The 144,179-nt window shown below is 37.2% G+C and overlaps 6 protein-coding genes and 1 pseudogene across 12 annotated transcripts; 5 read left to right on the top strand and 2 right to left on the bottom strand.

Annotated features, from left to right (window-relative positions):
* The first annotated feature begins 15,422 nt into the window (after positions 1 to 15,422).
* On the top strand, positions 15,423 to 31,361 carry LOC117424661 (cadherin-5-like). Of its 2 annotated transcripts, none has more exons than XM_058992707.1 (12): positions 15,423 to 15,805; positions 20,630 to 20,857; positions 21,093 to 21,378; positions 22,412 to 22,531; positions 23,049 to 23,213; positions 24,095 to 24,282; positions 24,440 to 24,693; positions 25,542 to 25,675; positions 26,698 to 26,810; positions 27,045 to 27,153; positions 27,664 to 27,915; positions 28,497 to 31,361. In XM_058992707.1, exons 2-12 carry the CDS (start codon positions 20,660 to 20,662, stop codon positions 28,991 to 28,993), a joined length of 2,316 nt encoding a protein of 771 aa, XP_058848690.1. In that variant the 5' UTR covers positions 15,423 to 15,805; positions 20,630 to 20,659; the 3' UTR covers positions 28,994 to 31,361. The 2 variants fall into 2 exon arrangements, with proteins under 2 accessions (XP_058848690.1, XP_058848689.1); XM_058992706.1 differs by having other exon boundaries at positions 20,627 to 20,857.
* A 12,270-nt stretch (positions 31,362 to 43,631) lies between these two features.
* LOC117424667 (protein BEAN1-like) lies at positions 43,632 to 91,630 on the top strand. Of its 6 annotated transcripts, none has more exons than XR_009307799.1 (8): positions 43,632 to 44,318; positions 45,362 to 45,436; positions 46,530 to 46,664; positions 70,015 to 70,224; positions 71,555 to 71,696; positions 82,323 to 82,496; positions 90,611 to 90,703; positions 91,037 to 91,630. XR_009307799.1 is itself a non-coding variant. In XM_058992710.1 (7 exons), exons 1-7 carry the CDS (start codon positions 44,291 to 44,293, stop codon positions 91,056 to 91,058), a joined length of 786 nt encoding a protein of 261 aa, XP_058848693.1. In that variant the 5' UTR covers positions 43,632 to 44,290; the 3' UTR covers positions 91,059 to 91,630. The 6 variants fall into 6 exon arrangements, 4 of the variants coding, with proteins under 4 accessions (XP_058848693.1, XP_058848692.1, XP_033897161.3 ...); XR_009307798.1 differs by having other exon boundaries at positions 90,611 to 90,746; XM_058992710.1 differs by lacking the exon at positions 90,611 to 90,703.
* A 179-nt stretch (positions 91,631 to 91,809) lies between these two features.
* On the top strand, positions 91,810 to 96,142 carry LOC117424662 (uncharacterized). The gene is made up of 2 exons (XM_034041261.3): positions 91,810 to 92,988; positions 94,085 to 96,142. The coding sequence occupies exons 1-2, from the start codon at positions 92,656 to 92,658 to the stop codon at positions 95,444 to 95,446; spliced, it is 1,695 nt and encodes a 564-aa protein (XP_033897152.2). The 5' UTR covers positions 91,810 to 92,655; the 3' UTR covers positions 95,447 to 96,142.
* A 255-nt stretch (positions 96,143 to 96,397) lies between these two features.
* On the bottom strand, positions 96,398 to 103,623 carry LOC117424669 (thymidine kinase 2, mitochondrial-like). The gene is made up of 10 exons (XM_034041273.3): positions 103,358 to 103,623; positions 102,750 to 102,787; positions 102,327 to 102,401; positions 101,552 to 101,605; positions 100,893 to 100,982; positions 100,442 to 100,515; positions 100,010 to 100,098; positions 99,558 to 99,637; positions 99,372 to 99,452; positions 96,398 to 98,971 (listed from the first exon to the last, which is right to left on the bottom strand). Exons 1-10 carry the CDS (start codon positions 103,527 to 103,529, stop codon positions 98,861 to 98,863), a joined length of 864 nt encoding a protein of 287 aa, XP_033897164.3. The 5' UTR covers positions 103,530 to 103,623; the 3' UTR covers positions 96,398 to 98,860.
* A 625-nt stretch (positions 103,624 to 104,248) lies between these two features.
* LOC117424673 (CKLF-like MARVEL transmembrane domain-containing protein 3) lies at positions 104,249 to 121,057 on the top strand. Its single transcript, XM_034041276.3, has 7 exons — positions 104,249 to 104,366; positions 106,759 to 106,909; positions 109,564 to 109,719; positions 115,316 to 115,471; positions 115,651 to 115,746; positions 116,029 to 116,137; positions 116,349 to 121,057. Exons 2-7 carry the CDS (start codon positions 106,883 to 106,885, stop codon positions 116,375 to 116,377), a joined length of 573 nt encoding a protein of 190 aa, XP_033897167.2. The 5' UTR covers positions 104,249 to 104,366; positions 106,759 to 106,882; the 3' UTR covers positions 116,378 to 121,057.
* On the top strand, positions 104,307 to 106,869 carry LOC117974076 (chemokine-like factor; annotated as a pseudogene).
* On the bottom strand, positions 118,909 to 143,112 carry LOC117424671 (CKLF-like MARVEL transmembrane domain-containing protein 4). The gene is made up of 4 exons (XM_034041275.3): positions 142,105 to 143,112; positions 128,381 to 128,557; positions 123,163 to 123,261; positions 118,909 to 122,103 (listed from the first exon to the last, which is right to left on the bottom strand). Exons 1-4 carry the CDS (start codon positions 142,288 to 142,290, stop codon positions 121,927 to 121,929), a joined length of 639 nt encoding a protein of 212 aa, XP_033897166.2. The 5' UTR covers positions 142,291 to 143,112; the 3' UTR covers positions 118,909 to 121,926.
* Between the last annotated feature and the right edge of the window lie 1,067 nt (positions 143,113 to 144,179).

Below are 144,179 nucleotides of genomic sequence, written 5' to 3'. Positions count from 1 at the left end.
AATGCTTTGAAGCAGATGTATTGGCTCACAGCATCAGCTGAGCTTTGGTTTAGCACGTCAATCCTCAGGAAAATGTCTCAATGTTGATAACACAAATAATAAGGGCCCTGGTTGATTCATTATCAATGGCATCTATCATCACTCTGTTTAAAAAAAAAAAACATCTAACGACTCATGCTCTTTGATATTTTGATATTAAGGTAATTGTTTATTACGTTTCGAGATATGATGTAGCTGTGATGGAGGAGTGCAAGAACACACAAACACTTTGTAGAAGTTTAAATGTATTGTTTTAACTCCATAGTAAACAGAGCATACCTAGCTGGTCTCCGCTTCACACCCACTATCTGATTGGCTCCTTGTTCATGGGTAAGCTGCATCTGAAACGTGAACTGGAATTAACTGCAACACTACACTAGATAGTGCTGTTTACGTTCTCTAGATTGCTAAAAAATACATTTTCATTATGGTGTTGCTTAGGTTACCACACAAACTGCTGGTTTCACAGGTTTTCACGAGTTAAAAAAAGGGCTGAATAACACATTTAAAAAAAAATCTGGTAAATGTAGCAATTTTGTTTATAACATATTAGCAAGTAAACAACAAGTGCTGAGAGAAATATTTTTATATTTTATGCTGCTACACAAGTTTGGTTTTTTTTCTGGATCTTGTTTTGGAATCTACATCATTCATAATGTTTAAAACAATAGTCTTTGTTCATCTAGATATGAACTACATCTCATTTTTAATTTTAGAATAGAATTAGCTCTTATCTATTCTCTACAAATCTAAACACCATTGCACTGTAAAACCAAATTTAAATATCAGAATCCATCAAAAACAGCCTTTGTGAATATGCATCTGACCTAGCACCTGTCTCTTCCAAAGGATTTTCTTCAAAGTCAAGAGAAATCATTTTAATAAATAAATAAATATCTTAACAAAAGAGACCCATGAAAAGTGGCAGCAGCCCAAGAAAAAGCACTGCCTGCCATCAGTAGAGAATGCATCAACATCATGAATTTTAGAAATCTCCCACAGGGCTGTATATCGAAATCAAAGCAGAACCTTCTTTGTTGGAAAGTTTGTGCAGATTTTCACTAACTGTTCAGACGCGAGTGTCGTCATGAGGGACTGAAGACTGTAGTCACATTTGTTTGTACTGTATATATAATATATGTATTTATTTGAAATGGGTTTGTAAAGAGGAGCCCAAATAAATGAATAAATACGTATATGCTGTGTCTCAGCTTGCTGAGGCTTGGTTACATTACTTTCTTCCTAACAGGATACATATACATATATATACATATATATATATATATATATATATATATATATATATATATATATATAGGTAAACAAAAACACTTGGCTGTGCCTCGTGCCTCACAACGCACCTGAGGCATGTTGTATCAACTCACGCCTTCAAGTGTGTTATTGCGCTTATAAAACGACTTAATTATTTTACAAAAATAAAACGAAAAAACATTAGATATTAAACTTCAAATTATGTTCTCGTATTGTAAATGATGCTGTAATTGCACATGTGGTTACTTATTTTATAAATACACCACTAAATAAGCTTTATTACAAAAGACATTAGCAACTTCCTAAAAGTGAAATGATGTGCTGCATAGTTGCACAGTTGCTACACAGCCATATGTGTAATTACTGTGTTATTACAATTATATGTCTTAGCCTTTGAAAACCCTCTGCCAAATTCTGCAGGTCAACTACATTTTGTCACATGCTTACCTACAGTCACAATGGCTGTGTGCCATCATTTTATTCACTCAATCAAAAAGAGTCAGGGAACATTACAGGGTAATACTAGAAAGCAATGTCTACATGGACGTAATCATAATGCCTGGTCAACTTAGTGCTGAGAGGAAACCCAGTGCCATTAAGCTTCCATTTTCCTCAATATGATACCATTTCATTTTATGTGTTCAGTTTTTAAGTGCCTAGGATATATTATCTCAAAGTGCTTTACCAATAACGATAATGAAAACTAGGAACTTTAAAAGCACCCTTCCCGTAAGCATTAGCTGAAGTTAGTAACAGTAACTTGAAAAATATATACACGTATCTCATTCATAAATTACATTCAAAAATAATGCTTTAGGTTTCACGGGAGTAAGGGCACTTTACAACCATACAGAAACATAAGATAAACAAAAATGAGTAAAGTGTGGATGTATGTATTGTTTAAACCTTAAATTGAATAAAGTTGTGATAGAGCATGCTCTAAAATGGATATTGAGAACTCTTGAGATTTGTTCTGGAAGAAAGAAACCTTTTATAGAGGCACAAGGTGGAGGGATCATGTTTTTTAACCAGCATGTCCTTTCATTTTCTAGGTTGATGCTAGAGAAGGGAATGCCTGCATATTTACATTTTGTACAGATTTGTACATTTCAATCTCATAAAAGTGTACAAATGTACTCAAAATCCACGTATCGAAGTTTTGAAAATCACATCTACAATTGCTGACTACCTCAAAGTGTCTCTTCTTTAGCTTTTCAACAGTCTTTGTCTTCTAACCACTGTGGTAAAATAATGGTATGTGCCACATGGTACATCTGTATTGTGTGAGGCCTATGTTCCTATCTGTATTGTATTATCCATTGATGGATTATTATAGACCACACAAGCACATCTGACACAGCTTAATGTCAACAGCTGAGTCTGCGCTATGTTCCTACCTTTTGTTCAACTTGACACTTCAATGGCAAAACATGTAATAAAAAACTGGACCACCTAAAATTTCTTTAGTCGTCATTTTTCATTTTGACACATACACAGTCCACAAACACAGACCCTCTTGAGAATTCTATGTTTTTACCTTTGAAACGAGACACTGATCTTGAGCTTTTCAAAAGGAATTGACGTCTTCTAGCTGAGCACTTATTGGTTTTGTGTTTTATAGTTGTATTACTCTGTGACTGGACTAAGCAGCTTCATTGCAGCTTTTCCTTACTTCAATTTTCCAGCAGTAAAGGATTTGATATCAGTTGCCACTTGCTAAGCTTACTTATTGTTTTTTTTGTTTTTGTTTTTTTTATAGACACTATTAGTAGTGCGCCTGGACTATTTAGGGCTAGGGTTAGGGATAGGGTTATATTGTGCAAAAAGATTTACATATTAAGTACATTGTAACTATGCATAATAACATTTTAATTATGTGTAAGTACACATGTATTTACTAAGTAACTACTATGTAAATACAGATAAATTAGAGACACAATTTATAGTGTTACCTAGACCCCGTGGTGTACTCTTCTATACAACTATAAGACTTTTGTTTTGGTCTTCCTCATGGTGATTTTGGAGGATATCATTAAGGCCTGGTCACACAGGCAACATTGTGTCTCCCACTTTAGGACGCTGGTATTTTCAATACCAGCCAATCATATCTGATAGTAATGTCACATGATAATAAAATGGCGATATGGACACATGATTTGGAAGTGAAGGTACTTTGTGTTATCTTTGTTTCTTTTTACAATAAATGAAAACAAAAGACAAAAAAACATTTTTTTTTGTTCACGAAATAAAAATTGAAAAGGTTTTAATGGTTTTTGTAACAGCACATTTTAGAATAAAACTGTCATAAGGTTTGTTTTTTGTGTGAGTTTAAAAACAAGTGATACAATAATATTTTTCACGTCTCATAACTCAAAACTTTCTTTTTTCCACTCTCCTCCTCTTCCTCATCTAACATTGCTGCTAAAGCAGCAGCAGCAGCCTTCTTTCTCAGCATGCTTACATCTTGTGACAAAAACGAGCATTATGATTGTTTGCATTATGTTTTGCCTGTGAGCTGCCAGCTTTATCGACCGAATGCTTGCCTCTCGTGTGACCACCGCAAAACGCAAGACAACACGCAGGCAAAAAATGTGTTCCTCTTGTTGCTGTCAACAAACGTCGCCCAGGTGGCCAAGCCTTTAGGGAGCATTGGTTGTTCATTAATGAAGTTAATGGTTTGCTGGAAGCTAAAAGGAAGTGGAAGAATAGGTCGGGGACATGGTTTAAGAATGTGGTTTAGCTGTGGCATAGTCAGGTTAGGAAGGAGTAGGTAGGACTGGTATTCACAACAAGTACATACAATATGAAATGTTTCCTTAGTAACTATTACCTTAGTAACCAGACATGTTATTTAATTTAATTTAAAGGGATTCTTGTTTGGGAAGATTGGCATCAGTTGTAATTAAGATATGGTTAATGAAGTACTGGTTTAAATCATAGACCTTTTCCCAGACACCTTTTTTCTAGCTTTTATTAGGCTTATTAGACAGCAGCAGAAACTAAATGTATTTCTCTGAATTAAGCATACCCAAAGGGAAGAGAGGCCAAAACCTGTTAACATGCAATTATATTATTCTATATTTAATTGTGTCTCCACTTATGTGGAGGTATGTGTGGGTGGAGATGAGGGGTCCCACGAGAATGTTCAGGTAGTTAATTGGGGATAGTTTGCTTTGATGCCATTAAAACCTTCACTCACCCAGTTTCTAAGTCAATATTGTTGTGGTAATGTTATTACAAATACGATGGATAACCACCCACCATTACTGTATGCATAGAATCTTTTCATTTGCAACCAGGTAGATTTTTTCTTAAATTGTGTTGCATTCCAGCTTTATTGAGATAAACTTAGAAGGAGTTTTGTAATAAATCAAACAGGTTTTAGGGTGACTATGTTCAAATATATTGCTGCTTAGATTAATAGATGCCACAGAGTTTCCTGTCCCCCTCAATTAATTTCGTTCTGCTACATTAGAGATGTTTTAAAAAAGTAAATCCTCAACAGAATTGTTTACTAAAATGGATATATGTAATTGACAGCCACTTGCACTAAATTGCTTTCAAGTAGAATAAACACTCATGTTGATAGCACTTTTTAATGAAAACTCCTGGCTTGTCTATCATTGCCTCAAATTGTAGGGAACATCTTCAGGCTAAAAGCCTCAAGTTATGTATTTAGGAAGATAAAATTGCAAAGCAATATAAAGAATTCGGTGGAGTTTGATACATCGTAATTGTGTGTCTCCTAAACTGGCGCATTCAATTCAATACACTCAACAATTGAACACTTGAGTGGTCTGTTATAGGGAAATTGTGAACTTTTTAAAAGGTTCAAGTCTTGTGGAAGACTGTAAAATTGTATTTGTCAGTAAATTAAAACGTCTAAGGATATATTCGGTGTGCTTTGTCTGACATTGAAATGGTAGATTTAAAGGTTAAATGTAGGCACAAACTGAACAGGATACAATTGTTGAGCAAACCATTTGGTTACACCTGAATGACTAAAATGGGCTTCAGAAATAAAAGAGATGTAATCATGTAAATATTTTTGTTGTGCAAAAGTACCCATGAAGTATTACTGAACTATATAGACACGGGGGAAAGAAAAACAGAGAAAAAAAGCAACTACAATTTTTAACAAGATATATAACTCAAAACAACACAGGAAATCCAGTCAGCTGTCAAACACTATTCACTTCCAAGGCCATTTTTGGTAGGTTGTTTTTCGGAGGTTGATTTTGTAAAATATAATTAAAAGATGCAGTGCTTTATTATCACAATAACCTGAATAACAATAAACATTCCCTAAAGATAAAGAGACACAGGAAAAAAAAAACTGGGCCCATCTATTCATTGAGCACTGAAGATAATGTTTTGTACCGTCACCCTTGGCAACGGGACTGTAAAGAAGGAGGTGACGAGCAACACTTTGGAAATGTATTCAGCACTTTTTTTTTTTTGTGATTCTTTGTTTAGGAAAGGCCCTAGACTGAAAAGCACGAAGGGTGTCCTGTAATGGCCGCCATACACAACGATTCCTTTAGAACGGATAAATCTGCTTTGTTTTTCTAAGTGGGATTTTATGAGTTGGGTATAAAATGCTACAATCAATTTAAAGCCATTCTTAATTTGATTTATCAGTGTAATAATGCATGCACATCCCATTTCTTAGTCTTAAGTATTTTTATAGTAAAAAAAACATTTTATTGAAAGTATGTGTGTAAACAATTAAGCAAAAATGAAATATTTTAACCTTGCATTAAAGATCAATAAGTACCTTTTGAGTACTAAAAACACTTTGTCTGACAGCTGCATATTGTAATGACTAAAAAAAAACACAAGATGGCATTGATGTCCTCTTAAATTAGTGTATTTCTACTATGCAAAATCTCATTATTACTGTACCACTAGGTGGCTGTAAAAACCTTCTGTTGCAGGACATGAATATGATGAGCAAATACAGTACACATTGCTGAAACTGCTTAGAATTGCTTACAACTAGGGAAGCTACACCGAAAGCATTCAGAAACTAAACGTAAAACATGCAAACCTACAGTACCTTTAGTTACTTAAAAACACAATAGATACCCAATAAAATGTAACACACGTTAATATGAATGCAAATGAGCTTGCTTCTATCAAAGTCAAAAGTCCTTCTATTTTTTAAAGCGACCATTCCAGAAAATAGGCTAACCTCCTCAGTTCCTGCTTGTGAAATGCATGTTGAGATTGTCATTGCAAATCATACAGTGCATACTGTTGGTGATGGATTGGCAGGTATATGGTTAAAACTCCTTTTACCCAAACAAAAGTTGCATCCTTGGTTCCCCCTGTTGGCAAGTCAATGTAGTTAACTGAGGTCCACCTACACTGGCAGGTGTATAGAAAGGCTGCAGAAAGCTCCTGGGCAGGCTGATAAAAGTGTAGTGTGTTAAAATACCAGACTAACTCTGTTCATTTTAATTTGCTTCTTCTTTTGCCCTGATTGACCATCAGCTTTTCTGTCACACCCATACAAAACTTGACCATAGTATCAACACAATTGTTTGGGGCATGAATTTGTAAAAACCCATAATCTTGGTAGGATGCGTTGGTTAGATGTCCTCGAAACAGAGGGGTTTTATGGTTGTAATTCCATAGAGTGAATCTGATGAAACAGAAAAGCACTTAAACGTCACTCGCATGATTTATACAGTCGTTTAATCTGATCACTTCAATTGGATTAGAAGCAACACTCAATCTAAAAAAATACAGGCAGATACAGTAAATTTGGTTGAAAGTGTTAAGCAGGGGTCAATCCTAAAACAATCAGTTGATGGAGAAAGATAAAGAGATACCAAAATGTAATCTCCCAATTCACATTCACTTATTTTTAATATTATTTCCATAAAAGAAAATGAAGGAGAAATAAACCTTCTTAAGAGGGTATTAAAATGAAGTCAAGCCAGTCAGACCTGCTTCCCATCTCCATATAAAAAATATTATATATTAGGGTTCTTGGAGTGCTGTAGACAACAGCATTTATAAACTGATTTAATATCAGGGCACATTTCATGGATTATTGAAGTATTTATACTTTACATATTTTACAGTTATAATCCTGGCAATGATATTGATAAATTAACATAAAAATACATTATATATACTGTATATATATATATATATATATATATATATATATATATATATATATATATTTATTTTTTTTTGCTGAAAGAGCCAGCTGCCCAACGTTTCAATATGTTGTACATATCTTTCAAGGGAGCCTGTGTTTGAATCAAAACATTGGAGGTATTTATAGGTTTTTGACGGCATGACAACTACTTGTTATTGTTTACATTCAAATTCATGATTTATTCTTACATGATGTAATGGTGTTCTATATATTGTAACATCATTTTTACTTCTATCTTTGAATCTGTATTAATTCTAATTACATTACTTTATATAAACTTATATTTTTATTATATCATGCAATGCTGGCTCTGAGGATCAGTCTTGATTTGGCCTCCCCAGCGCATCAGCATGCACAACTTTTGAATGAATTTTGTTTATTTATTTAAATGTTAAATATTTATTGAAGTTAATTATTTCATTCTTTTCTGTTGAGTCCCGCTGGCATAATCGTGTTCAGTCTATTTATCCATTTACTTTCTTTTATTCTTCTATATGTCGCATTGTCTAATTTTAGCTGTTCTAATACTACAAACTTTACATCATTTATGTCATGTCCTTGACTGGTGAAGTGCTGTACTATTGGTTCATTCATTTTTTTATTTCTAATTAATGAAAGGTGGTTCTGAATTATTTTATATAAAGTAGTTCCAGTCTCTCCAACATATTTGATTTCATCATATATATATATATATATATATATATATATATATATATATATATATATATATATATATATATATATATAACATATCGAAACGTTGGGCAGCTGGCTCTGAGCTAATATATATATATATCATGCGCTTATCATGGGTCAATGAACTGCAGTGTACTCTGAAAGGCTCTGGTCTGCATTTCTCGTTTCCTTCTTCTGAATAATACTCAGTTACCCTCTAGTTTTGCTCTGTTTTGGTATTGCGATTTATGTTTGGATTTTTGGCTGTTGTTTTTTTTTTTTTTTTTTGGAGTTCAAGGGAGATCTCAAAAACATGTCAAGTTACAAGATGTGTTCTTCAAAGCACAGATTTGTGTACCAAATGCCAAAATTAATATAATATCCCTCCTGTCGTGAAATGTTTGAATTTTAAGGGAGGTACACAAAGCTTGTATTTACAGCTGATATGATTCAAAATAATGTGTCTATACAAAGAAAACTATTTTTGCTTCTACACATAGTGTGAAGAATATCTATGAGCTTTAAACAGAAGCATCAGTATGTCAATATCTATTTCTTTGGAAGCTGAGAGAAACACAAGGGAAACACCCAAAGGAACCACTAAAAAAAATGTATGCTGCAGAATCAAACCATGCTAAGTGCATATTGTGAGGAGAAGCTTCTATTTTATGCAAAGAAAACACCCGCAATTTTCAGTGAAAACCATTTTGACAAGATTCAATTTGGAGATTTTGCTGGAAAGCTTTTATTTTTTGTTATTTCAATTTCCAGCATTCAAATAATCTGAATATATTAATTATACTGAGACCAGGTTTCAGAACAGTTACTCCACATCTTTAAAGACCAAAAAAAAAAAAATTGTGACCATTGAGAGTAAGTTTATTTATTTTATTTTGGAAGACTCCGTCTGACCTTCCTTTCTTCTGAGCTGTTGTGGGTTGTTGCTGTGGTGAGGGAACATCGTTTCACATTCTAAAGTGGGGAGAAATACAATTGAAAACATGACTTCAAAATGTTTTTCATGAACATTTGCCCTCCAGCAAATAATAACTTGATAACTTATATAATACAGGGCAAAGGACCTGTATTATACAAGTTAATACGTTCTGTGTAGGGCGCCTCTTACTGTAAAAGTGATCTTAAGCATTTTATGGCCAGCTATTGTCTTCTTACTTTTAATAGAATGTGTCAATAGAACTCTCAAGAAGAATGTCTCTCTTTATGAGCTCTAGTAGCTTTTTTGTTAATATTTTAGTTTCATACCACAATCATCTACTTTAGCCATGGCTTATGCAAAGAAATCTAATGATATCAGTTCAGCACAGTGCACTCACATACACGTTTACAACTGATAAGACAATAAAGCCCTCCCTATATTATACTTTACAGTGCAATAATTTTCCAGATATTCGTCTTCGGGTTTCTCTGATAATGACAGGCTTAGAAAGAAAGTATTTTTCTAATGGAAAATGCATTTGGCCCCAACTATTCTACCTCCCTTTTAAAAACAGCAGCTGCTGTCAAGCACAAGTGTTTCCTTTCTATTGAAATGAATTGTCAAATTTGTCAAATGAATTGGGTGACCGGATGACCGTTCCAAAAGAATTTTAAAATCACTATCTGCCTGCAGTATTAGTGAGCACAGTCCTTCTGAAAGTGGAAGAAGTTTATCCCTGAGTGTTTTGCACCTGTAAGTTATGTTGTTAATTTGAAAGTAATTAAGCATTTAACACAATTTTTGGTTTTAGTTCCAGAACGTTAACTGAAATTCACACGACATAAGTTACTTTAACTGAAATTCACAAATTTACTGAGCTTTTAAAAAGACCATTTTATAGGGACCATTTCATAAATATCCCATAAAACCTATCATCTAATATATAATAAACGTAAGTCAAAATGTGTGTCTAAAAGTATTATATTACATTGTAGGAAAGTTTAAAGTTATGGGTGCTATAACCAAAATGTAACGCATCACTGTAATTTATACAGTGAATTGAGTTGGCTGAGCCTGGATAATCATAGGATTTTGCATTTTATGCATAAGAGTGAATACCTGACAGCAAAACCAGTCCTCAATAAATGATGCACTGAGGTCTAACGATTCTGTTTTTAAGACTATTAAATAATGACTATTAATCAAATTCAGAATTCAGCTGAAGTAAACTTCTATTAATGACACATTCTGCACTTATTTAAATTTAATTAGTCAGTATGGTGGGCAATGAGTCATTTTAAAACTTTACACTTGCATCAGCATTTGAAGTGGTGTTTTACACCTTCCTCAGATTGAAGTAACAGACTCCTTCACTGGGATCCTTAGCTGCAATGTGTTTCCTGCCAAGGAAATCCCCTAGATTCAGGCACAGCTGGCTTCATGTGACTGAGGGGCTAAAGAAAGGAAGCTGATTAAACTGGTGGCAGGGAGGTTGTAGTGTGTTATATGGGATCTAAAGATCCAATGCCACCTAAAATGACACAAAACATGTGGGGTCTGTTTTGATGAAAACAACTTGGAACCCTACCTGCAGGCCATATTCAACCAAATGTGTATTTAGTGATGTTAAAGAGGGAGAAAAGAGGAAGACCAGTGGGATTATTAGAGTTAAAGGAAGCTATGCCCGGTTTCTATAGTAGTAGGTTTTAGCAATTGTGAAAGACAATCCTTAAAATCATGTCTTTAACATCTTGTTCTTCTCCACCACCCCTCTCATCTTTTCCTGTTTCAGCCTTCATCATATCTTTCCAGAGATCTTTTCACATTTGCAAATACTTGTGTGTATTGGTCACAAGCTCTTGACAGTCCCTTAAGAAACCACTCTCTATTACCTTATTGCTAAAAAATCTAAACCTCCCAAAATCAGCCAGTTTTGGCTCAGCTTTGGATTGGAAAGGGCATGTATCACGCTCTGCTTCTGCAGATTCTTCAGGGTGTGTCTGTTGGAGTGGAAAGCCAATTTCAAGGGAGGTAGGCTTGTGTGCTTTGTGCCTTCTGATGAAGTTGAGTAGAGAGGTTTCATTTTGTATAGTATGATTGCTATATTCATTTTTTCAGCCCATTCCCCCCATCTATCCCAGACACAGGATGTGAACATCAGATTAGTTGTGGCTACAATACAATCTCAGTTTGTGTTGAGGAAGGAAGAGACTGCGTAAAGGAAATGACTAACAGGGCTGGAAGTGTTTGATAAAGGATCCTTACTGGTCACACCGGCTTGTTCTGTACATATTAGATTATAGTGACTATACTAATTCAGGATCTGGGCAGCAATGACTCCTAAGAATACTGTTTATTGTCATGTCGTGACATTACACAGCAAGACCCCTTGTTAACATTAAATATAACAAAGGTGGCTTACCATTGTATATATTTGTTATAGAAATAGTAGCCCTTTCCAATCTAATTTGAAATTCCCAATTTCAATGTTTTCCACCACTGCAATCTGCTTACTATGAGGCAAACTAAAGATCACAGGATAACTGTTCCCGTTGTCAGGCTTCTCTTTTCACTTGTCAAACCCAAGTAATGGATGCTACCAAGCAACTGAATCCGTGGTCTCTCGAGTGCAAGGAGTCAAACTATCCCTTGACTCTTGTTCCTCCTTAACCCTACGGCAACGCAAAGCCCAATGTTCCCTGTGGGTACCCAGCCAAGACTGCTGACTTGCAGTGAGTGGGATTTGAACCAAGCTCATATGGCTTACCCTGCACTCCTGCCGCCTAATGCCACGCGTATCTTAATAATAATAATAATAATGAACCCTGGACAATGTATAAAATATACATAATAAATGGAATAAACTGTACTTTGAGTCAATTTAATTAATCCAAACCTAAATTGTATTCATCTTAACGTAAATGTTTATTTAATTGCTCTAAAAACAATTGGCCAAACTCTTAAACCCGCTCACATACTGGACACCTTTTACTGTATTTGTATTGTCTGTATTGATGTCAATAAAGAGGTATTATGATCTGTCAGCTGACTATTATGGTTTACATCATTTTAGAGTAGCACCTAAAGTTGTGATTTTCTTTTAATTATTGTTCTTAAAATAAATGCATTGTTGCATTCAGCCTCTCTGTGGATTGTATCCCAACAGGATACCATCAGGAGAGCAGAAAAAAAAACCTCCAATCTACTTCCTCTCGGTTTTTTTCTGTTCCAGGGAGAACAATCTTTACAAAAAATTGATGTGTTTATTGATTTAGGTTACCATAGGCCTGTAAGATTACACTACTCTTCAGCAGGAGTTTGTAGCTTGTGTCCTGGAGATAATTTATTTTATTAGTTGGATTAGTCATATGAAAAAAATAAGATACCGTATTTGTTTGTTTATTTATTTAAACATTTGTTCATCACAAAGTAGCTCATTCAATCTTACTTCCAACAGGGCAAACAACCATCAAATATATTCATAATAATGAATGGTATGTTAAAAAAAAAACAACCTTACCCTTTTTATCTTACCCGGTGACAGTAGGACGGTACTTTTATACAATTTGAAAAATGTTCTTTTTCTGTAGAAGCCTGACCTTGGTATAGCTTTATCACGTTTGGTTCCAGTTATGCATGGTGTGACATGACAGGTATTTTGACATTCTTACATTTTATTTATTTCGTTTTAGTGACCGAGTCATGAACAGCAACCACACAGATTACAGGGAAACTTTAATGGTTACCACAAGGGAAAGAACACCATTGTTTTAAAAAACGTTTTCAAATATTGGATCTCACTTTAATTTAAGGGACGCATCTTTAATTACTGTTTACATCTAGATTATGAACATGTCAACCAATGTTGTTTGTTTTTGTTATTTTTTAGTTATTTATACACTAATAAAACAGGTCATCTAAAAATATTTGGCAAACATCAGATCCTCAGTTTTAAGTAGAGTGTCAGTTTTAAATTAAGATTGTATCATTGAAATGGGAGAACTTTACGTTTTATTTTATTACACATTTTCATTTAGTTGGCAAAAAGGTTAATATATATATATATATATATATATATATATATATATATATATATATATATATATATATATGGGAAAACTATATTATTTTATTCTAATACAATTGCTCTGCGAAAAAGTTTTTTATTGACAAGTAATACAATTTTTTTCTCAAAAAGATAGGTGTCAGAATTATTGGCACCCCTAAAGATTCTTATAAATAAAATCAAACAACATAAATCTGCAATAAAAAAGCCTTTATTGAGAGCAACCAACAAACGTAAGCGCTTGGAGTTTGCTAAATGGCATTGGCACTTCAATTGGAACCGGGTGCTATGGTCAGATGAGACGAAAATAGAGCTCTTTGGCCACGTAGACCAGCGGTGGGTTTGGCGTCGAAAGAAGTATGCGTGTGCAGAAAAGAACCTCATACCTACTGTAAAATATGGTGGTGGATCTGATGTTATGGGGCTGTTTTGCTTCCACTGATCCTGGGGCTCTTGTTAAGGTCAACGGCATCATGAACTCTACCCAGTACCAGGACATTTTTGCCAAAAACCTGGTTGCCTCTGCCAGGAGGCTGAAACTTGGCCGCAAGTGGATCTTCCAGCAAGACAATGACCCCAAGCACACATCAAAATCTACAAAGAAATGGTTAATTGACCACAAAATCAGCATTTTGCAATGGCCATCTCAGTCTCCGGACTTGAACCCCATTGAAAACCTGTGGTTTCAATTGAAGAGGGCAGTCCATAAGCGCAGACCGAAGGATATCAAGGATCTCGAAAGATTCTGTGTGGAGGAATGGTCAAAGATCCCTCCCAATGTGTTCTCCAATCTCATTAAACATTATAGAAAAAGGCTCAGTGCCATTATCCTTGAAAGGGGAGGGTGCACAAAGTACTGAAAACAAGGGTGCCAATAATTGTGACACTTCATTTTTTTTTTAAATAAATGTATAATTTGAGAAATGTGTAATTGTGGTTGATTCCATTGAATCATTAATAAAGTCAAATATATTCCACATGTTGGAAAATTACAATACAGCTCAGTACTGGTATTATTTATTTTATACATCAGCTGTTTTTCTCATCAGCTGTTTTTTTAGGTGAATTCTATTCTTTATTTATAAATATTTTCTTGGTTAGATCTGTTTCATGGATGTTAAACTACAATCATCAATAAATTATGAGTTTACAGAACGCTTCAGGCTCCATCATAATGGGGACTTGTAGGCGTTTCAATTTGGGATTGTCAGTTCCATTCCAACCAAAGCCAAAACACTGCCATCCATCTTGTAATTGGAGGTTCGTGTGTTTAAATTACAGCGGTTCTTGACCAGTTGCTGGTAGACAGCTAATATAAAGTGTTCAAATTGTGCTTGCATTGCTGAGAATAACTATGATGGGGTTTGCAATATTCATACACTGTGGAGAGCTTCTGATTCTGAAAAAAAGAAATGAACAATTCAAACAGCAACACGAAAAGACACTCATCACTTGGTTTCAGATCTGACCTATTTTATAAAGTTAAACGTTTGGCAGACTAATGAGCTTTGCTTTACTACAGCTGTAGCCAGCACTCTTGTCTCTCGCCTTTCTGAAGTATTTGTTACATTGTAATATAGAAACCTCAGCGACTACTTTCTGGTCAGTGGTGAAAAACCATAGCTGTGAATTGTAACACACATATACTGTTTTCTTGTCAGCTGCCCAGTTAGTGTATTTTACTATAAATGTTTTGTTTTTTTGAGTCAGTAAAACCAATTCTTGAACTAGCATACAATGCCTGATCCTTTAGGGGGAGTTTAGACCCAGTGATATTAAATGCAACAAGCTACAGATTCCCAGTTCTCTTAGAAAATAAGCTTGTTTTCTCACTGGACTAATCTGTATAACTGCCTTCAGATAAATATGATGAGTTTGTGGAGGAGCTTGAATAGTACTCTATACTCTTAGAGGCAGAGAAGATTAATTCTCCAAATTACAGTTTGTACTAGGGAATCAAGAGCTAGATTGAGAAAATGCATTCATCTCACTTACCAGCATATACAAGATCAACTATTCGTCACATTCCTGAAAACTGTAATACCCCTATGGAGAAATGCCAAGGGATTAACTTCTGTAAGATGTATATCATAATCTCTATCTCATAGGTATTAATAATGAATCTCTGCTTTTCTTTCTTTTTTCAACACGAAAGCTGAAATGTAATGATGCCGTCTGCACTCAGCATGCGAATGAACCGGGAATGCCTCTTAATATTTAGTTGCAGATTCAACAGCCCACCTCAAGGTTGTTTAGCTCCCGTGGATTTTTTACATCGTAATTATACAGGTTCCTCGATTTATTCCCAGTTTACTAACAGTAAGGCTGAATCTCTGGTTTCCTCCACTCTCGTCAGCAGCTACTGACTCTACAAAAGAGTAGAACAATAACAGGAAGGCTGCCAGTGGGAAACAGGCTGATCTTTAACAAGGACAAGCCTTAAATTGCTAGGGAAGTCCAAAACTCCAGTTTTATCAGCTAAGCCAGATAGTCTGACATCTGTGTGGTGGCGCTGCTGCATTGTCTTTCTGTTACTGGATACAGTATTGAATATTTTTTTATTTTATTTTGTTTATATTATTTTTGTGTGTGTGTGTCTGTGACCGGACTGGAATAAAAACAGCCTGCATTTCAGCATCAGGTAAGAAAATGATTTGTGTTTAATATTATTACATATAATAATAATTATTGGTTAAGGAAACCTAAACTTATTTCTACCTGTCAACCTGTCTGTCTGCTCATCTGTTTATTGCTGTGATGTATTATTCTCTATAACTCTCTCATTTTCATGGCTTTCTACTTTCTAGAGTAATGTGCTGTGTGTAAGAGATTGGTGTCCAAGGGAACAAGTTCTGTGTAAGCCTTGTGATAATCTTTTATTCTTAGTCTGTCCACCTGACATACTTCAGTGTGGACAACAGAACACAATTGTACAGGACAAAAATAAACACGTTTTCTAATAATAAACTAAAAAGAAAGAGAGAAAGAATGAACAAGTTTAGTTTTTTTAACAGCTCGTCATAAATTATAACATGTTGTGGCAGGTGGTCTACCACAAGTCTTAACCACAGCCACAATGGACTATGCACAGCTAGACAGTCATTTAAAATTGAAATCAAGTAAGTGCTAGATAAAAGTCCCTAAATAAATACAATATTTCTAAAATAAATATTTAATAAATAGTTTACATACCAAGAAGATAGAACTGAAAAATATATTTCTTTCAATTTACTCAACTAAAACCAAGGTGTGGACTTGAAAGAATCTAAGTCGCTATTTAGAAGAAGGACTGGGGTACCCGTTTGTCCTTACTAAATTCCATTACAAGTTCATAAACTGAGCTATGTTGCTAACTGAAGGGTTTTGGAGGTGTATGTTACTGTATATCATTTTTATCATGTATTGTATGAAAGTTGTATTATGATTGTGTGTGATTTCTGTTGCGCAGGATGCCCCTGTAAATAAGAAAGCATTTCAAGGATTTTAACTTTGAGATTGTATGTTTGATCATATGAATAAAGGAATGCATCCTAAATAAGGGAGCAAAATATAACACACACAGTGTGCACCCCACACTACTTTCCCTGAAGAGATGACTTTAAGTGGATTTTATCTTTTGTAGCAGCAAAGAATAGCAATGTTACATCAGAGCCGCTTTGAAAGACTGGATGAGGATTTCTGTGAGGAAAGTAAAATGATTCAATCTTTCTTTTAATCTTTAGACCACACAGAAATTAATTTGCAGGGCATGATTTGATTAATGGAATAAAAGTTTGTTTCACTCTTTAAATGTATATTGCTAGAACTGGTCTGGTTTAAACACGTGTCAGGAGATTGGAAGGGAATTTAAGCCAATGGCTAAATAAAAGTGAAATGGCTAGTTGCATTTAATTCATCTGGATACACGAGGCTAACCAGTTCTGAAAAGCCCAGCCGATAAAAATAAGTCATTTGCCATCAACTCCCTGACAAAGTAAAACAATCTGAGGGGATCCATTTCAGGTCACAAGTTTTACAAAAGCCAGTGAGCTGTTGTTTCGTCCCTCCTCTATTTACTATTCCATTGAGTTTTCATGTGTATTTTATTTTACTTTTTAAATAAACACATTCTCTAAACATTCTTTGGAAATTATATATAAAATGAACAGTGCAAATAAATAGACATATTCATAGCTCTTACCCAAACATGTATTAAAAGTACTGCTCATAACCATTATTTGTTATTGTCCATTAATTTAAAGCATGGCCCAAATAGTGTACTAGGGAACTCTGTTGGGTTCCATAGATTACTTAGAGAGGACTTTTGAATATAGTAAATATGTTACAAATTAACAATATTATCAGGCTTATTACACATTATTAGAAAGTAGTACTAAATTATTACTGCATGAGGATTTTTTTTTCTTCCCAAACAGCCACATGTTTCATACTGGAAAATAATTAATAAGTAATTTCTTTACTGCTACCAACATCTCATTATCTTTAACTATTTTAAAACTGTTATTTCTGACCGAGACATATGACTGGTCTACTTGGGAACTGATGCTGACACTTAAGTGGGCAGAGGTTCATAGATCAAAGAGAAACATGTTTTATGATTACAAAAATAATAGCTCCAACACAAGGTCATTGTATCTGCCCATATACAGAAATATGAATGTTATTTCAGATAATCACATCTGCTGCTCAGAACACATCTTGTAGCTCTTTCCAGTATGTCACGGGCTGACAGTTACAAGATGTGATGCGGGCAGTTACTCAATAACTCAAAAGAAACTAATGAAATTTAGTATCAGAACTGTGACATATACTGTAAATCTACAAACACACTTTTTTTTTTTTTAAATAAACAAACTACAAGAAAAAAAAGATCAGAAAGGAAGTGCTAGGGAATAACAGGATATGAAAGCAATTTGTTGCTGATTTGAAGTAACGGTAACTATAAAATGCTTAAAAAGGTTTCCATTCTATTTTGTGGATTGCAAGAGAAAATAAACTCAAGTGTCCTTTAAGTTTACTTCAGTTTGCCTTATTGAGCTCCCTTCAGTTTCAATTGTGGGTTCATGTATGAACGTAGTGTGAATGTTACAGAGCCGTTAAATATAACGTTTTAAAGTATTATCATCTTATTTGCATTGGCTGGCACATACTGTAGCTACCAACCTACTAGTCATGTGTTATAAGCCATTTGAATGAGCTGATTGAGATGTTCTCAGCCCTTTGTTTTATTCAGTACATTTTAAATTACAAATACACCACTTCTTATTGATAAGCTCCACTTAGAGTTCAGAATCCTAAAGTAAAATAGATGCAGGAGGTTTAAGGGGGTGGATAACAGACATTTGAGGATTTTAAGGTTTTACTGAAAATATGCACATTGATTTACCAGTAGTACTGATCTTCCTACTGCTAGTTGGTTGGCAGGTACACACTGTACAAATAGGATTATAATAAAGAAATAATGTCACTGTTTGAAGGCACCGTCGCAAACATCAGCTCCCCACATCGGGACCATCAAACCCAAGATGAACATATTATTGAAATGGGGTTGCATGTGTTACAGTAGCAATTTCTAGTAAATTACAGTAGATCAGGTTTTATTTTATTAAATCATTTTTATTAGTATAGAATCAGGTTACTATAGTAACACAGGGTTAACATTTGCTACCAGTAATAAACAAACAAAAGAATGTCCCTTAAAATAAAGTGTGAAGAGAAAATTGAACAACCCCATATTAATGACAATGGCTGTCAAATAACATGGGGTAGACAAGATGCATTTTTCATGTTAGAAATAGATCTGACAAAATGGAAAACAACTGTGTTGATGGTCAAGGTCACAGGCTGCAGCAATTTCAAAGTGCAGTTTGTCAGTTAATCCTACGCTGGGCTGTACCTCCAAATGAGATCTCCAGATAAAACACGGTAGGGAATTGAATAGCAGGAAGGGTGTGTTTAAATACCAGAATTATAGCAATGATGACTTTTAAACACACTGATTATGAAAATAAACGCCCCATCTCACTAATTTGTATTTGTATTTCCTCTGCGTCTGATTCAGTATACAGAAGGAGATCAGCAGATCTGTATAGTTTTTACATACAGATACAGGCAGATATGTACAATCCTTTAAATGTGCAATCTCTCCTTAGCACATAATCTTTCTCACATGTCCCTTAGTTGCAGTAGTTCATTAATCTCCAACGTCAGACTTTATATCTACCTATGTAAAACCTTTTTATCTACTACGTAGGACTTTATATTGCCTATGTAAAACTTTTTTATGTACTACGTAGGACTTTGTATACTTTTTTTAAAAGGTCCTAAGTAGGAGATAGTGTTTTTTTTGTTTGTTTTTAATTGGCACTAGGACACTTCCGTACAATAGACTTTTGCAATAACATTTTGTAGTTTCTTTGATTAAATAAAAGCTCTAAATTATGTTCATATAGTTTATTATTATGTCTCAATCCTAAAATTCTAGTGACACAAAACTTTTGGCCATAGCTGTAAAGTAAATATTATGTCTTGTTGTTGTTTGAAATTTATATCTTATTTTCATCTGGACATTAGAAAACAAATACTTGAGCACAATAGGGTAAGGGGAGGTGAAATGGCTGATGCTCAGGAAAGGCCCCATTCAATTGTGCACAGGTCCAGATTTTCTTCCTGTTGTTTCATTATAGTGGATTGGCAAGTTGCTGATGGGAAAAAAAAACGACTATGACCTTGGAGATTGGGCTTGAAAACAATAAATCTGAGTAAAGCACTTCTTGAATGTCTGAAGCTCAGATTAAGCTATTAGGGAACACTTAATAGCTATAATCTACAGTGCCTTAATAACTAATGGGCATGGTGAATCTAAAACATTCACCATCGATTTGGGATAGTACAATCCTGACAAAGCTTGTTATCAGAAAAGATATTTTGTATTAAAATGTATGTCTTGTTCATCTATTCCTTAATATAGCACTGAAGCACTGGTGAAAGTGTATGTGTAGGACTGTTCTCATATGTTTCATCATTTACATATTGGTCTTTGTAATTAAAACACACAGGTATGTGCAAGATTTACTTTTTCTTTTACAAGATGTATACATGATGGAGCATCTGATCAAGGTCGTTGTTGATCACTGATCATTGTTGAAACACCGGCATGGGAATCTATATTAAACACCTTATTTAAAAGTACCACCAAAGCAGCACCACTAACAGGAGCGTGGAGCTCATCACGGTTGGAGTTTGAGTTCTGACCCCACTAGGCCATCTATACCCCCTTCACACAGCAACACCCCTGTTCCTTGGGGTTCTAATCCAAATGCTGACCTGGTCCAAACCTACCCAGCTTCTGATATCCATTAGGCTCCAAATTAATTGCTGTATGGCTGCAGAATTGTACACCAAAGAAAGGCTTCCCCTAATGACCAATAGTATGTGTTAAATACTTTTTTTTTTTTTTAAGCAGGGTACAAGGCCCTCTTCATTACAGTCAAGGATGGATGTTCTACTGTGGATGTTTTGTTTTATCATTAGCCAAATTCTTTCCATCCATGGTATAGAGAATTCAAGGACTGTTTTGAGGACATATGACAACAGCAGATCTATTCTGCACAGACACAAAAGAGATTGGAGATGGAATACATTGTATACTGATGAAGAAAAAAAAACAACTCTACCACATTTAATTGGAAAGGTAATGGATATTCTTCACACACTGCATTGAATGCAAAGTCTAAGCTTTGGAGGATAGCTACCAAATGTTATTTTTGTTACATAAAGCACGTTTCTCATTAAATAAATTAATCATTAGATTAATTTGCAATTATAGGTACTTGTTTCCCAGATAATATAAAGTGTTACTGATTATTTCTTTAAACTTTCAAAATATGTGGAAAAATGTAAACTGAAAAGAATGTGTCTCTTTTTAGCTGTCGTCCACAAAGGTCAACGGAAGTGCAAGGTTTGTTATAGAGGGAGAAGGAGCTAATACCATTTTTAAAGTGGATGATCTTGGTGATATTTATGCCTGGAAGACACTGGATCGTGAAGAAAAGTCCATCTATCACCTCCAAGCTCAAATCTTTGACAAAAAAACCAACAAGCAGTTGGAACCAACATCAGAGTTTGAGATCAAGCTCAATGACATCAACGACAATGCTCCTAGATTTACACACAATATATATAATGGCTCTGTTATAGAGATGTCTAAACCAGGTAGGTACAACTGAAACAGGCTGCTACTAGCACAAGGACGACTCTCTGCAACATATTTCACTGTCTAGTAGTAATTTGTCTTCTGAGCGTGGCTTATGAACTTTCGTTCCATTTTATTTCAGTAACATCCACTCCTACGAGTTGTTTTATAATAAAATATCGCTCCCCACACAGACATTTCGTCTGATTTGTGCAACCTACTGACGTCCTTCCTCTTCATACCTTTGTAATTGCAAATTAAAACATGAAACCTTTAAAAACTGGAACTATACTAACTTAATCTGCAGAGAAGGGAAGTTTCATTCTGTTAACTCTGTTAATTATAAGTAATTTATCATGTCCATTGTCTCTTTATTATTTCAAGTCAGAAATGAAAATGTTACTTGGTAACACATTAAATAATAGCTGCACATGTTTTAATGAAAATAGAAATCACCCATTAATATTGCAAAACTATAACCAAAACCTAAGAGGCCTAGGAACAAGTTGTTTATTTCAAGTTTTGTAACATCAATAGGTGTTTTATTCTTTCAGAAAAGAATTGCATCAACATTGGAGTAAATGGCTCAAAAAATGATCTATACACACACACATGTCAACTGTTTAAACAAAGATTGCCTTAGAAGTGCAAGGCCATTTTCAGTTGAGGTTGTCTAGGATGCAGCATACAAATGTTACTACTCAGTGACATTGAAAATCACATTGTGAGATATTGCAGATACTGTACAATGCTCAACACTCTGTGGGTTACACAATGACTTCACTGGGTCTCAGCTCACTGCTGGTTGCATGGGTTGGCTGCCCTCTGGCCAGCTAGCAACAGCAGACTGGCTGGTTTTTGGTTAAATGCAAGCTGGCGCTCCTTTTACAGGCCTACCTTGGCTGTATGCAAATTAGGGAAACTAGAATGTGCTTGACGCTGTGGCTAAATATCAATTGTAATGACCACTCTTAAATCAGCTCCAGCAGCATTGCTAATGGAATCCCAATGGAGAGTGTAATCCAAAACAATATGTACTTGACTTTTCTACAGGAACCAGGGTGTTGCAAGTAATAGCTGTAGATCCAGATGACTCCTCAGTGTCAGGCCATGCCAAGGTCACATACAGTATCATTAAAGGAGGAGAGAACTTCCGTATTGATTTAGACACAGGTATGCAAGATCAACTGATTAACAATTATAAATGAATTAGTTCCTGTCTTCCAATCTGCATTCTGAAATGCACTCATGTATTTCATTATCACAAAATGGAGACAGCTGCATTGTCATTTTATGTACTGAACTGAACCTGTATTGTGTGTGCATCATTTAATTATATGGGTGTCAAGACCCACAATGTTGAATTTTTATACAAATTTCTCAGTGTTTTATATGCTTTGCCTTTGCTATATTTCTACCATGGTATACCGTAGTAAACAAGGTGATGTATAGTAAGGACATATTTAATTCCAGAATCAAAAACTCTACAAAACGGATTGGCTTGGTAAAAGCACTAGGGTCAAAGCTAACTACACTTCTATTAATTAAAAACCTGTAATTGTGGGGCACAGGACAATTGTATGTACTGTAAATGTTTTGTTTTGTTTTTGCTGTACACCTAAAGGGCAAAGGTTGTGGAAAAACAACTGGAAGAATAATAATTAATTGTGGATTTTCTTCACTGTTTTAGGAATAATTACATCATCCAATGTCTTGGACAGAGAACAACAGAAAAGCTATGAATTGGTTGTGAGGGCTAAGGATATGCCAGGTTATGAAGGAGGCTTTTCAAGCACTGCATCTGTAATAATTACACTGGAAGACATAAATGACAATGTGGCAACATTCACAAAGAGTAAGAGATGTAGCTTCAGTTACAGCATTCCCAGCTGCATTCCAGGACGCCCACTTTGACCAGAAACCCTTGTGTGTACACCCAGTGGCTGCAAAAAAAACAAAACAATGAATACAGAATTTATCTCAACTTATATTAATAGAGAATCACTTAATGAAAAAAGCACAGTTTCTAGAATACCACAACAAAGTGCCATAGCTTGGGATTTAATTACTGTGTTATTGCCAGCTCCTAACAAACCCAGAATACCACCAGGTGTTTGAGAACTGGGAATACCATTTAAAGGATGTAATTCTGCTTCAGTTCATGTAAACAAGTCATGCAAGATCTGATTACTTTCATCAGTAGTACTGAATAATGAGAATAATGCACACTAGGCTTTAACACAGTATCAGGAGCACACTGGAGCTAGATGCAGTTCATCTTTACACAAGATTAAAATCAGGGAGCCTCTTGGTTTTAGGTATTTGTACACATGTGCAAAGTAAATTAAATTTTGCACTGTCCAATACCAATACCACAATGATAAAGCACTCAGGGTTTTTTTGTAGTACTGTAATACCAAAAAAAACCCAAATACAATTCAATGCCAAACATTTTGACTTTAAGTCTTTCTCAATGTTATTCTCAATGTTAAGAAAGACTTATAGTTGGAATGTCTGTCATTACATTTTGTAAGTTTCTATTAGTATTACTCCAATGTCTTTTTATTTGTTTCACTGCTTTGTGGTTTTGGACTAGATTCCCATTGTGAAGGCAACAGGAAATAGCAGATGACGAACAGTATTGTGGAAATGATTACATTTTAAGCAAATCTAAGAAATGAATCATATTCAACCATCTGCCTAAATGGTTAATTAAATGTGTTCATGTGTTTGCAGAACAGTACACAATTTCTGTGTTAGAAGATAGACCTATTGGATCTGAGGCTGGGATGCTCCAAATTGAAGATAAAGATGAGCCACAGAACACAAATCCAATGTTCAGTTTTGTGAAACAAGATTATAGTGGTCTCTTTAATATTGTTTCAGACAATATCACAAAAAATGCAGTCATTGTTTTAAAACAGGTAAACTCTGTTTGTTTTTCTACACTTGGATTAACACGTTCTCAAATCTAGGACCAAATTGTGTGTAAGATAAATAAAACGTGTGTAAGGTAATGAAAGCCATCATCTTTAGCAATGTTTGTCTGTGAAAGCTAATATACACATTTTTTTTTTTTAGCTCCTTGACTATGAAAAAGTAAAGACATACACTATGGAAGTTGAAGTGACTGAAATCACTACAGTCCCCCCTGGTAAAAGGGATCCACAGGTTAACACCAGGGCGATGGTGTTTCTCAATGTTTTAGATGTCGACGAGCCTCCTGTTTTCCAGCGTCCTTCTTACTTCTTCAGTATTTTTGAGAACGCCTCCCTTGGCACTCATGTTGGCTCTGTTTTTGCGGAGGATCCAGATGAAGCCCAGAAAATTGTAAGGTACAGACAGCATAAATATTAACACAGTGGTGATGTTAGTCTTTACTGTCTGTGTTTTTCTTTTCCATTAGGGTTGTGTTGCCTTGAGGCTCCACGTTGCATTAGAATACCCATTAGGGGATCCCAGCAATCTATTCACATAAAGTAATCAAGCAGATTAACTGGTAATTTAGCAACTACCTTAGATTGACATATTATAAAATGATGGTTCTGTACACCACAATTTTTTCATTTAGATTTTGGCAAATGAATAAAGTCAGTATGTACATTTACAATGTCTGGGAGAAAGTATGTTGTATAGTTTGTTAATTTGCTCTAAATTATTCTTTCCTCAATTAAGTTTTGAGAATCCTGTTTCTAAGGAATGCTAACCAATGCATTGAGCTGAATTTTCTTGCCTCTTTCTAGCCTTATTTGCCCCCCCACCTTCTCCCCTTTTATAGTACTGAGAATTTTTGAGTACTTTGCTATTTTTTTTTTTTTTTTTTACATTAAATTAGAATTTTCAAATATGTCAGATACAAGCCTATAGATACACTGCTGCACCTGGTACATTTGCTGTGGGACACACAGAAGTAACTTTGAACTACATCACATTAAGTGATGAGGAAACTGGAAGCAGCAACAGCTTTACATCTGGAACACTGGCTTTAAAATATCAGTAAACTGACGTATAAAACACAAGCAAAGAACCCAAAGAAGGACCAGTAATAATGTTGCTAGTGGTTAGCACTACTTCTGTGTCTCTTGTACGATCTGAACTGACTGTAATGTTTAAGCACCTACAAAACTGCATACTACAGTTCTTAGTAGAGCCCCACATTATTCTAAAACTTATTTGTTTTCAGATACTCCATCAACGGAGGAAATGTATTAACGGTTAACAGAGACTCTGGATCTATTAAAACAAGTAATAACCTGGACCGGGAGATGAATGCCTGGCACAACGTCACTATCACTGCAGTAGAAGATGGTCCTGGAGGTAAGAATGACCTTCTTAAGTAAAGCCATTCTTGTTCTGCAAGCATATAGATGCGTTCCCTAATGTAACTCATGTGCCCATGAGTTTCTAAAAGTAAAACAAATATTTGATGAGTGTTTTGAATATTTGATAACCCTGCATAATCTTCAGAGCACAATGAATTAAATACAGTAGAGTAATACATTCCCACAAGAACATTCTCAAATGGCAATTCTTTAACAACACCTAGGTTTTGATACAACAGCTAACAATTAAAAAGGATACAGTGTTCTATTCCTTGTACAGAAAGGGACCTGCTCTTTCCATATTGTTGACTAATGAGACAGGCAGCACAAAGCATATGTGGCTCAAAGCTTTGCTCCTGTGGTTTATAGGCTGCACAGCTTGATTAAATAAGGGATTTGTGAAAGCGAAACAGTGCAGCTTTATTACTGGACCATAGATAAGCTGCCAGGTTTTTTATTTTTCTTTGGATGATCTGTCATCTATAGTAGATTAGAAAGTTTAAAAGACAATAACACAAAATAATAACAAAGGTCTGCTGGCTGCGCCACCTAGAAACAGGGTAGCTAACTATAAAAAGAATATGAATATTACATTATCCTCCACATTGGCATTAAATAGTAATTAAATGTCATGCCACAAATTCCACATGTACGTAACTGTAAAACATCCAAGTGTCGCTGGTGAATATATTTATTCATTGTTATGTGTGTAACTAGAGTTGGTTAGGGTGAATCAATCCTAGCAGCTTTTGACCACATTAATACATTACAAAGTGCAAACGCCATCAACTGGAAATTCACAAGTATATACATCAGTGCCATCTTCTGGGCATTCCATATATTACAGCTTTCTGTCGCTGCCACCGACGGATCTGATCTGAAATAGATAATGTGGGACATCAAATTGTCTGCAATCTTGTCTGTATAACCCTTCAGACATTACTAATTTCCAGTCACTGTTTCCTGTGGTACAGTACTTATGCACACTTTTAAATGTACTCTGTATCTCTTCGACAGGTAAAGAATCCACAGTTTCTGTGTTCTTGAAGGTTCTTGATATAAATGACAATTCTCCAGAATTGGATTATGAATATGACCTATTTGTATGTGCAAATGCCAGACCTGGAAAGGTAATTATTCTATTCATTTTAGATGGTCACATTACAGAGGATTTGCTGTAACTAAAATACACTGTCTGAAAATTCCAGCAGTATTTTTGCTGTAGTAGAGCAATGGGAGATACAAACATAAACACTGTGTAAAGGGATGCATTTTGTAGAATGTTTATTAAATGTAACCACATACAGTTCTGTGTACCTACAGGTTGATCGTGGGCAATAATATCTTTATAAAAATCTTTACAGGTAATACAAACAATTGCCGCCAGTGACAAAGATGAAATGACTAATGGACAAAAGTTAAGCTTCTATTTAGATCATGCCCACAGTAACTTCTCACTTGTGGACAATCATGGTAAATGCCTTTTTTGAGTTTTTTTTTCTTTAATAAAACAAATATAATTATATTTAAAAATGAAGAAAAGGTAGCTATACCAGAGCCTACAGTAGGCCAGGCATTTCTTTACTACAAGAAAGGTCCAAGGCTGACAAAGTTCACAACATGTAGATACTGTGTTAGACCAAAAAGGGCACTCTGCAACAGTCTGTCATTTATGTTTGCTTTGAAAAACACATAAGCTGACTGTGCTGATATTATTTCATTATGTGCACGTGACTGAGGCCATGCTTCAAATCCCCAGAGGTTGGACACAGTGCTTAACAATGCTGTTACATCTGTAGCAAGTCTTTGAAACCAGCCTAGTGCTGTTGTTCACAACAACAAAATATTGAAATATTTATTAAGTACAAGATTGTAAAAGCCAAAAGAATTTGATTAAATATACTGAAAGGAAGGCTCTTTGTTCATCACACACTAGTACTGGAGTTGTTATATTATTTATTATTTATTTTTTTGCATTTTCAGACAACACAGCAAACATTACTTTAAAACAAGGGGGCTTCAACCCAGATGAAAAGAAAACATATTTCCTTCCTGTCGTTATCTCTGACAATGGTAGACCCCAGCTCGTAAGCACCTACACCCTGGAGATCGTGGTCTGTGGATGTGATGCGAATGCAGAAGCAGAGCCCTATTCCTGTAGGGGAGCCTACGCACAGACCGGAGTTAGCGTCCATGCCCTTACAGCCATTCTACTCTGCATCCTCGCCATTTTAGGTGAGCTGATGCATGCTGTTGACTCATATATCTAGATTTGATTTAGGTCACAACTTTACCAGATTAGTCCCGCTGTGATATCACATCCCTTCTTTTCCTATCACTGCTTGTCTTTATTTATTTGTTTGTTTATACAAGGTATATCCTCCTCTTGAAGCTTAGGATAGAAGTGTAGATTCCATGCTCATTTAATCCATGAGCTCTCTGTGTGATTCTCAAATCTCCCATCTTGTGACTCCGGTCCACTGAGGAGGCACAAGTTGATACCACTAAACTCATCTTATGAAGCTTACCTAATCTCTTGGTTGTTAATTCATTGCTATTTATAGTAGAAAAAGGCAAGTTTATATCCAGTGAAACATCTCAAAGCATTTCTTATTATACCTAATACTAAGCACAAAATATCAGCTGCAATTGGCAAAAACATTAGGGAAATATGCTGTTGTAGTAGGTATTGTTTATCAGCAATAGCCTGAAATGTGCACTTACTTGCTTTCTCCATTGTTAGGGATTTGAATGTGTTTCTATTACAATTTTAATGTATTTATACTTTATTATTTTATTTTATTGTTACCTTGCAGTCATTACATTGTTAATTGTCATGAGAAGAAAATTCAAGAAAGACTCACTGGTCACTTTGGGAAAGAGCGCCGGAGAAATTCACGAGCAGCTTGTGTCGTATGATGAAGAAGGGGGCGGGGAAATGGACACTAACGGTTACGACGTCTCTGTGCTCAACTCAGTACGGCGCAGCAGCATGAGGCCTAGACCGGAGGCACAGCCTGGACCTTGCCTATACGCAACGGTCCAGAAGCCTGCAGCAAAGGGGGACATGGCCGTCATGATTGAAGTGAAGAAGGATGAAGCTGACCACGACCGAGATGGGATCCCCTACGACACGCTGCACATCTACGGATACGAAGGGTCAGAGTCTCTGGCCGGGAGTCTGAGCTCCCTAGAATCTGCTTCTTCCGACTCGGACCAAGACTACGACTTCTTAAATGACTGGGGACCTCGCTTCAAAACTTTAGCCGAACTCTATGGTGTAGACGGAGCTGAGAATGGCTATGAATATTAATTCTTCAACAATTATTATTATTATTATTTTATTTTATTTTTTTTTGGGGGGGGGGGGGGGTTGTTTTGCTAAAGTACCGGTAGGTAAATAACAAGGGTGCTTAAACAGATCACATTAAGTAACTGAGCAATGCTTTTTTATATTCAATGGAATGGCAAGAAGAAAAATATTGTTGGTTGCAAACTGACAGTAAACATTGGTGATATTCAGCTGTTGGCATGTCAGGAAAAAGCGACAATATAGTGCAGATTTTGTACAGGAAGCATTTCAAACAGCTTTTGCATGGCTTTGATGGCAATTACGATGTATTTGACAGCTTGGTGACATAGATACTGTGGGAGGCTATAACAGATATACTGCCTACAAGGACAAGCATAAAAAAAAAAATACATTGCAAGCAATTCCGGAAACGTTGGACAGCTTCATGTGTTCTATACAAGGCCATAGTTGACAGAAATACAGTCTTTACAAGTTTAACCTTTAAACCTACATGGCAAAATGCTATAGACAAGTTCTGCATAGACCATTATTATTATTTATTTCTTAGGAGATGCCCTTATCCAGGGCGACTTACAATTGTTACAAGATATCACATTATTTTTTACATACAATTACCCATTTATACAGTTGGGTTTTTACTGGAGCAATCTAGGTAAAGTACCTTGCTCAAGGGTACAGCAGCAGTGTCCCCTACCAGGGATTGAACCCACGACCCTCTGGTTAAGAGTCCAGAGCCCTAACCACTACTCCACACTGCTGACCATCATAATATAAACTTGTAATAATCATGTTTTGGTTTTCAAATTATAACAAAAAGAAGAAGATTACTTTGTATATGTTGATCATGTCTGTCCATATTCACCTACATCCATTAAACATTAACTTTCTGCCTTACACACAGAGTTTTACGTAAAGTTCCTAAATTTCTGTCCAGAATTACATGTTTGCAAATGTGTAGCGATACTGGATTCATTTAATGGAAGTTTACTGTTTGTTTTCCTGTTTAGCACCTTTGAATCCAGTGCCTAAACTATGCAAAAGAAAAATAAAACACTGGAATGAACTTCCTGCACTTCTGTTTCTGCGGAAACACGATTCCTGTACTGTCATTGTAAAGTTTTTATAGCACATTGTTAGCTTCTTCCTGTTTCCAAGGAAAGAAATTTGTTTGGGAATAATAAATAATGTGGTTTTGATCATACTGCCTGTACCTAAAGGCCAGGATCCATTCCAACAGCAGCCTTGTGCCTAACTGAATAATAGGTAGTTCTTAAAATGACTGCGTCCTACATTCATTTTCAGTTCAAACTATCCTCTGTGCAAAGTCTGTCTCAGCTTAATTTCCAGCTGTGTTCTGTGGTCCTGGTTTCCATAGTGTGCTTCGAGTGTTTGGTAGTGTAAAGTTTTAAAAACTTAAATGAAGTCCCCCTGATTATGCTGTATGGTAAATAAATAAGGCTAAATGTATTCCTTCACCCTATCTTCTTAGCCCCTGGATTAGTCTGTCTAAGTTGGCCTCTCTAAGGCTAACAAACATTAACAAAATGTAAATTATAAAAATGTAATTGTGCATTGTGCTAGCACGTTGTTAAAATTGAAAGATCTGTCTCACAATAGTCACTAAGGTCATTAAAATGATGCAGGTGTAAATTCTACCTTGATATTCACAGCTGCTTAAAGTTTTTAAATACTGGGCCCTTTTCACAAAAGTTTCAGGTACTGTGCTATTTTCATAGATGAAACAGTTATTTTTAAAACTAAGAATAGTTGAAAATAGTTTTGTGCGCTGCAAACTTGATTTAATTACTAAAATGGGCTTCAATGAAACATTCCTTTAAAAAGTCCTTCAAGTCTTATGGTTTTATTTGGGCTTTTAATGAGAACATATAACTGTGTTACTGTAAACAGCAAGTGTGAAACTATAAAGTACCACTGAATTTAATGTGTTTTATATTATATATGGGTTAATGGTTGATTATTTTATAATACTTTTTTTAAGTTTGGTTTTATAATGTTTTGTTTAATAAGCCATTTTATATGTAAACGATTTATATTATTTTCTACTAACATTAAAATGTGTAAGCACCTATTAATTGAACTAATGCTGTGACATGTCTACTGCCAATGTCAGGTCATGTACCTGTAACTGTATTTTTTTATTATTAAATCTGAGTCCCATCACTGTACATAGAGTATGTCTATTTGGCTCAATAGCCCTAATACTGGTACTTGACATTTGTTCCACCAGATGTCGCTATTTGACAGAAATGGTCAGCTACATTCCAAGGGTGTGTGCCTTATATGACGGAAACTCCATTTTATGGTGATTTTTTAAAATTAAAAGTGAGTGTAAAATTATTAACCTGGATTACCAATGTACTGTTTTTTGTTTTTAATATATATGTATCTATTTTATCAATAAACAGTCAATCTCAATTTAAATACAATAGATAAGACAATAATTGTCACAAGTTATTTAACCTTTTTTTGTTTTGTTTTCAAACTTCACACCATATCATCATATCATATTTTCCTTCATAAAACTTTTAAATGAATATAGTCACAAGTAACATAAAAATCAGCATCGATATTCCTTCGTAAAATGAAGATACAGAAATACAACCTATGCTTTACTGTGAATGTACAGTACCACAGGGCTCATGTGCCAGTAAAGGGCTCGGTGGAGAGCAGCTGCCAGGTCCTTCAACATTGCCATTGCTCTGATACCATCTGGTCAGGTGACAGCTCCCTGGCTGACAAGCAAGGCATAGTTTCATTTGTGCAGGTCACCGAATAATCAAGAAGGGGTGCTGCTTCCAGCAACACGCAGAGTAAGTTAAGTGTTTCTGTTATTAAAATCCGATATTACACTAAACATTACAATACAACTCTTTAATACTTTAAAATAAGAGTGGTGGCTTAAAAACAGATGCTGGTGTTTTGTGTTTTCTATCATATGCAAGACCATCATCACCAGAAGCTGGAACTAATATCCTTACAGACCACAACTTATTTTTAAGGAACTTAAAAAAAAGCACACAAAATTACGAAAAGCTGAAATAAAATGCAAATTCCATATCATGATCGACATAATCAGAATAAAACTTTCCACATTGTTTTAATGCCTTTAAAAGGCACGTCTGCTTAAACATTGTCCTTATATACTGTAAGATGTTGCTAGCATTCCCACAACAGATCAACCAAAATATGGCCTTTGTAAATCATTTTTTAAAAGTATTTTACAAAGTATAACTATGGCAATTCCACAAACTTTTATTTATTTCATGCCTAGACCCGTAGCTAATGAGATTTCTAAACAAAATACCTTGACACCTTGAGTGTACTTCAAATAATGTAAGCAGGGGTAAGCTATCTCTAATTGGGCAACTAAACTTAAAAGATAATAAGGGTATGACTAATCTGCTGATTATATAACCTATATGTCATAGGGGTGGACAGCCTTCACAGTATCCAAAACTTAAAAGAGTCTCATTTTATTTAAGTGATCTGAGACTATTTCCATCTGCTGATTAGATGCTGTTGATTAGGGAACCCAAATTACTGTGTGGTGATAACGACATTACTTCAGCTCTCTGGAGTTAAAAAAGAGGGAATCGCTAAGACCTAAAATGGTAAATACCCTACAGCGATTTTCTGTTCTAATCACTCTGCATTGCAACCTTAAAATAAGCGACTAGCAGCAACTAAATATCTAAAAATGTTACTCATTTTTGCCTTTGCCCTTTATAATAGGGCGCAACGGCATGTGCTGTTTTCTTTTTGTTATTAATAGTGTGCCATTATTACAGGATTCTCTCTTTATCCTCTTCTTATTGATTGTCTCGAAGGTGACAAATCAGTTCTTGGTTAGAGAGATTTCTTTTTGGAGGAAGGTCTTCCATACCGTATTTATTGTTGGTTGATGGCTTGTGACAGAAATGAGTCATGAAGTATTTCTGTCCTGAACTTTTTTTTTTCGTCAGCACACATCAAAGATATCAATTATTATATGACAATTATTATTCTCCTTTGGTGAACAACAACCCAAACTCTATTTAATGGTGAACAATAAGTTACAGCTGATGTTGACATTTACAGTAGTTCTCTGGAAGCTAAAAGCTAGATTATTGCTTTACATAGAGTTCTAGTGATGCTATAACCTTCCATAACCACCCCCGCCTCACAGACATTTTAGTGTTTTATTTTTATATGAATAGTTCTCATAAATTACATCATACAAAGTGCCTGAGCCAATGAAAAAACAGATTTGCATCATCAACGTAATCACTGATAGTAGGAGGACAGCTTTAGACAGAGAGGAAATGTCTTCCACTGTACAAACTGTCTGATGGGTTTCATTATTACATGCAAAAAACAAACAAACAAACAAAAAAAACATTCTGTAACTTCAATTGCCAATACACAATGCTTGGCATGTTATGTTTTGTTGATAACATTTTATGTGATGTATATTAAGTGACCAACTGGTACTCATATTTTGTTAATGGTTAAAACAAGACGTTTTATTAAAGGCAATGGACATATTTACCTGTCTTGTGTGCATTTTATTTACAAATAACACGACTAATAGATCCAGTAAACATGCTTAGTGTTGGCCCTTTGTGGTGTTGGCCTCCTCCAGTTTTAACTAATACTATTTCACTTCAAATGTACATAGTTGTGACACAAAGTAAAATAGAACTTATACTAGAACCCTGTTATAAACAATCAAAAACAGGGTTTAATCAAGTAACATGGAAAAGAGCCTACTTGGAAATGATATCAGCACAACTGTTCAAAGGGCAAACTGTAATATAAAGATTGCCATGTTGGTTAAAAGGATATTGCCTAGCTGAGGTGCAATGAGCCAGCATAAACACTGGGAGGCACTCATTTCTAATTTAAAATCAGCACCTGCTACCATAAGGCCTTTACATCTTCTATAAAGTAAACATATTATACCATATCCCTGCATGTACACCACTGGCTTGATTGCATTTAAAAAAAAGATAAAGTAACAAATTGGAGTAATATTGCCTTCCAGTTTTTGAAAACCCATTATTTGCCAATCATTTCTGACTTCAGAGACATTGTTTTGTTTTAGGTGTCCCAGTCATTTAAATGTTATTACATTTATATCGCATTTAACATAATTTCCCCCACATGTTAGATTAAAAAAACAAAATCCCAAAACAAAACACATTATATCATAGCAAATAAACCACATAGAACAAAAGTTGGTCAACTTTTATTGCAAGTGTCCCCTTTTTTAGTTTATTAACTGTTATATATATGTTGGGAGTATCAAAAACACAAAACAAAAGTATTTTAGTGTGGTACAGATTATGATCTGAACAAATCACTAATCTGGTTCTGATTAGGACTGTATTGTAATTGGTGTATTCACAAGTGTACCTGGATATAAACAGAATAAACAATGTGAATAAGCTTGGTATGACCTAGGCATTTTAATTAGTGGGACATACAGTTTAGTCAAGGAAGGAATGTGTATTCTGATTAAACACAATAAAAATATTAATATGATTTTTACAGGGCATAGTAGTGATTATTAATCATCATGATCCTGGCAAAAATACAATAAAGGATGAAAGGAATCCTAGTATTAAAATGTTTTCCTGATGGGATTCTAATGGAAATCGGTACAGATTCTGTATCAAAACGTCACTGAGGCTGTTTAAAGTTGCACTTCCTTTTATTAGCTTGATTCGATTGATCTGCTCTCCTTGTTGTTCAACATCCCATTCTGATATATTTCTGACACTGTTCTTCTTTTCGAAAAGCCTCTGAATTACCGTCTCCTCCATGTTACAGATTTCAATATTTCCTTTGACACTGAAACACTAAACCTTAGTACAATTTTAAGTATAGTTGTAGTACTATGAATACAGCCTACAACTATGTAGATATTTTTTTAGGAAAGTTCCAGCAAACTGTACACGCATGGATTTATCAGAGCTGTATTTGGTAGGTAAACCCTGCTCATAAGACATTGCACTATAAAATCAGCTCTATAGACTTTTGAACTATGGGAGGCCATTTATTTTCACAGATGTTATTCTGCTGCCACCCACACTTCTCCACCCCCATTAATGACCTTTCAGGATGCAAGGCATTAGAGAGCCCAGCGCATCAATATCACACCATAGATTGATCTTTCCCAGAAAGACACTTTCTTGCAATCCACAGAGGTTAACATATATCACTGCAGTGAACTTTCAGAGCCCTCTAATTGATCCCAACAGTAACGAAACCCACACGATGCTCTCTCGAGTTCTCTTTCACAGAGTCCACGTCTTATTGGCTGGAAATGCCAACACTTGCCCTAGGACTTCATTACAAATTAGACTTTTATTGTGAGTAATATCCCAGTTTAACCTTGTGGAACAAATAAATGCTTAACTGTACATGAAACCATCTTCCTCCAGTATAGAGTCTGACAGCCTGTGCAACAGCACACTGCAGAAACAGGCTTTATTATTATTATTATTATTATTATTATTATTATTATTATTATTATTATTATTATTATTATTTGCGATGACTCCAATTACAGAGTTTGGACTTTGAAACACATTTGACACATTTCAACTCCATAGCAATCAGGAGAGGAGTGAAAATAGTCCAAGCTAATTAAAGGTAGGAAACGGATATTTAAAAGTATATGAGAGTGAAAACAACCTTTTATTGTAGGTATTTGTATTGGGCTTTGTTTTGTCTAATTGCTTCATGACTCAATAGATTTTCTATTCCTTTTTTAAACAAAGGTGGTGTGGGCTTATTTCATAACTATGTGGAATAGTTCTGCTGACACACCTTGCTGTGGAATAATTTACCCAGATCATTTGGATTTTTTTACCGTTTTAATGTAGGTAATCATGCCAATATATTTAAATAGTTGATAGTGTATATTAGATCTGCAGAGTCTAAACATTCTAGTTTCAGTCTTCCAACATGTTAATAAGTGGGCTGCATCCTAATATACTGGCACTGCACAGGTATTAAGCTTGAGATTCAACACATTTAAAAAAAAAAAAAATTATGAGAGTTAATCATTCAGAGCCAGAGCTTCTTTGCAATAGTAAAAGCACAATGGAAATCCTATTCTAATATTGCCATGGAACAGGGAAGAAATGCTGTATTTGTATACCAGTGTTCTTAAAAGAGCAGCTAGAAGGGCTACATGTACAGCTATGGCCAAAACTTTTGCATCACCTAGAATTTTAGGATTGAGACATCATTTAAAAAAAAAAAAAAACTATATGAGCATAAATTAGATATTTCATTTAATATCAAAGAAACTACAAAATGATATTGCACAAGTTTTCCGAAAGTGAAATGTCACATTTTTCAATTTGTGTCATTTTTTTGTTAAGTATATGAAAAACTACAGAGCGGTATGTAACTCAATATGTTAACGTAACATTATACAGCAGGTTTCATCCGACTTTATGAAGGTGATGCAAAACCTTTGGCCATAGCTGTAAGTAGCTAGCCCACATTCACACTTATCACTCAATCAAGGCTGTCACAATGTCCTTGCACACTCATGAAGTGCTATCACAACCAGGAGATGGCTGAGAGGATGATAAATATGTCTTCCTATGAAACATAGGGCCCTCCTGGCTTTCTCCAGCCTGGGACTCAATGGGTCTGCATAGAAATTGAAGAAATCTACATTACTCATCATCACTGGATACATCCAGTTTCTACCGCAAGTTTCCGGATGTGAGCCTCATTAAAAATGTAGTCGTCCTCTAAGGATTTCAGATCTGTAAGTAGTCTGAATCATGGGTCTGTGAATTAAATATGATTTCTTAAACTTCCTAGGCAAAGGTTCCTCATCTCAAAGATTGGAGGTATAGATCTGTTTTGGAGATTTTTTTTAAGGATGACTTTTTCTCATCTTCATCAGCCATGTTAGCGCTTCCCAGTAGTGTTACTTGTGCTTAAATCTGTACTTATTCAGCACTGTTGTCATTTAGTAGCAATGAAAACGAATCATTTTCATTGTCAAAGCATTACACACCTGCTTTAAAGTACTAACCTGGGCATAACATTGTACTTACATAGTAGCTACTTAGTAATTACAATTGAATTGAAACACTGTGTGGTATCTGCCTCTCACAATACCTCTCAATTGCCATGTTATCGGGTCTGTGCCTGTGGGACTTCTTCCAAAGACAGAGCTCCAGCAGGGAGTTCCGTTTCAAGGTCTTTTTTGTCTTCCCTGAAGCCTTGTGTGGATTGAACACTGTCTTGTGTATTACAGACAGCCAGAAGAGAAACTACACAATACACTGTAATGCTGGCAAATCTGGTGATGTGTTGTTGCTAAAGGGACATGTCTGGGAGAGGAAAGGAATGCATACAGGGTACAGAGATAAGATTGTTTCTGTTCCATTATTCTAGAATATCAATCTCAAAGCGCCTGTAGGATGAGACTGCTTTGTAGGCTTGTCTATCTGTTCTCAAGCAACCCCTGTGTTTATTATGACTATAATTATTCTTATTATTCTTATTCTTATTTATATAATTATTACTAGGCAAGGTACAGAAGTTGGCACTGTTGAGAGTATTTTCAAAGATTGGTAACTTATGCTCAGTAAATAAACTCTGGAACTAAAAATGACAAACGAAGGTCATGCCAGGAACTGAGCAGTTCTCCATTAATAAATACAGCTCCCAACTGGGGGAACCAGGACAGTCTTTAAAATAAAAGAGATAGCTCATCTCTATGGGGTGTTTGTGGTAAATATATAATTTATATACGAGAGGAATATCTGTATTATATGTGCATAAACCAAATCTAAAATAAACTACACTGAATTGAATATGTGTGGTTACATAGTTATTTCATTGTAATTACACAAACACATTTGTAGTGTACAGTAATTACAATTACAAATGGTGTTAGCACATTTATTTTTGTAATTAAATATAGTATTGCATTGTTAACACACAACCTTTTCAAGGAATGGACAACACCACCAGTGTCCCATCATTAAATGATTTAGACCAGGATGAATGTTATATGGGTTCAGTTAACTATTACGAACATTACAAGCTATTGATGTATAATCCTGAACTCTCGCTAAACTTGATGTTCTGAGTAAAACTACAATACCCTTTTGAGTCTATCTGCTTTGTAGGAGGAGGAAACGGTATGATTTATTTCCTTGTCTGATTGTTTTGAGAGCAAGTAACACATTTTTATCTGGTAGGTCACTTCCTCCTTCCACAAACCAGACACATATAGCATTTCACAACACACTCCAGACTTCTCTCACTGATCTTTAGCACTTTAAAATTGGTACCGTAGTGCTGTAAGAAACATTTATTTCTACGCAGATGCCAGAGGGTGATACCAATCCTCTGTGCCACCCATTTTCATCCACCACCTGCAAGAATAAAATTAAATTAAACAGAGTAGCTACAATTTAAGATTTAAAAAAAGAAAAAAAGTGCCTATCAATTTCCAGTCTGCTTGCTTGCTTTCCCAATGCCTCTAAGTGACTTTGCGTTCCACTTCAGGGCCTGATTTGGAAAGTGGAAATCCAAAGGCCATCAGAGGCAAGTGCTTTGTTGCTTCACTGCTCCTGCCTTTCATACTTCCTGGGCTAGAAACCTTTGCCATGTCTGAGTGTCCTGTAACCAGTGACGGTTGGAGTGACACAACTGTCAGTGTGATATTAGGGTCTCACTCATGTGCTGGCTCAGGACACTGCCAGTGTGACACATTCACTGATTAGAACATAGTGAACCGCTTCGGGACCAGTGGAGAGACCTTATATATTTCCTATAGCTAAACTAAAATATATCCGTGTACAGGAAAATTGTTTTACTTAAAGAGCAACAATGACATTATTACAGAACGCTGTTACTAGGATCTCTAGCGAAGCACTCTAAAATTACTAGCTGTCGGAATATGTACAAGTGTTTTTTTCAGAATGCATTCTCATAGCACATGAAAAATGCTGAGTATTTAACTAATCACAAATATCCGATCATATACTGAACAAGACAAACACCTCCAAGCATGCTTAAAGCTGGATATTCTGAAGCAGAAGAACTATAAAACACTCTTGAAAAAAGGAATAAAGGATCATGTAAAAAAAATATATGATTTAACTGCCACAAAGCAGAGAGTAATTTTTTGCCAGACAGCAGATCTAACAGCACTGCAATTTGATCCCAATCAATAAATAAGTATGTTGTAAGAGGGAGATATCGTCCTTCTCACTACCAGAATAGGACAGCATTTCAATGGGCAAAACTAACCTTTATTGGAATATTACCATTGTCATTTATGGTCAACCTACACTATATTGCAAACAATAGAAATAATTGTATTAAACTTAAGCGTCTTCCAGTCTAACAGCCATGCTCTCGTATATATAGTTCATTTTTGAAAGCTGAAGGACAGAGTGACAGCCAAATCCCCGTGGTACAAAGAAGTGGTTGCTAAGTGATGATGAGCAATAGTTACTCAGGGCTACCCAGCAACCAGGTCAATCTCTCCACATTACCTGTGCAGCAGATGTGATGTCAGTCACAAATCACCACAGTAGCAGCTACAGTATCAATCTCAGTTAAAAGAAAAATTATAGTTCAATTAGGGAACCACTTTAGTGCCCCACTATGGTATCAAAGGGATCTTCTTAAATGTTAATATAGATTTCTTGCCCAGTATAGTTCAGCGGTTACAGAAGAATAATGTGTTATAGTTATACATTTTATGAGATCAATATATAAAATGTTTATTAGTCAGTTTCAATACTGGCAAATATAACTATATGTACCTTTTGTTTTAGTTTCTTGACAACTTTTTCTGACTACACCAAATACAATAAAATAAAATAAATATTTATTAACAAAGTCTTGTAATATGGTTGATAACCTAATGATTTAGGATTACCCAATGCTGTAAAATGCTTTAAAAAATCCAGCTATGGTTTATGCCAACAGGGTATGAACCCCTCAATGTATAAATCAGGTGGTCTTGCTGAACTTACAATAGGAGCTAATTATAAAACATTATCCACCTTAAAACCGAAGGCTGTCAGTTCAATTGATCTGAACAACAGATAACCCAATTACTACCATTTAGGTTATTAAAGTGGTCCAGTTTTGAAAAACAGCATCTCTACTAGCTCATGCACGTCTCTTTTGTGTATTTCCATCTTTATTATTCAACCAACATCACTTTAGAGCAATTGTGCCACTGTCTAGATCAACTTGATAAACCCCAGGAGCCTCTGTCTGAGCCCAGGTTTGCCAATGTCTTCCTTTATTTACTAGTGTTGTTTATTTTCTGAAAAAAAAAACTTTTTAAACGAAAAAGGACAAGCGCCGGCACGCGTCAATAATTGCCGGTACAATATTGATTGATGTGTCACTCAGTGCCCTGCAGATCAACATGTACTGTCTTTCCTGGATGTCAAAACAGAATGCACAGCTGGGATCTGTTTACCAATTGTGAGAGTTTAACACTGGGCTGGCAGCCTTGCAATTGAAAAAGGACAATTAGACATATTTCACAGAAGTAGAACTGGGAAAGGAAAGTTCAATAAAAAGCTGGTCTCTGTGCTTTTCTATGTGCCTGGAGATCACCTCTGTTAATTGAACCACACTAGACTATTGATGGGCAGTTGGTAATGCTATGCTGTAGTCATACATACAGACCTATCATTACAGCTGTTTCTAGCTCTGTTCCAGTGATACTGGCTGGGTTTCAATATGAAAGCTTTTATGACACTTCTGTTCTTGTTGCTGCATTATAGTATCAAATGAGAAACAAAACTCTAACACAGATTATTATGTTATATAGTTAGCCACTGTAACCCACGCTCAGTCCATTAATACAAAGTCCTCATTCACAGTTCGGGCTTGTAAATCACGGTTGTGATCAGAAATGGGAATTACAGCAATGGAAAGCCCTGACAAAATGCCCTTGTCACATGCTGCATTTGAACAGCTATTTAACCATGATACAAGCCAATTGGTATTCACAAAATACTTGTAAACATATATTGCAATTATGTAAACCTCTCAATTTTGTTTCAAAAATCCATAAATTATAAACTACCACTGAGCAGCTGACAGGTCTGTATCATTTATGTCTGGTTTGTTCTTGTATTGCATTACAATCGCATACTGACTCAATCAATGTCATTCCGGTCATTAAACAACCTAAGTTTGTTTTGCACAAAAAGCCCCTTACATGTTTGTTTGTTTTTTTTTCTTGACATATTTGCCAAGCCTGCCAAGCCAAATTGATATCCAGTTTTTTTTTCTTCAGCAGGCCCAGTTGCCAAAGGTAGTTTTGTAAATGTAGTGGCCTTAGCTAGGGTATTAAGAGATCCATTAATTAAAATCCCAGCCACAATGTACAGTATGTTTGCTCTTTGCCAGTAATACGTTACAGTCAGTGCAGTTTCATGACGCTGAGTAGCTGTGGAGGCATTTATAAATTAAACATGAAGTGTGCATGCTGTTTCCATGTATTTTTGATAAGTGCTAATGCGTACCTGGAGAGAAGCACACTAATTCATATGAAATCCTATCCCCAGCCTTTTAAGTTTTTTTTTACAGGAGTTGGGGTGGGGGTGGGGGGGTGGGGGGGGTAGGGGGGGGGGGGGAGTTGTTATTACCGTATACATTTAAGTTTGTTACCCATGACTGGACTTTAGACTCATTTAACTTCTCAAGTCGTCCAAATTACAGACAACATGCAATACAGGTATTCTGATCTTATAAGTACCGGTACTGTAAATCACAAGGACAAGGTTGCTGTAGTAAAGATTGGAATGTGTTTTTAAAATCACTAACACTATTTGCATCTTTCACATCACTGGACAATCTGTTACCATATAGATACCATTGCACAAATCCATTCTGTGGCCTTTGGAGTAATGTACTGATAATATAATGGTATTCCAATGGTATTTCCAAACATTCTGTAAGTGTAGAGCCCTTTGTGCTGCTTTAGCCTGCATTGTAAATTCTGAATGAAAGCAGTGACTTGGTTCAGACTGTGAAAACAGTTTCTAGTTGTGTTTTTGGGGGAAGAGGAAACACCTCTGCAGATTTCAACACTTGTTCTTGCACATAAGCTCAGCACTCAGCGGCTTCATCAATCACTCTTGAAAAGCTCCCTTGACAAGTGGGGTTCAGCAGATATGCTCAAGGTCACACTGTCTTGACCTCTGAGGCAACACAAAGCAGTGTGAATAGACTGCTAAAGGGGCAGCCAGTCCGGAACATTGACCACAGTTGAGCTCCCTGTCTTCTGTGCTGTAGGACCACTCAATTAAGCACTTTGAACAAAATGATCGACCGTCATAAAACAGATTAACACTGGCCTTGAAAAGCTGTTGAACATTATTGATTTTGCATGTTTCTAATTCTGCCCATGTCAAATGCAATGGATTAAATTAAAGATACAAGTACGTTTTTATTAATTTAGGAAAGACGTGGTTATATAAATAGAAAAAAAAACATATACAGTAAATGACACACCTTATATGCAGTTTCTACATACAGGATTTAATCCATAATACAATCCACAAAATACTTGTCCTACTTCTCATCCTTTCCTAATAATTAGGTTGTTCAATAATTAATGCTGGAATCATGCTGGCTAGTGCTTTCTATTAATAAGCGCAAGCACAACAGTAAAGCAAAGGAAACCAGAAATATTTTCTAGAAATGTGTAGCTTTTCATTCAGTATTTTTGTACAAGAGGATTTAGAAGTCATGCCAATACAGATCTTCATAACCGTGGTACAAAATTGTGCATTAACTCGGTGGCGGTATTTTGATCCACCGCTGTTTAGATCAATTGAATAGACTCCGATAACTCTTATCATTGTTTGTTTAGTTTACGAAAAATGGGGCTAAAACTCACCACTGCAACAGAAGTCCAGTACGTTTGAAATTCAGTCTTTTGTTGTTTTGAAGCGTTCATGTGACAGTTGAATGATGATCTCACAGTTCGGTTTGCTGAGACTAATGGATCCCCACTAGAATTATACAGAATTGTCACTGTGCAGGTACAACCCAGGGGCTGATGAAACCAGAACTAGTAACTAAATGCTATTGCCACCCAGTTGTTGAATATGTTCTTATCCCATGTGTGTTTTGCTTGTTTATTTGTTTTGTTTATTTATGGGATGGCATGCCTTTCAGCTCTGGACGTCTGGAAAATCTATTCATAAAACCTCCGGCCACAAAAAAAAAAAACACTCTGGAATACAGTACTTAAATAATACATAACCAGGTACATATCGCAAACAGCTGAAAATAAAGAACAACGCAACGTAGCTATTATATTGCTTGTTTATTTTGTTTGCTAGGGAATTACATAATAATATAAATGTATGTACCTAATCCGGTACATTTATCAAACAGTGCATGAATCGAGAAAAAAGAACACAAAATGGCTATTGTTTTCATCTTTTTTTAATTTAGTTTCACGGGCAATTGTTAATGTAATCTATGCAAAATGGAACAATAGCTCGCATATGAAAGTTTAGAAATACTCACCAAGATCGCTGAAAACACGCAGAACCGATTTATTGACCTGTTTATATTTGTTTAAGCTAAGTAAAACTTAAAGAGACCCGATAAAATTATGTCAGAAGGAGGCGTTTACATGCACGTTTTACACTATTCCACCTGCGACGTGTATACTCGCTTTTTTTCTTCAAACAGATTTTAATCGTTTCCTTATCATTGCATCTGCAAAACAAATGGTAGCGATCACATACGACCAGATTTTATCTGAATTACAGGTCCAACTTTTATTATTTAAAGAAGTGAACACGATGCTTTGAGTCATTCACCCAAACTGACTGCAGATAAGGACGAGCAGCAGGAAACACTGCTCTGTCTGTGGCGCTTCTAAGATCAATGTTCTTTCTTAGCTCATGGAGGCAAGATAAAAGAATGTGCATGTGTAAGGAAGAAGAGACGTGTGTGACAAGGACTCATTTCCAGGATACTCTTTGCCGAAGTGGAAACAAAAAATACAGTTTACGATTAAACGGGTTTATTCGCAATCTGCAGATGGAATTTCAGCATGAATCTGAGCAGGGTCACGACGAGCATTTAGTCCAACAGAAGCAGGACATGGCGTTAATGGTGGTTTGCGTACATAATCATTACCAAAACGGGAATTCTTCAGAGAAAATTAAATGGGCAAAAAACAGTCGGTTCTTTTTTTTTGTCAGTTGCCTCTTGTGAAACCTGGTAGACCGAAGTTATTATCAGAAGTTTATGGAGATAATATTTTACCTGTGCTCAGGTATGTGAAAAGTAACCGATCTTATAACCTGAATCTTATATTTAAGAAAATCTGATATGTACTGCGGTGCTTTTTTTTATAGCTACAAATATATTATCACAATAATGTACATTCTATGCTATGGTCATTTTATCTAATAGCTATTTCAGAATAGTTCTGTAATTTACATATATTTTCCTGTCTTTGCATTTCTTGTTTCAGTATGCTATACCAGTATGTTATGTAAATATATTGTACATTAGGTACAAGTGCAAATATTACAATATATCTAAATTGTTGCAAAACATAATGGGATACTATGATTCTTATGTTGCTGTAGTACGGTATATATTGTTTGTGTCCTTCTATAAAATTGAGATAACAGTTCTATAGATTCGCTACCGGTACTGGTAATACATTAGCCACAGATGTACTGTCGTCATATACTGTACAGAAAATACACAAAAAAAACCCTACATGTTGGTAAGGGTGTGATTGTGTGTGCCTACAGTGGGTACATTCACCTGCACACTTCATGTGCACAAGCCTCTGTGTTGATTCCAACATTCAACATTATTGTTGTGCTGTGTTGTTAGTCTGGTACAAGTAACTGTATTTTTCACTGTACATTGCTTTCCAGGAAGATAAATGACGCTCGATTTTTAAAAGCTTTTCCCATCAATGACTTAAGGATTTAAATTAAAACATTCAGAACTGTGCCTGTCCTCAATACATTATGCATTATCACCGTTCCTGTAAGGAAATACACTCTTTAAACTGTTTACTGAATGTAGAATATAAAATATGGCTATTTTACACCTATGTTGTTATGCTAATTACCACCACTGTACACGCCTTCATAGAAAAGACTGGTGAATAACCTACAGAAATCCCTGTTAATGCCATGTAAATAAAAGGCACCACAAGTTGTACACAGTATATGTATTGTCTGGAATTATATGACGTCACATGAGCTCCAGAAGAGGGAGAGCTCTAGTCACAAAAGAACAAAGTTGACAGCAGCATAAAATGTGATTAATGGTCTTTTGCTCTCTTTTTTCCAGCTCTCTTTCTCCATATCCCCCCAGTCGCTGGCAGCTCATTCCGAATCGGAGTTGGCAGCAACTACTCCAGCGCCTGTAAGTAATCCTTGTCATTTCCATAATGCTGAAACGTGAGTTAATGGGCCATTGCTTTGGAAATTTGTGGAGCACTAATGCATGGAAGGATGCTTGTCGCCTCTTGTCTGTCTTTTCCAGGAACAACGAAAGGAAACAGCTGACTGGGAGCAGAGCCAGCAAAGGAATATTTACACTTGCTGTGCACATGCAAAATTGGCTAAAAAACAAGAGATCACAGAAATCCCAGAACTATGAGATTATCATTAGCTCCTCATCTTGATTGGGGCTTAGTTTCAAATGGGATATGAAAATCTATTAAGCAGTGGTGCTTTGAGTTTAGAAATCAGTGGGTTGCTGCCAGATACTGGCAATAGAAAGCCGTGTTTGCTTGTACATATCCTTTGTTATGCCCTGATTATGCCGGTATAGTGGAGGCGGTATGTCACAGTTTTGCCTTTATCTTGAAAACTGCTTGTGTGGAAGCTTGCTAAGGACGTTTGTTTATTTTTATATGTTCTTACAGTGGCTGTAGGATGGTGATCAACTTTTTATGTTACTGATAGCTCTAATTTAGTATTTAGTCATGCACTTTTCTAGTTCTAGTATGTTAAAAATATGTTAGATCCCATCAGTTGGTAATGCTTTAAGTTACAAGGCACGTACACTATGTCACTGACAAGCAGTGCTTGTTTTCAATGTAATATACTGTGTATTGTACGTCCAATATCCACTTAAGTGTGGAATAGTGGAATAGCTCACTGGTAGGTTTTTGAAATGTGGTTCTTTACACAATGTACAGTATATCCATCAATTATTATGTTGTTTTTACTTGTCCCTTATTCAAACACTAGTTTTTTCAATGTTTTTTTGTTGTTAAAGTATGTTGTTGTTGCATTGATTGCATTTGTGTATTGGTATAAATATACAGTAGCTTTGGGGAGATCAGTGCTTGTGATCATTACTCACATCATCTTCAGTCCTGGAAACCCTTGCCCCCAGGTATTGGAGAGTTCAGTTGACACATTAGTCTCAGCTGATGTGCTATTAGCCTTCCCTGGCTTGTGTAACCAGAGTGGCTGTCTCTATCATGTTTTTGTTGTTGTGCCCCCAGATGAGAAGAACATCCTCCCGTGCCGAAAGGAGGAGCTTCAGTGTGGTAAGGGGCTCTGCCTCGTTAACTGGCTGATATGTCACTATAAGAAGGACTGTGGCAGGGAGTTGATGTCGATCAAATTGATCTGCTCAGGTAAGCGCTGCTTTACTTTCTGTGCACTAGCCTGTGCTATAAATAAACTGATTTTAGTCACCTTGTATAGATATTTGAAATTGTTTATTTTCAGACTCCTGGGGGGAAAATTGCATGTTATAGTGTCTCATAAATACATTGTAATAAAAAAGTAATTATTTTGTGGTGTAGTTACAAATGCATTTGTAACAACACAACAATCTTCCAAAATGAACATTTTAAGCAGTTTCTAATGTATTTTGGAATTAGGCTGTCTTTACACATTGTTATCTGTTTACAATGTAATAACTCTCTGTGCATTTAGAGTGTAACCAAATGAAAAATATTTTAATATTATCATTTTAATGTATTCTACTTTAACATTGTCTTAATTCATTATCTCGTTATAATCATCTTTTTAAATAAATGTCAGCTGTACGTTTGTGAGGATAAATAACAAAAGTGTTGCTGCTCGCTTTAGCACTTCCTATTTTTTAGATGTTAATTGGGATTGACAAATGTTTTTACCTGACAACAATCACGTGTTGTAACCAATCCAGCACTGTAAAAAATGCTGACCTTTTCACCCTTGCTGTAAGCAAAGGCAAGAAAATGACAGTGGTAGCAGAGGCACAATTCATTTATTTCTGTCAAATATTTAGCCAGTTGTGTCTGGGGCTGTGAGCTTCACAGGGTATGAAATTATCCATTTTAGAGCTTTTTTGGAGCAATTTTTACCACTGTTACTATGACTACTACCATATATACCCCAGTGAATTGAATTGGAAACAGGATGTTAACCAAAGTAACTTTACTGTTTTGTGAATTAAAAGGCGCATCGTTTGAAACACTGCTCGTTAGTCTAGTCAAGCATTTTTTTTTAGTTGGTTTTAAGATTTTCTTTTCAAATTCGTCTTTGATTTATGTAAAGTAAAAATTACTCATTTTTGGTGCAGGCCTAATAAAACAAAGATGTAGGCTACAACCTTTTTAAAATAACTTAAGCTACCCAGGGTAATGCATTGCTGCCATCTGCAGCTGGGATTGAGTTGAAAGCTATCTCAATCGAAAACAGATCGATATCAAAGTTATTTGAGCTTGCATTCTCATAGTACGAGTTTGGAATAAGGACTAAGAGAGGAAACCTAATAAGCATCCAGTGCAAAGGACGGTGCAGACAGATTTTTAACCGTGGAATTCAGAAGAAAAAAAAAATTAGTCATATGACTATGAATTAATTATATATCATGCAGATGGAACTGATGGATCTGGTATTATAGTTGAAAGATAGAAACACACGTGGCAAGTTATTTGCTATCAGAAGCTATAAAACCAATTCTACACCTACTCTGTATCAATTTGATCTGTTCAGCATTGTCAACAGTAAGAGGTACATAAAGTCAGTACATTGGAATACTGGATACTAGTCTGAAGCTCAGGTGAAAGCAACGTGAAGCTTTACCCATAGCGGCACAAACTAACCCTTATGTAACATTTCCACCATCAGAATCAGGTCAATTTGTTCAGTGATTGATGCCTTTCAAACACCTACCCTAGATTACCTTTTCCTCCAGCTACAGTGTTGGTTTGCCCAGTGCTAATGCAACTTGACCTTTCAGTAAATTGATTACAGAAGGAGGCTAGCCGGCACAGTTGTGACAGCGTTGCAGACCACAAATGTCAGGTTGTACATCTCTCTATGCTGAACTAGCCTCAGTGCTAAACTAGCCTAGATAGTATGAGAAGTAGGAACACATTACATTTTACAGACAGCTTCTATACTGACAGAACTAAAGCAAGAATTGATAATATAATATCGTCAAATCTTACGGTATGTCACAAAACTATACTTATCGGCGAAATTCAATAAAAGCATATTTCTATGACACTTTGGTGATATTCAATTACATTTTACAGAGTGACTGTTTACAGTATGTGTGTTTATAATGAAGAGTTTGTGAAATGTTAACACCAGTTTTGCCTTTCTGCTGCCACAGGGATGTGTTCAGGGGATTTCCTCTTATGACAGGATGTTTGATTGAATTGCACTTTAGAATCAGGAAAATAATATGCCTAATAAATCATGACTGTTTTTTATTGCTATCTATTGATTTCTCAGTTAGTGGCTTGTTTAACTGTACACGTTTTATTAGCCTATATTCACACACATTCTAGTAACCTATAACAACTGATAAGATGCAGGTTAAGAGCTAAATGAAGAACGGTTCAACAATTAGGTCAAATCATAGACAAACTTTTGAGATTCGTAAGCCACCGGTTCCAAGTCTGATTACCCTTGACCTTGTAACAAGGTATGTATAGGTTTGTTTTTATTTCTTTTAGTTCAGATACATTCTTGTTTTTGTTTTTTGCTATGCCTATCATTATCTTCATTCCCTCTGCCAGAAAAAAGGTCAAGGCAATTCATTACTGGTTCTTCATTATTTTCTGATTTTGTAATACTGATTGGTGAAGATGCAACTGATTTCAAATGACACTACCTCATAATGGTTATCAAGTTCTGCCAATGATCAAGGGAAACGGACAAATCCTCCGATAGGATAAAGGTTCACGTTTAGATATTAAACGTTTTGATGGAACAGGAAGCAAATAAGTGGTATGGTTATAAAGGACTCTTGCCATCTTCCTCCTGTCATCATGTTTTAATGGAACTGGGCTTTGTCTCAGCTATCCGCATGAAGATTCTAAAATGGGGGTGAGCTCGGATAGGATTTAATCTACCTTTAATGACAAACACAGTTTAATAACAATAAAACAAACGTTCACTTCCAAAAACAAAACTTAAAAAAAAAACATTAGATTCTTGAAATTGGTGTCCACTGGCACTGAATCAGTGCTTGTCGGAGATATTTCACAAATGTGTTTATCTGAATCCCTGCCTCCACTGTAATCTATAATGAAAAACTCATATAACTCATTCTCTGGCAGCTCCAGACAGTGGGTGGTTTGGCTGGGCATTTGATCCCAGCTTCAGTTGTTTAAAAGAGACTAGGAACTTTGTCAGTCCCATGTATATATTTTGTATATACAGTAAAAGTACGCCCACCGCTGTTGCTGAATCAGAGAAAATAGAAGTGTGGATGAGAGAGACTGCTACTAACACAGAACAGGGCAGCAATGTGTACACATATGTGGGTTTGTGTATTTACCTACAATTCTACAGGCGATCAATCAACAAATGCATTAAAAAAATTGAGATTATGTTTAAATTTGTCACAGTATGCGGTACCCAAAAGGCAGCCACAGTATTGTACTATTGTGAATATATTACTAATATACCAGTATAGTCTTTTATTAGAAGGCACATTTATGTGGATTTACAGTAGGCAGAAGTAAAAGTGAAATAGTAATTAAATATATTTGTACTAGAAATACCATAAATATTAATTTACTGTAATCACCCATAAATATCAATCTAATCTGCAGGATATGAAAAATATATTTGAAGCTAGATATCTCAACACTTTTTGTATAGTAAAATGTATGTAGGGTTCTTTGTTTTTGGTGTTTATTTTTGAGGATCAAGGACAAAGCTCATAATGCTGAAATAAGTAAAGGAACGTTTATTGTTCTTTTACCAAATCCTCCTTCCTGTACGCCACGCTAACCTTGTTGATGGTGACCTTTTCTCAGCCGTTTCAAGGTGCGTTGTGTCTAACCTGACAGAGGCATCAGCTAGCGAGACCTTTCCATTAGTCATAGTCTTCTGGTTCTCTCTACAGCCTCCAGAGTTAAACCCGCTGAGCAGCTGCCAGTGTGAGGCTCATTTGTGACAGACGCACTCCAGTGGTCCCGAGATTGAATCTCATCACAGCCTTTCTGCTAAATGCAACTGTTTGATCAAACTTTATCACCGTGCTAGATGATGTTTACGTGCCTGTACAAAGGTAACACTTTACATTAAGTGTCTGTAATTGTTGTGTACAGAGTAGTTACTTAGTAAATACATGTGTACTTACACATAGTTACAACATTACTATGCATAGTTTCAGTGTACTTGATGTATAAATCTTTTTGCACAATATAACCTTAACCCTTTTCTGATCCAATTGTGTACTTACATATATTGTGTAAAAATATTTACACATTAAATACATTGTAACTATGCATAATACCATTGTAATTATGTAAGTATACATGTATTTACTAACTACTATGTAAATACACAGTAAACAGAGACACAATGTAAAATGTTACCAAAACAAAATGTATGACCAACAACCCAGGGTATAGTTAACTTTGCTGTAGGGGTCACATCCATCTGTCAAATAACACGGGGAGTTAGATACACAGTCCAATAGCCCACAATTTTTGCTCATTGAAGCAAATTAATTTTACTGACCCTTCAGCACTGCAGAAGCAGCCTGATAACACAATCACTGTAAACATCTGTTTCAGAAATTCTGACAAGAACCGTGCTGATGTGCAAACACTATGATCTTCCTTATTTCCTCCCCACCCTCCAAGACACGGCTTTTCCTCCTGTTCATATTGATATGATCAGAAAAAAAAAAAAAAACATGCAGGTAAGCGAGCATTATAGTTGACATTAACCACAGACTCAATTAGATAAGCAACAGGAGGCTTTCATTTAGTCAGGTTGTGTTTTAGAAGGCTGATCTGAATGTTTATATCATCTTCTTTTTTAATATATCTGTCATGAAATGAACACAATATTCTTCCTTTAATGACCTCGCTGTATAGATTTGGCAGCAACAGAGGTTCCAGAAATAACTGTCAATCGTTTTTTTCATGCCAAAGACCCAGCACCAGCAGCGTAGCTAGAATTCAGGAACAAAACAAGGATTTTACCACTGAGCTTAAAGTGCACCTTGTATCTGTTTTACGTTTTAGAATCATGTTGCACATATTCGATTTCAGTCCTCACATCCTGGCTTTCAAACAAGTCTTCTATCTAAATACTCATGTAGCCTCAAAAGGGTTTTAAGCAGAGTTGTAACGAGTCACCAAAATTGGCACTCGAGTCGAGTCGAGTCATTGGTGAGTAAAGACTCAAGCTGAATCGAGTCTTTGACATGCCAAGCTCGAGTCGAGTCGAGACGAGTCACTAAACTGCTTGAGTCGAGTCACCAATCTGGCTCGAGTCACTTCGAGTCATTAGTTCTGACAGTTCAAGATATCTTCATTTAAACAGGTTTGTTTTACAGGAGATTAGCAATCTATACATAAAAAAACTGTTTAAAATACAAAATTAGGATGCACAGTAATGTGGTCATACTTGCCCCACTTATGTTTAGCATTAAAAGTTGATTCCTTGATCTATTTATAAGCACATTTTGCCACTGTATAAAGACCCCTTTCTCTGTGCTCAATTGGGTTGGATGTTTAGTAATGAATGATACCACAAAACAAAGAACATATCTAAATATGTTCTCACTTCAACACTGACACTCCCTTATAGTTTTGTTTCAGATACATTAACCAGATGAAAGGACATTTGGTGGCATTTAATTTCATGTTGAGATATTACTTCAAGGTTTTAACACATAGGAGACAAACAGAAAAATAAAGAAACTGAGGCAAAATTTGATATAGTTCAGTTTTATATAATTCACAGGTATTGTAGAATCTGTATTACATATGTCTCCTCTTAGTGTAAGCTGAGCTATGGAGTGTCTTTTTTCAATTAAATGTCATCTAGACATTTTTAAGTAACAGATACTGTTTCACAAAAGTACAAAACTTAATTTAAAAAGTGTCAGTTGGAGTCCTAATGGCATAACAAAACATAAACCTTCTCTGCTGTCACGTCTTATACTTTAATATACATATACATAAAACTTTAAGTTTTATGTATATGTATGTTAAAGTATAAGACGTGACCATAAAGAAAGAAAAAAATAACATTTTAAGCCTTAAAGTCTTTAAATAAGTCTTTAAACATAAACCTCTAGTTTCACAGACCCTGATTAGCACTGACCTTGGACCACCTAATATTAGATTATGTAAGCTTCCAAATGTTTGTAGTTTTTATTAGTTTGCATTAGCTTAACAAATGTGAGAATTGGATTTAAAGGGAAATTTTAAAATAGCTGCAAAGCACCAACTCCCTTAAGAGATATGGTGTCCATAAGTAAATAGATCAAATACATGCAACCATACATACATACATTAAATAAAGAGAATAGTGAGCACCAAATACTTCCCAAATTATTTACTTTTCAAGCTTTCACTTGGCAACATTTTACTTAGGAGAAACATTTTCCATACATTCAATACCTTTATTTGTGTGCTAACAAAACCTGAAAAATAACTCCTAAAGTCAGTGCTTTTTCTGCCGTGTTGTTTAATTTGCCCTGGCATTATTATTTTATTTTTTTTAAATATCAAATGTTGAGTACCTACTCATTTTGGAAAAATACCACTGTTGCATTGTTTTTTAAATTAATTCAGATTCTCATTTTAGGCATTGAAAAAAACTAAAAACCTACCGGTATAAATTAGTGGCAGTTACCGGTGCTGTGTTGTGAATGCAGTTTATTCATATTGTCGCTTTACAGACCTGGCACAATGCAGCCTGCTTGTTTCTCTCCCGGTCGACTGTATACTTATTAAAAGCGAACTCCACCACCGCAGGTACTTTTAGTGTACTCTCCATGTTGTTGTCTTGGTTTTTTGTGGATTTTCTGTGATCAGTCTTTGCTTCCCGCATACACATTTTGATTCCCGGGCTCCCTGCTGCTTGTGACGTTATGATCGCAGAACGGCGCTATAGGCTAGAAAGGTGTTTTCTATTTCCTTAGCAATGGTCTTAACAACCATCTTGTGCAAACTGACAAGGTGACTGCGAGTGTTAGAGAGGGGCTGACTGTATTGACTGTATTGACTGTATCGAGTCAGTTGGAGCCTTTTTTGCGTGACTTGAGTCGAGTCACGTCTTTTGAGCAGGGAGTCGAGTCGAGTCTTTGCTTGCAGGGACTCGAGGCAAGTCGAGTCAAAAAAATTGCGACTTGATTCCGAGTCGAGTCATTAACTCGAGTCATTACAACTCTGGTTTTAAGCATGTCTTCTATCTAAATACAATTGGTACATCAGAGTGTAACCGGTCACCTGTTCCCCTGCAACACTCTGCCCCTAGTGGAGGTTATTAATAAATCAATAAGAAATATGGCATAGAACAAATGCTGTATTTCTTACATCCTCAAGGGGCAGAATGGTGCACATGTACCATATGCAAATAAAAAAGGGAAGTTAAGTAATGCCCATAATTTACAGGTTTCCCGCTAGTTTTTATCCCTTTCAACACTCCTCCATCAAGGAAAATGTATACAGGAGGTTCTTGTTAAAATGAAGGACATAAAAACAGTTTAACTCAAGTTCCTTGTCACTGAAAACAATTAAAGACTTTGCAGGTGGTATGATTGAATTGGCAGATGTCAAGCGAATTCTCCCAATGCCTCTTAGAAGAAAAGCTATTTTCTTTGTAATTAGTGCAGGGCTTTCCTAATAGGATCTATTAATTGCTACGGCAAGCAGCTGGGGGAATAGAGGGAGGGAGCTAGCAGGGAGGGGGAACTTTGTCCTTCACTGATATTATTGAAATACTGTATTAGGTGAAACTTGTTCTGCAGGGGTGGTTAATTGTACACAGACTGGCCAGAGGTGTGTCTTGTTCAGTGTTGAAGGTTCCTGTAATTCGGGCTACAGCATCATGTATTTTGTCACAATACTCATAACCCACTCACAAAGGGGAGTTTTTCAAACGCTGCTGTTCCAGGAATGCCTAGGAGGCTGTTTGGTTGGACATGCTGAACAATGCAACCACTTCATTGAGGGGCAGCCCCCTTGCACAGGAATCCATCTTTTTTTTTTTTTATTTAGTAATCGTCAATTTGTCATATCCAATTATTTTTAGACTCAGCTCACCGCTACCACCCCCGCGCTGTCCTCCGAAGCCTGTGCCATCAGCCGACCACGTTTTTTCACACGGAAGACTCACCGTGCAGCCACCTCAGAGCTACAGCGTCGGAGGACAACGCAGATCTGGGCAGTTTACAGGCAAGCCCGCAGGGGCCCGGCCAGACTACAGGGGTCGCTGGTGCGAGGTGAGCCGAGGACACCCTGGCCGACCTAAGCCCTCCCCCCCAGGTGGCGCTCAGCCAATTGTGCGCCGCCCCCTGGGACCTCCCGTCTACGTTCGTCAATAGAATAGCCTGGATTCGAACCGGCGACCTCCAGGCTATAGGGCGCATCCTGCTCTCCACTCGGAGTGCCTTTACCAGATGCGCCACTTGGGAGCCCCAGGAATCCATCTTTGTCTTATTATTGTTGTGTGAAGTTTCTCTCTTGCATTCCTTGAGTTGGACCAAAGCCTGTCAGATCTGCTCCTTATTCCAGAAAATGCATCATTAGATTGTATAGAACTATCCAATGCTGTAATGTAAGTATTCGCTTATTGTTAGGCATGAAGGTTCTACATTTCCTTCACACATTACTTTTGTTAAGAAAATTTACAAATAAACACACATTACCAGGATAAAAGGGTGCATTTTTCCATAAGGATGTCATCTGACAACCATTCTGTGCAGCAAATGTCCATGCTGGAGGAATTGTAAATAAATCCCAACAGACAGGATAGTTATGACGCAAGTTTTATCAGGATAGGCTTAAAGAGATTACCCTTCGACTGCAAGCCCTCAATATTATACCTCTTAGTTCACTGTGCAAGAGGTGACACTTATGGTAGGATCAGAGCCAGCTAATCCAGTGGAAACAGCCTCTTCTATTGCTTCTGTGAAACGTTCTACTACCACAAGGTATCGTTTATGTGGGCCCCAGCTTAATCCCATAATCATAAGTTTTTGGAATCCTTCCTGATGCAGATGCATGGATTTATGTGTCATTTAATACCTTATTAATCAACAAAAACAAACACATAACTTGAACCATAGCTTCAGAAGTTTTAAAAATGAATTTCTAATCTTTTTTTTTTTTTTTTTGTCTACAGTTTCCAAATGCATATTGGTTAGGATCAGGGTCACTTTTCGAAGAGATAAATCCTTAGTTGATGATTTGAAGGCCATTTTAGTAATAGGGACTTCAATTGTTAAATACTTTGACATTGAAACGTTGTGTCCAAGTAGCTAGAACAGTGATCATTATAAATACTTTATGGGCATAGGGGTGGGCATGTTGTTTTTTCTTTGTTTGTAAAACAAATGTTTTAAATGTTCTAAATGTTTTCCTGTACTTCATCTGAAACTTTTTGCTGGGACTCATCCCTACAGGTCTGTATAGAAGACCCTGTCCACTTGTTTCTTTGTGTATTGAATGCGTCCTAAAGTGAATAGTAAGAGCTCCACCCATTTTTCAGCCCTAATTACGGTCTGTCCTTGAAGCCTCTACTGAAGGTTACACCAGAGCAATTACTTGGTGCAATTTTCAATAAAGAAGAAGAATTTCACACTGCAGTTTGCTAATTTGTCTCACAATAAAAAATAGAGACCATTGACATCAGAATGTCAGACAGTTTGAGTGAAAAGCAAAATGTGACCACAGGCTGAGACTTTAATCAGGGTTCTCCCCAGGCCTTTTCAAACGGGCGGGCCGCCCGGCAAACCCGATCTGCCCGTCTTGCAGAGGATTGATTTTGCGCTGTCCTTACAAAGGTACCACCAAATGTTCCTTTCAGGACACTGCACTCTGATTGGTGATCATATTATTGTTAATAAAACAATCCTCTCCCAACACTGAAACCCTAAACCTACGGTCAGTATCATTTACTGCAACCATTACACATCTAAAGTAGTTCATGTTTGGCAGTGAATAAGCGTTTTTGTTACTTAAAAAGAAAGTGAGGTGCTGACTTCCTCAGTTGTCCTGACAGGAACATTTTGTGGTACCTTTGCAGGCACTGCTGATTTTGCTTCTAGCAGACTAGATCAGTTGCGCGTTGCTGGGTGAAAAAAAAAATCTTGGAACCACATGACAGCTGTGTTACGCCTTGACACAGCATTAAACCAATCAGAGAGTTGAAGGGGCGGCTTTTCTGTGTCAAGCACTTCAAGAGGCTAAAACGTTAAAAATGACTGCTAAAAAAATTATTTTCTAAGCAAAAATAGTGACAATGTCAAAATAAGCCAGCAATCGGCGCAATCCACCGCATAATACTATATTTGCGCCGGCTACTTTATTAAAAACAAATTACGATTATTTTCGGGTACATTCAGTCCAGTTTTTGTCGTATTGTTGTATTGTAAGGTGATTATAGTACATAATAGCTATACATATGCACCAAAAAAAAAAGCATATTCCTTTTGTTATGATATTGTAACAATATGTACCCAGGTGCTTGTGAGAGATATTGGGGGTTCATATATGGAGGCTGTACTCTTTAAGAAGAAAGGAGTGATGGGATATCAACTGAACACTTGTCAGCTGACATACAAATGCTTAAGTGCAGAGGTGCTGGATTATTACACTCTGGTTTCATGCAACAGTTATGATGGTGACCAAATGTGTGTGAGCACTGTTGTGTTAAAAAAATGGTTAAAATGAACAGTTGCATTCAAAAAATGTAGAACAGCGAAAAACTGAAATAGACGTGCATTAACAAAATGCCCTGAAAACTTAACATAAAGAAAACAATTTAAATGAAGCAATTAGCTCAATAATTAAGCTAAAAAGGAAGTGAAAAGGTTACGGGTTTTTTTTTGTGAACTACAATAAACCTACGTTATCTTTCCCCAGTCAAATCGTAGAGTGCCTAAATAAGCACGGTAATTTACCATAATAAAAAACAGAAATGAAAAAGAAAATGTAGAACATAAAAAAGCGCAACCAGATATAGTCAACGAAAGACAACACATTATTCAAATTCTTTGTCGTATTATATAATGTAAGGTAAGGCAGGTTTATTTTTCCGTTAAATGTGCTCCCGGCTATAATGTTCTGCCACCCGGCTATACAGAATTCGTGGGGAGAACCCTGTTAATGTAGATGTAGGCATGTCTCACTGAAGCGGGTTCAGTGGCAAAGAGCAGAATCTGCTCTAAACTCTACAAAGAAAGCATGTTGACTGATCTCTGACCCAGTGAATAGCTGCCCTTTAGAGCTTAAATGTGAGTTTAAATGCAGCCATAAATAATTTGTCACCTGCTAAAGTTAAAGGAAACCTGTTTTCACTTGCTTGCAGTTCTTAATAGTTAGTGGAAATATTGTGTATCTATTTTTACAGTACCTTACCATTGAGGTGCCTTGGCATGAAAAAGCACTCTAAAAATGTATTTTGTAATACTCTGCAAGAGCTGGTGAAAATCCCATTCATAGTTATGTGCATCTATTGCATGCAAAATCACAGCGCTTTAAATGTTAGTACAAAAAAGGGTTGTTAAGGCAGATTCCAATAAACTGTGACTGGTTTATTTGTAAACATTTTAATCCTTCGTGTCCCAAATGTTCTGGATCACCAGCAGCAGAAGCTGTGAATTATATCAAATTTAACAACTCACAAGGCACTTTGCTGCTAACCTGCATATACACAGAGTGACAAAAAAATACCCGTCTGCAATTATACTCAATCATGTGTACAGCAGTCCTGTGGCAAAGTGGTTTATTGTGTACGGGTGCAGGAGTGATGTGGTGCGTAATCAACAGACAGAGAGGTTGTAATCCAGTTGTAATCCAAACAATAGACACACGTATCCTTCCCACAATGTACTAACACGATCACCAGTCCTGGGTGCGTGCAGTAGTGCTCATGGTGGGTGATACAAGTTTATACGTGACAATAGTGCAGTGTTGTTCCGGGTTTTGTGCTGGCCCTTGGCAACAGCTCCGGAATGTGTTAGCCATCTACTAATAACAATAACAATAATTAGTGACAAAAACAAACAAACGGTCACGATACATTATCACAGTTTCTCTCACAGGTCCTTCTGGGTTCTATTCTTAAACCAAAGCGAAGGAACAGATTGCGTCTCTCCGTCCCTTTTTATGCCGTAAACGAGTGCAGCCGCCCCTCCAATCCGTGACTGCCACATCGTTTCCCTTCCGGGTCGATGAGTTAATGCACCGGAGTTCCGCCCCCTTTCTAGCTGGCTGACTTCCCTTGAACCCTGGGAAATAACTGTCGGGCCAACCCATCCAAGGTACTCTGTTCTCGCTACTTAGCGCCCTCACAGGCCGGGAGGGAGATTTACCCCCAAGAATCATTGTATTTCTGTATTTCAGTCCCCATTGTTGTCAGATGTGCAGTCCATGTGAACAGTTTAAGGCCGATGGATGGATATGTGACCTTTATCTATTCATGGAAGAATTATATAAATGTGTGACCTGCATAGAAAAGCTACAGGGGATACTGTATACCTGATTCTCAGAGGCGTTTATTAAATTGCATAACAGTTCCTTAAGAGCTTGTGTTTCATGACTTGGCTGCAATTTTAATTTTGTGATGTGTAAACAAATATGCCACTCGAGAGTGTTATTGATTTGAGTGTTCATCTGAGGTGGTTTTATAACATAGTACCGGTGGTACTAAAAAGGAACTTATCCTAGGATTGCATTTTAATTATGGTGCCGCTATCCCTTCTGTAGAAACAATAACTGCGATAATGATAACAGTGTGTTTGACATTTCATAAATCGTTATCCTTATTTGCACAATTATCATAGTTTTTATTATGTAGTATTTTTTAATTTTTTTTTATTAGCGGAGCACTAATTAAAAGGTACTCCTGGGACTAGTGACAATTTGCTGTACTATATGCAGATTGAGTTTAAATGGATCATCTTGAAATGTGTATTTTGTTGAAATGTTTTTTTTATTTATTTATTTCATTTTTAAACATAACAGAAACTTACGGAAATATGGGACATAGTTTTTCAAAGTCTTGTTTTCCTATTGGTTTTATTTCTGTTGTTTCCCCACAATAACTCCCAATAAGAATTTATGGATAAGGTTATGGTTGAAGGTACAGTAGAGTTAGGGTAATACATTGAAAGGAGAGGCGGTTAAGATGCTTGTCTGCAGTGTGCATGGTCACCGGTTATTGGTTAATATCAATTTCTGAACAGGAACGTCTTGATTACCGAGTTGTTTACAAAGAAAACTTTAGAAAGAAAACATATTGCATGGGTTAAGAAAAAAACTAAAGTGTAGTTAGCATACTGTTATTTATTTATGCTGTTTGTGTATATTTTCTGTTTTTAGTCAGTGAGAGAGTGAAAAAAGGTCACGATGTTGTGTTCAGATGAGCAGTCTGCTATCTGCCCTGGCAGATCTCGTACAGGCCTGATAACAGAGATCAGATGGTGCTTGGGGGTGACCTTGAGCTGCTTTCAGTCCAAATCAAATACAGCAGGTCTGTTTTATACAGACTAACACACTTCCCTAATAATGTAATGTTACAGTATAGCATTTTCCGTCTGTCACGTTTCCTTTATTCTGTAATTTGTAACTGTCTTCAAAATGACTGTATCTGTGCATTTACATTATTTCACAGGAAAAGCATAAATGACAACAGTGAATTAGCAGCAACACATTCACATGTTTGCTCACACAAAAATGTACACTGCAGCACATAATATAGAGACCCATTATTCAATATTGCCTTTGCATAGACTGTAACCTTGTTGTAACCTAGTATAATGATAACCTCTGCAGTATAACTGGGCTAATCTGAATGTCTTAAAAACTGAGAAGAAAACACAATTGTCTGTTTTGTTTCCCAAACTGGTTATCAGAGATTGATGTCATTTCCAACTCCAACTGTTGCCAAGTAGTCGCAGTAGGTTATTATATTTTTTTTTATTTAAAATATTGTAGTGGTGTTAAAAATCCAAGCCTACAACTTTTATCTTCAAAAACAGCCAGCTCTTTTATTAGCCGATGGAATAAACAGCACGCCCCCAAGCTGGCACGCAAGCCACTTATATGGCCCCAGACACTTCAAAGTTATAACATTCATGCAGATAAGACAGTAGTCCCGTTCGGGTCTAGTCCCCGGTGTGCTTTTTCCACACGGCAAAGACAGCTCAGGAGCAGAGTGGAGAAGCACAGCAACAACAAATCCTGCTGCCAGTCTCCGTTACAATATTTAACCTGGAAAGTAGTTCCCAAGTAGTTACCAAGCCATGTTAAAATGATAAAAAGATCAGAGTTGAGGTAAACTGCAATAAAAGTAGTCGCAAAGGGCTATCCTAGCTGCAAGTAAAAATCAGGCAATGCATCCGCTGGTGTTTGACAGCTGTGTCAATGTTGTGTCAAGTTTGTACATCATTATAAATATTTCATATGAAGCTCTTCTCACCTGCAACGAGTTTATGAACCAGAATTTATGTTTATTTACAACTGCTTGCCACTTAGTATTGGATGCGTCTGACCTATTAATGGATGAGATCATAAATTACTCAAGTTAGCTGAAGGAAAACCTTTTTTCCTTTTTTTTTGGTTTTGTTCATAAGCTACTGAATATAATCAAAGCCCTTTGTTACCTTTGAGAAGTGCACACTGTAATAATACACTGGTTTTTGAGAGAAAAGTATTTTTTTTTGTGCATACCTGTTAATTGTGGGACATCTAATGCATGAGGCTTAGTTGGGATTCAAGACAGACATATATACAGTATAGCCTCTTGTTGTCAAATTCTAGACTGACTAAACTCTCCATGCCTTGGCTTTTTATCAAAATAGTATCAGAATCTGTTTTTATAGTCTCTCTGTCTGTCTCTCAGTCTGACTGTGATTGAGGACTTTCTTCAGCACAAAGTAATGAGAGCATCCAGATCTAGAAGTACAGTATGCTAAGAGCTCTGCCTCTCTATTTCTTTGTCATACTTACATGGTATATGTTGGATGTAGGTCAAGGCGATTTATTTTTTCATGATACTGATAGCTCTAATTTTGTATCATTCATAATTAAAAATAATACAGAATAATGGGTCATGATTAAATAATTGGATTATGTTTTTTTATTTCATTAGCAAGTAAAGATTGGCTATAAAAGAGTAATCAATTGAAGTTTGTGCACAGGAGTAAAAACAAGTGTTAAATATCCTTTAATATCCTTAGCTGATTACAATTCCCAACAAGAATGAGCAGCTATTATAATTGCAGATCATGCATTTGCTGCTGTCCAATGATTATTATGCAGCATTGTTAGAACAGAAACCAGAAGCAGACAAGTAGCCTGGCATATGAAAGGGGTTCATAAAAAGAGAAATCCTCTTGGCACAATAGGAGGACATTGTTATTTTATTGCTACTTTTCTGTCATACTTGGACCTTAAAGAGCTCCCAAAACAAGCAGACATGACATCCCATAATCTGAGACACTGCTGACATGCCGAATGTTCCACAATGTCCTAGCAACCACAGCACATTTGCTTAATCATTTGTCTTCTTAAATTTCTTAGCATGTAGGCAAAAGCAATATTATTAAATTCTATATATACAGAAGTATTTTAATAGACAATTACTGGTAAACTGTGATATCCATTTCAGATGACTAAGTTTCCTTATACTCTCACCGGGAGTCTCCCGTATTTGGACCCTTCTCCAGGACATCTCCTGGGACAGATTTTCTCCTGTATTCTACTGTTAAATCCCCTTATGTCAGCAAACCTTTAATGTCTACAAAATTAATGGGTGGTGTATGATTACTGCAATCCCTGTCTGTACTAGGCAGGGTTTAGGACCCAGGGGAGTCCTGTGGCAGGCATGCATTCAGTGCACGAGGCAAGTTCACATACTTAGCCACCCACCTGCAACACCCCCCCCCCCCCCCGCCCCCCCCAACCTCGCTCTCGATTTTGTATTTTCAAAAGTTGACAGGTATGAGATTTCTGTTTACAAAAGTTCCCATATTTTGAAAACTCAATGTTGACAGGTATGCCTTATACCCCAGTACGGCCAGTTGTTTATGTGCTTCAGAGCGAAGAGGCGGCTTAGAGGACAGGCTGGTCTTACTAGGTAGCAGAGAAGATAAAGAAGGCGATGGTGACAATCCTTGATGACACCTTGGGAACACACTCTGCTCTGTAATAGAGTGTTTATCCTGAGGCATGTTCTATTTGCATGCTGGAAGATTTTCTCAAAGGGTTGCTGGAAACAATTGGGTTTCAAATGTGGCAGTTCAACCTCTCCCCCCCCCCCCCCCCCCCCCCCCTCCCCCCCACACAAATGAACACTGTATTCGAATGTGTATTAATGCTAAAATGATCCAATAATATTAAGATGATTGTTTTTGGTACTGTATCTGGGCAACGCTTAGTTTAGGGATCTGTATCATATGCAATCTATAAATGTATACATTATTATTAAAAATATGAACAATGAGTTATAATGCACTTTTGCAAATGTGTTGCTGTAACATGTTATAAAAAAGTTTGATTTTATATATAAAACCACATATATAGCAATAGATCCCTAAACTAAAGTGTTATTGATACAATATTATGGAACACAGTAAAAACCTGGCCTGTCACATGATTAGGTTAGATGAGGTGGTCTTATAGAAGCTTATGCCACAAATAATAAGCAGAAAATGGATCGTGTGGATGTTAATTGGCATGTACTGTGGCACTATCACATTACTTTATAGATGTAAATCAGAAGTGAACGGTGATTCATACTGTAAAGGATTAGGTGTTGTTTTCTTTTGTTACCAATGTTTTGTTTATACTGGTGATACATAAGCAGATGTTCAATGCTTCCTGAGCTGGGTGCACTGGCCTGTGTCAGGAGAAGCCAGCTGTCGATTCAGCACATGCACAATTAGCAAGGCTAATTACATTTTTTAAAATGAAAAAACTCTAAAGAGGGTAACCACAGTGTTTAGAATGGATTCAGCGCTGCAGACATTTGTACTTTACTCAAAATTATGTGGCAAGGATAAAGAATAGTGTTTTTAATATCGAATATGTAGCAAGGATAATTTTGCTTTTAAATTCCAAAGCCGTGGACATAATAAGATTGTGTTGCAGTAGGAAATGTGATGCCCACACTCAGGATAATGATGGTTTATAGAGCATCAATTCCCATTGAGATATCAAGAAGACTGTTTACTGACGAATCAACAGCAGGGCTAATAGTGTTTCATGCCACTTCTTGTACAGTAAATAATAATAGCCTGTCGGAGGAAACTGGCAGAAAGTCTGATGCTGAGTGGTTCTTAGACATTTTAGCAAAGACATGAGTGACATATGCTGGAGGAACAGCAAGGCTGGGTGTGTTTAATGCTAAGAGTGGAAAGAAAAAAAAAATCAGTGGACTGATGTAAGGGGGAATTGTGTTTTTAACCACAATCTTTGTATACAATTGCTTCAATGTATATTGTTTATGCCAAAACCATAGACTGTAAAAGTGAAAGTCATTCTTTATGCAGTTTAGATACTGTACATTTTTTTACATTGAAAATGTGTGACGTGTAATATATGTGAGCTGTCACTTGGGTTTATAATAAAGCGCTGCTCACATGTGCAATTTTCAACCTGAAATTAGCTTTCTCTATTGCAGCCAGTTGAGTTTCCTCTTGTGTATTTGGGCTTGTCCTTAATTAAAATCAAATGTCTATTTAATAAGTAAAGCCCCTAATTTAAAAAAAATATATATTATTTTGGAAATACCAAATCTAGTTCTTTAAAATATGTTCATTTTATTTGCACTATTATTCACTTTAAGACATTATTACTTGATTTTTTGATTGGATAAATTATACAATTTATTACAATGTACTGTAATATATACTGGCACATGGATTCCCTTATTAACGGACTTGTGTAATTTCCTTAAAAGGTGATGTTACAAATTTGTAATGTTAATCCCAAATCATGTAAAACTTTCATAAACGCATACATCTTCATAGCTTCTGGACAAGAAAGTGACACTTTTGCAAAAGCCTGTTAATAATATGAATAATCTTATTATATTCTGTATGCATTAGACTTGTACAATGCAATTTATATAACATTTTTAAACCACATTCTTGAACAGGACTAGTTGTCATGTCATATGAGATGTGCCACAAATAGCCAATTAGTTTCCTTTATCTCTAACTTCATAGCAACGATGCCATGGAAAGGCACAGTGTAGGCATTACAAGATAAGTAGACAAAAGCCACACAGCACACAGGTCTACCCCTCTGAGTACACACAGCTGACTTGGCCTGAGCAGAGTGTCTCAAGGTCACTGGTTGTCTTGAATAGTGTGCTCCAGAGTTCACTAAAAGACATCCGTATTGACTGTTTCTGATGTGGCAGAAGAGGAAGCTCAATATTTAACTGCTCAGTGTGTTAGCTGACATTTCCTCTTACTAGGAATTCCTCCCTAAGATGACTTCACAGCATACAATATGCTCAAATATATCTGACATCTAAATTAGTATACCTTAACATCTAGCTTGCACGGCAGCACTGCTCACAACAAATAAGGGTTAGTATCTAAAGTGAAAAATGAGGGTTGTTAAGGTTAACATACCCCAATATTTGGGGCAAAGATGAATGGCTCCTGAATGTGTGTGATGTAGTTACAAATGGTCAACAATGCCATCTTTGAAGGCAAAAGCATCTTGATGTCACAATTGAAAAAAGGACAAAAACCTCAAAATTGCTAAGAGTACAAATTGAAAAGATCGGTTACTAGCCACCAGTTACCTTGCTATGCAGAACACTGGAATGAGGTGTTCAAGAGTGGGGGTTTAATGACGTGCCACTAGTAAACTAACCGAAACAAAAATGTTACCCCTACCACTGCAATTTGGAAAAACTTTATGCTAAAGATAAACCACTTGAACTCTTCAGTGCAAGTACATATTATCTTAAGCTATCTATCTTGTCTTCAAGTAACTGGCTTTAATGGTAGTAATAGTTTTAAAACCTGTCAGCACAGTATTGGTGCTTCTTTGTTAGAACAAGAATCTGTTGTCAGTGATACCATCGTGATGGGGACATCAGACTTAAAAATGTGAGAAAGTAAAATATCAGGAAAGCGTGCCTGTAAAATACTTTAATATAAACATGAATATAAAGAACTATGCCTGTGGTAACTATACAGTACACTTTTAAAATACGTTAAACAGGTATCAGTTATTTATTCTAGCAATATTATGCACTTTAGATGTGTTATGATGGGTGTCACAATGTATTTTTATAACTCAGTCACTCTCAGGGAAAAAAAAACAATACAAAATAGGACATTGACTGCTGACAAATAAACACATAAAGAAGTAAAACAGCAGGGCCCATCAGTTGTCTCTCAGTTAACTCAGCCGGATGTTCAAGGCCGGCGAAACAGAGAAGAAATTGCCAGAAGGTTACAAAACTAAGAAGCAGCAGGCACTTATTGAAGATGAAATGTATTAAGCTGAGCACTCCAAATTTGAAAATATTAGCATAAATTTTACATAAAGTCTTAGTAAAACCTTCAACGGCGGTGCTTTGAGCCTGAGAAAGGCTGGGGGGGGGGGAGCTGCCATCCCTTACTCGAGGATTACCATAATGTCATTACATAAGCACTGCTTACTGTAGCAAAATCATTTATTTTGAATGTAATATGTGAAAAATCCCTATAGGTACCACAGATGGAATTCTATGAAATCTAAAATGTCATACTTTATGTGCAGAATTTTCTCCTGAGGCTCAGTGTGTTGTATCAGTGTGTTAAAGTTTTTTTGATTCCAACATGTTTGAAAATACCCACAGATACTGTACATGTGCTCTGAATTTTTATGGGTGGACCTGGTTTTGCAACCTGACTTACGTTTGCTCCCTTTCAAATTTTTTTTTTTTTCAGGGGCTCATAAAATAACTTCATTTTGCCAGGGTTTTGCTACTTAATGAGATTGTTTTGAGTGTGTGCATTTTGTAATGTAACGTGTCAGAAATGACTGAAAGTGGCGAATCCTGGTGTATGATTACCAGGTTTTATGGTGTTTTCCATGCTTTCACCGCATTAAATCACCAAACACTAGCGATTAAAATGCTGTTTAAGATATAAATGTGATTGCTAAAGCACGTAGCAAGCCAGTTCTTGTTTGCCCCTTGTGAAAGTATTGTGCTTTTCTTTTAACACCCCAGGAAGAGTGGGGACACTGCGCCATTAAAGCTGCACCTCTAGAGCTGGGTTTATTTATTTACTTGTAGTTTTGTGTTTGTTTGTTTAAGGAGTGGAGGCAAACGTTTCACTGGTTCTTTCAAAAATAGAATAAACCCACTTAGAATAAAACAATGAAAGCTGTTAATTTCAGTAGAAGAAAAATGGGGCACATTTTGTTCCACAGCAAAAAAAAAAATTAACTGGGATAGGGTCTGCTTTAGAAACAATTATGGATAAAAATGTGCAAAAAAAATACAAATAAAAAATTGAATACTTCTGCATGGAGTTCTAAAAGTATAAAAAAAATCATCCTAATCATTTTCTCATCTAAAAACTAAAAGGACAAAGCCCATTGCCCTTTTTACATGCAAATCTCTGTAACAAGCAATAATAAACATCCCCAGCCATGCATCTCATTATCTGCATTTACATGGAAGTATGAAAACTTGTTTACTAAGGAATATCATATCATAGTCAGGGTTTGGGGCCATGCAGATTCCATAGGGATTCCAGAAATTATGCACAGCATCTGAAAATCATCAATGTGGGGCGAAAAAAACACACATATGCATACTGATGAATAAACGCCTAGGATTGTATGGCCACGACGAACCGCTGGGAGATGGGAATATAGGACGTAGAAAAAGACTTATTATTATTATCATTATTAATGTTATTATTATGATCTTTCTTTGGTAACATGTTCGTTTTAAAATCAATATGCATCTATAAATCTGTTTTATTGGATGTTATAAACAATATTTGATGGTTAATAATATTAATAAAAGGCTAATCAATAGTGTAAGAAAAGCATGTACCTAAGGTACTTCATAATGTGACATGAAGCTTAGTTAAATATTAAAAACATAATAACATTAAAATGGTATTTTAATAAAGATAATCCGAGTAAGTAAATAGTTTGAATGATGTACTTTCAATACAGTATCTGTATGTTGGTTTGTTGATACTGAAACAGCCACAATTAAAACCGATTCCTCCTGTTTTTGTCATTTTACCTAGCACCTTCACATACACCCTCTGCAAATGCTGCCTTTGTGGAAAGCTAATTCCAACAGAAAAATGATTAATGAAGCTAAACAAGCCCTATCTTAGGAGGCCTGCAATGTATCAGCTGATCTTTTTGTTTGGACAGGGCAGCAGCAGCAAGGTGCCATATTCTAGATGCCACCACAAGGCTGTATTCCACAAAGTGATGCCAATTTCAGAAAAAGGGGGTCTTTTAGCCTAGATTTAATGCTGAGCCATTGACTCTCCTTTGCTGACCTAATTCTCATTGGTTAACTGTCTGCAGTCTTCAGTGAATGCTTGACTGCGCAGTCATCTGAGTTGATAGAGATAATAGGTCTTCCTCAGTTGGTCTTTGTTCCTGAGCAAAAGAGATTATAAGAGAAATATGCCCAGTGCAGGGGAGTGCTGTACAGTCATTGTGCTTGACAATAGGATATCTGGTCTAAAAGGAGTAAGAGGGATATCAGTGAGCATGTGGGGATGAAATCCATTCCTACCAGGATTTTGTTATTATTATTTTTTTACAAAATCTGAGTTTTATAGTGTGCTGCATAAAGCTCAGGTAATATTATCCTTTTCTCCAGGTCTGAAGGTGGTAGCTGCTGTAGTATTTTGATTGCAGTGTTATAATAAAGACACTTATGATCACAAACCACTCAATTTTTCCCGGGTCTGCTTTATCTTCTGCAGTAGTCAACTAAAAGCAGAGCTGGAATCCAAGTTTGAATTTTTCAAGTTTTTTAAATCTCTTGCAGGGGCACAGATATCCCAATGAAAATGTTTACTAGGAATATTAGTAAGAAAACACGTTACAGTAGACCAATTTACGGCAGGAGTTTGCATTAGCGAGTCATGCCTTGGAGGACAGCAAAATTGTCACTTAGGATTAAAAGATTAACAGCAATTATGATCAGACGGAATATTTGATTAGCTGTATTATGTCAGTAATTCCAGAGCTGGTAAGGCATGAAAGCAAGAGAATCACATTTGCATTTTAACTGTGTTTTCATGTTAATGTTTTTGATGTGGCTTGGGTCTTTTGTTTCCTGTCTTTTACACAAAGACTTGTTTTGTTTTGTTTTTTCCCAGAATTAATCATTGTATACATTGCATTCAAGTGCAATTCTGGGAGTATACTATGGGCAAAGGGGATTTTTAAAAACATTAAACATTTGAAGTTTTGTTCATAAGAGCTGCGTTTGTATTTCTTTGACATAACTGGAATTTACATCAGTGATGCTAACAGCTATGAAATACAATGAATTTGCTTATTTCTAAAAGCTTCTACAGTATTTATTTTATAACCTACTGTACATCAAACACATTCTGTACTGTAGAATATATTGATATTTTAGTTTACAAATCAATTCATATATTACCTTTGTAACAGAAGTGCCACTCTCAACACGAACTGTAATTCAAAATCACAATGTCTGTTTTCATTTTAAAGCAGAAGGTGATAAACTCCCATTCTCATTAGAAAAAAAAAATATGAAATGGTTGTACTCTTTTAACTATATGGCATTGGAATGTTAACAGCCAATCAGAAATTCCTAAGCCATTTTATAATAATATTTATTGTATGAGGTATAATGTAGCCTACGTACTATGATCGTAGATAATGTGCTGCTGTTGTTTTTTTAGTATTTATCAAGTTTAATGTATTGAAAATGCTCTAAAATGCTCTGTCAAAAAAATGTTTGGATCCAAGCAAGTCAACAAATAAGCAAACATCTTTGGGTGAAATGTGTCTTGTAGCAAACGTTAATCCATACTACCTTTTTTAAAAAATGCATACACTTTTATTTTTCATTCTGACATTTGCATACTGGCTGTATACCTAATACATTAATTTGGTAATAACTAGCCACTAGTCTGTTTATGATATAACAGCTTGCTAATTGTTATTTTCAAATTAATTTCAATGTAAAACAGTTAAATGAAACCTAACTTGAATCAAGACCTATCAGATAGGCCATTAGGAAATGAATGAGTTTGAGAATGATGTGCTAAAAATAATACTGTGTTACAGTAGGAATACTCATGTGCTGAATCCAGACTACCGTTTGTATACTGGAAGACCTACAATGAAAAGAGTTCATGTCATGAGAACTAAAAACATTAAATGGATAGATGAAAACTCCAAAACCTCTCTCTCTCTCTCTCTCTCTCTCTTTCTCTCTCTCTCTCTCTCTCTCTCTCTCTCTCTCTCTCTCTCTCTCTCTCTCTCTCTCTCTCTCTCTCTCTCTCTCTCCATCACTATGGATAAGAAGTGAGCTCGAACCAGAGCGGTCCGGTCAATGAGTACCCCAACTACAGGGAGGGTGGCAGCGACGCCAGCCTGCTGGTGTCACCCCTGGTGGTTGCGGGCATCGTCATCGGCCTGGTGCTCTTTCTGTCTTGCGTCACCATCATCATTGGCAGCCTACGTAAAGACAGCCGGCTTCACAACCCCCACCTGCGCACAGAGGCCAACTACGGTGAGCTTAACGTGCCAAACACTGCATGTGGTACCAGAATACAGAACAGTCGAACACCATGATGTTATTTTGTTGTGTTTTCTGGCTTCCCTTATAAAAGTTTACCACCATAATTTAGTATTTATCATGTTTTACCCACGCTTCCCTGTGCTTAATCATGGTTTGCTTTGCATCACAACACATTGCTACTGTATACTTTTCACATCATATACTAAATAAACTGTTCTCACACTAAAGAATAAACATTTAACATGCAGAACAGTTTCGAAAAAACCTTTGCTTCCAAGCACTTACAATATGGACAAAACAGCCACAAGGCAGCCTTAAACTAGACAGGGTGCCATTATTTTCATCATAAAGTCAGACAACAAGTTTGGCTTGTGTGCCTCTCATTGATCTGATAGCTGTTAAAGCTTTGCGCATTGTGTGCATGGCTGTAAACTGGAAGCACAGTGTCATTAAGCTGTGCTGTCAGGCTATTACATTTGATCTGGCACATTGAATTATAGCCATAAATTTATCAAGCTCTAGGGTGCAGCAACAGAACCTGGGAGAGGGGGGGAGTAGGGGGAGAGACTGCAGAAATGGAAGCGCCTCCAAAGAAACCCCCTTCGCTCTAATCGCAGTGTAAGTAGTCAAACCTTTGGAATACAAATCTTGTGATAGCTCACATCTCAATCAGGGGATTATGTCTCCCCAAGTTAGAATATTATACAAAATTTAAAATTAACATTCCAAGCAGCCAAGATGTGCAGCCAAAATTGTGTTTCACAGAACTAAGACCATTAGCCAGAATGACTCAGTTTAATTCAATTTAAAGCCAGACTGGAAAGCCTCCTTCCTTACCATGCATAACGAGGCCACCAATCAGCAATTATAATTTCCGGTAGACTTTTTGTGATAGCATTGTTTAGTTTCTTTGATTACATGATGTTAAATACAATATCTAAATTATGTTTGTATCTTTTTTTTTTTTTTTAAATATGTCTCAGTGGGCAGTCAGAACAACACTGATTGAACTTAACAAATCTATAATGTGTTTAGAAGACATACAAGCTCTTTGTGTTTGTTAGAAGTGATATGTTGTTACAGGAAAGCAATGTTATGAAATCAAATTAACTTTATCCAGCCTGCTTTTAGTCTAGTAAGCATCCGGAAATGGTGCCTAATACCCCTAAGGCTTTGTTCTGTTTTAGCAGACAAGAGATTAGTCAGATATCATGCAGTTATTAAATGCAAACACTGTATCTTCTATAAAAGCTGTTGCAGCAGCAGCGGTTGTGTGTCTCACACCTCCTTTTACCTTGTTAAGTGTCTGATTTTTCTACAGCTCCTGATGGCTTTTCCTACGGGAGCTCTATCGGGGAGCTGAGGTCAGCCTGCATTGAGGAATCCCCACCAGCCTTTGATTTCGACTCCTACGTGGAGATGTTGTCCCAAGTCAACGTGATGTACCCTGACTCTCCACCCCAGTGAGTAACCCTACTCAATCATCCTTACTGTACAACTGTCTTCAGCCTTCTCCTCCCAGATAGGAAGTGCTAAAAAGAAATGTTCTTTGCCATAAAGTCTTATACACAGTTAATACACTGATAAAGAGGTTGTGCATTACCGGTTGTGGTCTGGTATCAAGGGAATAATTGCAATTACTAACAGTTTAGTTCCCTGTCCTCTTTAGAAATTACATCAAAATTTGCATGCTTTTCATTAGATATATTAGGGGAAGGGGCCATTCAAGGAATGTACAGCTTTCAATTACTTGAGTCAGGGAGAAAAGTGACCCAAAGAACTAGGAAACATCAACTACATACAGTAACTAGAAATCTCGTTATTGTGAACCCCTTCCTTGAGCTTACTGTTTTCTGTGAACAGTAGGCATAGACTCCAGAAGGTGCTGGAGAAGGTGTCTTGATGGATGTAAATCCATTCAGCCATTAATATTTCCCATAATTGGTGCACAGAGGTTGGCATTTAAGTTCTTTTGAATCATGCACAGATGGATTGAGATCCGGAGATTGTGGCGGCCACGGAAGAAACCTGAAGTCTCTGTAATACTCCTGAAACAATTTCGTCACTGTAGATGGTTGCATTTTCATCTTGAAAGTAGCCATCGCCATCAGGGTACAGCAGTGCAGTATTGTTAGGTGGACTAGATCTAATCAAGGAACCCATGGTTTACCAGGAGAACGTGTCCCACACCATGAAGGGCAATGCCAAATCCAATCAAGTAGACAGGTCCTAATAAAGTGTCCAGGCAGTGTACAGTACATGGTTGTAGCTCCACAGTGTGGGGGGAGGAACACGAAGAAGAAGAATGCTGACACAAACATGTTTCCTCCATTGATGGGGTTGACATAATAATTGGGAGACCAGTGAAAAGGGTACTAAAGCTAATGGAAGTCAGTAAGGTTTTTTTTTTTTTTAAAGGCTGTAAACACACAATCCAGTCCTTTTTGCAACAGAGTTGTGATTTCCTTTCTCCTTTCTTCCATTATCAGTGATTATGTAGCATGTTTCCTCTGGCAGCTCTTGTGTATGAAGGGCTAACCCCAATCTGAAGAAGACTGTTTGCAAACACTTATTATCACTGAGATTGGAACGAGAAATGACCAGATTGGACAGGCTAATGCAATAGTGACCTCTCCATGGCATTGTATGTATCCATCTTCCACTGATAATGAAGCTGGTGCATTGTGGAATGGCTAGGGGATTGGCAGTAGAGGGATGTAGGGATTATACTGCATTATTTTGATAAATATACCAATAATTGGGTAGTCAGACTCAGAAAATGATGCGTCTGCTGAAGCAAAGTACTGTAAAAAAAGAAAATAAATAGATTATAAGAGTACAAGGTTAAATGTATTAGCCTGTACCATAAAATGGCCCCAACATAAACCTTGTTAAAAAATAAATTCAGTTCTCCTGTAAGGTCGCTAAACTATGAATACAGATGGATACTCTGTTGACATTTGTTTGCTATGGAACACACTCCACCAAGAACCAAAAAAAGCAGTTGAAATTCTAACTGGGTACTTCAGAACACTTTGGATTGAATATTCTGCCATTTGCAAATGTCATTTCCAACTTTCTGAAACAAAGAAATTCCAGATTGTTGTATCACATCAACATCAGAGTCTAATATTTGTAATATATATATAAGGTGCAGAGGGTGTTGCAAGGGTGGTATTTCAAACAAAGTAATACAGTGTGCTTTATAACATCAAATAGCTGATTTTAATTTAAACATTCTGTCCAACTGTGCACAAATTCAGACCTGGGCTTGTACTGTTCTATTCTGTACACTAAACAAGAGTGTCAGTAAGCAGGGTTGGGGAGATTAAGAGCTGAGTTTAATTAATCCTATCACTGGCACTTCAGATTAATTGTTCAAACACTCTATTTCAAAGTTGTGAGAAAATAATTAGTGGTTGAGCAATAGACTTTGGTTTAACTCTTTCAGGCCGCTAAAGTAATATTTTGCAGTTACATTTCTAGATATTGATAAGCTTGTTAAGCTTAACCCTACATGCCCTACACTTATATACTTTTCTTATATACAAAAAAAGAAAATCATAAATATAAGGCTCACTGGGTAAGCTTATAAAATACTTTTCTTCAAGCAGAAGTGATTAGCTGTAGATCTAGTGAACCACTTTATGAGAATATTCGGGATACTATAAGTGCCCAGAGACACCTCTGGAAACGTGACGTGACCCCAATCCTGTGTTGTTTTTGTTTTCATGAGACCTTAGGCCGCTGTAACAGCCTGCTACTTTCCTATTAACGTGAGGTCTTCAAGGGCTCAGAATCACACACAGAGAAATGATTTGGTCAGCAACAGATTTAAACGAAATAACAAAACAGCCTTCTTGGAGAGAGAAGGCTGCATGTCATATTAAGCACATTAGACCCCGAATCGCTTGATTAGCCACGGTTAAACTGCAGCTGTTCTGGTTGTCATTAGAAACAAATGACACTCCTGGATGGTATCGTTGATTTACTTCGGAGTCCCCTTGTCTAATGTAAGTGTACCTACATTTTTATATGCATTCAAATAAGGTTAAGAAGAGATTCAATTGATTAATCTGCTACAAAATTGGCACAACTGACTAAAGTCAGAGAACAATTTTCAGATAAAATTGTTCTCCCCATTTTACAGCCAACTAACTGTTCAGTTCCTTTGCATGATAATGCCTAACTTTATTGACCAAAAGTTCAGAAAAAAATAACTGATTAAAAACCATTACAGTGTATGCTGGGGCATTAGTCACTGTTACCAGGCAATAACACATTTACCCCCAACACACTAACCCTCTTCTTCTATTGCTGTGTTTGAACTCTTCAGTCACTGGTCTGATAACATGCGAAGAGTTGCATTTCTCACTGTGCTTTGTTGCTACAGAGCTTGACCTCCCTTTGTAGGGTTTATTTCTTTCCAGGAATCTCTTGCTGTGAGCTGCTAGAGGCAGTGATGACCCTGAGTGGATTGCATGAGACCTTAGCTACCGGCTCGCTGTTTTTTAACCATAATAGGCAGGTCAGCACTGCTCCTCAAGCCTCAGCCCTGTCACTCTGTGAAACAAGCAGGCCCCACAGGAAACAAGATGAGGGATTGGATAATGGATTGTTGGTCATTCTTGAGAGACAAATAGAGTACAATATAAAGCACCTTGACTAGCTTGACAAGTGGAGCAGATAGAACTGGGGTGAGTCACAATTCATTTATATCTTTAATTCAGGTCAAGTTAAACGACTTACAACCAGCATAAAAGTGCAATTGGTTTATTTTTTTACCATGTGGCCACAATTTGTCATATTTGTACATTAACAAAAAATGTTGGTGTCAGTTATAGGCATTTAAGGAAGAATTCAGAGACCCACAATTTTAGGTTGATTTGACCAGTGTGCAGTACACGGTGGGTTGCTGTACAGTTTTGGTCAGCTTGTCCTGAAGTTGCCTTAAATGTATAACATTTGCTTTCATAAAATGAAGGGCAGCAGTGTGGTGTAGTGGTTAGGGCTCTAACGCCTTTACTGGATGTGCCACTCGGGAGCCCCCAGGGCTCTGGACTCTTGACCGGAGGGTCATGGGTTCAATCCCAGGTGGGGACACTGCTGCTGTACCCTTGAGCAAGGTACTTTACCTAGATTGCTCCAGTAAAAACCCAACTGTATAAATGGGTAATTGTATGTAAAAATAATGTGATATCTTGTAACAATTGTAAGTCGCCCTGGATAAGGGTGTCTGCTAAGAAATAAATAATAATAATAATAATAATAATAATAATAATAATAATAATAATAATAATAATAATAATAATAAAATAAAATGGCCCTCCAGAAGAATTAATGGCAGCCTAATGAAGCTGTCACGTTGATTTTACGTGAGGGCTGGAGATTATTGACAAGTGTGAACATAAATGAGACAGAACGGCGCCCGACCGCCCTTCATGGCTTGTTTCACAGAGTCACAATATTATTTACATTTATATGACAGTTCCATTACGATGCCAGACCCTTTCACACAGCCGTGAAGAGAGCTTCTAAAGAGGGTGAAATTGCTTTCCCCAGCGCCCTGGCTGCACATCTGAAAAAAGCACTCCTTGTCATATTTATAAGAAAATTATGAAAAATATGCATTATTACTCCAAGTCCTAAAGGCTGTTAGTGCCACTGAAAACTCAGTTTTCGGAGACACCCAGCTGCTGTATTTAAATTTAGACAGACAGTAGCGCTATTTTGGGCACAATGGGTCTGATCAGATTAAGTCGTATTTTGCTCCTGGAAGCGCTTTCTTATCCTTTTTAAATCTACAAATATTTTAGTATTGTGCAAAATGCAAACCAGACAGTGCCAGCACATGGTCAACTGTTGTAATGACTGCAAGGATGTTGAAGAGAATGTTACATCCAAATATTAGGAAAATGCTCTATCTGGCTAATAACAAAATGCTGTAACTTTAGTTAAGAAGATATATTTGACCTAATTTCTTTGGCGCAGCTCAGCATTTACAAAATACAAAAATCCCCAAATCACAGAACCTAAATACGTAGAAAACCACTTTAAGCCTCTGGCCAAATCAATGATACAGATAACACGCTAGAGTTATAGCAGTGGGTACACAGCTGTATTCTCTCAATAAAGTACTCATTACAGGTGCCTTGTACATAATAAACCATTTCAATGCAATATTATATTATTTAACAGACTCTTAGCTATCATCAAAACCATTAATAACGCAATTATAGTTGTTGTAATAATCGATTTTTAAACTGGTAAAGGCATTGTGTGCAGAGTGAGTCATACAGTCAGGGGAAGCAACCTGGCTGCACTCATTTGCTGATCCACAGGGAGCGATACTCTGGCTCTCCAGCAGGTTAGGGAGGCAAAATGACTCACCTCACCACCCAACATTGGTTTCTACTGGCCAGATGACCTGTGGGTTCATGCGGACACCTGCAGGGCTGGCTCTTGTTCGGTAGCCTGCAGACAACCCGCTGTCAAGCACCTGGGTGTAAAGAGGAGATTGGCTTGGCAATGGGATCGGAGGACACCCACTACTGCTGATTTTACATTACGTTCTCCTGACCTGTGGGGAGAAACACAGCAGTAAATGGGCACACATCATTATTATCATTTCCTTCTAATATGATTTTAGAGGGAGGTTGGAATCAGGCAAAACCGCTGCAGAGTCTACAAAATAAATAATGTATTAACGTGCAAAGGATGTCTTGTTCTGATTTGGGAGGCTGTCTTTATTGCATGCAGCTGTGATTGTTTGACAGTTAATTCCTGTGGGCTGTGTGACAGTGATCTAAATCTTCATCGTTTAACTCTTGACCCCTCAGGGAATCCTTCTGGAGTCATTAATATTTATCTAATCCCTGAGGATAAAGTCCCTTTTATCAAGAAACAAAATGAACAGAACATTCTACAGAAAAGCAACAGGTGCTAACAAGGATGAACAATACTTGAAGATAATATCCTTAAGGAATAGAAAGAAGACAAGCATTGAATTGACAAAAGGACTGGCAGAAGGCATAGGTGTCATTGCCCATCCATCAATATAGTCCAATTTCTGTGTTCTTGTGCATATTTTAGCCATTTAGTCTTGTTCCCCTTTCTTAACAGAGGTATTCTTACTGCAACACATCCTTTAAGTCCTGATTTCAAGAGTGACCTTCGTACTGTTGATCTGATGGACAACGACAAATGTATAGCTTGGCTTAAGGGTCTTGGTCATCCTCTTCACTTGGACTGCTGGACATTTAAAAAAAAATTGCGCTTTTGTCTTCCTTTTTTTTGTTTTTGGTTTCAAAATACCCTCCATTCGCTATCGCAGCCACACAGCTGCTCTTAACGGGAATGTTGAATCCTTATTGGTTGTAACCTTACTCCGCCACTGTGCTTTGATTCGCTATTTGATGTGTGTTATCCCACGTATGAAACCCAACTTCTAAACCACGTTTTCATGCGCAGAGGTTCGCTAATACTATCATTTTTGCCCTAGCGATAGCGGCTGCGCACATATTTGCTAAATAGGGCCCAGTGTCTTTACTTCACTCACTTCACAGAGATTAATATATATGGTTTTACAGTGCTGCATGGTTTGGGTGTTCAGAGAGGTTAGCTTCATGTTAAGACATGTTGGTGGATCTACACTAAGTACCATCGTCATTTAAATTCCTAAATATTACCCTCTCTTGCATGTACTGTGCCAGACAGAAATACACCAAAGAGTCACATGCACTGTTAGATGTTCACTGAGCTTCATAACCTTGGTTCTGACATTCCTACTGTTGAGATCAAAAGAATGGGACCCCTTATGTGGTCCACATTTTAGAATAAAACAGAAATGTGGGGCAATGGGATCCAGAACTGTGCCTATACTGCGCTATAAAGAACTACATTGTATGCTATTTATTACATGGGAAGGCTTGAAACAGCTTGTGTTGTAATCTGTTTGCTATGCTTCGATTTGGATGTGTAGGGGTTTTTCCAACAGTCCTTAGTTCTGCAAGCCAATTTGCAAAATGATTGGTTAAAGGCTAGACACAAAGTGAAGAATGAAAAAAGCACCAGTGTCCAACAAATGATTTTTGGGGATCAATGGCATCTTTCCAGAGTCTACACCGGGGATATCGTAGGCTCCCTAGTCTTTGAGACAGACAAGAAGAAAGCACTCGTAGGGTTGAGTGCTCGTTTAAGACACTGTATGTATGGTGTTCGGTATTCAGGAAATAGGTAGGTGCACAAGGGCAGATGGATAGCTGTCACAAAGGAGATGTGAAAGTGCAAGGGCTGCCACAGCCACAGATGGTGCTGAAAGCCTGTCGCTAATCACACATAAATCAGTGGTCACCTGTGGACATGAATGCCTCTTTCACAGCACCCCTGCTCCCACCACCTCGGACACCCACAGACTCATCAATTAGCTGCACTCACTATCTCACACTACTGCCAACATGACTGACATGCTGTCCCTGCCCTTTCTAGCTGAGCACTGATGTATCTAGTATAGCAGAAGACATTTAGAACATGCAGTGTGTATTATATGTACTGTATATTAACTGTAAAGACAGGTACAGAAATCAGTCAATATTTGATCTAAAGACTTCAAATCCTATTATCTGTATCTGATTCTGTGTAGTTGTTTCTGCTTAGATGGCTGTTTGCCAGGTTTACTAACTATATAGTAAAAAAATGCTTCTGAAAAGAGTCCTCAATGTTGATTGTGTGAAGTCAGATGGTGTGAAGCAGTGTGCACTGTAGCCTTTGTAACAGTGACAAGAGAGATACTGTTAAAAAGGATGGGGGACAATGTCACTCTCCTTATTAAAACGGCCAAGGAAATACAATTTCATCCTAGCATGGTTATAGATATCAGGTATATTTTTTTGTAAAATAAAAATGCATGTTTATGTCACTGAAACTCTCTCGGTAGTTCAGCAAGTACTTTCTGTAAGACAAAAAAAAGGTGTATAGGCTGTTGCTTTGGGCTTGAAGTACAAATCCTCTTCAGCCACCACCCACCTCCGAACACTAAGAGGGTCATAATTTATGAATAAGATGCTCCTTGAGGTTGCCATGATAACAAAGCTATCTTATTATTCATTCCAATGAGATCTGACAAAATCATACAGAGCCATTTGTTTTTTTGTTGTAACACATTGAGACACACACACAACATTAGCTTATATAACAGAAAAGAGACAGCTGGAGGAGCTGCTTATAAAATGTGCAACTTGATTAAGATAAAATAAAGAACCGTACTGTATAGGAAACCTCATTTAGCAAATATATATATCTATATATATATATATATATATATATATATATATATATAGATATATATAGATATATAGATATATATATAGATATATATATAGATATATATAGATATAGATATATAGATTTTTTTTTTTTTTTGCTAAATGAGGTTTCCTATACATTATTATTATACAATAGACATTACTGTTGGTAAGGTCAAAGTGATAACCAGAAGTCCCTTTTGAATATATTATTATTATTTATTGTTATTATTTGTTTATTTAGCAGACACCTTTATCCAAGACGACTTACAGAGACTAGGGTGTGTGAACTACGCATCAGCTGCAGAGTCACTTACAATTACGTCTCACCCAAAAGACGAAGCACAAGGAGGTTAAGTGACTTGCTCAGGGTCACACAGTGAGTCATTGGCTGAGCCAGGATTTGAACTGGGGACCTCCTGGTTACAAGCCCTTTTCTTTAACCACTGGACACACACATACATATATACTATTACTCATGTGCTTTTTTTGAAGGGGTGTTACAAGAGTAACTACAGTTCAATAGTTGAAACAGTTTATATGCTGTATGTGTCTAGTGCTATTTATGCAGACATGTCAAGTCTCACTCATTTTAGGAACTTTTTTGGTGTCAATTTTAGTACTCTCATTCTTGTATTGTTAAAGTATCCCCAAATCTCACTGATTTGGATGACCCTGGCATCTGTGATTCATGTCTGTGTACAGCCCTGTCTGCTGGATTCATATGTAATTTATTTTTTTTACACTGTCCAATTAACTAAGGAAACATTCTACATTTTGTATTGCAGTAAGTTGTATCCAACTAGTTTCGCTGTACATAGATTTAAAGTTCCATGCTATAACGTTACACTGCACTGCACAGCACAGTGCAATAATGTTTAGCTATACTGTGCATAGCTCACTTGTTCCATGCAACTTGATGTATCTGGCTTGTCTAAGGGCCCAGTTTGATTAGCCCATCATTAACAATGTCTGAGATTAATCATAAAAACACATTTTCTGGCAGCAGTAACTGAAGGTAAATAGTTTGAGTACAATTATTATTATTATTATTTATTTCTTAGCAGACGCCCTTATCCAGGACGACTTACAATCGTAAGCAAAAACATTTCAAGCGTTACAATACAAGTATGTTGGATCATGCAGGACTTTTTAAAGCAAAATAGTTGAGAAACCCTGCAGTGAAATATCATTTTATAAAACCTGGCCCCATCATTGCCGCATCCATCTAAATGATACAAAGGGTAGTGAAGTACGCTTTGAAGTGTTCTATATAAAAAGTACTGGCAATTAATTCACAATCTCTTCATCTTGCAAGTCTGTGCAGATTTTGTGTGTGTCTGCTACAAATGGAACATATGAACCATTACCATTTTATACTTTGATAGGGATAACAGCCAGGAATTAACCTGCTCTCAACTATTCCACTTACAGAGATAAGAAAGGTATACTTTAATTCAAACAGCAAGCTTTCTTACAGGGGTCAGTCATCAAGGTACCTCTCACAGAACTGCGTGCTTGCAGTACTTTACCAAAATTAATTTGGCCTTTTTAAATTATTCAGTAACCAATTAGAGGTTGGGATTTTTGTAAAGGGCAATTGAAAATCACTGTTCATTTGGATTAGGTTATGTCATTTAAGTGAAGAGTAAAATGAAAATATTTTTCTGGTGGTTATTGGTCCGGTGGTTAAAGAAAAGGGCTTGTAACCATGAAGTCCCCAGTTCAAATCCCAGTTCAATTGGAGTGGAAAAGAAGAGCTATTCCAGGTTTTATTAGTTTGATACACCAGGGCAAGCTTGTACAACATTTCCATCTCCACCATGAAACCAGCGTGTAAAACTCAATCTCATTTCGTTCCAATATCAAACTGGGGCTGCCGGCTGTTCTATCTGCAGTCTACAATCTGCAACTGGATGTTAAACAAAAGTCAACGATCACCTTTTTGTATTCCTGCTTTCAATAATTAATTGACCAGTCTCCTTAATTAAAATTAATTCACCGCCCTTCAGTATTTCCCAGACTTTATAATATACTCACAGCTCTCGTGTTCTGTCTTGGTATTTTTTTTCTGCAGTGCGACATTTCAAACCCGCCTCTCGCGTCTTTTATATTGGACGCTCATTAGCTTCGACCATGAGTGCGAGTTGCAGAGATTGAGTTCTGCCATCCCACAGTCCTAACTGGGGCTTACAGAATCCACATTAAAATTGCTGCTGATGGAAATTAATGGGTCTGATTTCAAATCAGTGCCAGTGGCACACACAGTTATGGATAGATTCAGCTAAACTATAATCTGCAATTGCTCTCCAAACAGGGTTAGGGTTAGGGTCAGGGTTAGGGTTAGGGTTAGGGTCAGGGTTAGGGTTAGGGTTTCCTATTTGTCCCCATGCATACTGGAGATAGCCAAGATAGTCTTGCCCTAGAGATAGGATAATTGGATAGGATATGCCCATTACTGCTTGGCATGCATTGTTACTGACCTGCTATGGCACAGCAAACAGAGAAACACGAGAATAGGCTGCTTGAGAGAGAGAGAGAGGCTGTATCATTAATATAGATCTAATTCTGTACTGCTCAGCCCAACTTTTCTCCTCATTAAATCTACTGGTGTTTCGCCCTCAGGTGACACTAAATGAAACAGCACCTGCAAGGGCTCTTTTTTTTCCTAGCGTGACAATCTTATTAGTTCCTGAATGGACTGAGACTTATGTATAAAGTTCATCTTTTGAATATTTTTTGTTCCTGGAATTGAAAATGGCTTTGTTTTTTTTTATCTGCTTTCAGCTACGAGGAATGCGTGGGGCCTGGTGCAACGCAGATATACATCCCCACAGATGACCCTCCCCCTTACTCTCTGAACGACCCCTGTCAAGAGATCGAGACCCAGCCACCACATACCTGCTTGGAAATGGAGGAGCTGACGGAGGAGGCCTCGTGGGTGACAGGAAGTGCCTCCAGGTATCCAATCATACTGCAGGAAATCAGGCAGCAGGCAATCTCCTCCATCTCACTCCCCCTGGAGGAGGCACCTCCGTACGAGGTGGTCATCTCCAACCAGAACCTGCCCCTCCCTATGATCCCACTGGACCTGCTCAAGCACACAGCCCCCAAGTACCATCACCAGCAACCCACTATCCACAGGATCCTGTAAATACTATACCCCAAGACACTCCTACAGCAAGATTTGTTTGGTTTGGGTTTTGTGTCTCGTTTACAGAAAGTCCAGAGAAACGGTGCACTTATGGTTATTTACCCTTGGAATCATCTATATCCAGAAGCTTTAGCCTTGTGTATCCCTGTGTCAAGTCTATTTTCTGATAATGCACAATACTCTGCTACACTGCTCTCTCATGAATTGGTGCAGTCAACAATCAGGACTGCTTGACGAGGAAGGTAGATGCTGAGGACTTTTCAGATTGCTGACATTTTATTTTTGGGTGGTTCTGTATACAGTTTTCTAAATGGTTACGAGATTGAAGTGACTCAGCGTAATTTTCTCTGATCTGCTTTTGCTGCAGTCTGTCCCGATCCAGAACCTTTGTTGTATTCAGCGGCCTGGCAATCTCTGACACTTTAAGAGCTTCCCGAAGAGGGCAGCGTGGAATAGTTTTTCAACACAAAAGCGACTGTTTCAGAATGGTGAGAATCACAGTGAAGGAAGTCTGGACTGGGTCCAGCTAAATACAAGAATGCTTTTCAGCTGTGTAAACTGCTCCCATATCAGCTATGCTTATTGCCCTATATATATATATATATATATATATATATATATATATATATATATATATATATATATATATATATAGCATACGAAATTATCTTGATCCCAATGATCCCAAAATCTGCAGTAGCAAAACAATTAGATAAGACCAAATGAATATTCGATGTATAAGGCCAGACGTGTTGAGTTTTAATACCAGTATTGAGACTACCATATAAACATTATAGTCTGTTGCTTACTGTATAATACCTCTAAAGGTCTGAACATTACATGACAAGGTATTTTAGAGGCAGGATTGTATTTCCCTCAGTGCCCAGTTTTTGAACAATTTAGTGTTGCAAAGCTTCACAAAGTTGACAAGCATGAGCAGTTAAAAAGTTGACAAGCATAAGCATTAACACTAATGTACTTTAACATTCTTGGTAGACTGTTAGGCCACTTTACTGTAACATAGATTCATTTAAATATTAGAGAAAGTGTGTCAGAATCAATCTGGAATGTATAGCACTGAGTTTTGCAGTGTAATTGCAGGGCAGTTTTTTTTTTCTGTAGGTCAATACAGCTCCTCTTTTTTTTTGAGATTCTAATACATCTTAAACTGCAGTTGAAGGAGTGGAGGTAAACCACATTCTAACTGCATCTCACATTCTTAGCTGCACTGCCTCTACAGTGTAGCTAATAACCAGTGAAACATACTAAAGAGCAGTAAAGGATATGACCCTCCGTGAGGGTCCCTTAGCAATTCAGCAAACAACCGGGACTAGCATTATTCTATTATTATGTTGTACGAATCTCATTGATGTTGAGTGTTATTAAAGGTATTGTGATTATGACCTCCTGTTATAACTCCTGTTATAACTTATTCCACTTCCTTCAATAGCTCCCCCATAGAGGTTATCTAAACCATGCATAGATATTTATTAGTCAGGCCAAAAAATTAAACTGTTATCAAATCTACGTGGTGTAAACATTTCGTTTAGGTGGTACAAGCTATGTGTTTGAAATGGTCTGCTACCAACAGCACACCTGCCTAGTCCTGTATTTACCATCATAACCGAATCTGGAGTCTTAGTCTTTTCTGCACGTCTGATGTACAGTGCTGTATCAATACAACCTGGTTTGTGTGTTTAGTATAGAGGGAGTTATACTGTATCATTTGAGTGCAGTGACACCCAGTGGCATCAGCTGAATCACCTCCCATTGAAAAGTAACTGCAGTGTAGTGTACAGTGAATGCGTATTTAACTGTGACTAATACCTGTACAGCGCTGTAGCTGCAGGTTAGCTTTCACTGTAACTACAATGATTCTGAAATGTAAGATGTGTTGGGACAAATGTAATGTTTGAATATTCTTTCTAAAGTTAGATCAATTCTACCCCCTTTCTTTTGTAATTTCCATGAAACTCACATTTAGACATCATAAATGGTATACCTGACAAATGGTTTGCAGTTATTTGAATGAGAGTACATAGCTGGAGTTTACTGGGCTTGACATGTTAGCATGCGTTGGTTAATGTTTGCTATACACAGGCCAAGCATTGCTAATGTTCTCTTAACTAGACCATTAAAGGAGTTCACACCTTATCACCTGAGGTGTTGTACTTGTGTTGTAGTATATTTTTGCCACTGTCAGGTTAAATTAACATGGTCATGTCAAGCAACTTTTCAAAAGTTAAAATATTCAAATAGTTGTCCCAGCACCAGATTGTAACTCCTGTTTAACATCACTTGTTATAGTGCTGTTTGCAATTGAAACAAAGGTAAATTGCAGTCCAGTTATTGGTAGATTATACCAATTTCACTGCCGTTTATTTTCTTGTGGGTTTAGGTTGTTACATATCCCAGCACACGCCAAGGACAAGAGGAAGGCATGTACACTCCATGTATTGTGTGTCTCTATTTCTATGGTCAATTATTGTTATTAGTAATAATGACTCTTGCTTCGTATTACCAGAATCGTACGTGTATTTTCATGGTTTGTATTAGAGCTTTTCTTCCTTTCTTATACTCTGGAAAATAAATATTTAAGACTCGTGGGTTTGCTTCAATATGTTCTTGAGTAAAGGAATATCAGGGTATTACAAATTACAATACATTTATATACAAGTGCCCTGTACAATTAAAGTTAAAAAGATCACGACTGACTTGGTTTTTATAATCAGTTGTAACTGTGAAAAAGCACACTCAAACAAATACATCTTCAGCCTAGGCTTGTTTTCTCGTTTCGATTTGGATTTAATTCCATAGGCGGGAAGCATTGCACTTGCCCCAGTCAATTTTAACTAGCTTTTTTGAATTGCCAAAAGATCAGCAATTTGTGATCTCAAGGAATGTCTGGGAAGATAGGGAATCAGAAAGTCTGGAAGGCCCGAGACCATGAAGGATCTTGTAGGTAGTTTGTGGGTGCAGACACAGCAGACTAATTCACTAGCTAGCATTTCAGACAGTTTGAATCTGGCTCAGCTCATAAGTTACCTGTTTCAATTCACAATTTATTCATTAATTGCACAACTTTCATTTGCTGGAGGGGGTGTACTATATTATGGAGTTGTGAGATGTTTTCAAGGAGATCACTCTCGGCGGCTAGCATGCCTCCAAATTGTTCGAGACTGTAAATCGGACGGAACAGATGGTTGCTGCTGGGACAGCTCCCCTAATTGCCCCCTTTGCCCAGTGTCTGACTTCTATTAGAGCGTGGCAGAAGGAGTTTAATTGCATCCTGCACCGCAGCCTGCAGTAAATTAGGTGTGCAGTGATCGTTAGACTACAAATGTATTGGTTTACTTAATATAAATTGTCTTCCTTGAATTATATTCATTGCCTGCCACAATTCCCCACAGATTTGTGCTGTTCGGGTGCTTGTGGCGCAGAATATAAAACATGACCAGTCAACCGCCAACACTGCCTAATAAGTGCTTTTGACTGGAAAAGTATCTGTAACATTAAGTTCTTAATTACTTAGATCCCTATTGCTGGTCCCTGCAGAACTATTACAATAGATCTGGTGCTTTTTCCTTGTTTTTATTTGCTTTGTCAGTTTGATTGCCTATCTTTTCCCTTTTTAATCTACACCCCTTGGTGTCTCATGAATTGTCTTGAAGACATAGTTCTCTACTTGTTCCTGTGGCTGCGTTATTTCCAAAATATAATTTAAAAAAACAGAACAATCACCTCTCATGCAATCTTCATACAATAGCAAAATAGGTGAAAGAACAAATTATTTAGTAAATGAGAAACTGTTTTAACTTGTATCCTATTTCTTGTATCCTGACTTTGAATGCCTTGCTGCTGAAACAGTTGTAAAGTCAACTCATCACATAGCAGAGTGATTGCTTAATCATTTGATTACTCTGGAAGACCAAATAATTGCCATAGTTTACTTAAACATCATTGCCCATCACATCCACCCGACAATACTGCACTTGCACCCTGATGGTGATAGCTACTTTCAAGACCATAATGCACTCCACTGTGCCAGAATAGTGCGCAAACAGTTTGAGGAGAGTGATAGAGTCTTCAGGTATCTTCCCTGGCCACCACAATCCTCAGATCTCAATACAATTTATCTCAATTGCGATATCAATACGCATTATCCCTATCATCTGCCAACCTCTCTGCACCAATTGCCTGAAATGTTAATGATTGAATGGATTTACATCCCTCAAGACACCATCCGGAACCTTGTTGTCTCTCTGCCACTTGTATCAAGGCCTTGATGGAGGCACAACATACTAAAGTTAAACAAAGACAGTGTGAAATGCCAATATTTTCTCCGATCAATCTTTCCAAAGAACAAGGAAATGTCCCCCAGATTTTGTGTTTCTATCTTGTTTTATGTCATTCTCAGGAGTCGTGAAAAAAAATGAACGCTTTGCTTAGACCAGACACATCTATCACTTTAACGGGGCAGACGAAAAACAGAGCAGTTTCAATATATCAGAAAGATACCCGTCTCGGAGTGGGAGATAGAGATTCATTAGCTGCCGTGTGAGACAGATTGTATTGAATGAGAGGGTGTGATAAGAACTGCACAGGCGCAGTTTAAACGAAGAGAAAAATACTATTTTCAAAAGCCATTTTAAACTTGGAGCAAGCACTTGCTCCACAGGCCCTTTTGCTTCTTTGTGTCTCATTGTACTTTTGCACCTGTTGCTAATTGATTATTTTCAATCTGAAAGAGGAGCATACAAGAATACATTTACTTCCACTATTTTGCACCTGCTTTAAAATGAAGAGCAAGCTATAAAATAGGATTATCAATGTAAATCAGTTTGGACTGTCCACCGTGGCTTTCTATTCAATTGATAAATCACAAACTGCACTTTTTAAATGCATGAATTGAATTACCTACTACGGCTATTAGCTACTACAGAATGTTAGAGGGAAGCTGGGATGTTTTGTTAAAATAACCTCTCAAAGATTTTTTTTTTTTTTAATCGCCTGTACTTAGCTTAAACTTTTCATTTATACCAGTATTTTTTTAAATGATAATTAATAAAAGAAAGACTGCATTTTGCTTTAAATCCCATGTAGGGTCCCATAGGAATGAATACATGAATATTTTATTGTGTGCTCCAGAGCAAAACCAGGCAGGGATATATTGAAAATAGTCAATGTTTGCACAAGAGCAAGTGAGGAGCATGCATACAAAAAAATGGAGCAGAGCATGGTCTTTGAAGTCAGTCTTTTTTTGTCTTTATCATAGCATGTCTTGGTTTGTCCTATTTATAATATTTGAACAGTGGTTGTATTTATGTACAACACCACTTGTAGATCAACTGAATTGACCCCAGTGAGTGCCAAAACATTTACCTGATTTTACATCCAGTGTGCTAAGCCCCAGTCTGGGGATTCCCTTGACTAATTTGCATTTGTTTTGGAATCCCTTACAAATCCACAGTATTCTGATTACAATGAATATTAAGTTAAACCACTATCCAATAGGGCCAGACTTGTCTGCAGGTGGAGTTATTGAGCTTTTAACCTTGTCTTACCAACAGGGGTCACAATCCGTAATGACAGGGCATCACAAAACATTGCCTGTTCCATTTAGCAACCTTTCAGTGCGATTATTTAATACTGTAGCATGAAAGCACTTGATAAATAAATGTTGGTGTGGCAACTTTGGTGCCCAGGCTGGATTTTCTTAAGACGCTTTACTAAATCAGAATACAAGCAGCTGTGCCTGCCTATTTGAGACGCAGTATGGCTGTCTTATGGACTACACTTTCTTAAATGAATTATTGTTTAGCAATTACTTTGGGTGATTATGAATGAGGTGTATATGTTGTTCTAAAAATAAAACAACTCACACTGTTTTTGGAATATATTACCTACTAATAGTCTAGATTCTCCTTATGGGCTTTGCTTCATGTTGAGTGTTGCTTATTTAGGAAACCTAAATGATATCAATGCAGCGCTTAACCTTTTCAGTTAATCCTCCGTGGTTTCCAGGGTTCTAAATAACTGTGCTAAGATTGACAAATGCGCTCCCATTATCTACAGTTTAACATCATCCTGGGACGACAGTACAAGGCAGAGAGAGAAAGTAGGCCAGGTCAGGTCCATGAATGAGTTATTAGATGAATCAATTTGAGTTAACAAGGCACAGCAATGGAAGCCTTATTTTAAAATAGAGAAGCAAGCCCTTGATCGATGTTAAGTTCATTCTGCACAGGTAGCTGTTTCGAGATGAGTCATGGCAAAAATTAGAACATTTTAATTGGCAAGGTCTTTTAAAATATTGCTCTTAGTCACATTCTTGTGAGGTACAGCTTTTATAGCACCTGTCCGCACATTTAAACTAAGTTTTCTATACCGAGCTGCACAGTGCTGGCACCACACACACTGATATAGACGCAGCAGAAATATATTTTTAGCAGTAATGCATATGTTATAGCAGCTGCTGTTTGCGGTATGTGCATTTTAAGTGTTCAGGTAGAGGCTGTTGCACTGGAGATAAGGCTCTGGGAAATCTGAAGAATAAACAGGCTCCTAAATGGATGGAAACATAATGCCACTGACACAGGAAAGCATTAGATCTAAATATTGTACAATATGGCAAGCAGCTCGTCAGCCGAGAACAAGATAATGGATGTTACACCAGCACATTAGTGGTGGTTACTACAAACATGTTTTTTTTTTAATGTATTTCTCATTTCCCTATGCTACACTGCACAGTGCCATCTGTTGTCTATACAAGTTTAATACTGAGAGCCACGTTCACTTTCTTCTCAGTCCTAAATGGTTTATTTTGCATCTAAGAACATTAGCAACATACTGTATTCACTGTATTCAGTACCCGCCTCGCTATAAGGGTGTCGCTCACAGGCAGAGGCTGCATTGAAAGCACAGTTTTTTGGCAGGTGAAACAAATTCTCATCCAAAAAAAGATGCCCCTCCCGCAGTGCACTGCCCAACTCTGGTAGCCAAAAGAAATGCTATGACAACCAGAATAACACAAAGGCATGGAACTGGTGTTCTCTGCTTAAGAGATATACAACAAAGAGACTCTGATTCTCAGTTTAGTAGGTTCAAACATTTTCAGACTTTGTCCTTTTTCATGCTCAGGTGTGTGGTATTAAGCATAAAATAATAACATAAAGCTTGATGTTAGATCTTAATTGCAATGCAAGCCTGTAGCATGGAGTCAAGTGGTGCCATGTGATAATGCGCTAGTACGCTATGTTGTTTCTCCTTGGGGGACTCTGTTCAAATCCAGCTGATTCCTTCCTTTATTTTCAAAGAATTGATTAATTTCTTATATAATCTATGAAAAAGCAAGCTTCTCCACAAATGTGAGATGACACAGTGGGCTAATTCGCTAACATGCTGTGCTATTACTCCTTGGAGCACTGGATTCAAATCCAGATGAATTCCTTCCTTTATTTGCAAAGACTTGGTTCATTTACCTTATAGTCAATGGACGTGAGATGGCACAGTGGGCTGATTCACAAGTATGCTGTGCTGTTCTTTTTGGGGGACAGGGTTTAAATCCAGCTAATTCCTTCCTTTTATTTTGAAGTAATTTAATAATGTCCTATACACCCAATGATAAAGAAGACATTTCCATGAAAGTGAAATAGCAAAGTGGGCTAATTCACTAGCATGCCATGTTCTCCTTGGAGGACTGGGTTCACATCCAGCTGATTCCTTCATTTATTTTCAAATACTTTGTTCATTTACCTTAAAGTCAGTGTGAAACAAACATCCGGTAGCTGATGGTGCAGTGGGCTAATCCCACGGCCTTCTCTCCCTGGAAACAGCAGTTCAAATCCAACTCCTGGAGGTGAGTTCCTGAGATAAGAAACAATGTTGGTTGTAACTAATGATGTTGGTTGTGTTTCCACAGATGGAGGAGGAGAAGACCTGCCATGTAGAGGGAGGTGGGAGAAGATAGAAAGGGGGGTCAGCCGCCCCCCCCCAGCAAGGAGGACAGTGGAAGGTGGGGCTGTTGCTGCCTGAGAAAAGAGGAACACAGCAAAAATGTACTTTCACCTTTTTGTTGTGTACATTCAGTAATATAATGAAGAGGTGCACAATAAGAATCTTTAAAATACACTTGTACATGTACACGTAGAGAAAAGTACAGTTCGTCTTCTCTCAGGCAGGAACAGCCCCACCTTCCATTCTCCTCCCTGCTATTAAGGTGTCAAGATGCCTTAGCATTAATAGCAACCACTTTGGTGTTGGTGACCAAAGCAGGAAAACAGCCTTGATTTATTGGCTTTGCATGAGTGAAGTGAGTTCTATTAACACTTTCCTTTTCTTTCTGCAGAAGTGGAACCAGAGGGAGATAAAGTGGATCAAGAAAGGGGTCTCAGGATTCGGGGAAGGGAAATGGAAGATTATCATGGAAAGCTACCCCTTTAGAGGATGGAACATTTGTTCATTGATTTATATAGTTCTTAGTATTTGTTGAGGAAGGGTGTATCAAGTGGTTTGTCTTATGAAACATATACAAAGCTCCAGTCCAAACTATTGAAGAATAATCAGTAAATATTTAGCGTTTTTGTGAAATGGCATTCCCAATGGTAAGGATGGGCTGTTAAATCCATTGCTCAGTGGGTGTGGTGCTGGTAATAAACAGGAATGTCCAGAGGTTTTATTCTTTAAACACTGGTGGCGTACTTATATTTTTTTACACAATGACAAAAAGAGGGGGAGAGGGATGAAGGGGGAGAGGGCAGCAGCAGTATTCAGTCCAGGAAGGACAGCTCTATACACTGCACAGCCTCAGGGTGAAGCATGCTCAATATCATCCAGGCTCAACAAGCGCAGGCTCCATTGGTAGTCATGAGAGAGAGGCAGAGGGAGAGACAAGGTGCAACTACACGCTGGTCTACACCTGCATTTCAGTGTCTTGTGTGCTGTATCTGTGTGTCTGTGCTGCAGTTGGTATTGTGTGTGTGTGTGTGTGTGTGTGTGTGTGTGTGTGTGTGTGTGTGTGTGTGTGTGTGTGTGTGTGTGTGTGTCGGGTGCAAGGGTACCTCATATAGCACCGGCAACATTAAATCCTGGGGCCAGTAGACATGTTTAATTTTGTTTATTTAAAAAAAAAAATCCTTACCAACCATAGATGGTGATATTTTCTCATTCTCAGTACTAGGCTCTCTGCTGATAGATTTTCAAAACATAACTTCCACTGCACGCCCATCCTAAAAAAAAAAAGTAGTGTGTCTTTCTGTACAATTACCAGGGGCAGCTCCAGAAATAATTACTATGGAGGGCTTAAGTGGTGCCAAGGTGACAATTTTGGGTTAATAAGCTGAGGCAACCCAGAGCAACAAAATTTTTGCTTTTTTTTAGCAGTAGTTATCTCTTGTAGTCATTAACATGACTGAGCTAATATAAATAAATGCATTGCTAATGTCGCTGATCCTGTATTCTTGTGAGTGAAGAACTTTAATCAACACATGGTAAGTTATGCCACACAAGGTACAAACGAGAAATAAAAAAGACCACATTTGTTTTACACGTGAATTAATTATATTGCCTTATTAAACCAAAATTAAATGAACAACAAAACACTCATTTTCAATCATCGAGATGCAAATGGAGAGCGTTATGGCAGAACCGCCCCTGAATTAGTTACAACGTTTCACTTTCATAGTTACTGAAACGAGTTTTGTTTACTTTCTGTTTCAATTGAATTTGCCAACCAGTTTGGTGCAACGGGTAGCTGGGTCCATTTTTGACTGACACTGCATAGGACCTACCGAATTTCCTCGTGTCAGATACACCTCCTAAACCAATCAGAGCTTCAACACACGCGGGCTGCCAATGTCCATGTTGGTGACAAATAAGTAAAGCGCACCAATATTACTTCCTTATTGACGTTTGTAAAGCAGAACAAAAACAAGACAATTATTAACCCCGAACCCGACATTTACAAACATGGAGGAATGTTCAAGTACATTAACAAGCAAAGAAGAAGTCTGTGTGGACTATTTGAACTACTATGAAAGTGCCTGGCCCGGAGGTAAACGACTAGTCTGCAAGGAGCGAAACGTGACAGAAAAGGCGAAGCAGTTCCTCAAATCCGAGTCCAGCCCAGGAGAGAGGTTCACCGTTTTCGGTTTTTATAAAATTACTCAAGAGTGCGTCAAAGCTAGTAAAGGTGGATGTCGCGATGTGCTCAATGGGCTGATAAAAGCCACTGAAGTCCTAGAAATGATTTGTGTCAATCTGTTTCTGTTCCCTTGGAGAAAAGAGATCAGATCGCTTAAGGTAATTAATAGCATTGCACTGTCAGATATTGTACATAAGTAAGCGTCAGTCATATATGTATCGCATAAATACACTGCGCCGTGATTTTGTCTGCTAAACACACTTTGGTGTTTATTCATAACAGTTGTTGAATGTAATGTTAACTCAGGTTTTTAACTCTTTTTATTAAAATTGACACGTGAAGTAACAGGTTATGATGAAGTTCAAAGATTAAACTATTTATATATATATATATTACTCACACATGTATGTTAGTTGTTCTTGCCTATACATTTTCATACAATTATAAAAAGGTTTCCATATGCTGATAAAGCTGTTTAGCGTCGTCTGTCCTCCAACAGTGAAGGGTTATGAAAGCAGGCACTAAGTATAGCGCAGCGATCAGGAAACAGTGTAGGTAATCTGACGCTGGAGAGCTAAATTGTGTGCTCGCTCTACAGGTGTTGGGCTCCCAGAACTAAAATAGTAGCTATGGAAAGTGCATTACAATAATTTTGCACTGTATAGAAATTGTTTACACCAATAATCTATGTATATTTTGAAAGGGTAAACAGCTCTGTTGATGACAAAATGTAATGTGTATGTCAGAAACTGGCATTCTGTCTTCAGGCTCTTGTGGTTTCACTGTGAACTCAGAACTCAGTCTGTGGGCTCTTCATTTCCTCATTCTGTTCTCTGCAGCTGTTCAAACAGATCTGCAGTTTTAAACTGGTTGGTGCAGTATATATCTGCAACGTATTGCATTCCACACTAATGTAAAGAGGTTCCCATGCTTCACAAGGGTTGGAAATTACACTCCATTCGCTTAAACACTTAAATGAGAGGGGTATAACACACATTTTCCAATCATTTAAGAACCATTCCGTGGAAGAAAAATAGCAATGTAATACTTTTGTTCATGTAGGACTGAGGAAAGGCAGGGTTTTGGTAAGATGGCACTATTATTAGCCAGGAGAGGCAACATCTAGTTTAGAGGTGTAGGACCGTGGCAGTCCTAATTTCAGTTATGCTTTCCTTTGACCTTGTAAATCACATTATAAGATAAGTTAGAAACCACAGAATTTAGCAACCTAACTGTTCCTCTCTTTTTATTCAGACCTTTACCGGGCCCTTTGTGTACTTCATTCAACCTGTGCTGCCGCAAGACGTCATCACCACAATCCTAGAGTGGATAGGGTACAAGCCAGAAACGAAGACCGAATACAGATTGAGCAAGGACAATGACAATACAAGGACCAAGCAAATCGGGTTCGAGCTGTTCCTGGCCAGGCAAGAATGTGAGTGCATGCTGGAAGCCATGGCTGACATGACAGACTCTGAATGCATGGAAGTCCTTCAAAAAAGATCTCCAGAGCTTGGTGGGTACACTGAGCGCTCTGAAAGTTTAAAAGATGGGTCACAGCAGGGGAAGTTGGCCCTGCTTATGGAAGAACAAGCACCAACTGAACCCGTTTTACCTCCTGAAACTGCATTAACACAAGGTGATCAGGTGTCTTTTGAAACGATGAGTGCTGTTGAGGATTCAGAAAAAGTGCCACAGAAAGCAGAGTTAACCTCTCCTCTGCTTGCTTTAGACCAAGCCAAAGCAGATAGACCTACAGAGGTGAAAAGCACAGTTTCCACTTCTATTAGTGAGGACAACTCCATCACAGATATCTATGCTGCCTACCCTGACCTTGCTATTGGCCAGAAACCCATCTTCAGAGAAGCTCAGAAGTTGAAGATCTCTGCACATGAGGGCAACAGCTCAGAGAATCCCAGAAGGCCTGACTTGGCCACGGAAGCTTCCCCAGCAGAGTTAAATAGAATTGACGATCAGAGTGACTCCCCATCCATTACCATGTTCTCTGATTCTCAGTTTCAATATTCTAACAAGAAGGAAGCAGGAGCAGAGACAGCTGCCAGCCCTACATATTTCAAAGACCCAAAAGGATCAGGTTTGTTCCACAGTTCTTATAAAGAGGTTCATTGTAATGCGGTTTCTGAAAAGCAGCCAAACGTGGATGAGTTGGCTTTAATGATTACCAACATGAGGATTAAGGAGCATAATGAGGAAGACCTGAAACACCCCATTGAAGAGACCTCCCAGCATGAAAACAGTGAGTCTGTCTTCATTAATGTAAAGCATCCTGGTTCACCCAAGGACCAGACACGCCGGATTGTCTGTAACCCCTCCCCAGTTCTGATATGCCAAGTGCCTGACTGCAGAAGCTGTGTGGACTGTAATGGGAGGCAAATGTTCTTGAATGCTGATGCTCTGGGACACATTACAGAGCCACCGCAGTCTTTCTATATCCCACCCAAAAGCCTTGAGAACCATCACCCCATTGAAGAGTCAGCTGACTGCAGTTCCAACTTCTTTCAGTCAGAATGTAACTATAGTGAGAACTGTCATCCACCACCTATTACCAGAGAGCCACAGCAAGCAGACCATGACGATGGCTATGTTTTCTTGTAAAAAATAAAAATGGTACACAATAGAAATAAGCACCCTCTAGTAAGCAAGGTCTTTCTGACTGTATATTCATGACAAAATATGTTTTCGATTTTTACCAAAGTCTACTAACTGTGAATGTGTATTAACTGCCTAATTTTCCGAAAAAGCAATTCTGAACATTTGAAAGAATGCAATATTGGATTGCATTCCAAAACACATCAAATGTGAACCTGGGGGCTTGTTTAAATATATAAATATTTACATATACAAGAAAACATTGTAATTTACAAAGAAGCCAATTTAGAATATCCAATTATTATTTTTAAGCTTGGTGCATCATTATAGGGCGGAGTGCCTTTTACCAGATATGCCACTTGGGAGCACCTAGAACGTGTTATTTTTAACAAAACCTTTTATGAAAAAACATTAGCTTTTAAAATTTTAATTTTGCATTTATTGATGATCAGTATATTATGATTTGAAAACTGAATTTAAATAGCAGAGAATTATAATTTGATCCTGTTTTTATTACATGACATTTTAGTGTGTCGGTTCATGTCAGGGTTTATTTATCTTTGGCAATAATGCAGACAAAGAGCTGTAAGGTATCTCAAAGAAGCAAATGTGATAAGCTTCCAGCAGATGCTTTGTATGAAGTTAAGCGCCTTGGCGTAATTAAACTGGATGAAATCTTTTCAATAAATATCTTAAAAACAATGTCTCGTCCCTACTCCCATTATTTTAATATCATTTAATTTCATTTATTAACACCTGCTCTTTCCATTTATAACAATTTAGGGTTTAAACATTTTTAGCAAGTCCATCATTATCAAATATGACATTGTTCACTGTAACACAAAAGGTAATAAATGAGAAGAAGAAAAAAAAGCATTAGAATTTAACCTTTTGGATGGTATCCTAGCAATAAAAAATAAGCAGATGAAAGGGCTTTTGACCAATTACTTTATTTAAAAAAAAAAAAAACAGCAATAAGTTAACAAAACTTAAATAAAAACCAAAATTAATGTTAATAAAAGTGTTCGGGTATATAAAGCTGTAAACACACGAAAGACAAAAGGAATAAGGTTTACAAAATCCATAGAACAGTTGAGCTGGAGACATACTTGCAATAGATGCTCACAATTTGGGGTTGTTTTCTTTTTTGTGAAAATGACAGCAGTTGTCTCAAGGTTACCATGCAAACATTAATAAAGACAGACTGGTACCTACATATCACCACATCCAGATAATATCTCTCAGTAACCTCAATTTCTTAGCCATGATTATTCACAATGGGATAAGCACATCTCTAAATATCAAACATGTTATGTATTTAAACCTTGGAGACTAACCAAGAGTATTAGATAGTTTCTACAGTAGTATTCATTAGTAAGAAGTAACTATAATATGGAAGAAAAAAACAGTAATTAAATCTGATTTAAATTAAATATAATAAAGCATACACTTGACAAAAAAAGTCAGAATTTTTATAAACCAGTTTTAAAATGATAAATACATCTGCTCTTATCTTGGTATTGTGTAGCTTATTTTTAATGTAAGAGTTACTTAACTGAATGTTTTAGGGTAGACTATTTCTACAGTCTGGTGATTCATCGTTTGGACAAAATGTGTATTCTTTTACCCATCTTAATACTATGTTTGGAATGTATTCACTCTACAGTATCAATCTTGTCCACACAACACAGAGGATGCATAGTTTACATCTACTGTGTACAGACAATGTCTTTATTCTTCACAAATTACAATAAATAAAGTCTAAACCAACAACAAAAAGTCTACTATCTGTGTACAAAAGTACAGTAAACATTAGTTAGTCAAGAAAGTACCAGGTCAGCTTAATCATTTGTTTAAAGTAATTGTTGCTAAAAAAAACATGTTTTCACAAATCTTACTTGTTTTGCACTTCCGTTGGCTAAACAGGTCTCAACTGTGCAGCTTTGAAAGAAACACATATACTTTCATTTGATTTCCATTACACAAGAGTAGATGTTAAAACTTCATGCTGATTTGAACTCGGCTCTCGCCAAGATAAGCGCCAACTAAGATGTAGCTTTACAGAAAACTAATGTGATCCATCTGTATCTCTGTCCATTTGCGTTTCTTTCCATATTATGATGTAGATATCATTCTGTCTGGTGTTGATTGCTGAAGTGTAATGCTGGCTCCAGGGATCAGCTTATTTGCCTCCCTGGCGCATCAGCACACACAACGGCTGCGATGCTGGCTCCGGGGATCAACCACAGTGCGGTCTCCCCAGCGCATCAGCATGACAACCGTCTGGATTGAGTGAAAACAATATCTGGTACTACTTTAGGTTAAAGGAAGCTCTCCTTTTCTAAGGCTTATTCTTGGGGTTATCTGATTGCATTTCCACTTCCTGAGTCACCTCAGCCGTATCTTCTGGGTCAAAGCATATTACTGGCCGAAATCCTGCCAGTCAACTGAGGAAGCAGCTGGTTGGTTAGGTAGTGCAGTACCAGAGATCATTTTTTTTTAAATGTATGTTTGCTAAACCCTGTGTTTTTCAAAACTGCACATCTAATGAAAGGATATGCATGGAGGAGAAAATGTATGAAACTAGTATGTTAGCTACAATTACTTTAACAGTAAAACTCTAAATAAAAAGTTCTTGAGATTCCCCACTAAGATAACATTAAGATAAAATGCTAGCCAGTTGTCTAAATGTTTTAAACTATGCAAGACAGATCTCCCTGAGATCAAGACATATGTCATCTTCCTAGCTTCAGTTACTAAAAAAGAGTAACACTGCAGAGAATGTTCTATTTTTTTTCTAAATGATTAAGCAGCAAAACAATCAAGCTATTTCATAATATGCAGCACAGCGGTCCTTTTAAAAGAAATGGCATGTCTCAATGCCAAGAAGTTGTCCCCAATACATGTCACTACTGTGTTCCTGCTCTAACAGCACAGCTGTGGAATAAGGGCAAGGTAGCTGAACCGGTGCCCCTGTAAACAGGTTAGATTAGTGCACTGGCGCTGTCTGACTCAAACATTCTGCAGTTGTGTTTCCATTGCCAAGTCTTAACACACTTAGATGCATTCTTGGGCTGTATTTTCTTGAGTAAAACATACTCAACTAAACGTCAATTGTCTGGAAGTCTCCATCCATGGCATATTTACGCAAATGATACATAAGCAGTTTATAAATAATCATGATTTTATAAATTTGCCTGTAATATCACCATGTTTTGCTCAGTTAGCTAAGCTGCCAGCTCAGTAAGGCCGTTATGCTTTAGGTCCTGTGAGCTGGTGCTTCTCATTAGAATGGTTTCCAGAGCATGATTTTGGACAGTAGGAAAAAATAGCATATAAAAGGGCATTAGCTCTCCTTAAGACCCTTGTCCACCACTATGTATATTTCTGCTGCAGCTATGCAGTGCTGTGGGACCCAGTCTATTGCAGGTTATGTCCTTTGAACTGCCCGTTGCTGGCTGTCAGTATCCGATATCTGTTCTCCTCGTACTGTTTCAGCATTGTCTGGAGGTCATGATCTGCTGGAATAACCTACAAAACAAATACAAATGTTATTAAAGAGGTCCACAATATGGTCCCCAGTGGCACATCGGGTAGAATCATTGAGCTACAGTGACTCCTACTGGACAGGAGGAGACTTCATAGGTTGGGACTTGCCTCCAGGGTTTGGTGGCTCCTAAGTGGGGTGCAGTGGTGTGGCAAAATCCAAGTTGGGCAATTCAAATTGAAAAATGGATAAAACATTTATTTACAAATTATTTAAAAAAAAAAAAAAAGGTGCCCCATTATAATTAAAAATAAATGATAAAAACCCTTGAGGAGAGGTATCTGAAATGTAAAGGATTTCCTTCCTTTGACAAGACATCCAGTACTGTTCAAAGATCAAATAATAAACACAACATGCTGTAAACAATATCGCTTGGCGACTTACGAGGACAGGAGCCGGGACTTTATACAGCGTCTGTTTGATCAACCAGTCTTCATACCTCTGATGGACAGCTTCCAAATACTCCTTTAAGAAAAAAAAAAAAGAAGAGCAATGAGAAGGGAATTGATCAGGTCAGACCCACAGCGAGGATACATCACTTCAGTCTCAGGCTTTTTTTGTCCTATTTACCAAAGGAATAACTTTCTCCTCTTCTCTGCACCTCATCTTCAGTCTCTCATAGCACTTCTGGGGAGAGGTCTGGAGATACACTGCTCAACAGAAGAAAAATGAAACAAGTTAACAAGGAAAATAACTAAAGTAAATGTACTAAAAAAAGTCCACGTCCCTCTGAGTATGCCCACCACAACATTAAAACTGTCTTTCAACAGGGAGATGCAGCTGGTATATATTGAAAAGCAGGTTTTGCATCTCTATAACAAATTCCATATCTTTTCATAAAGGGCAAATAAAAAAAATTAAAATGATGTTCTGTCAACTTTTACAGTAACTCTGTAGTTACATAATCTGAGTTGCATACAGTTGCATGTGTATGTTATGCCATAAGCTATCAGTGTAGATGTACAGCAACTGAAAAGATGTTTGTAAAGTGTATAACAAGCTGTTTATGTGAGGGCACTCACCAATGAGATCCAAAGGAATGTCAATGTTCTTCACAATCCATTCAAACCACTCAGTCAAAATAGCAAAGTCTACCTCAGGCATTTTCCCACTGCAACACAAGAACATTTCAGTATTTGTGCTATTTTAATGGCACAATTGTTACATTTCCTATTATGAAAGCAAGTAAATACATGATTATTGGTTCCAGCGCACCCCCTAGTGGACACATGAAAAAAATTAATCTAGATTTCTTTTAAGGAAAATGCACTGGAATGATGGGTTAATAAAAGTATTACATTTTAAAGTAAATTTTGATGAAAGAGATACAAAAATAGATATAATCAGATATAATAAGCCAACCTATTATAAAAAAAAAACAACTAAATATATATATTTAAAAAAAAAAGTTTTTTAAAAAGTATGACAGTTGCATAAACAAAACAGTGTCATACCTTTTGTAGAGATTTTCTACAAATATGTACTTAGCACTGTAGATAGACCTCTCCATCATTCGAACGGGAGACATCTGAAGAATGGATTACATGGAAAGAAAAAAAGGTTTTAAAAGTTCTGCAATGAAGAAGAGAAGGATTCTGAGGATAGACCTGGCATTACTGAAGTACAAAGGTCATCGTATGGAGGTTCACAAAAAAGTGATTCATTATGATCAAATTCAAATTTAAGCATGCTCATCTACAGAAATTCATGTATTTCTAAAATGTGTATAGAAATAAAAAATATATATATACTGGATTGTACCCAAACAAAATCTGAAAGTAATTGAAGAATTTGAGTTACCATTTTTTAACCAAGTTATTAACCACTGTGTATTTCAATAGTTAGCTCTTGTGCATGTAACAAGTTAAACACATCTTCTTGATGGTTGAAAGTGCATAGACCTACTATGGGTGAGATGTGCTGGTCAAGCATGGTCAGCTGCACGTAGGTCTGCAGGGTTAGTCCCCAGCGTTGAGGGTCCTGGTACATTAATCCCTGGTACAGCAAGATAGGGAATAATGTTATTACTGACAGCAGGTCAGACAGAAGCAGGTGAGAAACAAAATGATCAATTCCCAGCAGGTCTGGTTCCATTTCATTCTCATTGATTGAAGGTTTCCATTTGACTCACAACACAGCTCCCAAACAAGAGTCAGATGTTTTAATTACATTTGAAATGACTGTGTCTTTTGCCTTCAATACAAGTTATTTACACAAGCAGCGTACCGCGGTATTACACAGTACTGTGTATCATGAACCAGATAATGTGCTTGATTATATTAGGTAAACACATTTTTGGTTAAACCTAAATAATTTCTTGATAACTTTCACTAACCCCAAAAAATGAATATTTATGCGTCTAGTGGTTTTGTTAATAAAAGCTAAGCCCATGTTTCACAGAACATTATTATGGCATGTTACAATACAGTAATTGAGTTAGTCAAGATTAGTGCTCAGGGTATATATGTTGGTACTGACACTATACATTTCTTAATTACATCAACATGACTTTATCGTGTGAAAAATGATTTCTAAGTGCAAATTGTAGTTGTAAATGTGCTTACGAGTGGATTGTGTCCTCTGACGTTCCTCCATTTAGAAATTGGTTCTGTCAACACCTAAAGGAAAACACATTTTTTTACTGTATTGTTTATCGACCGTATATTTGTGGGTGCCTTTTTAACACTGGTCACAGGTTCGGATATACTGGGACAATTTGCAAAGGAGAAAAACAGCAGTGTGGAGTAGTGGTTAGGGTTCTGGACTCCTGACCAGAGGGTTGTGGGTTCAATCCCCAGTGGGGGACACTGCTGTTGTATCCTTGAGCAAGGTACTTTACCTAGATTGCTCCAGTAAAAACCCAGCTGTATAAATGGGTAATTGTATGTAAAATAATGTGATATCTGTATAATGTATGTAAAATAATGTGAATCTGTATAATGTGAAATAATGTAAAAATGTGATATCTTGTAACAATTGTAAGTCGCCCTGGATAAGGGCGTCTGCTAAGAAATAAATAATAATAATAATAATAGTTTTACAAAACTAGAACCAAACAACCAAAAAATAGAATTTTGGGTCTCTGTAAGAACTCTGAATTTCTTTGTTAACATGGAATTGTCTTGAAGATTCATTAAAAAGATGGAGTAAATAAATGTTTTGACAATGTGCCCTATTATTCTCAGCGAAACTATAGGGGTAAAATGACCTGTTAACATTCATTCCTATAGTGAGGACTGTACCTCACATTAACTTTTCCTTTCCCTACAGCCAGACTGTGTTCTGTGTACTGTTCCCAGGAAACGTTTGAATCTAGACAAAAGAAAAAAAACACATTACCTCAATATCGCAGGTTTTGCTAAAGTATTCCAAGCAGGTGGTCTTTCCACTGGCAATGTTCCCTTCTATGCACACCTGCAAAATATCACGAGCCAGCATGATAAAAGACCCTATCACAGTCATTACTTTTCATTTACATTGAATATCTAGTCAGCCATATGAAATGCAGTATCTTCACTTTAACAGTAACTAGATGGCAGTCTTTCACATTTCCATACTTTGGACATTTCTGAATGCAGTACTATACTCTGGGACAGGTTGTGTATTGTAGTTTCCACATCTAGACAGACCTCTAACACCAGCTAATTAAAGTTTTCTTTTTCAATTGTAATACAATGTACACATTCCCCTTTTCAAAATAGTGTTTCAGTACAATCATGCATGTACATTGATATCTTTTATCCAAGACTGTAATTGACTTACAACTGACTTTCTCTCATCTCCGTTCCGCATCAGTTTACCTGTCATGAAAAGGCAACATTGTTAATTATCTATTAATCCGCAATGTAACTGAAATTTCTAAATTCAGCAGCTGATAGCCCAGGTGTGGTTAGTGTAAGTAACCGAGTGGGTAAACTCTACAGTGGGTTGATAGTACTGTGGGTGCTCGGTTGGCAGGTGCTTCTGAATCCAAGACTGCACAAATTTGTGATATTTCACAAAGAGTCTTCTCAAAAACAGTTACTCCATGTGTTGTGTTTTACCATTTTAATCACTTTGAATACCCATGACTAACTAGTGGCATGTACTGTAGGTTACTACATGGTTCTATATGAATTCCATATGAGGCAGACACGCCTAGCATTATTGACATGATTGATATTGTTGTATTGTTACCCAACCTGTCTGCACCGACAGCATTCCGTATTTAATAGACAATGACTGGGGGAATAAAGGGAATAGAAACCGCTGATACTACACAAGATAATCACATAGGATGCGCTTTAAAATAAAGCAGACGTAATATATATATATATATATATATATATATATATATATATATATATATATATTGTATTTGTTGCACCTACTTGTATAAAGAGTTCCAGTGCTGTACAATCGTCTCGTCTGATTCATTTGCTGGGAATGATACGTGTGTTTTGGTTGAGTAAACCTGAGACTGCTCTGAGCAATCAGTCGTTCTAATGAACGATGGACCAGATGCGTCCAGTTTAACGTAATTAACATTTTAGAAAAGGACATGGTCCCAGACTTGTTACACTGTTTTAAATAGCTTCTACTAAACTATCTGATCTCTGCACTGGCCCATTGCTGACGTCGATTTAGTTTACTTCCTTCTGTCATAGAAACGCTTCCTTTCGCAAGCGAACTGTGGGCTGTATCAAGCGGTGACGTAATATTCTCTTAAAAAGACACACACCCGTTTAAAGAGCTCCAATATCTGGACGAATCAAATGTAAAATAAGGTACCTATATAACCCTTCCAGCAATTAAAATCAAAGATCACCACAAATCGTATTAATCATGAGGCACATACTGTAGATGCTTTACAATATCGTCATGAGATTATGCTGTAGAACTGTACTTGTATACTATAACACACGATTGTATTGATGGGCTGCTGTCTCACATAACCGTTTTGTTTTTTTGTTTTTATCAAATTCAATAAAGCAACATCTCCATGTTACAAGTCAGTTTCAGTCATGATATGTAAGAAAGTCAAGCAGACAGACATTATATTACACAAAGAATAGTTTCAAAAGCAATCACTCTTTTTTCAGTGAAATTGTATCACCAGTTATGGTGGTACAATATACTATCATTAAAGCAAAGTTGCTATACTTAGCAGTTCCTGACAGTTGCTCATGCAATGGGGGAAATTGTGCAATCAAGAAGCAGAAATAGCAAACCACATTTTGCTTCTGAAAGAAAGAAAGAAAGAAAGAAAGAAAGAAAGAAAGAAAGAAAGAAAGAAATACATTTGTCCATATACAATACCTAAATGGTTATAAATTCATCATGGAAATCGATACGGTTTTTCTCAAATCATTGAAGGGTGCTCTAAAGATTGTAGAGATGGTAAGAACAACTCATCTAATTTCTCTTGTATCTGGGATGACAATGTAGAGCCTTTTTTAGTTCTGCCGTTTTCCAGTTGGGAAACCCCGGTTATGTAAGTGGGTTTTGTGTTTACTTGTATACTATTAGCACTTTTTTCTCCGTATTGAAATCCAGATAAAAGATGTTACTTTATTTAGTGTGCTGTTCAAAAAAAAAAGAACTGTGCAACTGTGAAAATAAGAAGACAATTGACATTTTTCTAGTTCACTGTTTTGTAACATTTATCACTGTGAACCAAGCGGATACATTTTTCTGTAAATGAGGAGTTCATAAAGGCATTGGCATACCAGACAGTAGATTAATTACAGGCTACCCTAAGAATTCACCAATACACTAATGCTTTGTGCATATAGGTAAGCTGTTTCTCACATATTTTCACACATAATGCAGGGGGAGCGTGCACAAAGAGCGCTGCCCTAAATGGTATTATTTTGGAAAACATTCAAGCTCATCTGGTGAAATTGCATCACAACGTTTCTGACATTTCAGAAGGAGAAAAAAGTGGTGGGAGTGCATGTTGGCAACATTTAAAACACAATAAAAATATTTGCTGTACTAAATAAAATAAAAAATAAAGAAATGTTCGCTGCACTCTTCTACTTGGTGTTCCTCTATACAACGGAAATCTCTCTCTCAAGGTGTGAAGTTGTAAAGAAATGTTCATTTCCTCTGTTCTATCATTTTAGAGACAAAATGTCAGAGAAAATAAATTGACCGTAAGGCTAACTTCTCTTGCTTCTCTCTCTTTCCTCTGTATAAACTAGGCCCAGCTGGGTTAAAAGGAAGTTCTCCTGTCACACCCACTACTGCCGTACATTAGTCCTCAGTTCACAATTGGCTTGGGCAGAACTGTCCCCATCTGCAATAAATACATTTAAAGACATGGCATGTAGCTAGATTCTCAGAGCTCATTGGTACTATTTTTTTCAGAAAGGGAAAACGCACCCAAAAAAACAGAAATCAAACACCTAATATTGAAATTGAATTTTAGTCTACCTTGCACAGAGGTCGATTTGGACTAAATAACTTTGAGAGTCTATATGCTGTATTCCCCTGGACAGGGATGTTTATTCTTTCCGGGTGACAAACTTCATCGCGTTTATTTGCTTTGTGACTGTCTCTGGAACTGCTTCCTATGTTGCTGCTACCTGGATGGAGATAGTCATCAGCTTCCTCTTCCTCTTGTAACTGCTGAAGCTCAACAAAAAGCTGACACTTTTCTTCTGGCCCCTCATTGTAAGACACCTGCTGGTTTTGTTGGGTTTTTAGGGCTCATGAAAGGCGAGGGACAATGGCACTGGCTACAGTCATGGACACCGCCAGTCATTCAGTCCTGTGTCTCTCTTAAGTAGAGACAGCCATTTGTGCTGAATAGTGCTAAATTGTGTGGTGGTTTAGTAAACTAATGTCATGAAACGTGAGACAACCAAGCTAATTTCACTTGTGTGACCTTAACTAGATTCCTCTGAGGTAAAAGACCTGAGGTGAAATCTCAAAACTTTCTATCACCAATCAGGAAGCTCCATTGCATGACCTCGTGAACATTCAAATAGAACGCTTATCTTTAAAAAATTGAAATGGAATGAAGAAAAGCATTGAAGAGGTCAATAAATCTGTGAATTAGAAAGTTTTACAATAATAATAATAACAGACTTTACTAATTTCTAATCACAATAAAACCCTGATTATCGCGCATTACCTTAGTGGTTGAAACTACTGTACCAGACGAAAATTCCCTCTTGTCAGTGTTCTATTCCTTAACAAGAAAACAGTGAAGGAGCCAGCCGCACGCACCACCTGTTTCTAAACGCCTTACTGTATTTCCATGACTTTTGAAAATGACACACTTTCGCCTATATTTTGTAGGATATCTTCAACTCAGTTTTTGCAGCAGTCTTCATGTTTATTATAAGCCTAATTGCTGTCTTCAGCGAAGGGAACTTTGGTTGGTTGGGTACGTCTTAGACACCTGTATTTGTCTCCAGACATAATGTCTTAATACATGTTCCTACCTTTAATGAGTTCGTTAGGGCTCTTTTAGATAAACTGCTCTTTTTAAATGCTTAGATGAACTTCATTTCCTTGCCTCTGAAACATTTCTTAACATATAAAGACCCCGTGATGGGCTGTTTCCACTGACTGTACAGTAGCTAAAACAACTGAGCAAACAATTCCAGTTAAAAGTATATCATATACAAACAGTTCAACTAATAAACGGTACAAACTCTTCATATCAACTATCACAATTGCGTTGATTAACTCAGGCAACAGTTTTATGGAAGATATTGCATGTTTACTCACCAGTCATACGGTGAAATGTCCTAATCAATGGCTCTTGTTATATTGGCAGATCATAGGTTTAATAGCAACAGGAATCTGGTGTATGAATGCTTACCTGCTCTTCAAGAAAGTGACTTTCAATCAACCAAGGAGTTCTGATAGCCCTGCTGGGGTATCATAGATACACAGGAGTGATGACTCAGAGGAAACTACAACCCGATGTATGTCTTTACAACTGTCTTTCTATCCTTTTTAGCTTATTTTCTATTTGTATTGTATTAAATATTATTAAATAACATATTAGGGAAGGGGGGCAGTGGAGTTATTAGTTACTAAATCTTTAAGGCAGCACATGACATGTTGATGTTGGTCTGTGGTACAATTTTCAAACATTATAAAATGTGACCTTTCAACTCTGCTAGCCCTACCTACTATAAGGGTCATGTCGTCACATGATTTGAATGGAATGAGGAAGGCTGTATCCATTGTTTTCATGCAGATTTAAATTAATCCATCAGACAAATCACCAAAAACCAAGGCACTCTTACAAACTTATAGGTAAAAAAAACCTTTATAATGGGGCATATCCTAAAACAGAATGTTAAAAATAGAACACGCAGCCAGCATGTTCTAAAAAGCAAACAGAGACTACTCGCACTGTACACAGTAGAAATGTGAAGTCTGCTAAATGTAAACTCTTTTTTTTTCACTGAATGTATTTGTTGGTATTAATATTAATCATGTTCTGTGATCTCATTTGTATCACTTATATCTAGTTGAAATACTTGTACAGTCACTGTAATAAAAATGAATGTTGCTGCGGCAGTCGTTCAGCCTACCTTGTAAATGTAAAGCTTAACATAAATAAAAATAAACACATATATAATATAGCGATCCTGGTTCCCGCAGGCAGGCGCATCCACACACAGGCGGAGGGCGGGCGCGAACCCGGGACCTCTCACACTAAAACATAGCACCGATACCGCTGTACAAAAGAGACGGCTCTTTTGTCCAGCGGTATATCGGGCTTATGTCTTTGTGTGTGATTACGTCACCTACCAGCCCTGCTGCTGTCTTCCCCTGTGCACGCTACACTATATATATATATATATATATATATATATATATATATATATATATATATATATATATATATATATACACAAACACACACACACAAATAGTAGCTATACTGTAGTCTGTGTAAAGTCTACAGGTATGTATATTTTAGAATTGTACAGCTGTTGTATCAGATATGTGTAGACTGTCATGCAGAGAAGGCTATTGCATTTAGATCAAATGTCTGCACTTTTATTTCAAAACTGGGAAGGACAAATAACTAGGTGAAACTGAATCTGTAGATCATCAATTCGACTGCTGGTTTGGGGAGGTCTTTGTTTCTCTCTGGTGGTAATATATATATATATATATATATATATATATATATATATATATATATATATATATATATATATATATACAGGTGGTGGACAAATAAATGGAAACACCAATGTAAGGTCACTTAATAGGGTGTTGGGCCACTATGGTATCCCGCCCTGTGGAGTTCTCGGCGGACCGTTTTTGATGAAACTGGCTGCTCGCGCCCCAGGTTGAAATTTGATCAGCAGTTGCTCGACTGTTTCGCCTTGCACTTCGAATTAATGCACGGATATCACGATCCTAGAGTATGCGCTTCCGCCCGCTGTTGCTCTTTGCTGACATCATCTTAGACACCGTTGCTCGTGAAACATCAGCAAGTTGAGCTGTCTTGGTCACTGAAGCTCCTGCCAAACGTGCCCCAACAACCACCCCTCTTTCAAAGTCACTGAGGTCTAGTCTTGCAGCCATGCTAGCCATAATTATAGACAACCGGGCATGTCCAGCATTTTTATACATGACCCTAAGCATGCTGGGATGTTATTTGCTTAATTAACACATGAGCCACACCTGTGTGGAAGCCCTCATTTGCCCAGGTGTTTCCATTTTTTTGTCCACTACCTGTATATCTACTTACAGATTCTGAAGAGGGTAAAACCACCCAGGTTACAGTACGTGTAATCTAAGATTTGGGGATGGATTCTAGGACTGAATTATTTATATAATACAAATAAATACAACTCATTTTAAAGGCTTTATATTTTTCTTAATTTTTTTCCTCCTTGTTTGTCAAAAAGGAGACACATTGTTGCAAGGTTAAAACGTCATTTTAATAGGTGTTTAATGCAGTGTTCAATGCAGTACCTGCAAGAGAATCCATATGCATGTTATGCTCTGTCATTAGCATCCTTGTCAAAGTGAGTAGTGTTTTTCAGTGTCATCTTTTACCACAGGGAAAACGTGTCACCTCAATTACCTCTTTCCAGACAGACCGCACAGGAAATCCATTTACATTAATGTGTGCTGTGTAGAGTGCAAGCTCATTTATATTCAAACATCGTATGAAGTATGTCTAAAAGTGAGGTTACGCAGGAAAATAAGTGTTGCTGCTTACATTACAAACTTTTCAGTTTCTCTCCCTCACACACACCTTCTAGTGAACTAAGTATACTTGTTGATTTCATTAGTTCTCTGTATAGCTAATTTGGAAGTCTTGTGCCGTCGTTCTGTACTTATGCATGCATTGTCAGATGTGTGCCGCGTGTTTCTAAGCGGCTGATAAAAACACCAAGCCCCCAGGCTAGTTTACAAAAAAAAAAATGCTCTGCTCTGCAGAGAGCCACTTCGCTTGCATCATTTAAAATCTAACTGTCTCCAGATTTGCAGAATGCAGATGTTGAACTTTTTTACGTTTCCGCAGTGTCATGATTTCCGTTTCCCCTCTTAAATTCAGTGTTAACAGGACCATTACAGCATTGTAAATCCGTTTGTTTTTTAGGCATATAACGACTGGTTTAGTTTTAAGACGGTCGCTGCTATGGGGGATATGGAATCACCCGACACGACAGCACCACGCCAGTCTGGAATAAGGGCTCTCCTCCCGGATAAAGCTTTTGTCATCTCGCGGAAAGGGCAGCTGCTTATTGCTGAAGTGGTAATAGCCATTGTTTGTATTCTTATATTTGTAGGTGTTATCTGTGATTACAGTACTCCCTTTGTTTTTGACTTTATAATGATTTGAAGTGCTTGTTTAAAAAACAATATTAAATAAGTACATGTTTAGCTACTAATTAATGTTCTCCCACAAAAAAAAAAAAAAACTTTGTGGGAGAATAAACGAAATATTGTATGAAAGTTTGAATTTATAAATGACCTTTTAAAAAACAATATGATTGTTGTTATATTAGCACGGTAGGTAAAATAATAGATTATTATAATTATTATTATTAGTAGTCGTAGTAGTCCTATTTAAGGTACGTTTGACAGACTACACCAGCTGCCAAAAGACAGCTGGAAAAAAAATCTAATTAGCACCCTTGAGGGTGCTAAAAAAGACGGACATTAACTAATTTAACAGAAAACACCTGGGGAAAAAAGTCTGTAGTCGTATTATACCCGTAATCTTAAAAATATTTAAAAGTGCATTGTCAGCAACTCATTCAGTTGGCTAGGCAGTACGTACCTACTTCCATGCTGAAACACAGTATAAATGTAGTTTTATTACTATCTCCACCGAATTGAGAGAATATCCATCACATTTCCAAGCAAGCTACTTGCCCCTCTATTCTAGGGAGGGGTGAGCTGGTAGGACACGGCGTCTGAATGGAAAACATACGTTTTAAACTCAGGGAGGCATTTCAAGTAAATTAAGTGGAAATTGCTCTAACTCAAAATGTAGTATATATGATAGAAGCACATTCTTCAAACCAATTAGACATATGCATAGTACTTTTATCACTCCTTCAGTGCTTTGAATTCAGAAAATAATATAATTTAAAAGTAACTTGGATAACGGTAAACATACAGTATACAAAGTTGTACTTTATTAGTTAACATCTAAGGAGAAAAACCAGCAGAAACTCTATATATACAGCTATATTGATATGCACACGGTTTTACTGTTTGACAGTTGTTGTTTTTTTAAATGACCCTTACTTAGTGGGCCTTTGTATAGACCATGTACTATTTAATAAATCACATACTGTTTAATTATAAACATAGGCCTGCTCTGTATATCACACCTTTCAGAGTTCTAAGAAGTACTCAGCTACTGTATTTTAGGTTACGAGATCAACGGCTTCATTTGTTTGCCTTATTTGAATAATAAGGTTGTATGTGACTGATGAAAGAGGTCACTATCAGTTGATTTTAATGCAGAGGTAAAGTCATGTCAACCGTTAAAAGCACTTTTTTTTTTTTTTCATTGAACAGGAAAAGCATTTTCACACATTACCCCTTGCTTCTGAATATAATTTGTTACTGTTTACATCCTGCTTCCTGTTAAAAAAATAAATAAATAAATAAACAGGCTTGAGTTTATCTTCAGTTCTGGGTCCATGAACTCATCTGCAGCACTAAGACTAAGCCAGGATTTAACCAAGAGTCCAGGAAGTCTTCCAGCTGTTTCATATCTGTGAGGCAGTGTCCATTGCAGCTTGATGCCACTTTTCCATTTCAAACAGTGTTACCTGGTGACTAAATTGTGTAACGTCAGGTGGACAATTGTTACTGCAGTACTAAAATCAAATCAGGTTATTGTTGAATTTGGCGTTGTTAAGCACGCCTGTAACCAATAAGACCAAGACGAACAGCTGTTAATACAAATCCATGCACTGTGATATTACATGGGGGAATTTTAAGGGCAGGAATTAATGAAGGGCCCTTACACAGTAAAGTACAGTACATGTACATTCTACAGTACATGTTAAATCGTGAGAGTCTATATAAAAAGTGCAGATGGGTAGTTTAGCTATTCAAAATGAATGCTTTATGTTTCTGCGACTGAATGTACATCATTTAACATTCTAGACACAGTCTCTAAATGAACATTATTTAAATACCCTCATTCATATCAAACCACCTGTCTCTCTACCTTAACCAACTCTTGAAGGAGCAACAGTTTTTTTTGGTTTGCATGCATGCAATACTGGTATAATATAATCATATGCCTTGGACAATGGTGCTGCTTGTAGTGATGGCTTCCACATGTCTTTTATAAAATAAAATAAAAAACATTTATCATTTAAACATTTAGTCTTTCATTTATGGAAGAAACCACAAAGGCACCATGAGGTAAGAAAAAAAAACATCACAGTACTGGGAAAACATGTTCTAAAACAACAGAGTCAGTGTCTAGCACATGGCCGGTAGCAGCTTAAAAAAAAACCATAGTCATTGGAAATAATAATGCTGCTTTAATTTGCTGGAACATTCAGTTTTAACCTTGATGGCCCCATTGAGAATAATAGGCAACTGTGAACGTTTTTGTTAGCATTTTAGTAACAGCATAAAACTTTTGCTACATGGCTAAGCAGTGTATTTTAATATAGTATGTAATTGAGTATGTTCATGTAACAGAATATTTACTCTCTATTAAACCAGTAACTGCACTATTTTACTATTTTGTACAGTTTTCTAAACAGTATTTATTAAAAAGCTTCTGTTTCCGTACCCAATGACTGTGTAGCATTAATTGTATTATTTCTGATATCAAATACATAGAATGCTTGCTGGTCATTTATTGTAAACTATTGGTGCATATACATCATCTCTAGGTAAGAAAGTCTTGCAAAAAAGTTAGCTGTTGAAGTGAAGCTTTATATGTCAAAGTGTCCAAGCATTATTTATGATGAAAAGCTTCCAGAATGGCCTTACTTGTCCACAATGCATGGATCCCATTCAAGTGGAAATAGGTAAGTGTGATTGGGGCCGCTCTAGTGCATCTCTTGCTTGTCACAGTATGGTTCACACGTCTGCAGGCTTAATCAGTCATTGCTCGTATCCAGTGGGAGTTGTGCTGCCTGTGGGTCATTTCCTGTAAACCTTGCAATTCCAGGAACGCCCGGGAGACTGTCTTGATGGACGCATTGGTTAATGCAGTCACCGCATTGAAGGACACAGTGGTCCTTTTGGTTTTGTTGCCTCAAAAATGTCATGAACACAACATTCATTCTCCAATTTTTTTGCCAGTGTTTAGACATAATACTCACTTTTCTCAGTGTTTTAAAAAAAGTGTGACTCATTAAGTCACTCTTTATGATCATGCTTGATGCCTTCCATGGACCCTTCCTTTCAAAATAGAAGCATAATTGTAAACATTTTAGATCTGTGTTTTCTGAACACGTCTAGATCCACAACAGCTTGCTGTATGGGTGAATTCATTAGGTTACACATTATCTGTCAAAACCTCTCTTGCTGAAGCTGAGAACGTGCACAGGAATATGTTTCACGTCAGGATTTACGACAGGCAGTTAAGTGTTTTGCACTGAAATGTCTCCATTGGGTGAGGCCCATCTCGTTTATGCTTGTGGATAGCAGCTTGCAGGGCTATCGTGAATACTGATCAAACATTTACTGGGGATCGTGATGAGGAAATGGAAACTTGTAGTACTGTTTTAGTAACCGAGCACTCTGATAGTTCAGATATTAGTAGTGGCTTGCTAAAACATTTGACACATTTCAGATGCTAAACTACATTGCTGCCTTTCTTGTAGTGTTTTCATGCTAGCAGTTTCTTTCACATTCAAAGTGGATAACGACTTTAGTACTGTACTCAAGTTGTTTTTAAATACAAGGGCACCATTTATCTTGCTTTGCCTTTAGTTTTGGTAACTTTGCAAAGAGAGGAAGCAGTTACTTGTGAGAGGTTCGGATGATATGACTACTTTACCATTCTTTAACACTATCACTGTGTGGAATTCTAGAAGTGAAAATGTTTCAAAATGTAAAAAAAAAAAAAAGTTGTTGGTCAATAAACTCAGATACTTCAGAATTTTGTTTCAAAAGACTATTATTTGAGATTTTATAAACAGACATGTTATTTGACTATTATTTCTGCAGACCTGTTAAGCAGGCCAAGTCTGCCTTCATAGTATTTTTTTGTATGACTTATTTCTGTATGTCACTTACCTATTTCATTAGGTAAAATTAGGTGTTGCAAAATTAGTTAACGCTAAAAGTGCATTCCGCAACAATTTAAATTAATTGAATTTAGACAGAAGACATGAGGAAAAAAATGGCCATTGTGTGGCTCAATAAACTATCCCTCCATTCATCCTTAATTAACTGGACCATATTTGAAAACAAAAGCAATATAAGATTGTAAAGACTGGTTAACTGTGCCATTGTATTAGCTACTAGTATTAAACCCAAGTTTCCACATAATTTAAAAATGAAGCCTTCAATGTAGCTATATTGTTTCCTTGGTTAAATAATGATATCATTGTTTGAGGCTGTGCAGCCTTCACTACACCACACAGACTGTTGGGGGTTATCTAGAAGCAGTCCAAAGAATAAAACAATGTTTTAGTTTTGAAGATTGTCTTTCTGACTAGTCTAGCTAAAGCAAGTGTTGCAAGACGCAGGAGATGCAGCATTGCAAGCTGTATGAGGGATAGTTTAATAGTTATGTTCCATATGAAAACCTACATTACTCTTATTCCTTTACAGCTTTTAATTGTCCCTCTTCTCTATTTACATTTCCTATTTTCTTTTGTTTTTTACCTATCCTAAAACTATTATCTGTCAGTTCAAACACTCACTCTATCCAGTAGACTTTGAAACATCTGAAGGTACAAGACTATGGATAATCCATTCTTTCAAACACTCTTAATCTATCTAAAGCTCTAAGAAAGTGAAGTAGATCCAGGTTTTCAACAATGAGGATATCACAGGTGGTGCGCATGTCATTGGTCTTATGACATGCCATTCTAGAATTTTGTATGCTTAGCCAACCAGAAGTTTGCGCAGCATAGGGGTGACCAATTAGAATAAATGTTGCTTCCAGAACCATGCATTAAATCGTCAGCCAATCATATTTGTCCTCAATCAAATCAGCAAAACCATCCTATGTAACCTACCAGGGAGTTGATTACAAAGCAGCACATCCACCCAGTTGGTTTTGGCCAACATACAATACAGCATGAGACAAAAAAAATGCTTTTACCTTTATTTTGATGTACTTCATTTTAAGCTTGTAATTTGAAAGGCATTATAACCTCCAAAGTGTAATCTGAAGATTATTTGAAGGTACAGAATAGCCTGTTGGTAATTTCTCACTTACTGTGCCCAAGGGTTGAACTGCACCAATGACATTAGTTAAACCTCCTAGTGGGTTTATTGGAGCTTGCGTTCATTATACTGTGCCAGGCAGCACTAGTGTTCACTTTTATATGAACATGTATGCTAGTAACATACATAGCTATTAATATAATAATAAATGTGATCACCAGCACTATGTCCACAGTAGAAACATAAGTAAGATGGTGAGAATCCAAACCAAGTCTCATCACAAGCAAATAAGCAATGCCTCCACTATATGACTCCGCAGGAAACCTTACAATCCTATTCGTTGGAGGTAAAATGAATTGAATGGATTGATCGGCTCAGTGAAGTCATGAAACAATGTGTGTTATATTGGAGGAAAAGAAGCTGCCGTTTTTTGTAAAGTAGCATTTTCTAAGACAGCTACGCTTACTGATCTGTACATCATGCTTGCTGAGATCATATATCGGTTTGTCCTCCTCTCCCAGGTTCTGTCCTTCATCTGCTTCATCTGCTTCGTGGCGTCCACCGCAGCAGCCTTTGTGACGGCGCCTCTCGTTGAATTCCTCTTGGCTTTTTTCCTGCTCTTCGCCTACTCCAGCAAGTTCAACGAGCGATTCAAGGGCTTCCATTGGCCACTAATGGTGAGTGCAGCCAAAAGGATGTCATTGCAATAGCCACCTACAGTCAGCAAATGTGCCCAATGTGTGTTAAATGATACTTTAAAGCCACCTCAATATAAAAAACTGTTTTTACAGTCTGTATAGGATACTGCACCTTTTTAACTGATGTTATTTTTAACATACCTTTTCATTTACCCCAGGATTTCCTGCGCTGCGTCAGTGCCTCTGTTATCTTCTTCATTATTTCAATAATCTCTGTTTCAAAATATATTGACGTAGCATCCAAAGCAGCTGGGGTGAGTACATGTTGATATTAAATAAAATGGGATTCTGTTTGCTGCTATGACTTCATAAAGCCCTTCTTATAAGTCCTTATTAAATGAAGAAACTGTGTGATTCTGGGTTTTACGAAACGTATCCTGCATTTGAAATACTACTGCATAAAACCACACAGCTTCGAACATTTGATTTTTAAAAGACCCTTACTAGCTTATTTCTGTATCGTGTTTCCCAGGCTGTGTCTTGTGCATCCAGATGGTATTCATATCAAAGTCTAGCTGTGACCTTTCTATTTACAGGTGTTTGGGTTCATAGCCACCATAGTGTTTGCATTGGATTTCTATGCCATCTTTAACGATCTAGCTAATTTTCTGAAGCAAGGCGACACAACGGAACAGCCTACCACAGGTAGGAAAGATTCAATGGCAATCCTCTTTTCCAGTTCTTGGTACTGGATGTAGTATGTCATTTCCAACTTCTTGCCAGATGTTAATATGTCAGTCAAAATGATATCAGATAGACTGAATTTGAGATGCATGTTTTGTGTTGTATGTTCATGTATTGCATGTTTTGTATTGTATGTTCATGTATTTTGTATGTTCATGTTTTGTATTGCCAGAAGAAGACTCCAACTCTGATTCTGACTAAAGCAAGCTTTGGATTGCCTGGACCTCCGCCCTGACATGGAAATGGCATATAAAGTCTGCCATATTGAAGCTTTCTTCATACTTTACAATGTACATGACAACGAATGCAATGTCCATTGAGAAATGAGAAAGCAAGCCCATTACAGTACAGTATAGACAATTTATATGCTTGTCTGCTTCATGACGCTGGTGCTGTAAAACAACGCGTCACTGCAGAGCAATTAAACCTGGCAGATGGAAACGCCACACAATGAGCTGTAGCCAGCACTGTATATATCCATTGTTTATCTCAAGGGGGGTTTCCATACTTTAAAAGGGCACAACGTTAGACTTCCACAGGTACAATCAAGGCCTTTTGATGGATAGGACCCTACAGTTTGAATTGTGGTGTGGTTTTATCTGACAGTTTTTCCACAGTGGCCCAGCAGAAGTGGCTTTGAATAGCTTGCTTATATTAATGACAATCCTTCCTTTTAAAACTGTTTGACCATTCAGGACTGTGAACTGGCTACAGTGTTCTTGACAGCACAGTATTATTAACCCATTTTAAGTGTTTATTTTTTTTAAATGACTGATTAGCTGACACTAAAAGTCTTATTTTATACTTTTTTTATAATTTTGTAATTTTTAATGCCTTGTCAAAACGAATGAAGAATGATATGACCATATAAGTGATGTTGCTGTTGTAAAATATACAATTTATATTGACATTTTAGTATTTGTTACACAGGTACAACACACACATATTTCAAACATTCTAAAAACCGAAACTTGTTTGCTTTCTACCTAGTAGTGTTTGTGCATCGAAGTGTAGAATTTTAGGCAGAGATAATAGTGAAAAGACTTCTCAGAAATCTTAGAAATGTTGGCTGATACCTCTCACTGTGAATGGTTTGCTTGAGGAAGCTGTTTTTTTACTTTTACCAGTGCTGTGTGGTTAGCAAACTAACTGATTGATGGACAGATAGTTGTGATCCATTATACACATGCAGATAGTCAATATTGTTATTCACTAATAAACATAATTCAAATGACCAGACTACAAACCAGCATCTTAAGTGTTGCGATTGGTCCTTCAGCAGCTGGTTTGCTGAAGCTAACTGCAATACTGCCATGTATGTAGTCTGTCGGGGGTGGTTTACATTATTTGATTTTAATCTTCAGTTTCCTTGTACTGTAACTTGAAATAATGAGTCAAGATTTGCTGTGTCTCTGACAATCCCACCTCAGCCAGCACTGGTGGTTAAGAACAAATGAAACTCAGGTTCTCCAGTGAGCAACCTTCCATAGTGCCATCAGGTACTGGGCCATTCAATGGACATGGTACAAAGCAGCTTTAATAGAATGGTCCTGTTATGTGTATTCCATATGATATGAAGCTAGTTGTGTACTTCTGTTTAGTATTTTTGGATATGTACATTTTTATTGAGAGACATACCACTAGTGTTATTAATAATACAGCACTGCAGCTGCAGCTAATTTGGGGAGTTTTGGCATAAAACCATTTTATGACATATTTTATGTGCTTACTTTTACAGCTGATCTGCATCTCCCATCTTCTAAAGAATGTAGACATCCTCTTGATTTATTTCAGTCTTTGGGTAACAGCAGACGGTTCTACATTGAGGTTTCTTTGCCAGGTTAATTTGTAGGCTGTCAAACTGAATTAGTAGCAGAATAGAAAATGCAGACCATATGTGTGGACTGTTTCTTTTGTGACCCCTTTGAATAGAATCTGCAGTTCTATATTTGTATGCCCAGGTAAGATGTTCTTTAATGATCATTATAGTTCAATGTTACCTACTTCAAAATGAGTTTATATTGGAAATAAAACGTGGCATTGCTAGGCACTGCATTAGTTATGTTTCTTATATTATTTTTTACTCCAGTTGCTTGCAGTGCGCTCCAAAGTTGATGTTACAATATTTGATAACATCAACCAAATCAAGGTAAAGTTTGACACAGCGGTCTGTGTGCTGTTAAACATGGCTGATTTCCAGCTGTCAAAATGTTTGGGTGTTGGTTTGTTCACTTCGGTGTGTGAATATCCTTTTTCTAGGTTTCACATTTTGCCTTTTATTTTATGAATGTATTTCTTACAATAGTAACATTAAGCAATATTTAAATGGCTCTCGCAGGAGGTTGAAAATGTAATTGATGGATATATTTAAAAAAAAACTAGTGGCAAGATCCAGTCTGCTGCATTTTTAGACTTACTAGACCCTTCCAGTTGTGTTTTATTGGTAAAAAAAATATCCTTAAGGTAAAGTGACACTCCAGCACTTTAAATAGTAATTTTGGAGATGAGTAAGTCCAGATTTTCACACTCTTACCTATTGTTTTAAAAAATATATTGACTTTGAACCAAGCCCAAGTGAAGCTTTTAAACTAAAATCATGCATATGGTAAATAAAAGCAACGCTGTATCAATGTTGGTTTGCCAGTTTGCAAAACATTCTAAGCTGGCTACTTACCCAGTCTATCCATGCTGCTGTGTAAGCAATTGATAAATGATTCTGCAGAATACAACACTGGGACAAGAATACATTTATTGAAAGACAATGAGGCATCCCAAACAACAAAGGAAATGTAACCAGTGATCTGTATTATTAAAACTTCTACAAATACAAAAATCCAGACATCAGCACTGTTTCAGAGAGAGAAAAGGTTCAGTACCACTGAAATTCACTATGAGAGAAGCATTCCTACATTATACCAGAACTAAAAAATGTACTTGAAAAGTAACCCATTTGGCAAGTTGGTCCAACTACATTTTTTAGATTTTCTTTAAGGTTCACTTCATTGTTACATCCACGTCTCTACACCCTCAACAAAAATGCAAACAAACACTGTGGAAATGTACAATTCTCTGCCATAGAAACATGTGGTGCAGTATCAGGGTGAGAATGTTTATAAAAATAGAATTACATGGAAGAAGAGGCACAATGAAAGTTTTTTTATGTAAACTTTTCAAAATTCTAAAACAAGCTTTTGAATAACTATTTCTGAATCTTTACATGTTTTATACCAAACTGTAGGCTTGTCCATACAAAACTGTCTGAAAGGTGATAGAATTAAGTATCATTGAACGAATGAATGCAAGAATGAAGTGAAAAAAGATGATCAGAGACTGTGTGCGAGTGTGTGCAGACATGGTACAGTTTTACATTTTAATGCCAAGGATAAAAATGTTTTCATATATAGATGCATACCTGTATATTACATACAGTACACACTGCATACAACTAACAACTCCCCCTTGTGGTAGTGAATGGAATCACACTTTCTTCCAAATAGCTGCCCTTGGTTGGTTCCTCGTCCATCATAGTACAAATAAGCTAGTAAAGATAGCTTATCAAATGCACCAGTATAAACTAGTAGCCTGTACAGGGTTGAACAAAACTCAGGCAATATCAGTGGGCAGGTTTATAACAGGTTACATTCATTGTGTTCAATACACAATGGGACTGCTGCAACATCCTACAGGAGTGTTCAATGAACTACAAGCAGTTGGTGTGTGTGTGTGTGTATTTAGTCCATCACCTATTAACATTGCAAAACTTGAAATAAACAACTCTAATTCAAGGGCTCTAACATACTTCTTCTAGTTTTGCAGCACCAATGGCCAATGACACATAACTGCTTAACATTATTGTAAACCCTTCTCTCCCATGAATTTAGGTATAACAACAACAAAAAAAACTGGCTGGGCATTTTTATGCACAAAACTGATATATAATGACATAAAAAATATATAGGATTGGAGTAAATGGCTTTTAGAATTCCTGCTTTATTTTATCAGTGACATTACCCAGAAATAAGACTATAACTGCTCAACACAGGCAAGGAATGCTACTTCTGAAAGCAGTTGGTTTGTTGTATATTCAAAGCAATATCATTTAATAAAAACAAAAAAAAAAGAAATAAATAGATTTAAAATACTGATGATAAAAAAAGATAGTGTTTTAAATAAACAGAGAGCTACAACAAAATACCTAGAAACATGGTTACATCGATTCATGAACTTGAAACCAACATCCTCAGTGCTTAGAACCAAAATGCAAGGCACCCTACGTGAAGCAAGAAACGTTTTTGAAATCCTTTAAGACAGACTTTGCATTCAAATAATTTCAATGATTAAGAATACACAGACCAATAAATACATAGTCACTGCAACTAACTTACTGCCGGTTCCTGCAGCCTTAACTGAATCAATATATACAAATACTCATTGTGTCCAAAGCACACACTGTATTACTGGGAAACAAGGAAAACTGACTCATTTTCAGCCACACTCCAGCAACCACAGCCACTAATAATCATTGTGTCCAAAGCACACACTGTATTACTGGGAAACAAGGAAAACTGACTCAATTTCAATCACGCTCCAGCAACTACAGCCACTAGCACAGAACACACTATCGATATTTTCTACAGTGACAGTGAGTTGTTAAAAATCATAATTTGTTTGCAGATATGATTGACAGGGGAAGGCAAAAAAACATTTTAAAAAAAACCAAATCCTTCAAAACAACCTTCAAAAGCCAGAAAAGTTAAATGTAAAAACATTAGCACAACCAATGTAAAGGCCATCATATAAAGTCATTATAAAACTCTGTAAAGGCTGGTGAAACACTATTGTCACCATTTTGTAAAAAAAAAAAAAAAAACATGAAGTAAGCCACTTTCTTAATGTTTAAAGGGTTACATTACATAATGCCTCAAAACATGTTATATTGGGAACACAGTTTTATATGCACTGGAATAGGCGACACCCTAAAGTAAATACAACCTAGAGTTAAGTTATTAAAATCCTCACTAACCAACAGGCGGCTAAGAAGTCCTTCATATTTAGAAATTCATTTTAAAAAGTAACACAAATGAAGGAAATTAAGTACTGTGAGATGGTCCCTTCAGGGCATTTTCACTACAGCTACGACATCTCTCCTCATTTTCTGTGTCACTACAGCAGCTTCTGTAGAATTTGTATTACTTAATTAAAAACATGTTTAGGCCTAACACTGTCCAGTAGTGGCTGGCAACCTTGACAGATCGCAGTATCCAGGCAACAATACATTAACACCTTGTCTACCATGAATTTAGGCATAACACATAAAAACTCTTGATATTTCTATGTACAAAACCAATATATAATAAAATATAAGGTTAGACATCTTTCTTGATAGCATGAGTTATAAAACAGACTCAGCAAAGGCTTTTATTTTAGTCATAAAATATGACAGCCATAAAAAAAAGCATATGTGCCGAATTCTTAAAGGTAAGGGTCCCCCAGTGTGAACTGCACACAAAGACACATACGCAGTGTTTAGGGGAAACAAAGACGCAGTGTTTAGGGGAAACAAATGCCATGCAAAAGCAAAACAAACTGGATTGATTTTCTCAGGTTTTTACTTCGGAACAAACATACATTTCACTTTGTTTGACCGTAATGGAAACTTGTGGTTCTTGGCAGGTAATTGAGTGGCTTAGTTCTAGCTTCCGACACAACAGTGAACTGTGGAGTGAGGTGCTGAAGGCGGTTGTTAACCCTTAGGCCTCGAGAGGCTGGATCTCTATACGGGGTTCCACTTCCCCTCGTGACTCTGTCCGGGCGCGCGTGTATTCGCTGGTCTGCACTGTGCTCGGTCGCTGGTCGCTTTGCCGCCATTTCTTCACAGCCAGGAATGTGTTGAAAGCATAGACTGTAGTAACAAGGAAACCAAATACCTAGTGAGAAGGGGAGACACGGGTGTTATTACAGTTAGACACCAAGGTTTAAATGTACTGAAAAGGGTGAACTAGTCAAGGATAAGGGGGTGTTACAACAATAAACTCAAATTCAGAAAATCTGGGCCACAACCAACAACCATATCCAACAGAAACCTACAGCACTACATTACCCACACACACACACAGTCCATGACCTCAGCCACGAGGAATGCTTTAGAAGCCCTTTGACTTAAAGCAAACAGGAACCCCTGACTGTTTCATTTGTATTTCCTGTTGAGAACACATGCATCAGACACGACTCAGCAGAACCGCTGGCAATGCTAAATGAAGAACATTAATGAAGCTGTATTTAGTGTTTGATAAAGTGATGAGTTACGGTAATTCAAAGCACAGTTCCGTTGTGAAAATATTTGAATGTTACCTTGGACAAAAAAAAGTTTGTTCCCCTAAAGAAGAAAATGACCGTATAATCCAATCTTGCCACTTGTACACTGCAGTACAGCTGTTCATTCACAAGAGGGCAGAATATACACTTGAGAAAAGCAATGCTTAGTATCCCAGTGATCTCATTTATAAAGATTAGCTGTATATAAAGATGTACAGCATGTTGTTTTTAATAGTGTTGCAACAAGTTTTGTTTTTTGTTTTTTCCCACTAAGCATAAGCCTAATTAATTAAGATCATGGGAAACTGTTGCACCTTAAAAAAAAAAAAAACACCCTTCCGTATCTCAGGATTGTTCGGATGTTGCACTGGCTCATAACATTTCCTCCTCGCGCAAAAAGAAAGACGTCTGACAAGCAACGATGAATCAGCAATGGAGACTTTTGACAGTTGTTTCTTTTAGAGTGCTTCAAGCAGTTCTTTGTAGTTGAGAATCTGGTATTTTTCAAGACAGCTGCACTTGCTGTACGAAAGGACTTGAACAGAACATTCCAAAGCTTTTGAGTGAATTAACTGTTAGACCTACTGAAAGGTCAGCAATTTCAATGATTGCTTTCCTAAAAGGACCAGTTACCAGGTCATTAATCAGGAGGGGGATGGGGAGAGTCTTACCACTGCAGTGACCTCGGCACCGGTCCGGTGGTTCAGAGCTGCCAGCATTATCGATGCCAGGAAGAAGAAGAAGGTACTGACTCCAGTGTTCACCAGATCCTACGGATACAGCAGTGACAGCATTTAACTCATCATTCTATTGCCAATGAGACATGGTACATTACAGTTCTCTGCAAAAATAAACTACCCTTACAAAGGTTTACCAAGGTATTATTGCACAGTATTTTTGCAGTTTTTCCCATGGTTATACCATGCATTTACCATGTTTAATATACTGACCCATATGTTTGCTGGTCTATACTGTGCTTACTAATGCTTTCACTATACTTTGCTATGCTTTTATTATGGTAAACTTTTTAAGGGTAAAAACTGGACAAGTGGTTCCAAAGATATAGCCTATATAATCTCAGCCAATGATGGGCCAGCACATTCCTGTAGAAGAGTGTAAACACTGAAATATTGAAGGATAACAGAGTAATTCATTATTGATTGTATCACTATTCTCAAATCCCATATTACTCTACAGTATCTGCTATGTATTAGTATTTACACTGTCCTATGAACACAAACAGTGAGTCAAGCCCTCAGATTCAGATGTTTGTGTTTATTTTAGCATTACACCGTACATAACCTTGAAGCACCTCAAGTTAAGTATTTGAAGGTTAAATAGATACAATAACTAACACAAATTACAGCACGATTTAAAGCAGCTGGGGGAGAACTGGTTACATTCATGAAGAATTTGAAATGAAACACACTGATGCCTTGCGATCCAGGTAACTTGAGTATATAAGGTACTCCGTTGGAGGGTTGAAACAGAATTTAAAATCAGGATACCAGACAAAAAATTACAAACTTTCTGTATACATAAAAGGTATGTTGAGGGATAATTTTTTTTTTTTTTAAAAAGGCATGGAGCCATTTGTGTAACTAATAACAACCTCAGGTGTGTCTAATTAAGCTCACAGTAAAACCTTGGATGGATCAAACTGCTATGCAGTTGACATTTTATTTCCCTCCATGAAATTAGAGGGCTAGGTGGCACCGTGGGTTCATGCACATGACTTCCAACTCTGGAGGCCAGTTCAAAGGTTTGGGGGAGTGTCTATGAGCTCACTTGGTGGTCCAGTGGTTAAAGAAAGGGATTTGACATCAGGAGGTCCCCGGTTCTAATCCCCGCTCAGCCACGGACTACCTGTGTGTGACCCTGAGTAATTCACTTAACCTCCCTGTGCGCCATCCTTCAGACATAAAACCAAGGTCCTTTTGTAAGTGACTCTGCAGCAGCAGTTGTGATGCACAGTTCACGCCCTAGTCTCTGTAATTCGCTTTGGATAAAAGCGTCTGCTAAATGACTAAATAATAATAACAATATTCTAGATTAGAAGGGTGTTTGCCTAATACACACAATCCCAACACTCACAAGTGATTATGCTCCAAGACACATTCATATCCAGGGGTGTTATGGGGTGCTGAAGGGAACCTGTGCTGGTGCTTGCTTTATCCCCAAGCTGTATACTTAACAGGTTCCAAAACAAACGCTTTAATTAATGACTGCACTCTACCCTAACTGGAGTCTAATAAGCAATACGCAATAAGGCATGACTATCATGTGATTGCAGTCATAAGTCATAGCCCATGCCTCGCATGATATCCCACCCTCTCACTGCTATTAATATGAAATATATTCTTTATAAACTAATATAGTTACAATACTGTATGTTATAGAAAGTGCATGCCTTTGTCTCCTCTCGACTTGATTACTGCAACGCCTTGCTTGCTGGTGCCTCAAAACATGCTCTCAGTAGCCTACAGTATGTTCAAAACTCGGCTGCTTGAGTCCTAACTAGAGCTAAATCATTTGAACATATAACACCTGTTTTGGCATCCCTGCATTGGCTACTGGTTAAGTTCAGGATTGATTTTAAAATATTACTCTTAACATATAAGGCCTTGAATGGTTTGACACTAAGTTACATCCCCGATATGTTAATTGAATATACTCCTGTGCGAAAGCTGCGATCTGCTGATGCTGGGCTCTTAAGAGTCCCAAAAACCATATAGCCTGCTGTGATTATTTATGATTATGTATTATTATTCTTGGACTGTAAAGCGCTTTGAGATGTGTTGCATGAATTGCGCTATATAAAACAAAGATTATTATTATTATTATTATTATTATTATTATTATTATTATTATTATTATTATTATTATTATATTAGATATTAGCATGCTATGGTTCCTTAAGGCTTTCCCTGGAACACTTGTTAGGTTAAAGACCCATTGTTGTCTATATAAAACAAAGGGGTCTCAATATGGAGATGAATCCACATTTGCCATAAAAAAAATCATTGAGGTCCAGTAAATAAAAAAAAAAAATGACTGTTATTAATCTGTAACTACTACTCTATTCTGCAGTTGCATTACAAACGGAACATTTCAGCATCTGCTATTAGTACTTTACACAAACAGCCATAGAGCACTTGAAAAAAACAGAAACAACCTAGTATTTACATAACCAAATTGCCATTATTTCTCATCTGAATGGAATTTCTCTGGCAAAAGTTTTGCAAAAAAAAAAAATATATATATGAAAAGAAGGAAACACATTTAGTGATATAAACATGCAGCACATCATTCCTTACTGCTATTATGCACAGCACAGTATTATTTTAAAGCACTTGAACTCCAATTCAATTCAGCACAGGGAGAAAAAAAAAAAAGATGGATTTGCATATGGTGTTTGTGAAACAGTTAATTCGCACATTGTTAATTGTTCGTGGGAGCTTAAACAACACTGATACATACTTATTATAGTGTAAATGAAATAATGGCACAAACACCATGTGATCCAGCTGCAGTGCAGCCCCTCAGCCTGCTGAGCTCATTACTGCAGTACAGGCGGCAGTGGCAGAAATTCACATCTGTTAGAGCTGTTAGGAGGGACACAGCTGGAATGTAGTCTTGTCCTCAGTTATACATTCAGAGAGAGAGATACCCCCCTAAACAAACAACCTAGTCTTTTTTTACTTCAGCTTGTAGTTTAATGTAAGTGACAAGCTGTTTATTGGCTTTATGGTGTATTAATTACTAGATAATCTCACAGAGCAAGGCATTGTTCCCATTTAGAGAAGTGCTAAAGTTGTATCATACAATACAATACTAATATCACAAGGTACTTTTTCTCTCTGGTTCCTTTTTTTTTTTTAAAGCAATTGTATTATGACCTGTCTGCCCGACTGGATCTAGCATCACCCTGGATCACTTGCTTATTCTGTAGTATTACCTCAAATTCCTAACCATTGAGGGGCTCCCGAGTGGCGCATCCAGTAAAGGCGCTCTGCGTGGAGTGCAGGATGCGCCCTATAGTCTGGATGTCGCAAGTTCGAGTCCAGGCTATTCCTTTGCCGACCGAGGACAGGAGCTCCCAGTGGGCGGCGCTCAATTGGCCGATTGCCGCATGGGGGTAGGGAGGGCTATGTCGGCCAGGGTGTCCTCGGCTCACCGCGCACCAGCGACCCCTGTGGTCTGGCCGGGGCACCTGCGGGCTTGCCTGTAAGCTCCCCAGGGCTACGTTGTCCTCCGACGCTGTAGCTCTGGGTGGCTGCATGGTGAGTCCGCAGTGTGAAAAAAAGCAGTTGGCTGATGGCACATGCTTCAGAGGACAGCGTGTGTTCGTGCTGCTCCGAGTCAGCGCAGGGGTGGTAGCGGTGGGCTGAGCCTGAAAATAATTGGACATTACTAAATTGGGGAGAAAACATTAAAAAATAATTGGCGACCACTAAATTAAAAAAAAAAAATAATTCCTAACCATCGTTGCGGATCAAGTCCACCCTGCAATGCTGCACTTGTTTACTGATGGCAATTTCCAAGGTAACGCACACATCAGCTGTGCCAATAGTTTTGAGGAGCATGACAAGCACCTTCCGTGGCAGATCTCAATCCAACACATTTGTCATCAAGATTGCCTACCTCTCTGCACCAATCCAGCACCTTGTGGTTGCCACATCATGTCAAGGCTGTGATCAGGGAAATCATGGCCCAAACCATTATTACCTCTCTGCACCAATCCAGCACCTTGTGTCTGCCACATCATGTCAAGGCTGTGATCAGGGAAATCGTGGCCCAAACCATTATTAGTGCAAGTGGCCAGGCAGTGCATATGTAACTCCCTTTTTTGAAACTTTACATGTCCCATAAACTGGAATATTTAATTGAAACACAACTTAATAAGGGAAAGTGGAATTCTAGCATGGTGTCCTGGACCATACAGTTTTCAACTTGAGATGGGGCTTTTCAAGAAGATATATTTTAAACTCTTCCCCTTCAATTGTGCAAAACCTTCCACAATGGGAGTTACCAAAATTATACACAGGTTAACGAAGACGGTCCCAGACCATACCAAATCCTGGTGTGTCCGAATTAATGGCTCAATAAAAATAAATAAGTGCTCTGATTTGCGTTTTTTCAATGTGGGCAGCCGTGATGCGGAGGCAGTCTTTGTCCTTCATCCAGCAGACTGAATCCAAAGACATAAACACAATAATCAAAAAGTCCTAAAATGAGCTGCCTAGACACAGCATTCCATCCCAGACCAAATGCAAAGCTATACTTAGCCCCCTGGGCCAGCTAATGGCAGCCTAGCCAAGCAGCAGCAATATCTATTTGTTCAGGAACTAGGAGTCAGTGTTTATCCAAACTTCAGACAAACCACAGGCTAAAAATGTGATTATTTAAATGAACCACGTCAGCTTCATTTTAAATGTGCTCTATGGACAGGAAAAGGGAAAAAAGTGTTTACTCTGTGCCCTTCACAGCAGTTTATTAAAAAAAAAGGAAAGATCACAGTCGTGGGTCAGGACTTTGGGGGGAAAAACGTAAATTAAAAGACAGTAATTGTCCGAATACAATTTTTCCTACCTGCAAATGCTTTGAAGTTTCAACTATTTGCTTAAAATATAGTATTGTGATAATATTAGAAAATATAATAGTAAATCAGAGTCCCACAACTGGCTTGTTTTGCTAAGCTCTGTCACTTTAATGGTATTTCTGCAAAATGGATTAACATTCCTAAAAGGGAGAAATAAAAAAAAAACATAATTTATCATAGCAAGACGAGGATTTCCCCTTGAAAAAACTTACGACTAGGGAGGACTGGCAGTGAGATGGGAACAGCACAGCTATTTCCTGGTTAAATAAAGAATGCATATATCTTACTGTGAGGCTCCAGTTGATCTGGGGTACTTTAGTGTGTAGGTTGAGAATGAAGACCAGCAGTAACACTCCGGTGATGACAAAGGCACTACAGCTGACAAACTCAAAGAAGTACAGCCCTCCACAAGGAGAGCACTCCATGATGGTCTCTATGCAAATAAAGGCAATCAGTGCCAAAACCTGTAGGAAGAAGAAGAAGTAGTCCATTAGCCTTCATGCAACCTAATGCTTTAGATATAAAACTACATGGCTGATGAATTCCAGTTTATCTGTATCCTGATACTAAAATGACAAGACGTCACCAATCTGGGTAACCAGGCTCCTGCTAAATCAGCTAAGGAATACTCACATTGAATATTGTTTAGTTCCGATCCCTTAGTTACAAAACTCCATTCCAGCTTTACCTCTGAAACTGTCTGTTTCTAACACTCCCCCAATCTTTTGACATGTTATTCTTGTTTGATTCTGGATTGAAAAAACTTAAACAATGACAGAAGATGCTGGCAGCTCAAAAGTGCAATGTTTCTTTATTTCAGCAAAATAAATTAAGCTCCATGTGGAAGACAGGGATCAGCAAGTAACTGAAAACCCAGTGTCTTTGTTGTGTGCTATTAAAGTTTTTATTTTCACAGTTTTCTTTCACCATTTCGCACAGAATATCAAAATAAAATGCAAAAGCATTTCAACTAAATTGGTCCAGGCAAGCCTGACAGTTTTGGAGGGTGCCCTGTGTTATGTTTCCCCACCCCCAAGCAGAAATCTGATCTTAGTTTTAAAAAAAAAAATGATTGCAGAGAAAACAGCCCTTCACCTCAGATCTGGATAGGGGGCAAAGGGAATTTAGTTGTACAGTAACTGAATAAATTAACCTTCAAACTGGGATACAGTTCAGATTATTCTGCCAAGTCAGTGTATTGTATGTTCTCCAGGTTTGCCTTTAAAACAACCAATATGCTATTTGTTGGTCTTCCAACACCAGACATCTCCCACCCTTAACACATTTTAGAAAGCTGAAGTTCCCTTTATCCAAGTCTGACCCCACCACTAAAGGAAAATGGCTGTCTATAAAGAATATCATCCCAAGTCTGTAATGCATGGTGAACTGAACCAACAAAAGAAAAAGCTGCAGAGTGAAAGCTGTGCTGATAAAATAATGAGTGTCATGACATGAAATCAGTGTAAAGCATCCCCTCTTAGATGGGATTGTTGATAGTCAATGCATTTTGATACTGCTGCAAATTTAAACCATCCTTCACAAACAGGACAGCTGGAGTGCCACGTTGGCTGAGGCATCGTGGGGAGACACTAACACCAGGGCTGGCAAGGAATCACAAGACATGTGGAATATCTAGTTCCCCCTGTCTTGTTTAAACATTGTTCTCTACATTTACCTATACCAGATGCTACCATTTGTTCACAGCTCTGACACTGAATTAGCACACACCCCTCTCAATATTTGGCATATTGTTCTGTCAACCACTGCTCTAGATATTATATACCCCTGAAATCTTGAAACACATGCAAAAATACATTAATGTTATAAAATTCGCAGTCAGCTGCATCTATGTGCAACTAAATTATTGCGCAGAGTTTTTCTTGCTATTTTTATGACGCGAAAATTGTTTTATCCAATTCAGAAAAAAATAGGGAAACTTTGCACTTGCTTTAAAAACATTTTAAAGTGAAATTAGCAGAGCAATACAGATGTTCAAGTCTGTTCTGCAATGCAAATTCAATTTGTTAGATGACATCAAAGGGGCTTTTTAGATTATTTAAAGCTTGAAAAGCTTGGCTAAGGACATTCCCTACATCACCTGGAAATGCAAATGTGTTTCTCTTTTAACTGAGACCTGTAGCTCCGGGTAAGCGATATAATGCTAATTCTGGCGGCCACCTACCACTGTATCACACTAATAACCCACTAGGATTAACACAATTAGGTCTGCAGTAAGGTGACAAATCAAACAGATTTAAGGGTTTATGTTCCAATAAAAAGGCTGGATAAGAAAACACAGTGGCACTCTGGCCCTTTTCATCTGGTACCTGGCTTCAAATCCAGTACAAACTTGGCACTCAACTAGAGGAATGAGGCGATATTTAGAGCAAAGGCAACATTTTTACTGCACAAAACTATTAACTGCTAGTTTTATTAATCTCCAAAAATGTCCTATTGTATTTTCACTGACTTTAAAATAGTGCCTATGGAGCCTACATGTGCAGAATGAGCTACTGTTGTGAGACTGTGATAAGCACAACACAGAGAGAATTTCAGTTTCACGTGCACTGCTGTTGACTTCATATTGTGCAATAGCATTTTTATATATTTTTTTCTCTGGAGATTCTTCTTTTTGGATTGAGGTCTGGAAAATCCATTTTAGCTCTGTGAAACAGAGGCTGGAAGCTCAAGCATGGGCAGTGATAGTGCTAATTGATTGCATGCATCCCCAGTTAATTACACAGCTCATCCACTTTAATTTGGCTGCATCACAGAGCTCATGTGCTGCGCAACATATTCAAATATTAAAAGCTACTTATCTGCACCAATAGTTGTGGTCGGGAAGTTTATTATATACTGGGTGATTAGAAAGTAAGTTTACCACATCAACGCACCATGATTACTAATCACCCTGTATATATAATCATGGTGCGTTGATGTGGTATTTAATGGGTGTCATCTGCCTGTAATTAGCAGGCAGGTATATAACAGGAACCAAATGTTTGGACTGAGCAATCTGTGTGAAGGCAAGAGGCTGTCAGGGTATGAAAATCGACGTAGCCGCAACGGCTGTGCGTGCAATACGATAATACACTGTGTACTGTATATAAAACCTAATAAAGTCTTTAATCTTTTTTGAAGATTAACTGAAACTACAATATGATAAATTAGTGTGCGAGACCCATTCTGTATTACATAATCTCCAAAAACATAAAACACTCAACTATGAAGTGCCTTTTGTTGACCCCGCTTCTTTCCATCTCCTCTGTGTACTTTAAAAAAAGCCTGCTGCCCTCCCCACTGAGCTGGAATTGAAGAGACCCTGATGAGCAGAGGACAGACAAGATCAGCACAGTAAACTGCCTTTTATTTGAACTCTGTATTCGCTGTATTAGAATGCTTTCCAGATGTGTAGTGCTGTATTAAATACTGTAGTTGTAAATATTTGCGACCATGTTGTAAATGTCAGCCCTACAGCTTTTTCCCTGTACAATGTAAAGGTGATCCTTTTAGGGTTCTTGTTCAAAATGTGGACCCTTACACACTGATCAGTCACGCTGTCGGTCTATCAGTCGCACTCCATAACTACCTTTTCATCATCCTTTCATCTTTTCTTTCCTGTAGACGGTTTGCCTAGCATATGTGTATAACCCAATAAACTGTTTCTCTTATCCATGTTTTGAACTGTACTATTCAATTCATAATGTCAGCTATAGAAGAATGTACTGTTGCTGATAACTAATGATGACTAAACTGTTTGTCATGCTTAAAATAGTAGTTTTGCCAGCTTGGAGTACTTCTGGTTTCCAATCGAATCACATAACACAGGAACCTTCCAACTCTGCTGGCCCCATTACCATCTTACTGTCATCAGTGTGGCCCACTGGTTGAAATATCATGTTTTTCTTTGGAATCCCTAACTATCGATTCCAAATCAATATCTGAGCTACAGAACTCAGAATGGTTAAAAACATCATGAAAGTATAAGCAAAAAAAGAAATAAAAATTGCATTTGAAGGGATTCACCCTGTAAGGATGCTAACCAATCTGCACTATGCAAAGGGTCATGGGGTTGAGTGTGGGGTTCCTATGTAGTTTGATCACCTGGTCTGAGGTCCATTGAATAAGTGACTCTCAAGAATCAATTACTTTTGTATAACCTAGGCGCAAGCAACTTCATGTCCACCTAATGTTTCAATTCATTGTGCTAGAAAACCTGACAGAATCAGGACTCCCATCCCACTGGAAATAAGCTATTGCATTTCAAATGGGCCATTTTCACATGGAAAACATTTACAAGGAAATAAAATAAGGGAGATTTTCTATTTCCACTGTCCACAAGCGCAAAGCTGATTTCAGCCATGAAATAAACAAGAGGCTCAAAAGTCAGCTCAACAAAACCATTGATATTGGTAATGTACGATGCCAGTATTCATTAATACCGGTAATGTACGACGCCAGTATTCATTGATATTGCTAATGTAGGATGCCAGTATTGACTGATATTGCTAATGTACAATGATATTATTCATTCATACCGGTAATGTACAATTCCAGCATTCATTTTCCGGTGGTTAAAAGAGCTTTGAAATTCCAACATGCTCCATACTTCCAGTATTATTTTTTTATTAACCAGAATCAAAAAAATATGTTTTATAACAGTGTTGGCTGGAGTGTTTACATAAATCTAAATCTTTAGTGTGCTTTAGATTACTTTGGAATGCAGGTGTGGTTCCCTTCAAGCTTTCAAGGTCATCTGACCCTCAAATCTGTTTATGAGAAACAATACCCAGTAAACCAGGAGCAATAGCTTCAGCTTGGCTAGGAGCGTGCTACAGTATGTAACTTATAATTCTGTATGGATGCACCACCCCCAGGGCTTGTTACTCACTGTCAAACACTGTAGCTACACCATTATTTATATATAAAATCATACATTTATTGGATAATATGTCTTACTACTGTGTGCTCCACGTATTGTAACATTTAAGGAGACAAATCTGTGCTAGTACACATTTACTTTAAATAATGTTGCAATTAACTGAATTTAAAATTAGGGATCCATAGAAAATACAAACACACAAAATGGCTGTGCAAGTGCCTGGTATAATAGGATGCGTAGCAGCTACTGAGAGTGATGTTTCTGAGGCTCACCAATGACTAAGCCTAGACAAGCACAGCAGCCAAGTTTCCAACATCAGGCAATTTAAGCCTCATTCGTGTTGTTTCTAGACTAGCAGAACATGAGGTACGAGAGTCACATCAGCCAGGAGAAAGTAGTTGCCTCTTATCACTTGCTGTCCATCAGAGACACCAGGGAGAACAGGCATTTTGCTTGCAGGGAGAGGAGAAATGGTGACCGTGTTTGTAATTGGATAAGTAATGATTACATGTCACAGCTGCCCAAGTCCTCATCCATTCCAAGGTGTAAGAGCTGCCTGTAATTCAACACCAGGAAACACACTCCCTTCTTCTCAGCCATCTGCTCTAAAGTGAGAGAACAGTCTGGGAATCCCTGGGATCTCCTGTCTATAACGAATACAAAAGGCCTTATTCACTGGAGCACTGCACTGCTATATTAATAAGTACTATTTTGCTGTTACACATTGTCATTTTTTGTTTCTAGTCTGAGCTGGTTCAGACCCATCACCTAATAAGTGACTCATTTTCCATTGCAAACCCATTGTCACAAGTCAATAGCTGATCTATTTAATGTTTTTTGTACCTTAACCTTACCATAAATCTCATGGTCCACTTACCAAAGCTAACATCCAATATGACAAACGTAAAAATAATTAAAAAAAAACATTTAAAAATATGTTTTAACCACTTTACTGTTAAGATGTATCTCTCAGAATTCAAAGAAGATAGACGTAATTATTTTCATTTTTGCTTAATGCTAAACAGCTAGGAAGGCAAGAAAATGATGATCTTGTTTTAGGACCGAAGCAGAAATGCACGCTCTGTAATCTTTAATTTAGGCCTCAGCATTCACCAGGCACCTGTAGCCATGACACCGGAGAGCAGCTCTGAAGCACTCTCAGCTTCAGGCTATGCAGAGGCAAAGAATTGGGCTCTGTCAGTCTCCCTGCTGGGAATGCTGAGCAACAAAACGGTTACCTTTTCCACCAGTTCTGCATGACTGCACACACACAGAGACACACACACACACCTTGTTCAACTAATTCAGTCACTTTAGCTATGACATTTTAATCTACTGCATGCCTTGATCCCAGTTATAGTGCCTGCATCTACCCACATCACACACCATAGTTCACTGGGACTGCTTTGTCTGTGTGAAAAAGCATCTGCTACACGAATGTTCCTTAGTAAACAAAGTAACTGAATGATTCATTTTAACCTTTCAGGCCATTAACAGTCCTTGCAAAACTTTCTACTTTACTGTAATACAAGATACATTTCACTAAGCAAGTTGATAGAAACAGCCATGTTTATATATATATAAAATTTTTTTGTAATTTAGTGCTCATGAAATGTAAGGGATAATGTACTGTCTATAGTTGAGCAAAGAGCCATGAGCACCCTTATAGTAAATGCACAGCAAAATGTAGTAAAGCATAGTAAAGCATAGTAAAGCATAGGTAAGCATTGTAAATAATAGTGAGGTATGGTAAAGTACATGGTTTACTATGCATACTGCGACCATGTGAAAAGCGAGGTAAAACTGCAAGATGACCGTCCACAGACCCCATGGTAAACATTACATAAGAGTACCTCATCACAGCTCTCCACCGCCTGCCATTCAGTTCTGAGATTCCCTCAGCAGAGATGGTGGCAAACTGAGTTGCGGTTTTCATGTGTCCACCAAACTCACTGAACTTGAGACTTGAGTCGGATTCAAACCGTGACCATCAGAGGTTGCAAGGAAAAAACACTAAATTAACCCACTATAGCACCTACCCCTCTTACTCTGGTCTTTAAATGTGCTCCAAACAAATTTAAAAATACAATACAAATAAACAAGAGTCACATCTTTTGAAACATCTGAGATATCAGTTTGACAATCTATAGCCCGGTTATTATAGCCTTTGGAAAAGAAGGTACAAAGAGATTCGTTATTTACACCCGGTTCACTGTTTACAAATCATGCACAACATCGCGTTTCATTTTAAATTTACTGACTTAATGAAAACTAATCCATGTCCCGTGCGAATCATGCTCATGACTGCAAAATGTGTGCCTGGCTCCTGTTTTTTATTTGTTAAAATTCTGAAACCCCCCACCCACCAAATGTGTTGTTCATGAACTAAATCCTCATAACAGGTGAGCAGAGAATAAACCCCTTACAGAGTCTCTTCATGCAAGTCCTAACTGAGCTACACCACAACTGTGATGACATTAAGGGAGTGAAGCACAGAACAGCTGCTGATTGCAAAACTGGAACAGTGCACATTCGCCTGGCTAGGCACCCAATCTGCTTTATTATAAATAACCAGAGGAGTTCAACCTCACAGAAGTGCCAACTGACCTAGATTACCTTAACAGAAGGAACTTTAAATCCTTCCTTTGAATCTTTTACAGGCTATCTGTCACATGCCTTGGCTGAATTTTCTTTTCAATTTTTTTTTTTTTTTGGTTGCACTCTTTTTGATGCATTCCAAATGAAACCACTGGAGATGATATTTTTTTTTATTGGATCAGTTAAGACTGGCAGGGAAACCCCAGTTAGACATCACACACAACTAGGCCCACATCTGTCCATTGCACCTAATATTACTTTATATAGAAAGAATAGAGATTCTTAGTGAACTGAACTATCTGTCCCCTCCACCACATTACTCTGATGTATTAAGCCACCCTGGACAGTGACTCCGCCAATTGTGTCGAAATGTGTAGTGCTACAATGTGTAGTGCTACGTGGTTTCGACAGCCGAAGACATACTTAACTTAACCATCAATAATAGGCCAGATTTGAACCCAAGTGTACAAGAATCGTTAACTCTAAATCTATAACTGTAAAGTTTTAGCTTGACACATGTATTAATGGCAGTGGACATCCAAGCTACATTCTGATAAAAAAAACTTTTGAGATAAAAAGAAACAGCTAAAAAACAAATATTTTCAGCAGCCAATTCCTGTCTATGTTGAAGGAACAAAGTGGCGTTTATTGTTTGGTAAAAATGACATAACTATCCATGACTCAAGTCGCTGTCACCACAGAGTGGCCAGCAGGCCCCTACATGCCCAAGGCGTTATTTCAGAGGTCACGCTATGAAACCGTGCTCCCATCACCCAGACAACAAGAGTACATGACTCAGATCATGATGGTTGTCAATGTAACTGGTGTTTGTTTCATCCTTGATCTATTATGTCCACAGAATAACTACTTCAGTCTCAAGTGCTGTATGCATTGGAAAGTGAACAGTGAATATTTTAAATGATTATACTGGACTTCAGCCTAGTTAGCGGTTTTGATTTTGTTTTGTTATCTTGTACCCTTTTTGGTGTTACACACAGAGAATCTTATGTATACTCTTAATAAAACCTTTGAAACCTGAAACTGAAATTCAACTTCCATTGATTTCCAATTAATAATGGTTAAAAAAACAGGCCTCATTGTTCAATGCAAAGTGTTTTTCCATGCTGTAATAGCTAGTAAAGATTAATTTGCACATGAAACCGGTATATCTTGAGCTAGAATAATACAGTATTGCTTACTTCACTAAATTACTTCCTTTGAGTCACAGTTTATATTACAGTCTACTGATTGAACATTTGCCTCAAAACAGATATTCATGTGAAGAGATGTATATGGAGGTTACAGAACTTCCTTTATGAAAAACCTGACACAGATGCTTCCCAAAGAGTTTTTGTTTTTCTTCATTTCCTCTCCTAGACATCTGTTCTTAGGTGCCCCACCCCAAACCTGTATCCAAACAGCTTTTTACAATTTCTTTGTCTGTACACAAAACCACAGAATGACGATTACACAGCTTATTTGGGTTCAAAGTAAGCAAGCAGTCTGCTTTTGAAAATGTGTGGTATAAATGTATTTAAAATAAACATATTAAAAGGAAGCCATAGCAAGTAGTAGTATACAATTAGAAATAATTTCCTCATTAATAACCTGACTCAAATATATATTTATTTTTGTAAAAAGTAATTTACTTACATAAAACCCTTATCATTTGACTAGAACAACTTACCTCCTGATAACAAGTGTTAGGGGCTTTCCTGTCAACAAACCATCAAGATTCAAACCTGATTTACAAACAGTTGTCGTTGACAGATTGAGTCTTAACCCAACAAATAACTTGGCATTTATAATTTCCAGTTTTAGGTTATAAAATGCTATTGGAGGTATCAACGCTAAACCTTTGTATCTAGCAGAACAATTTCAAAATCTATTATTAACCCTATAAATTCTTATAACAGCCACCTGTATCCCTTTCAACAATAGAAGTGCTAAGCCTGTTGATTCTTTATTAATCATTACATGAGGAAGATGAACATCTAAACTCCATAGCTCATTCATTATTGTCAGACATTAGGTCATAAGCTACACAGTGGGCCAAAATGGGTTAAAAGGGCATTAGTATTGGACTGATCCTGTTATGCAAACATATGTAAACTAGGGGATAGTGGTCTTTTTCAAAATACAAATGCAAACCAGTGCAGACACACCCTATTATTTTACAGCAACTGTTGCATTCCTCTGATTTCCACTTTTCCTTTTCCGGCCAATAGGATATTATGTGTGAATTTAAGATTCAATCTATTAAACAGAAGAAAAAAAATCCCCCACTCAGAAATCCAACAGGCAATCTCCAGAGAACTAAGCCACTGCAGCCCACTGTCAGTTTGCTGTTTCTTAGGACAACTGCAGCGTGTCGTCATTTCAGAAGCATTGAAAGATGAAGTTTACACTGAAGACCATCATACTGTTGATTTTCTTAAACTTAGTTTCTTTCAGTATCACGTAATGATTGAGTGTTTGAAGCTGTGGGTGACCTATGCAAACAAACAGAGGAACCTTCAGAAATAGCTGCCAGTGGGCCCTTGACCCTATCTTATAAAGGGGGCTGTCTGACCTTGCAGCATACGGCCAATGCACATTTATATCAGGAGTACAAATCTTACCGGAGTAGCAGCAACTGCCGCATTTGTCTTTTTTATTGATTTGATATTAAAGTTTTCACTCACCAGGCTGACCTCACACTGTCAATCACACCGGGAATAGCATCTGCACAGTCTTGATTAAAGCATAAGCTTGTGAGTTTGTCATTACATTAATAGTACAGTGAGCTGATCTGAATGAGCGAAACACAGCAGGGTCTAAAATTAATACCAAGACAAAAATCTCTGAGGAAGATTAACCGACTGGTATTATTACAATAGATCCGGTCATCTAGAAAATGCTCCAAGAAAAGGAGTCTTGATAAAATGTGCCAAGGTCTTTCAGCAGTATGTATTTATCATTGCTGAAACTGCATTAAATGATTTGGCTTTGAATCTGATGAAAGGAAACTAAAAGAGGTATTGTGTAAATGATGTGAAACGCTCCCAGAAACCAACGTTTCATTTGGAAACAAACTTGGGAGTGTATTTGCAATGCAAACACATTCATAAGAAAAAAATACATACATATATATATATATATATATATATATATATATATATATATATATATATATATATATATATATTTAGCTCAAAGAGCCCCTCACCACCATCACCTCACTGGGGCCAAGTAGATAGGATCTTTTCTGATGCATTGTGCGTAACCTTGCAATGTACAGTACAGTGCTGCACTTCCTCCACTCAGAAGTCAGGAGATTACACCGATACTGGCCAATGCTGTTTATCAGGGTCAGTCCGACAAACTAAAATAATTTGAGTTTATCAGCAACTTCATGCTTATACATATGTCAATAGCAGAAAGGAAATGCAAACATTGGAAGTGAAGTTCAAGGTGAATGCTGACTAAGTGCCGTTGTGTTTTATTCCCAGCCCCGCATGTTTGTTAGAGTTGTGTCAGCCCTTCTCTTGTACCGTAACTGAAAGCTGTTTAGTAAAAACAGACCCGGTTTATCTATGTTCCAAAAATTCAAATTTCTCTGTGTAAATACTGATGGCCTTCTTTAAAATCTGTTATCCTGCCATCGTCTTCTTTGGCCTTTAAACAAAAAAGCACAGACACCTGATCAATCAGATTATACCTTCACCTAGTGATGTGACCTAGAAGTGTGATGTTCTGTGCTGTGAATAACTGTGAGCTTTCACCTCAATGTCTGAAGTCTGTCAGACAATCAGTAACGCATTGGATAAAAGGTCAATATGAAACATGACAGTCTTCCTTGCAACTGTGATGGAAACAGAAAGCCTGAGAGCGTCCAATGTGGTTTGTCCTATTAGGCAAGAACTTTGACTTTTAATCAGCAGACATAAAAAAAAAAAGAAAGGCCATTCAAAGGAGTTTTCAAAAAGAATTTGAGATCCTCTGCTAATTTTGGTGAACTTTGCCACACATCTCTCTCTAGTGCTGTCCAATTCATGACTGGTAAGAGTATTGTTTCCGGGTATTGTGAGGCTGGCTACAGTAACTGCACTCCCAGACTATGAGCTGTCACACTGTACAGCAGAATGACCTTCTACTTTCAGTTCTTGACCTTTGAATTACAAAACAAATAATCTATTGTGCTGGTTTTCATACAAAGTTTTTTTTTTTTTTTTTCTGAATGCTATACCAATAGCAAATGCTATAGTAGGCCCCAGTGGGAAATAACATGTTCCAAGCTTGCACACAGTTTGTATATAAGCATATTAATGTATGCCCATTTAATACTGCACAATCCCTTACAGGTCTTAAGAGATAGCCATGTCATAATAATAAAAATATAGATCAACTACGCCTCATATTGCACTAGTCTCAAAAAAAGTTTCCTATATGTAAAACAAGCTTGCATGATGCCCTAATTCAACAGCATTCTTCTGTCTGCTGTTAGCAAATAGCACTGAACTGTTCTCTTTTTTTTATCTGTTCAAAAAGATTATGCAACCTAAATGAAAATTTATATTCTGATCCAACACCTTCACAGGAGAAGCTAGGATAATGATTCAGGGAGCAGATATGTTCATCCTTTGTTAACCGAAGGGCCTTTTTTCACTATGCTCGATTCCATTCCAGTGCATTTCACTTTGAAAAGTCTTGACGGTCTAAAGGTACACCAAAGAACAGCTCTATCCCTAATGCTGGTCCTCATCTTTAAAGCTCACCTGTGCTTTGCAGTAAGAACTGATATTCTTCTACAGGTTTGCACGCGCATTACAGGCATAGTTGGAGCGCATTGTGCTTTGTGGAACTTTAACCTTGTTTGGACCAATATGGGGGAGAGTTACGGAAACTAGTAGAATAAACAACGACCAAAGAAGGTGTGCAGTCAAAGAGTACTGAAGCTAATGAAGTGTAGAAAATGGTTTGCAAGTGTAGAAAAGAAGCTGTTCTTACACGGCAAAAGATGTTTATGGAAACACTGCATCACTGAATACTACAGAGCCCTGACCTAAAGGTGAATACTTTTACTCCAGTTATACCATGCCTTGCTTTTTGAGACACTTCCTTCATGTAAAGATTCCTCCGAGAGTCCATAACACTGCTCACCTCCAGGCTGGTGGCTAAAACACCTGCCGTACTTGGTCTACTGTAGTGTATTCATACAGTGCTTCGGGTTTGCTTGCAAGCGAACTCATGTTGCATTGTGTTGTAGATAACCCAGTAACTGTCCAATGTCCAGGCATTGTATCCAACTGTATGCCACTACAGAGACTCTGAGCTTTCCCTGAACCACATATTGGTTTCCATAAATAATATACAGAACCACTCAAAGCTATGTATACTGGGTTCTAATAGCGGTCAATAATGAGATTCTTCATATTTTGTAGCTCAGTTTTCTAGGAGTGTGAAGAAGCTGCCCAGAGTCAAGACTTGAGGAATCAGTGAATGCATGAATTAGGTTCCCAAAGTGTGGTCATAAACAGCATGTTCTTGATTAATCTGTTTGTGTGATTTTCATAACCGAGTATGCGGCAGAGCAGCTAAAAAACAATTACCAGGGATCCCAGTTTACAAATGTTGGCAAGTATGTATTCAGAGCTGTTCAAAGACGTCGAAAACAATAAAAAGCATCCCTAAACATTGGGTCAACGAGTTTGACTAGCACGAATTTCACGTTTCACTGTAATACAAGGTTACAGTTCAAGAATAATTCAAGTTATAAACTAAAATACAACAGACACAACAAGTGTAACAAGAACAACAATAAACAATTCCTGTGTTAACTGTTACCCAATAGCACTGTTTGCGTGTCTTATAATGTGGCAGAGAACACCCATTGCAGCCCTTTTATTTTACTCGCGGAATAACGCGGATTTGTTCTTTTTTTATCGATTTTTTTTTATTTATTTTTTTTTTGCGGAAAACTAGGATAGACGATCATTACTGAAACGCATGCGTGTCTAACGTGGCAGGATTAATGCATGCCCGTTTGCTGGTTCTGAGTTTATGCTAATATATAATGTCCTTTTAAATGCGCAAGATTGACAGTCTATTCGGGGACATTTACATAGCTTGCGTTTAACCATTTACATGCAGGAGTTAATGGAACTAATAGTGACTGCTATTGCATACAGAATTTACATTCTCACATGACAACATTTGCTATTTGCTTTCATATCCACTTATTTTTCAATCACTTGGTGTAGACACTAACACTTCAATACAGTATAGAAGTACACTGATTAAAATATAAACATATAGCCTGTCTGTGTGTATTTTTAATTGGACTGATCGTATGATTGATTTTTGTTGTTGTTGTGTGATTTTAAAATGTGTTTATAATCTGTTGCATAATATTTGTGTTTAATTCCAAAACATCTTGTTTTACAATGTAGCAACTAATTTGAACGTGAAATGCTCAATAATTATATCAGTGGTGAAGAGGAATGAATCTCTCAAGAGCATACGGTTGCATGCATGTGTGAATGCACTTACCACTTGTATGATTTTTAAGATGCCAAAGTTTGACTTCAGGTAGTCCGTGTCCCACCTCATCCCGCCCAGCCCATGTCTTTGAATGACCGGCTCGGTAGTCGGCTGATACGGACTACTAGCCCCCGAAATCATTGAAGTATTGGAGGCCTCGCCATCAAACCCTTCCCCATCCTCGTTATCCCGCATGGTTTCCTTGCCAAAAGTGTCCAAACAACAATTTTACGAATGATTAAACTTAGAGGCGGTTTAGGTTTTTAAACATACAATAGCCGCTGTTGTAAGTCCCCCCTACTTTATCGCACTATGAAAACAAAGGTGTGCGGTACACTATAGATCCTTGTTCACTATCAGCACATCTAACCCGTTTGAATCGTGGTGTACGTTAATCCCTTGAGAAAAGTGTTTTTTCTTCTTCTTCTTTGTATTATAATGAGTAAAGATCGTTTTTGTTTATTCAAGTATTTCAATCTGCGTTACTGTAAAAAAAAAAAAAACGCACAAAGTGTATATAACGAAACATAAACATATGGAACACTTGTAGATTCGATCAAATTCAACATGAGCAGCAACATCCAAACTCTTCCATCGAATTCACCAGTGCAAAAATAAACAACCTCATATTTTTACAATTCTTCCACTCCTGTTACTTTAAAACAAGTCTCATTGCCTCCCCTTCTGCCACTTTCTGAAAAACAACCGAAAATCGCGTTTTCCTTTTTGTTGTTTTCCTCCAGTCCACAGCGCGTCTCTTTCGTTCTCGCAGTGTGCAGATGCAAATTGTAATGTTGCTATTGCAAATGTGAGCTTGTCTATCTTCCACCCTGCAAACTGCGATTGTTCTTCTCCACGAAAAAAAAAGTCCTCTTACAATTTACAAACCCCGAAATAACTTAAATAAACACTCAGATTATAAAATAGTTTAATACGCCGGTATCTTAAATTGCCTGTTTTGGTATGTAGAACTAGATATTTACTAGGAGCATTGCAAGAGGAAAACGGACTGCTATTCCACACACCTCCTTCTCTCGACATCACACACCATACTCCCTCTCTGAGGCTGTGACGTAATACACAGGTGTGCACTTATGAGGTAACCTCCAATCTCCCTATTCATCCAAAATAGATTTACTAAGAAATTAGTGCCTTTGTTACAAATTCATGCAAATAAAGTAACTTATTAAAAAAATGCACTTAGAAAAACGCCTCTGTACTGATTACACTTTATACAAAGCCTTGATATGGTGACACTGTATTTCATAACAAAAGGACAAGGGTTAAGGTCATAGGAAAAGGATTGGCAAAAGTGTGCTTAATTGCAATTGATAGCTTGTACATAGTTTATGAAGTCGATGCTATAAAGTGTTACATGATTTAATGCATGTATATAATTCGCTGGACGTTAAGTAGTATACTACGTATAAAATAGGAGTAAAACCCCCTTAAGCTTTGTAAAAAGTTTTAGTAATACCATTGTGAAACAAGACAATTGGACTTTTCTATCTGACATGGGGAGTTTCCAAGACTGAAAGCAGAGAAGCCTGTATTTCAAACAGCCGCTTAAGAGGGATCTGTCAGTTACGACACCTTGATAAGCACATTCTCCCTGCCACCCACCAGTAAGAGAATGATAAAGCTTTGTAAAGTTTTAGTAATACTGTACCATTGTAAAAGAAGACAATGTGACTTTTCTATCTCACTTGGAAAGTTTCCAAGATTGAAAGCTGATAAGTCTATTTCAAACAGCCGCTTAAGAGGAATCTGTCAGTTAGGACACCTTGATAAGCTGGTTCTCCCTGTTACTCTTATGAAGAGAATGATCACAGCCTAAAACGAATGCGTTAACCTGCTCCTGGCTATGGCTCTGTGAATTTCTTAAGAATATATATTTATATGTTAGTTTCTTTTGCAAAATTAAATTTAACCAGGGCTTTCAAAATAGTGTTACAATTTTTTTTTTTTTTTTTTAAAGGAGTAAAAGGAGAAAAAGGAGATTCAAGTAAGACACCACGGTCAAGGCAAGCCACCCCCTTGTATAACCGATTCAGGTCAAATTGTGTAAATTTTGCTTCAGTAGT

Source organism: Acipenser ruthenus, chromosome 19 (genome assembly GCF_902713425.1).
Source record: "Acipenser ruthenus chromosome 19, fAciRut3.2 maternal haplotype, whole genome shotgun sequence".
NCBI classification, from domain to species: Eukaryota; Metazoa; Chordata; class Actinopteri; order Acipenseriformes; family Acipenseridae; genus Acipenser; species Acipenser ruthenus.
Note: the sequence above shows the minus strand (reverse complement) of the source record. Positions and strands in the feature narration are given on the sequence as shown.

Coding starts and splice junctions, on each gene's coding strand:
- LOC117424661 (XM_058992707.1), top strand. CDS start 20,660: ATGGATGTTCTACTGTGGATGTTTTGTTTTATCATTAGCCAAATTCTT. Junction 20,858..21,092: donor TACCACATTTAATTGGAAAG/GTAATGGATATT, acceptor GTCTCTTTTTAG/CTGTCGTCCACAAAGGTCAA. Junction 24,283..24,439: donor CAGTCATTGTTTTAAAACAG/GTAAACTCTGTT, acceptor TTTTTTTTTTAG/CTCCTTGACTATGAAAAAGT.
- LOC117424667 (XM_034041270.3), top strand. CDS start 44,291: ATGGAGATAATATTTTACCTGTGCTCAG. Junction 45,437..46,529: donor CAGCAACTACTCCAGCGCCT/GTAAGTAATCCT, acceptor TTGTGCCCCCAG/ATGAGAAGAACATCCTCCCG. Junction 71,697..82,322: donor TACCCTGACTCTCCACCCCA/GTGAGTAACCCT, acceptor ATCTGCTTTCAG/CTACGAGGAATGCGTGGGGC.
- LOC117424662 (XM_034041261.3), top strand. CDS start 92,656: ATGGAGGAATGTTCAAGTACATTAACAAGCAAAGAAGAAGTCTGTGTG. Junction 92,989..94,084: donor AAGAGATCAGATCGCTTAAG/GTAATTAATAGC, acceptor CTTTTTATTCAG/ACCTTTACCGGGCCCTTTGT.
- LOC117424669 (XM_034041273.3), bottom strand. CDS start 103,529: ATGTCCTTTTCTAAAATGTTAATTACGTTAAACTGGACGCATCTGGTC. Junction 102,402..102,749: donor GAGATGAGAGAAAGTCAGTT/GTAAGTCAATTA, acceptor GATATTTTGCAG/GTGTGCATAGAAGGGAACAT. Junction 99,453..99,557: donor AGGAGAAAGTTATTCCTTTG/GTAAATAGGACA, acceptor TTTTTCTTAAAG/GAGTATTTGGAAGCTGTCCA.
- LOC117424673 (XM_034041276.3), top strand. CDS start 106,883: ATGACTCAGAGGAAACTACAACCCGAT. Junction 109,720..115,315: donor AGCTGCTTATTGCTGAAGTG/GTAATAGCCATT, acceptor CTCCTCTCCCAG/GTTCTGTCCTTCATCTGCTT. Junction 116,138..116,348: donor AACGGAACAGCCTACCACAG/GTAGGAAAGATT, acceptor TTGTATTGCCAG/AAGAAGACTCCAACTCTGAT.
- LOC117424671 (XM_034041275.3), bottom strand. CDS start 142,290: ATGCGGGATAACGAGGATGGGGAAGGGTTTGATGGCGAGGCCTCCAAT. Junction 128,558..142,104: donor TCTTAAAAATCATACAAGTG/GTAAGTGCATTC, acceptor TTCTTCCTACAG/GTTTTGGCACTGATTGCCTT. Junction 122,104..123,162: donor GTGCCGAGGTCACTGCAGTG/GTAAGACTCTCC, acceptor CCTTCTCACTAG/GTATTTGGTTTCCTTGTTAC.